We start from the raw sequence: 144179 nt of genomic DNA on the forward strand, positions 1-144179 counted from the left end.
GAACTTTCCTTCTTTAAAATGAATCATACATGGTAAAAATATATCACAATCCAGTAAGATTTTGTTGTGACCTATTTTCAGAAAGAAAGAATACATCATTAAGTGCTTTTTCTCTTGCATCAAAGGCAGTGAAAGGTATTTTTAAACATTCATAAAGTGATCACAAAAATAATTAATGAAAGTAGTTCCCAAGTTTAACTTAAGCATTGTTGTAGACATTATTATTTACATTTGTATTGTGTTATACTTAAACCAGTCTTTTGCTTGTTTTTATTGTGTTCTGAATGAAAATGTTGAATGAGTAAATATTAGAAGAATATAATTTATACATAAATGAAGAAACTGTTTGAAATCGTGTAGACATGGCTTATTAATAAAATGAAATATCATGAATAGTCAAATCATGCAATATTGGAAGAGCTTTGATGTTTTAGAAATTAACACTGTTAGCAGAGAGGATAAGATCGAGAACATCTACAGAATGGTAGAGTTAGTTGTGAGATCCAACAGAAAAATTATCACAAAACAGAATGAATGGAGTAAACATGTTGCATATATGTCGTGCCAAGATCCTCAAAGCAAACCTTATTTTATGAAGCAGAGAATATCTGTGCCAAGACTAAGTATGAGATTGTGAAACCTATACAGATGTATCTTAGGTTAAACATAGGAAGCCGGAAGGAGACGTACCAGAAGATACTCTCACCATAATATGTTGAAATGCTGTGAGGAAATGAGTTTTGTTTTGCAATGGCATTTGTAAAGTATTCTGGTTGCTTGCATGTGTAAATCTCGTACAATATGTTACTTTTTGTGTGATGGTAATATTTGTTTACAGTGGTTCTAATTGACACTGGTACATGGTTCTTAATATTGAGCATTTATTGGATGTTAAATGTTACAGTTATACATTCTCTTTTCAGGTTAATAATGACAGTGCAATAATTGTTTCTCTTCCAAGAAGACAAGGTATAGTTAAACCTGGAGGACAGGTGAAAATACCAGTATTCATCATGACAAATGCTCTGGGGAGGCAGAAAACATCAGTGAGGTTTGTATGTGTGTGTGTGTGTGTGTGTGTGTGTGTGTGTGTGTGTGTATTTGTTTGTTTATTTGTTTGTGGCCATGCTCTCTCATGTGTTTACAGATACTTGCATAGTCATACAATTGTCTCGTTAAGTGCTCCTTATTACTCTCTTTGCTGTTGCATAAATAATTTCACCTAGATGTCCCAGTATATGTTCCAATTTCTCACCCCTAGTCCACCTGTTTAGCTGAGTGGTAACGTGTTTACCTACCATGTAGCGGGCCTGGGTTCGATTCCCAGTCAGGTTGTAGATTTTCTCCACCCGTGGAGTGGGTGTTGTGCTGCCCTCATCATCCTATGATCACCACCGTCAACATGCAAGTCACCCAATGTGGCATCACCTGAAATAAGACTTGCAACCCGGTGGCTGAACTTCCCTGGAAGGGGCCTCCTGGCCAACAGTGCCACATGATCATTTAATTTTTCCTCATTTATACACAATCAAAGGAAGATTAAAGAATATATTGTTACCATTCAAAAGCAGATACAACTGGTGATACTAACAATTGGCTTCCAGTGATGCAATGGAAAAAGTGATTGTAGGAAACAATATCAAACAGCAAAGTTCAGCAGAACTGTATATCAATGGAGAATAGAAATAAATAATGGGAAGTAAATCAACACTGAAAGAATGTTGCCAACAATTTTGTGGTTAAAAATGTGCTTTTTTGTCAGTGATGTGAGATAATATAAATGTAACTGTAATCGTTTCAGCATGATAGCAAGTGAAGTGAGCAAACACTTTAGTGTCAAGTGCATAAATGCTACATTATCCTCTGTCGATCAACCATGGAACTTTCAAAAAGGGCTCTGTAAGCTCAAATCTTTTTGAAACTGTAGTCTGCTTGGTTAACTGAGTGGTTATGTGTTTGCCTACCATGCAGCGGGTCTGGGTTCGATTCCCGATTGGATTGGAGATTTTCTCTGCATGCGGACTGGGTGTGGTGTTGTCATCATCACCGATGTGCAGGTTGCCCGTGTGACGTCACCTGAAATAAGACTTGCACTCAACAGCTGACATTTCATATTTTTCTTTGAAACTGTTAGAAAGGTAGCAGGATCCTTTTATGTCACTGTTAGTCACTCTAAAGTTGCATTAGTTGTGGAGAGTATTGGCTGTATTTCAGGTAAACATCACAATGGAGTTATTAACTCTTTCAAGCTGTGTGCCCTACCCTCAGTCAGTGCACACACAAGTAGGAACAGATTTTCTGTTTACCTACATCTTTGTTCAATAACAATATTAACCCTGTCCCTTATAGTCTTCAGTAATTCCAATATCAGCTTCAGACAGTCTCAGATTTGAGGCATCTGTTGCAAGTGCTTGATGCTTCTTGTCATTACGCTTGTTGAACTCATTGATAATGTGTTCAAATATAACACATTGCTAGTTGTTTCGTTTCAGCCCTGAATTTTTTTCAGTCAAGACTATTTTCTATTCACTGTTTCTTTTCTGAACACTTGAACAAAAAAATATCGATAACATTTTCAAAAATTTGTAACATAAATTGTTGGTGAATTGTATCTGCAGTTCCAAATATGGACACCTTAGTTGCAAATATGGACATCTTCAGCTATATAATGGAATGATGACAATGAAAATTTGGACCGGATTGGAACTTGAACCAGGATTTCCCACTTATCACAAAGCAGTTGCCTTACCATTTGGCTATCCAAGCACGACTCATGGTCGGACTTAGACTTCCATATGTCATCAACGATGTGCCCAAACCTGTACTCATACATCATTTATGTATGTTCCTGTACAGGGGAAACATTTTACTTGAATGTTGCTCATGTGGTGTTAGCCGATAAGTACAGTATCACCGTGCGTGTGTTCCTGCATATTATGATGCCAAGTTCTTTCATAATGGCTGTAGTCACCACTGTACCTGTTCCTTCAGACATACATGCATGTCCAAAGGAACTTTGCATCATAATTCTGAATAACACAGGCAGTGCAATGTCGAATTTATCTGCTGAGAACAGGCAAACAACTTTCAAGTAAAATGCCTCCCCTGTATGGGAACATACATAATGGATGTACAAGTACAGGTTGTGGATGAATGGTTGACAACACATGGAAGTTTGGGCCTGGGCGTGGGTCATGCTGGGATAGCCAAATAGAAAGGTGACCACTCGCTATAAGAGAAATCTGTGTTCAAGTCTTAGTTTGGCACAAATTTACATTGTTGTCATTCCATTATACAGCTGATAGTAGTCAATATTCGCTACTGTGAATACAGCTCATGTATTTCATAATGGCTGTAGATGCCACAGTGCCTATTGCTTCAGATAGGTGTGTATGCCTGAAGCAACTTCGTGTTGTAGTTTGGAATAACTCAGGCCCTGCAGTATTGTGTAAACTGTTGGTTATGTGTTACTTTCTTCTGCCTGGTCACAGCTAACAGATCTGCAGAAGCTTAGTCTATTAATACTACATGACTTACTGGCATTTCTCTCAGATGGCATATTCAAGCACACATATTTAATACACATGGTGCACATATATAACACACATTGCGTTACTCATTTCCATTCATTCATTCATTCACTGAATATTGGAGATGGATCTTGTAGGAGATCAGTGGAAAAAAGAAGTGCTTCTAACACAGTGCATAATTATATGGGAAATGATACTTTTGGCAGAGTGTAAATGAGTTAGAAATGATGGTAACCAAATAATAGAGATATTGAGTCATTGACAGGCTCATAGACAAGACTGTAAACTTTGGGAAATTTCAGGTGAATCCTTTTTTGAACTAGAAGACACATACACTACATTGTGTTGGCTGAATATACAGTGCCATGATTCCAGTTCTGCTGGTTGACTGGGGTTGGGGGATTGAGTGCAAGAGGGGAGAAAGGAGTAGAAGGGAGGACTGGGGAGGGTGACTGAGGGTTGGAGGGAAGCAGCAGATGTGAGGACAGGAGCGAGGGAGAGAGAAGCAGCATGGGCACAGGATAAGAATGTGACACACAGGCACCAGCACTGGCTGGTTCATGCAGCACACAATGCCAGTGCCATAGAGGAGTGGAATTTTTTTTCTGGGGGTGGGGGGTGGCAGAAATGAGAAAGGAATAAGTGTGGGGAAAAGGTGTGGGTGCAGGATGAGAATAGTCAGCCAGGGGCAGGGATGTGGGGCAAGGGGCTAGCAGGGACTGAGGACAGGAGGATTATGGAACTAAGAATGTGTTGCAAGGACAACTGTGGCCTTTCATTTGAGTGAATAGATGGTTGATGGTCATACCTACATACAATACTGTGCAGAAATTGCAGCAGAGCAGGTATATGATATGGCTTCTTTCACAGGTATCCTGGTGTCCTGCCTCATGGAATAGGATAAGCCAATGATGGGACTGGAGTAAGATGTGCATTGTGGGTGAATTGGACAGATCTTGCACCTGGATTTTCCATAGAGATATGATCCTTGATGCAAGTGGTTGGAAATGTGTGTGACATAGGGATGAACAATGATGTTGTGTGGATTGGGTGGGCAGCAGACCACTTTAGGGTGGCTGGAAAGGGCTGTTGGTGGGAAGTCGTGCTGGACTCATCAAAGACCTTACTCTCCTAATGATTCTTACAGTGAAAACACCATTTTGCTACCATTCCCTTCCACCAAAGCAAACCTAACCCCATCATTTAACCTTACCTCTCCTAGTTCATACCACCATCCAGATGTTACCATCTGCAACTCCCACCCAACCAACTGCCGATCACCTTCCAGAAATTTCTTGCCTCCAACTAGGACCCACCATTCTTCCTCATGTCCCATCCCAAGAACACAAAACTCTCAATGGAAGAAAGAACAGCCATAAGAAACCTCAAGGCAGTCATCCTCCCTGAAAACAAGGCTTCCACCTTGTCTTAATGGCCAGTTATATGACAGAAGGCACCCACCAGCAGCATCTGACTCCTCCACCTACAAGCTCTTCCATAGTGTTCTATCACAGAAGTTGAGCACAGCCTCCAAACTTTACTCAAATCCTTAGGCCAATCCCAGAACCTCTTCTCCAAATCAATATCCTTTTTACCCTAATGGCTTCCTGCACATCCACCTGCTACATGCTTCTCAAAATCCATAAACTCAACAACCCTGAAAGCCTCATTGTAGTTGTCTACATTGCTTCCACTGTTCCACTGTTGTCAGCCAACAACTCCAATGTATTGCCCATAGCCTAGCCTCTCATATTCTTCACTGTTTCTCAATCATTTCAATCCCATTACCACCTGTATCCCTTGTTGTCACTGCTGATGCCTCTCCCTTTTGAAATGTTAAAAGGCTCTGGTCTTGTGTTGTAAATGAACCAACAACTTCACTAATGATCAGAGAACCTTGATGTCGTTCATGAGTTCTTACATTGATTGTTTTCTTGTGGTGGCCTTCTTGTAGTTTGGTGATGCTGTAGACATACTATGCAGTGCCATTAAATCTTGCTGTGTGATTTTGTTTCTGTTTGCAAAGGGTCAAGGACTGTAAGAGAGCTCTGTAGTCTTCAAGCTGCAAAATGATATAATGGCCTTTTAAACGATTCTTTTATGTTTTCTTGTTCTTATGGAACATTTATATACATTTGGTGAACCAACCTCATATTAACTCGAAAAACATTTTTGAAGTGAAAGTCCTTAACATCACAGAAGAGAGAGATATTTTTCTTCTACTTTGTTCAACTGTTTCTGGACACTGACAGTGTAGGAAACACCTCTTTCCCCCTGCCTTCCACACACCACCAAGCCATTATGTCAAAGCATAAGTGACCTCTTCATAACAGGTGCAGACACTTGATCACCATCATGCTTTGCCGATGTCTTGTGCCCATGTCTCTTTCATCATCTCTCCACATATATGAATACAAAGCACGCACAGTGGAAACTCTCTCTATATGATAACTACCTAAACAACATTTTTACACAAACAGCTTTCATCTGATTGTGAGGAAGAGGTGGAACAATTTGTTACACCACAGGACCTCCACTAAGATGAAAAATATTGTGCAAATGAATTAAATAACTTATTACAACTTAAACATTAATCTTTTTGATAAGTACATTTGTGTGGCCATCTTCTGCAGCAGCTGTTAACATCTCTTGTTATAGGTTATCTGTCTTGAGCTGACTGCAATGTAATTAAAAAGAATTACACCAGAAATGTTTGCTTTTATTTATAAAGCATCTTCTGTGGCATTCTGTAAATTGGATACATACGTTTTTTACATTTATTTTTTGATTCTTTTAGGTTAAAAACAGCATTTTCTTTATGAAGTTTTGTAAGCTACTTACGGTGTTTCTTTACATAGTCTGCACCTTCCCCTCTTGCTAGCAGTGGCTGATATCAACAGACTTCATTTCACATCTGCAGTTTTTGGCATTTTTCATTATTTCCTGCCCTGCACTATTCATAATTGACTTTCGTAACCATTTTTCATTCATCACTGCTACAGCATTTATGCCCATTTGTTTGTTTTTGTTCATGTTGTGAGTGTTGCCAACCTATGAAACGATTTTGTGTGTGTGTGTGTGTGTGTGTGTGTGTGTGTGTGTGTGTGTGTATGTGTGTGAGAGAGAGAGAGAGAGAGAGAGAGTTAGTGAAATTGACAAATTGTCTTGTATGTAGATAGAGATGGGAGAGGGGTGTTTTTTAGGGGGGGGGGGGGGAGAATAACAGGGATGGCCTTAGACAGTGATTATGGGATAGATCTGGGAGAAAATGGTTGTGGTAAATGGAGCCTGTGGTTATATTTGTAATTTTAATGTTATATTAAGTGGTCAATCAGTTTAAAGAGTGTGTGGTTTGCCAAGTTGATCTGATTGTTTATGAGTTGTTTCTTTTCTGTTATGTTTTTTTTTGGATGTGGTAGTTTTCTTGTAAGATGAGGAGGTGTTATTTGTTGTTGTTTATCCTTTTGATTTCCATGTCTGTGTCTCTGGTCATAATTTTATGTTGGTGTTGGTGTAAGTGTTCTGCAAAAGTTGAATGATTTGTCCTATACTTCCATGCTCTTACATGTTCTTTGTATCTGATGTCAAATGTCACTTTAGACCCGGGCTCGCTTGCCAGTACTGCCAAGGATTTGTCCTTGGTGGGAGGATTCGTATGGGGTGCACTCAGCCTCATGATGCCAAATGTGGAGCAGCTTGACTGAGTAGTAGTGGCTCCACTGTCTGGAAAGTGCAAAATGTCCAGGAGACCGGTGTGCTCACCGCATGCTTCTTCTCCATACTGTGTCTGCATGATGATGTAAGGCAGAGGATAACAAGGCAGCTAGTGTACATCCAGTGGGCATGTAGGTTGTGGTGAGGAGCTAATTTGTTTTAGTTGTTCAGTGCACATTGCACACGCTCATGAGTTGTCAGTACTGGAAGATGAAAAGTAATATGTTCTCCCTTTCACATCCTCTGTCCCTCAGTGACCCTATTACTTACCTCTGCCGTTGAGGTACATGGCCAGCTGTATGTAAAACATGACTGAATTCGCCAGCATCAGTTAAAATTAAGCACCTCTTAAAATATTACTGTTTCTTTAATAATTGTGTTTGTTCTAGTGCAGGCAAACTACACACTTAAGAAGTTCTAAATGTTAGTTGATGTCTTTGTATTTGGCTGTTAGTTACTGGACACATATTATAAAATATGGCTGAGAACAGAGGACTGTGTGACAACTTGATTCAGGCTGCATTCAGACCACAGGCTGTAGTTTGATGACAACTACTTTAATATATTTACTATGAAATAGAACTTCTGTTTGGTTTCCTATGGTGCTGCACAAATAACCAGATGTAGCAAGGATAGATTCAACTTTACGTTATACTTTCTGTTCAACTAATGTGACACTGGACTCCCATTCGGGAGCACGATGGTTCAAACCTGCATCTGGCCATCCTGATTTAGGTTTTCTGTGATTTACCTAAATCGCTCCAGGCAAATGCCAGGATGGTTCCTTTGAAAGGGCACGGCCGACTTCCTTCCCCGTCCCTCCCTAAACCGATGAGACCAATGACTTTGCTGTCTGGTCTCCTCCCCCAAACAATCCAATCCAATCCTTCTCTAACCTGGTGGGACCGATGACCTCGCTGTTTGGTCTCCTCCCCCAAACCATCCATCCATCCACTAATGCAGGTTTCCATTCCTCCAAACTAGTGAAAGCACTAGTCTCACTATCTACTTCTTCTTTACAATGTCTGTGTGCCCCTACATGTGTATCTGAGGTTTGTTTACTTAAACTTTCACCTTCCGAACTTGAAGATTTCTCTAGCTCAGTATGTAACTTCTTAGGTATGTTTACTAAAGGTCGCTACTATATTGGATATTTTACTATTTGAAGAGTCTGCATTTGTAGCTACCTCCTCACTTTGTGTTTTTTTAATTTGTAATACTGTTTGAGAGCTTGCATAGCTGTTCTACCTTTTTCGGTTTTTCTAATATTTCAGCTAAAGTGTTTTTCATGTTATTTCTAGTAATCGGCATCTATTAATAACAACGATCTCTTAAGGAACATGATATTCTGAAATTTTGTTTTGAAACAAAGTAGCAATAGTATGTTAGGAATTCCACTTGGGCTGGTACAGTGTACCTAATGAGTTGCAGTTCTAACTGCACTGCTCTGCGGATGTGTTGTATGTGTGTGTAGCGACGTCCGCATAAGCCGCTATGTAGTTATTGCTGTATTCAGCTTTTGCATTGGTTGAGTACTTCAGAGTCCCTCTCAGTTGCTGCAATTTCCCTCATAGACTTGGAATCAGGATTCAGGAATCTTCTGTGTCATTGACGTAATATCTCTGGATTCACAGGTCGAAGGTCTCCTTGACATATAAAGATATCTTGTTGTTGACCACACTGCTATGGCCAACCAATCTACTTTACCCTACCTAATTCCTACGTGGTTTGTACCAAATCAAAAATTACTTCTTCTTCAATATTTTGATTACTTCAGATGACACTGCAGTGTGTGTTCATCCCTTATCTTCTTTGCTGTTTATTTCTGTTTTCTCTAGGCACAGAAGAGATGACATTTTTCTTCTGGTTCCTCAACTGTTTCTGGACATTGACATTGTAGGCAGCACCTCTTTCTCTCTGCCTTCCAAAACACCATGAAACCATGACTCCAAAGCATAAGCAACCACTTCATAGCAGGTTGAGATGCACGATCACGATCACGCTTTGCTGATGTCCTGTGCCCATGCGTCTTTCATCATCTCTGCACGTATGTCAACACAAAGTGCACACAGTGGAAATTCTCTATATGAAATCCTCTGTATGGTAAGTAGGTAAACAACATTATTACACTGATGTCTTTCATGTGATTGTGAGGAAGATGTGGAAAAACTTGTTACACCACACTTTACACCATCATCACCTATGCACATGGCCGTGCTACTATACCTCTCCTGACACCCATCTGGCTTGAAACCCACCATTTCATACATCTGACAAATTACATCAATATTATGAAAAGCAGAGATTAATAGTGACCATATAGAAGGTATGTTGAGTCACAGAAGAGCATAACAAAAGGTATAGAACCTTTCGGCCAAAAGGCCTCAGTGACGAGAATTCCCTTGCCCAATATGCTGAAAGTCTCACAAAGGCGTTCACAGGTAGTAGTCTCCAAGCCTAGTTTGCAGACAGATTTTCCTCATCATATCCTCACACACCCTAAATCTCATCACTACCCCCAAGGACCATCTGCAAAGATTCAACACTCCCCCACCTCCCACCCCATTAAATCACCAAATGTGACCCCGGAGTGGACACAACTCAACCATATTCACTTTGAACCATTAACATGCCTGGGAATAAGGAACTTTCTACCCACAAGCAATGGTAGCCATCCTGAAGATGTATACCGCCGTCCATCTAATCCACACAACATCCTGGTCCATCACTGTGCCACACCATTCCCAATCTCGCACACATGATCATGTCCTTGTGGAATTCTCATGTGTAACACTTGTCTCAACACCCATCCAGTACATCCTACTCCAGTCCTGTCACAGGCTGATCCTATCCCATCAGAGATAGGGCCACCTGTGAAATCAACCATGTCATGTACCAGCTCTGCTGCAAATTTCTGCACAGCATTTTATGTGGGCATGACACAAACCAATCATCCACCAGGATGAATGGCCCAGTTATTCCTGAGGATGGATGGCCTTTGCCAAACTGTAGTCAAGAGCAGAGATGAACATACTGTGGTGGGGTGCTATTATTTTCCATGAAGGCATGCAGCTCTATGGTATTGCCAAATGATGTCAGTTACACAATCAAAAGGACTTCTGGCCAGGTGAGTACAGGGTTACAAGTGCAAAGTCAAATAAGGATAATGTAGGAATAGGTCTAATAATGAAAAATAAAATAGGAATGTGGGAAAGAAGTAGTCCCAAGTTTATATGCCAACTACCTCCCTGGATGATGAAGAGATTGAAGAAATTTATGATGAGATAAAAGAAATTCCTCATCTATTTAAGGTAGATAAAAATTTAATTATAATGGGAGACTGGGATTTGATAGCAGGGAAAGGAAGAGAAGGAAAAGTAGTAAGTAAATGTCGACTGGGGGAAATTAATGAAAGAAGCAGCTGTCTCATAGAATTTGATAGAATTTTCTACAGAGAATAATTTAACCATCACTAACACTTGGTTTAAGAATTGTGAGTGAAGGTTGTGTGTGGAGAAGGTTTCAAGTTGATTATGTAATGGTAAGAGATTTTGGAGTCATATTTTAAACTGTAAGACATTTCCAGGGGCAGATCTGGACTCCAACCACGATTTGTTGTTGATGAACCTTCAATTAAAGCTGATGAATGAGTTAAAAGAAGCAGAGATTGATGAGAGTTTTGGAGTGGGAATTAGGCAATGATTGAGTGAAACGGAAAAGGAATACAGTAGAAAATGTAGAAAATGGAAGGTTAGCTTTGATAGAGGAAAGAGTGAAGGCAGCAGAGGACCAGATAGGTAAAAAGACAAGGCCTAGCAAAATCCTTGGATATCACAAGAGATACTAAATTGATTTGGTGAAAGGAAAAACTATAAAAATGCAGTAAAAGAACCAGGCAGAAGGGAATACAAATGTGTTTAAAAATGAGATTGACAGGAAGGGAAAATGGTTAAGCAGCATTGGCTATATTTCAAATGTAAGGGTATAGAAGCATATATTATTAAGGGAGAGATAGGTACTGCATATAGAAAAATTAAAGTGACGTTTGGAGAAAAGAAAAGCAGCTGTATAAATATCAAGAGCTTGGATGGAAAGCCAGGACTAAGCCAAGAAGGGAAACTGAAGGATGGGAGGAGTATATAGAAGGGCTATACAAGGGAAATGAACCTGAAGTTTACATTACAGAAAGGGAGAGGGCATAGATGAAGATGCAATAAGATAAATGATTCTGTGAGAAGAATTTTATAGAGCACTGGAAGACTTAATTTGATTCAAGGCCTCTCAAGTAGATGACATCCATCAGAATTAATGACAGTCTTGGGAGAACCAGCCATAAAAAAACTGTTCCGTCTGCTGCGCAAGGTGATTGAGACAGGTGAAATATCCTCAGATTTCAAGACGAATATAATCATTCCAATTCTGAAAGAAAGCAGGTGTGTAAATTACCAAACTATCAGATTAATAAGTCACAGTTGCAAGATACTAACATGAATCCTTTACTGAAGGATGGTAAAACTGCTAGAAGACGATCTCAGAGAAGATCAGTTTGAATTCCAGAGAAATGTAGGGAAACATGAGGCAACACTTACACTGCTATTATCTTAGCAGAAAGGCTAAGGAAAGGAAAACCTACATTTATATAGCATTTCTAGACAATGTTGAGTGGAATACCCTTTTTGAAATACTGAAGGTTGTAGAGGTAAAATACATAGAGTAAATGGCTACTTACAACTTGTACAGACACCAAACGCCAGTTATAAGAGTTGGGTGAGGGGATGGGGGTGGGGGAGGTACGTGAAAGGGAATCAGTGGTTGAGAAGGGGTGAGACAGGGTTGAATGCAACATGAAGTGGCATGGATTCGACTGCCTGAAGTAGTGCTGGAAGGAATTGACTCCATGAATCCTGCAGGGCTGCCAAAAAATCCGTTAGAGTGTGAGTGGGTGGAGTTCTCTTCTGAACAGCATGTTGCAAGGCATCCCAGATATGCTCAATAATGTTAATGTAGGGGAGTTTGGTGGTCAGCAAAAGTGTTTAAAATCAGAAGAGTGTTTCTGGAGCCACTCTGCAGCAATTCTGGATGTGTGGGGCATTGTACTGTCCTGCTGAAATTGCCCAAGTCCCGTGGAATGCACAATGGACACGAATGGATGTAGGTGATCAGCCACAATGCTTACGTATGAGTCACCTGTCAAGAGTCGTATGTAGATGCATCAGGGGTCTCATATCACTCCAACTGCACACACCCCACACCATTATAAAGCCTCTACCAGCTTGAACAGTCTCCTGCTGACATGCAGGGTCCATGGATTCATGAGATTGTCTCCATACCTGTACATTTCCGTCCACTCAATACAATTTGAAATGAGAGTCGTCTGACCAGGTAACATGTTTCCAGTCATAAACAGTACAATGTCAGTGTTGACAGGTCCAGGCAAGGCCTAAAGCTTTGTGTCGTGCAGTCATCAAGGATACACGAGTGGGCCTTCAGCTCCGAAATCCCATGTCAATGATGTTTCATTGAATGGTTCTTATACTGACACTTGTTAATGACCCAGCATTGAAAATACAGCATTCGTGGAAGGGTTGCACTTCTGTCATGTTGCCAGATTCTCTTCAGTTGTTGTTGGTCCCTTTTTTGCAGGATCCTTTTCCAGCAGCTGTGATGTCAGAGATATGATATTTTATCAAATTCCTGATGTTCACGGTACACTTGTGAAGTGGTTGTATAAGAAAATCTCCACTTCATTGCTACCTACATTTGTGAAATGGTTGTAAGGGAAAATCCTCATTTCATCGCTACCTTGGAGATGCTGTGTGCCACCGCTTGTGTGCTGACTAATCTTGATAACCTGCCATTGTAGCTGCAGTACTTATCTAACAACTGCACCAGACAATTGTCTTATATAAGTGTTGTCAACCACAACACTGTGTTCTGCCTAATTACATATCTCTGTATTTGGATATGTATGCCTGTACCAGTTTCTTTGGCACTTCAGTGTGATTTTGAAGTTTGCCAATGACATTGTAATTGTGTCAGAGACAGCTTAGGTCTTCAAAACAGCAATTAAATGGAATGATGGAATGGACAGTATATTGAAAGGAGAATATGGGATGAACATCAACAGAAACAAAACTAGGATAATGGAATGTAGTCAACTTCAGTCAGTTGAGGCTGAGGGAATTAGTTTAAAGAATGAGTAGTAGATGAGTTTTGCTGTTTGGTCAGCCAAATAATTGATCATGGTCAAAGTAGAGAGGATATAAAATGCAGTCTGATAATGACAAGAAAATATTTTCTGAAGAAGAGAAATCTGTTAACGTCAAATATATATTTAACTGTCAGGAAGTCTTTTATGGAAGTATTTGTATGGGTGTTGCCATATACTATGTGATCAAAAGTATCGAGACACCTGGCTGAGAATGACTTACAAGTTCATGGCGCCCTCCATCGGTAATGCTGGAATTCAATATGGTGTTGACCCTTGATGACAGCCTCCACTCTTGCAGGCATACATTCAGTCAGCTGCTGGAAGGTTTCTTGGGGAGTGGCAGCCCATTCTTCATGGAGCGCTACACTGAGGAGAGGTATTGATGTCAGTTGGTGAGGCCTGGCACAAAGTCGGCGCTCCAAAACATCCCAAAGGTGTTCTATAGGATTCAGGTCAGGACTCTGTGCAGGACAGTCCATTACAGGGATATTATTGTCACCTAACCACTCCGCCACAGGTGCTCGATGGTGCTGGAAGATGCAGTCACCGTCCCCAAATTGCTTGTCAACAGTGGGAAGCAAGAAGATGCTTAAAACATCAATGTCGGCCTGTACTGTGATAGTGCCACACAAAACAACAAGGGGTGCAAACCCCCCTCCATGAAAAACACGACCACACCATAACACCATCGCCTCCAAATTTTACTGTTGGCACTACACAAGTTGGCAGACAATGTTCACCAGGCATTTGCCCTACCCACACCCTGCCATCAGATCGCCACATTGTGTACCGTGATTCGCCACTCCACACGACATTTATGAGCATCCACTCAACCATGGAATCCAAGTTTTCTCATCTTCCGCCTAACTGTCATAGTACTTGCAGTGGATCCTGATGTGTTTTGGAATTCCTGTGTGATGGTCTGGATAGATGTCTGCCTATTACACATTACAACCCTTTTCAACTGTCGATGATCTCTGTCAATCAACAGATGAGGTCGGCTTGTACACTTTTGTGCTGTATGTGGCCCTTCACATTTCCACTTCACTGCCACATTGGAAACAATGGAACTAGGGATGTTTAGGAGTGTGGAAATCTCATGTACAGACATATGACTTAAGTGACACCCAATCACCTGACCCCGTTCGAAGTCTGTGAGTTCTGCATTGAGCCCCATTCTGCTCTTTCATGATGGATAATGACTACTGAGGTCGCTGATATGGAGTACCTGGCAGTAGGTAGCAGCACAATGCACCTAATATGAAAAGTGTATGTTTTTGGGGGTGTCTGGGTACTTTTGATCACATAGTGTATATAGAAGTGAAACAGGGATGGTCAACACTTTAGACAAGAAGAGCATAGAAGCTTTTGAAATGTGGTGCTACAGAAGAATGCTGAAGATTTTGGTGCGTTTATGTATTATTTAGAGAGGAACTGAAAAATTGGGGAAGATCAGTTTGGCTACCAGGGAAATGTAGGAACAAGTAAGGCAATACTGATGCTAAGATTTGTTTTAGAAGATGTGTTAAATAAAGAAAATCTATGCTTCATAGCCCCCCCCCCCCTCCATGTGAACCATGGACCTTGCCATTGGTGATGTGGCTTGCATGGTGCAGCGACACAGATAGCTGTACCATAGATGCCACCATATAGGAGAATTATCCGTTGAAAGATCATATTAGCATGTAGCTCTTGAAGAGCACAGCAGCCTTTTCAGTTGTTGCAGGGGCAACAACCTGCATGATTGACTAATCTGGCATTGTAACATCAATCAAAATGGCTTTGCTGTGCTGGTACTGTCAACGGCAGAAAGCAAGGGGAAACGACAGCCATAATTTGTCCTGAGGGCATGCAGCTTTAATATATGGTTAACTGATGATAGCATCATATTGGGTAAAATGTTCAGAAGGTAAGATAGTTCCTCATTCAGATCTCTGGCTAATACTCAGGAGGATGTAGTCATCTGGCATTACATGGATTGGAGAATGGAATGTTGGATCCATTAATCAGGTAGGTTGGTTAGAAAAATTGAATGTATTGTTTACGAACTGTAGATGAAAACTATAGAAATTGCTAAAAGGTGGTAAATTGAGGAGATGAGACCTGCGTAAACTGAAAGAACCAGAGGTTGTTGAGAGTTTCAGAGTGAGCATTAGGGAACAATTGACTAGAACAGGAGAGAGGAATACGGTGGAAGACGAATGAGTAGCTTTGAGAGATACAATGGTGAAGGCAGCTAAGGATCAAATAGGTAAAATGGGAGGGCCTAATACGAATCCTTGGGTAACACAAGAGATATTGAAATTAATTGATGAAAGGAGAAAATAGAAAATTGTAACAAATGAAGCAGCTGAGAGGGAATACAGAAGTCTAAGAAAAAGAGATTGACAGGAAGTGCAGAATGGCTAAGCTTGAATGATTACTGCACAAATGTAGTAAGGATTTAGAAGAATATATCACTATGGGAAAGATAGACACTGCGTACAGGAAAATTAAAGATGCCTTTGAAGAAAAGAAAAGCAATGGAATTAATATCAAGAGCTCAGATGGAAACCCAATCCTAAGCAGAGGAGGGAAAGCTGAAAGATAGAATGAGTATACAGAGGGTCTATACAAGTGATACAAACTTGCAGGCAGTATTATGGAAATGGAGGAGGAAGTAGATGAAGACAAGATGGGAAGTGTGAGACTGCAAGACATATTTCACAGAGGACTGTAAAACCTAAGTTGAAACAAGGCCCCAGGAGTAGATGACATTCTTTCAGACCCATTGATAGCCCTGGGAGAGCCAGCTGTGACAAGACTTCCATCTGGTGTGGTAGATGTAAGAGACAGACATAATACCCTAAGACTTTAAGAATAATATAATCATTCCAATTCCAAAGAAAACTGGTGGAGACAGGTGTGAATAGCTCTGGACTATCAGTTTAATAGTTCATGGTTGCAAAATACAAACACTGATTCTTTACAAAAGAATGGAAAAACTGGGAGAAGCCGACATTTGGTAATATGTATTTGGATTCTGGACAAATGGAGGAAAACATGAGGCAATACTGATCCTACAACTTATCTTGGAAGATAGGTTATGGAAAGACAAACCTATGTTTATAATTTTTGAGGACTTGGAGGAAGTTATTGACAATGTTGACTGGAACATGGATCTCTGTTAATACTATTACCTGCCCCACCCACTATAACCACAGTGTCTTCCTTAGTGAAATCTTTGCAACGTGATCCTAAATCCTCTGTCACCAGCTACAGGCCAGCAGTAGGTTTAAAAAAATTGGTGACCTGGTATTCTGATCCTAGTTCATCCTGCAAAAGTTGGCCAACACCTCTTCCATGGGAACTACCTAACAACAACACTTTCTTTCTCTTTACTGATTTCCCTACTTTCTTACTTTTCAATTTGTTGCTGAAAGTTCGTTGTGCCCTGTCTTCACCTGCAACTGCTTGAGGCTCACCAGTTTCTAACTGAAGCAACAGGTCAAATCCATTTTCCACAATCACCACGAAGCTCTCAGACAAACTTCTAGGCCTGTTCCTCCTGTTGCCTGTTGCCACTTCCCACCTCTCTTTACCCTTCTCCCTCCTTAACCTGTCAAGATATCCCCTGGCCTTGTCTAACTCAGCCTGAAGGGCGGCAATTTTCCCCTCCTGTTCTAGTATCTTCCTATCTCTACTACAAATCCTACAAAACCACTGATGAGTCTCATTTACTTCCCCTATTCCCACACCACTACAATTACCCACATGAAAAAAAACTACAGCATCCATCACACAAAAGCCCCGACCTAACAATTCTATGGCAAGTCAAGCACTTTTCACTCATGATAAACGTAATAGTTTATTAAGAATAAGTCAGTTAAATTACAGAGAAACACGAAAATATGGTTCCACAAATTTGGGCTATACGCAGCTGTGTGTAAACAAAGTTTCTGAAACAACAACTTAAACTTTACGCTACTTAACGGAAATTATAGTTAAATAATGAAGAGGTATGCTACAGTTCAATTGCTAGAGAGAGCAAATAACAACAAAACGAAATTCTATAGATTTGCTGCAGCAAAACATATACAGAAAATCTGACTATACGATCTTTTCGTGTTTTCTGCTATATTACGTAAAGAAAAATGAAACCCTTAGTGGTACACTTAAAAGGCACACTAATACATCTATGTACCACGTAATCAGTTGTAAACATGTGCCATGTCAGTGCTCTTGTAAGAGAGCTGTGGTGAAACATGGCTCTGTTGTTGTTCCCATGTAGTGATTTGCGAAGATAGAGAAAACCGAGATTCGAGCTGTGAACGAGTATTTCGTAAAGAAAGGTATGAAAGCAAAGGACATTCATGTCAATTTCCAGAATATACTGGGGGCTCTGCTCCTTCATATTCAACCATTGCCAAGTTGACAAATGAATTTAAATTTGGTCAGGCGAGCTTAGATGATGATCCGCGCAGTGTTTGGGCAAGATGTGTCACTACTCCAGAAATCGCTGCAAAAGTGCACAAAATGGTCATGGAGGATTGCCAATTGAAAGTGTGTGAAATAGGTCACGCTTGCCAGATGTTCTGAAAGGGTATATCACATTTTAAGTGACGAATTATAAGTGAAAAAAATGTCTGCACGATGGATGCCGTGACTCTTGACATGCGCCCGCACATGTGTTATCACCAGGGCAAAATTACACAAACTAAGGTATGAATTGTTGTCACACTCACCTTATTCACCTGATATGACTCTGAAAGCTTTGTAAGACTTCTTTTTCTTGGTGGACAAAGATTCACTTCAAATGAAGAATTGATAGCTGTAGGAAACTGATTTTCAAGATGGGATCACAGCACTGGAATATCATCAGACCAAGTGCATTAATCTACAAGGAGACTACACTGAAAATAAAAAAAAGTTTCAGTGATGTAAGTACTTTTTTCTATTCCATTCCAAGAACTAGATGGGTAAATCAAGTAACCAATGAGGAGATACTAGAAAGAATTGGGGAGAAAATAAATATGTGGCAAAACTTGAGTAAAAAAGGAGACATAAAGGAATCACCAGTTTAGTTTCAGAGGGAAGTATTTGGGTAAAAGTTGTAGAGGGAGACCAAGATATAAATATGGTGAGCAGCTTTAAAAGGTGTAGGTTGCTGTAGTTATTAAGATTTGAAGAAGTTTGCACAGGATGGAGTAATGTTTAGAGCAGCGTTAAATCAGTCTTTGGACTGAAGGCCACAACAGCAGCGAAGATAACAAAAACAATAGCTAGTAATGAAAGTGCCCATTCATATGTTAATCAGACTTTGTAAACAGTTATTAATTTATTAATTATTTGCTTATTAGATGCAGTAAGGAAATACTGAATGTATTTTAACAGCTCATCATGTATACACATTGTATATGAAATTTGGGATTTATGGCATCTGAGCTCCTCCCTTTCAATTTTTTTTGTATGTTTTAACACACATTCCAATCTTCCATGTTTAATGTTTATAGCCGGGTTTGTTCAAAAGCCTCTTTAATGTATTCTGTGCAATATTTTGCTTCTGTTTTGTCTATTAGGGCGTGACCAGTTTCTTCTTGATTCATTACTTTAGATGTTATTCTAACTCACAAACCCAGCATTGCCCAGATATTGATTTTGCCAGTTTTCTGTTAGAAACATAAACAAAAGCCTGAGCTGTATTCATAGTTAAGTGTAAAAGAAAACTTCATTTCGATGTATTCCTGAAGACACCTTTGAAATATGGAACAGCCACACAAAGAACTTTGCATAATGTACATATGTATTAAGTACAGTATCCGCATTAAGAAACATGATCCCAGACAGTTTCTGTACACTGTTCACAGTTGCGTTGCATGTGTACAACACGATTTTGTAAACATCTCTCTGGCAATACCTCTTTATAGCTCTGTAGATGGCTATTGCTTTTCGGCTACACCAGTTTGCACTTTGCTGTTGAAAGTTGTTAAAAGTACTCCCAGGTGTCAGGGATTTCTTTAAGTTGACTTGACTGTAGGTGTGTCTTGGTAGTCAAGAATAAATGTATTAAAATATCATGTGTGTTGCAGTATTTTTTTCATGGATCTCAGTGTCTGTGATGTCATATCTCTCGAACTATGTGTTATAAAATGGTGTATTTAAGTAGGTACATATAGTGGCATATGTGGATACTCTGTGAAATATGTTGCAAATAGAGTTGGTAGGAAAGAAGTAATAAATTTAAATGTCCAGCATGATGTGACAGTTTTTCATGCCTCTCTATGTTTAAGCCATCATATCTCCTGACCTGTGTGTCATACAAAAATATAATTTTGTAGGTACATTCAGTGGCATATGTGTATGCTGTCTGCAGAATGTGTTGTGATTAGAGCAAAGAATTAATAAATTTATATGTCATGCATAATACAGCAGTTTTTCTTGCACCTGAGTATGACGTTGTATCCTCTGAACTATGTATGGAACCGTGATATACTTATCCAGGTGCATTTAACGGCATATGTGGCTACTGCCTGAAAAATTTATTGCAAATAAGTAATAACATTCAAATTTCATGTATGATGTGACAATTTCTCACACAAGCCATTTTTTATGACATCAGATCTGCTGAACTATGATAAGTAGGTGGTTCTTACTCCCACATTGATTGTTGCCTGACAGTAAGAAATATGTGTACCATGTTTGGTTGAAGTGACTATGGTGGTGCAGGAGGATATGGTTACCCCCCCCCCCCTCCCCCCCCCCCACACACACACCCAAACCACCATTTTTATAATATATGTGGATTTTACCTGCAAAACTTCAGTCTTTACAGGGGATGTAAAGCTTTGAGAAAAGTTTTCAAGAACTTGTTTCAGTTATTTTATGTGGTTCCTAAAAGTGATTTCTCACTTAGTATGTGCAAACATTTCCCAAGACTCTGCATGAGTTTTCCTGACCGCAATTCCGATAGTGTTCTTTTTTCTGTATATATTTCCTTATATTCCACTGTTCTCTCTTGAAGGTTGTCTGGACAGGCTTTTACCTTTTAAAAACTACCACTGCTTGTTTATAGACTATATTTTCAATTCTGTATTCAGGGTGTGCTTCTTGAAGGTTGTTGAGATTGGCTTTTATCTTTTTAGAACCTACCTCTGCTTCTTTACAGACCATATTTTCAATTCTGTATTCAGGGTATGTACAGACACCTTATACAAACAAAATACTCCTCAGGAACTTCTTATATTTTCACAGTGCAGATATCATGCAGCTTCAAATACTCCTTTGTATACAGATAAATATGCATAATGAACAAATGTATATGTATCCTTATGGAAATTTTTTTCGTTGTATTGTGATTGCAAAATGAACTCCAAAACTCTTTAAGTGTGTCATCCATCTCAAGCACTGTGGTGACAAGCTCAGGTCACAGAAGCAGGAGAGCTTCTGTGAAGTTTGGAAGGTAGGAGACGAGGTACTGGCGGAATTAAAGCTGTGAGGACGGGGCGTGAGTTGTGTATGGGTAACTCAGTCGGTAGAGCACTTGCCTGTGAAAGGCAAAGGTCCCGAGTTCGAGTCTCAGTCCGGCACACAGTTTTAATCTGCCAGGAAGTTTCATATCAGCGCACGCTCCGCTGTAGGGTTAAAATTTCATTCTAGAAACATCCCCCAGGCTGTGGCTAAGCCATGTCTCCGCAATATCCTTTCTTCCAGGAGTGCTAGTTCTGCAAGTTCGCAGGAGAGCTTCTGTGAAGTTTGGAAGGTAGGAGACGAGGTACTGGCGGAATTAAAGCTGTAAGGACGGGGCGTGAGTTGTACTTGGGTAGCTCAGTTGGTAGAGCACTTGCCCGCGAAAGGCAAAGGTCCTGAGTTCGAGTCTCGGCCCGGCACACAGTTTTAATCTGCCAGGAAGTTTCATCAGTTATATTAATTATAGACTGTTCTGACTACAGCACTTGATTCCATGTATTAAATAATGAAGATATAACAAGTTTCAAAACTTGGATGCAATACCAATCAATACAAGGTCTCCTAAAGATGTAGTTCAGAGGTCATGTTCTACTGTCAGTTCCATTCTAAAAATTCTAGATGACAATGATTAAATGGAGGCAATCTAAACCAACTTAACTCCATTCATACAAAATTACAAAGATTCTAAATTGTTTCATGACTGAGTTATTAAATAATACTAGTCAGAAATCGGACATTTAGATACTGCTACTGGGGCATAGAGCGGATGTTGGCAGGTGTTCCCTTCAGCCGTCCACTGCACCCATATATAAATATAACCTGAGAGGCAGTGACTTCACTTCAATTTGCACCTAGCTATCAATCAATCCGTGTCAGTCAAAAGTTGGTAAATGTGTTGGCTCTGGTGACGTCACAGCGAGGCTGCAAGTAAACGTGTGTTCAGTAAGATTGGAAAGGGAACTCACAAGGACTGTACACTGTTCTGAATTACTTAGATTTTTGAAAAGACAATTTAACTTCAGACCCAGCTAACATACGGTCTGGATGAATCAAATGCAGGCATACGCGCTGCCTTGGGTGATGTCATAACCTGGCCACTAATAAATTCATGTTTTTAGTAATAATACAAAGTGAACTCATGAGGACTGCACACTGTCCTGGATTGTTTAAATTTCACAAATGACTTGACTTTGCATTCAGCTGCCATATGATCCACGTCAGTCAAATACTGGCTTACGTGCTGCTATGGGTGACATCACAGTCAGGCGGCAACTTAACACCTGTTTTTGGTACAAATAGGAAAGGAACTCACAAGGACTGTACACCATCCTGTAACGCTTAGATTTCATGGAAGTAATTGTTTGTATGCAGCCCATAATGTTAACAAAACTGTGTGGCAAGTGGTGACATTATTTTCCACTTTTGTTGTGAGCAATTAACTTTACTGGAAGTCAGGGTGAAAGACCATTTAATGAGAACTTATTGTAGAGGTCACCTCTGAACTTCTCATAGTGCTGTTTATGATAGAGACATTATTATTACCCATTAGTTAAAACTTCTGGGTGGAGAGGCTTTTGTCGATCTGTAAAACTCAATGGCCTCTCAGCCTGGAAGTTTTAACTAATGAAGATGCTGGCTGTGAAAGCCTACACATTATGATTATTATTACTATTATTAGGATTATTACTATGTTGTGCATGTGAAAGTTTATGAAATGTATCAATCAGTTAGAACTCAAAACTTTCATTTATAATTGTAGTTCCTGATCCTGTTGAGTAAATTGAGAGTAAGAACATCTCTTTCTGTGAACAAAAGAAGAATGTTGACTTGCAGATTGGAAACTATGGTCAGTATATTCTCCATCGCTTTCTGGCTGACAACAAGAATAGTTTTCAGGCTCTCATAAACAGATGGCACCGCCAACCCACATATGCTGCATTGGCCGGGAAACAGAACAGTGAAAGTGATCAGTACAAAACAGCGAAGTTGGTAGGCACTAACAGGATACAAAAGTGAAATATGTAGAAACAGTGCAAGAACAGTGCTAAGATTTGCTCACCAGTGTGGAAATTAAGCTGTGAATGTTAGCCACATTAACCTTGATTGTGACTGAAGGAGGGAAGAAGACGATGCTAGATCGCGGCTGCCACCAGGGCAGGGGTTAGAAGAAGACGGGGCGTCATCATGGAGCTGTGTGTACCTTTGAATGACCTGCAAGCTAGTGCGAGCACTCACCGGTGCTCAGTCCCACATCATCTCCCCTCAAGCTACTGCAGTAGGTGATACTAGCTGCCATCCTCACTGCCACAGCTGCTGCTTCTGCTGCCTGCATTACATTGCGACTCGTCAGATCACTTCTGCTGGTGCACTGCACCGGCAATCATTCATCAAAGTCAAGTGATTAAGTCGAGAATATTTAAAGTATTTGTTAGTTGCTGCTAATAGGCTACTAAAAATGGAAAATATTGATGAAAATAATGTGGAAATTAAGATGGACACAGTCTCTGATGATGAATAATCAGAATCAGAAACTGGAATTAACTTGGATGATTCCATCAAAATAATAAATAATCAGAATCAGAAACTGGAATTAACTTGGATGGTTCCATCAAAATAATAAATGCAAAATCAGAATATGATTTGTCAAAAGGAGAATCTGAAATGAATTTCAATGTTACTGCAGAATTAGAAGCATTTTCTGATGACAAGGTAATTGAAGTTGAGGTCAAAATGGAAATTGTAGAATTAATAGAGCAATCAGATCATGAAACTGAGCTCAGTATGTCTGAAATTGATCAAAGTCAGGGAATGATAGAAACTCCTTTACAACTAGTGGAAATGGCAAGTGGCAATGTAGAGGCACCAAATTGAATGCAAATGCTGTTTGCTAAACTTGAATCACATCATAAAGAACTGAACAGTAAGATTGAGTCTAATAATAAAGAATTGTGCAATAAAATAGAATCCAATGGCAAACACTTAAGTGAGATGGAGTCTAGTAATGAAGCATTAAAGGATAAAATGACCTCAAAACTGAATAGTTTAAATTATAAAATTGATAGTAACCACCATGATCTGCTAGTAAAAGTAGGGCAACAACTAAATAAATTGCGTAATACTTTCAAAAGTGAAATTAGTGAAGTTCGGAAAGATTTAAAAGGAGCAGATGAACTTACGGAAAAGGAAATTGGCAGAAAGAATAAACAGACTCCCAACCCACTACCTCATTTTTCATACATCTTACTAACTATATACTAACCCACAGCTACTTCTCCTTTGAAGAGGAGTTACACAAAGAATTTTGTGGTACAGCTGTGGGCACCTGCATGCTCCTATGCAAACTTGTTCACAGGCTGTCTAGAGGAAATCTTGCTAGCTTCCCAAAACCCAAAACCCCTGGTCTGGTGCATATTTGTTGATGATATCATCATGATCTGGATGCAGGGCCAGAAAACCCTGTCCTCATTCCTTCATAGCATCAACATCTTCTCTCCAACCCACTTCACTTGGTCCTCCGTAGTCCAACGTGCCACCTTCCTGGATGCTGTTCTTCTTATCTGTGGGGGCTCTATCCACACCTCTGTCCACATTAAACCTGCCAACCACCAGCAGTACCTGGATTTTGACAGCTGCTGTCTGTTCCACACAAAAAAATCCATCCCATACAACTTGGCCACTTGGGGATAGCATATCTGCAGTGATGGGAGCTCCCTTACTCAGTATCTTGAAGATCTCACAGAGGCCTTCACAGACAGATACTATCCACCAGACCTAGTCTGCAAACAGGTTTCCTATCCATATACCCATACACATTCAGTCTTCCCACCACCCCCAAGAAACAGCTACAAAGCAGTGCCCCCTTCATTAACCAGTACCACCCCAGATTCAAACAAACTGATACATATCCTTTGTCAAGGCTTTGAGTATCTATCATCATGCCCTGGAATTAGGGACATCCTACCCAAGATCCTTCCCACCCCTCCTAAAGTGGCATCCCATCAGCCACCCACTCTCGACCATAGCCTAGTCCATTGGTGTGCCACTCTCAATTGCAACCCCTTGCCACAGGGATCAAATCCCTGTGGAAAACCCAGGTGCAAGAGCTGCCAAATCCACCCACTCAGCACTTCCTATTCCACTTCTGTCACAGGCTTACCCTACCCCATCAGAAGACAGGCCACCTGTGAGAGCAACCATGTTGCTTACCGCTACTGGAATCATTGCTCAGCTTTTTGTATTGGTATGACTTCTAACCACTTGTCCACCAGAAGAATGGATGTCAGCAAACTGTGGCCATGAACAAAGTAGATCACCATGAGGCACAACATGCAGCTGTACATAACAAGCTTGATTTCAAAGATCACATCACAACCTGAGCCATCTGGATCCTCTCCTCTAGCACCAGCTTTTCTGAACTACACAGATGGGAGATATCCTTACAACACATTCTCCACTCCCAAAATCATCATGTCCTTAACCTACAATAGCACTCTGAGCCCCCACCCTGCACCCAAATGTTCCCGTCCCCTTCTGTCCTGTAATCTCATCGCCATTCACCTGCCCTTACCCTCATTGTGCACTGCCCTCTGGCGGTACGCCCACCGGTCTTTTCTCCTTCTCTGTTCTTCTTCTTCCTGCTTCCCATTTTCCACCACCCCACTTTCCCTCCCCCACATCCCCTGATGCTGTGCCAGCCAGACCAGTCCTACCATCTCTAGTCCATGCATGTTCCGGTAGGCAGTGCCGATTCCTTCCACCATCTATTCCCTGCTATCCCTTCCCCTTCCCTGCTCTGCTCTGGATTGTTGTTCCCATTTGACACATTTCTTTGGCAGTCTGGTTGGAGTGGCTGGAGATACATGGTGTGTGTGAGATGTGCTAGCTTGTGTAAATGTGTTTGCATTGTTCTTTTGTGGAGAAGGCTTAGGCCAAAAGCTTATGTGTAACAATCTTTTCATTGTGTCTGTCTGCAGCTCAGTGTGTCATCTTTACAGAGAGAACCAATCTAATCTTTTCATAATATCTTAGACATTATAAAACTTATTACAAAACTGGAAGTTACACATGTTGGTTGAAACTTGGCAGACACATGTTATTTCCCTGCCCACATTCATTTCGAACATAATATTACCATTAAGTAATCCCTGAAGTTGAGAGAAAGCAACTGGAATAGCTGCCACAAATGCTAGTGTATGAGAAATCTACAGTGCATTCGGAAAGTCGCTGTGCACTGAGCTACTGACTGTGGGTGTGGATTACTTTTTTAGGTTGAATCAGAGTCGGTAGAACACAAGTTAGTAGAATTCACTGTCTTTTAATTTGTTCTGTTGTTTTGTAACCTATAACTATTTGGTTCAGTTGGTGTAAGCTATTGACTGTGATGTCTGGTGTTCAGACATTCAGTTTGTTTTTAAATTACAGACTTTCAACTGGGGAACATATTTTTCTTATAAAATGTGTTTCGACAAGGTGATAAATACAGAGATTTAGTACCAGAGGAATTTGATGAAAAATTCATGTAAAGAGCTTTTTTCTCACCATAATGTGGTTCATCTACTTATTGTTAAATTTCAAGAGACAGATCTGATGTTAGACACTGAACGAACTGGAAGATCATCTAAACTAAATGAACAGAAGTTGTTGGATATTTCCGACTCCTTGCAGGAGAGTCCTTCAAAGTCATTGGGCAAGTTGGCACAATAAAATGTTATTGGGCATGCAGCTATGCATAATGAAGGAAGGGAACATTGAAGTTGTTCCTGTGTAAAGTGACACCAGTGTGTGATTGAAAGATGTGGATCATGAAAAGTGTATACATTATGTGGTTTACATCTTTTATGGGAGTAGCACCATTGATATTGTTAATGTCACCTTTTACACTGACGAGGCCTGATTCCACCTCTCTGATCATGTTAACACACAAAACAAATGCAAATGTTCAATGGGGAATCCTCATGCTTTGCATGAAATGCCTTTGCATAATTAGAAAACTGCAAAGTGAGTAGCGTTATCCAGACAGCGAATTATTAGATCTTTATTTTTGAAGAAACTTTGAACAATGAACATTATTATTTAATGACGCAATTTTACTGGCCAGGTAAAGGAAAGTGAAAGCAACTACTCACGATTCCAACAAGATGGTGCTACTGCTCACACAGTGAAAAACACTGTGCATCTTTTGAAGTTTTTTTTAGGGAATTGTCATCCCAAAAACCTATGACTTTTTTTCTTTGGGGGGCAGCAAAATCTGTAGCATATCACAATTGCTCGCACACGCATTGTGACTTAAAAACTGAAGTAAATGATAATGGAAGAAGCATATAACTATCAGTTCTGCAAAAAGAGTCTTTCAATAAAGTTAACTAGATTCATACATCTGTAAGTGCCAGCATACATCATTTCCAACATATGTTTTAACTGCACATGGACCTCTCCTTGAGGCTTTGAAAACAAATGGACTGAATGGCCACAAGCACAATTGTGGAATAGAGAGCAACAAAATGTATTAAATTAAGTATTGATTAAGTTGAAAGTTGTAAATTGGGTGTGATACCTCTTGGAACAGGGATGGAATCAAAATTTTGAAGCATCTACAAATAAAGTTTTATGTTGTGTTAATTAGTTAAAATATTCTTAAAATTATGGAAATGCTTCCAATGTTTTTGCGGGAATAACACTTATATTGTCTCACTTAAGAAGGGTAAAGGAAGGAATTCTGTGGATTGGCCAAACTTTAATATCATTTCACAGTAAGGCAAACGGTGGCCTTAAGATACCCTTGCAGGAGTCAGTTGTGGTTTTTGTAACTGTAGTCTGGGGCTGCATTACAAACAAGGCAGGTGTGGAGTTGTGTGCAGAGTAAGCAAACAGAGAGGGAGGAGCAGCATTGTGGCGGTTATAAACACTTCCCCCTGCCACATTGTTCGTCTCTTTGGGGTCTTAATCCTGAAGTAAGAGAGCCCATAGCCCGCACCAACCTTCCATAATTACCGAGCGAGGTGGCGCAGTGGTTAGCACACTGGACTCGCATTCGGGAGGACGACGGTTCAATCCCGTCTCCGGCCATCCTGATTTAGGTTTTCCGTGATTTCCCTAAATCACTTCAGGCAAATGCCGGGATGGTTCCTTTGAAAGGGCACGGCCGATTTCCTTCCCCATCCTTCCCTTACCCGAGCTTGCGCTCCGTCTCTAATGACCTCGTTGTCGACGGGACGTTAAACACTAATCTCCTCTCTCCTCCTCCTCCTTCCATAATTCACCTACCATGGATATCAACAGTACAACAAATTTTGTTTGTGTGTTACAGGTGCGAGGGGAGGTGAAAAGTGCTAGTACCTGTTACAGGAGGAGAATGAAGTATTAGTATTCAAAATTTTCTTATGTTTCCAATCTGTGCAATCTGTTTATTTCCTCTTTAGGGCTCCATACCTTAAGAAGGTAGTACACAACAAGCGTCAAACAATCGGCACTAAAACTTCGTCTACAGCAAATGTTTCGAGGTTCGACAATGTAAACAATTTTGATGTACTTTGTTCTAGTAATAGTCTCACTGAAAGTGAAAACAATTGTAAGAAGAGTGTACCGATAAACTATCGGAAAAAGGTTAGGTTTGATCTTCCAAAGCCACAACATTCAGTTAACAGCAATGAAAGTGGCAGTGGTGTGATCCAGTCTGCTGTGAGTGAAATATCAACAAATCGTTTTCACATTTTTGCTGATAGTCATGGTAGAGGCATGGCTGATATAGTGAAAAGCAGTTTTAATGCTGCCGATGTTTGTGGAATTGTGAAGCCAGGTGCTAAACTTCAAGAAGTTGTAGCGGGGTGTGATCCTGAAAAAGTAAAAAACGAGTGTGTGATCTTAATAGGTGGCTCAAACAACGTTGCCTGCAACGAAGGGAATGATGCCATACAGTCGCTCAGGAAGAAAATATCGGCGCTTCATCAGTCTAAGGTATTTGTTGTGAACATTCCACAGAGACATGACTTAATTCCACAGTCCTGTGTAAATGAGGCTATCTCACAAACGAACTCTAAGTTAGCAAAGTCGTGTAAGCATTTTAAAAATACTTGTGTTGTAGATGTAAGCAGTTTTGGACGAGAATTATTTACAAGACACGGTATGCACCTGAACAGATCAGGAAAAAAAGCATTAGGTACCCTCTTAAAAACAAAAATATTGGAAGAAGTCCACAAATGTACCCCAAAGTTGGAACCAATCGCACTTGAATGGCTCCAACCATCAAGTCAGACTCGGTTTCAAACTCAAATGTTCAGGAAATTGTTAGTAATGAACGTACTGTGTCTGTAGCTACAGATAATTTTTTAGGCAAAAGCTTAGATCTGTCTCTAATTCCAAAGAAATGACGATTTTTTGCCAAAATGTGGGAGGACTTGGTAATAAAGTAAATGACATTATTGTTCTGTTAGAGGAACCACAAGGAATAAAAGATACTGATCTATTATGTTTTAGTGAACATCATGTGAAAGATATTGAAAGGTTACAGCTAAGTGGTTACTGTCAGGCAGCGCATTACTCAAGAACCATCATGGAAAAAGGTGGAGTGGTAATTTATGTAAAAAACAACATATCTTACAATGCATTAGATTTAAAGAGCCATTGTATAGAGCAACAAATTGAAGTATGTGGTGTTGAGATTACAGTAAATGACTTCACGGCTGTAGTGTTAGCACTGTATAGATCTCCCTCAGGGAATTTGAATGTATTTCTTAAGCACTTAGATTCTTTATTATCCATACTGTACTCAAAGTCCAAGAACTTGATAATTACTGGTGACTTTAATGTTGATTTCCTAAGTGAGAGCAATAGTAAAGCTGATTTAGTACATTTAATGGAGTCTTATAATCTGATGGCAATAGTGGATTTCCCAACTAGGGTTACTGTTAACAGTAAAAGTCTGATAGATAATATATTTATAGATAAGTCTAAATGCAATGAGATCACTGCACATCCAATCCTTGGCCTTTCTGATCATGGTGGTCAATTGCTTAGGCTCAATTACATCAGTGTGTGCAACAGTTCCGAGCATTCTTGGAAATCTTTTAGGATAATAAATGAACAGGGCCTTAAAAAATTCAATGATAGCCTAAAAGAGATAGACTGGAGCCGAGTTTATAGGGAAACAGATGTAAACAAAAAGTACAATTCATTTTTAAATGAATTCATGTCTGTATTTGAGTCCATCTTTCCCAAAAAAGTAGTTAGAAATAGTCATATAGGCAATGCCAAGAAGTCTTGGATCACTACAGGGATAATAACATCTTGTAGAACAAAGAGGATGTTATACAGTTCTCTCAGGACTTGTAATGATCCAAAGAAACGACAACACTACAAACTTTACTGTAGCATTCTCAAGAAGGTTATAAATAAATCTAAAAGTATGTGCATAAAATCAGAAATTGAAAGCTCAGAAAATAAAATTAAAACTATATGGAATGTAATAAAGAGGGAAACTGGCAGGACAGCAGGGAACATTACAAGTCCTGAATTAAAACAGGGGACAGTATCATAAAGAAACCTGAGTTGGTTGCAGAAATATTTAATAACCACTTTTTGAGAGCAGCAGAGAAGACAGGCTGTAATGGTTCCATGGAAGAATCATTGTCCCTCCTACAGAAAGCTATTAGCAACAGAATCCCACAGTTATCCTTATCTCCAGTTACTGTAAGCGAAGTCATAAGAGTAATTAGATCATTAAAAAATAAAAATTCTGCTGGTGTGGACAATATTTCTAGTAAAATACTGAAACACTGTTATAAATTTGTTAGTCCCGTCTTATGCAACATATACAATGCATCCCTACAAGATGGGATTGTCCCTGACAGACTTAAGTTGGCTGTAGTGATTCCTCTCTTTAAAAAAGGGGATAAAAGCATTGTTACAAACTATCGCCCAATATCCCTATTAACTACCTTCTCAAAAATTCTAGAAAAACTCATGCACAGGAGGATTGTAGACCATCTCAACTTCCACAGTATCTTAAGCAAAAATCAGTTTGGTTTTCGTGCCGGTCTTTGTACTGAACAGGCAATATTCTCTTTCAGCAACCAAGTTTTGGAAGCCATTAACAAAAAAATGTCTCCAGTGGGTATTTTTTGTGATCTTACGAAAGCCTTTGACTGTGTAAACCACCAAATTCTTTGGAAAAAGGCAGAATACTATGGTTTAGTTGGTACTGTTGGCTTGTGGCTACAATCATTTCTACAGGATCGGAAGCAGACTGTAATGCTAAGTGGCTCTTCTGGAGGACCTGCCTCGTCTGAATGGGGCACGATAATGTGTGGTGTGCCTCAAGGCTCCGTTTTGGGCCCACTGCTTTTCCTCATCTTTATTAATGATCTTCCTCTTTGTTCCGAGACAAACAGCAAATTTACCCTGTTTGCCGATGATACCACAATTCTAATTGACGATTTGATTGATCATGATCTTGAAAAAACTACAAATACTGTTTTTAATGACATCTTAAATTGGTTCTCCTCAAATGGTCTCTCACTCAATGCAGATAAAACTCATTATATGAAGTTCCATACATCACAAAGTAATCCCGATGAAATTGACATAAAATGTAGGGATCAACCAATACAGAAAGTTGAAGACACAAAATTCCTGGGTGCTTACATAGACAGTAAATGTAATTGGTCAGTTCACATTCTTCATCTATGTAAAAAACTTAGCTCAGCAACATTTGCATTACGGGTAATTTCTTCAGTGGCTGAAGTTGACACTATTAAGGTTGCCTACTTTGGCTACTTCCACTCGTTGATGTCATATGCTATCATATTCTGCGGGAACCAACTACTTGCAAAAAAAGTTTTCACCATCCAAAAAAAAGCAATCAGAATAATGTGTGGGGTCCATCAAAGACACTCTTGCAGGCATTTGTTTCGGAAGATAGGTATCCTAACAACTGCCTCACAGTATATTTTTTCCTTGCTGACCTTTGTGTGCAAAAATTATTCCATCTACCAAGACAACAGTAAATTCCATGGCTATAACACCAGAAACAAAAACAATCTACATTTAGAAATGAAACGTCTCACTCTGGTACAAAAAGGAGTTTACTACTCCAGCATTAAGCTGTTCAATGCTCTACCACGACATATCAAATGTGTTCATACAGAACTGCCAAAATTTAAACAAGTTCTCAAAGATTACCTGACAGAGAAATCTTTTTATACTGTGGATGAATACCTGAAAGAAAATGTATACCATCACTAAACTTATTGTGTCTAGAAGTAGTTCAATTGATTTTATTGTGCATTTGGGCATTTTCTGTCAAATGGTTGTTATGTTATCTAGCTGACATTGTATCTGTTACTGTATTTATAGTATGTCTTACTTAAACTATGTACAATTTGCCATTGAATTGCCCTTGTATTTATTGTAAGTTTAAATTGAAACCTGTACAATTTGACACGTTCCATATCCTTGTGCTTGACTCACTAACTGGATCTATGGAACAAGAAATAAATAAATAAATAAATAAATAAATAAAATGAATAAATACCTTAATTGGTAAAAATGAACACTTACAGGATCTCTTTGTTGTCTGTCTGTCCAAATGTTACTGTCCATCGGTCCAACTGTTACAAATCCTTTTTCTTAGAAACAGCTAGACATATCAAGTTGAAATTTATGCGACAAATGGTCCCTTGGTGCTGTAAAAAATTGAAGTTTTCAAAGGGGCAATCAAAAGATATAGCCATTTATGTAACAGATTTTGATACTGGCAAACTTACTCATCATAATCTTGAGGGTACTTCCTGATGACTTAGGATTATGAAATTCGACAAGAAGTAAGATTTAACACTATAACAAAAGGAAAAAAACCTGAAAATTATTAATCTGTTTTGAAATTTATGTTGCATACTCAGGTCTATAGTCTCCTGGCAGTATAATAAATGTAAGCTTCTAAGTCTGTGGAATCAAATGATACAGTCATTTATGTCATATATTTCAGTACTGCCCCCCATGAACCATGCACCTTGCCATTGGTGGGGAGGCTGGCGTGCCTCAGCCATACAGATAGCTGTCCCATATGTGGAACCACAAAGGAGGGGTATCTGTTCAGAGGCCAGACAAATGTGTGGTTCCAGAAGAGGGGCAGCAGCCTTTTAAGTAGTTCCAGGGGCAGTAGTCTGGATGACTGACTGTTCTGGCCTTGTAACATCAACCAAAACGGCCTTGCAGCGTGGGTACTGTGAACAGGTGAAAGCAAGGGGAAACTACAGCCATAATTTTTCCTGAGGACATGTAGCTCTACTGTATGGTTAAATGATGATGGCATCCTCTTGGGTAAAATATTCCAGAGGTAAAATAGTCCCCCATTCAGATATCTTGGTGGGGACTACTGAGGTGTATGTCATTATCAGGAGAAACAGATCTGGTATTCTATTGTCGGAGTGTGAAATGTTAGATCCCTTAATTGGGCAGGTAGGTTAGAAAATTTAAAAATGGAAATGGGTAGGTTAAAGTTAGATGTAGTGGGAATCAGTGAAGTTCACTGGCAGGAGGAACGGGACTTCTGGTCCTGTGAGTACAGGGCTGGAAATACAAAATCAAACAGGGGTAATGCAGGAGTAGGTTTAATAAGGAATAGGAAAATGGGAATGCAGATAAGCCACTATGAACAGCATAGTGAACACATTATTGTACTCAAGATAGACATGAAGCCCACACCCACCACAGTAGTACAAGTTTATATGCCCACTAGCTCTGCAGGTGAGGAGACCGAGGAAATGCATGATGAAATAAATCATTCAGATAGTTACGGGAGATGAAAATTTAATAGTTATAGGGGACTGGAATTTGATAGTAGGAAGAGAAGGAAAAGTAGTAGGCGAAAATGGACTGGGAAAAGGAGTTAAAGTGGGAGCCACTTGGTAGAATTTTGCACAGAACATAATTTAATCATAGCTAAAATTTGGTTTAAGAATCATGAAAGAAGGTTGTGTACATGAAGGTTTCAGCTTGATTATATAATGGTAAGAAAGAGATTTTGGAACCAGGTTTTAAATTGTAAGACATTGCCGAGGGCAGATGTTGGCTCTGGCCACAATTTCTTGTTATGACCCGTAGATTAGAGCTGAAGAAACTGCAAAAAGGCAGGAATTTAAGGAGATGGACCTCAATAAACTGAAAGAACCAGGGATTGTAGAGAGTTTCAGAGGGATCATTAAGTAACAATTGACAAGGACAGGGGAAAGGAATACAGTAGAAGAAGAGTGGGTAGCTTTGAGAGATGAAATAGTGAAGGCAGCAGAGGATCAAGTAGGTAAATAGGGCTAGTAGAAATCCTTTGGGACCAAAAGAGATATTGAATTTAATTGATGAAAGGAGAAAATATAAAAATGCAATAAATAAAGCAGGAAAAAGGGAATACAAACATCTAAAAAATGAGATTGACAGGAAGCATAAAATGCCATAGCAGGAATGGCTGGAGGACATATGTAAGGATGAAGCTTATATCACTACAGATAAGATAGAAGCTGCCTACACGAAAATTAAAAGGACCTATGGAGAAAAGAGAACCTTCTGTTTGAATATCAAGTGCTCAGATGGGAAACCAGTCCTAAGTAAAGATTGGAAAGCAGAAAGCTGGAAGGAGTATGTAGAGGGTCTATACAAGTTGGATGTACTTGAGGGCAATATTATGGCGTAGTGGCTCAGGATGTAGTGTCACAAGATACTGAGCATCGATGACAGAGGGAAACAAAAGTCATTATTTTGTCAGGGATGGTGGGAGGGAAAACATCACTTTGTGGATGGTGGACTGGGCTCTTGGCTCAGTGGTTGAGGTGTGAGTGAAACATTGGTGGTTCCATTGTCAGTCTTTTATTGACACCCAAGACCCTTTACAGAAACAGAGTAATACAATATGTTTTAACTTGCTCAATTCCTCAAAGCAAAGGTACTGCAAGGAGACATAGCATGCAAATTCCAGTGACCACTGGTACAGTGATGGCTCGTGTTGCAGCAAACGCCTGGTGGCATACTATTCTTCCACTCATTCTTCCACTCATTATTGTATCTGTGACCCTCTGTGGCAGTGGCATGGTCTTCTCCTTGTGTATTTGCTGATTGCATTTTTAACAAGTGGCTCCGGGGTGGTGCGGAGTGCTCTGTCCTGGAATTGAACCAGCAACCCTCAGGTTTGGTGTCTTCTGGCAGAGTTCATCAAGCTCTAGGTTCACAGGTGACCCATTTGGTGAAGCAGCAGTCCCTTTGTTCTCACCAGCCACCAGGGTAAGTACCACACAAACTTCTTTCTGGTAACATCTGGGATGGCATCTTCTGCGTTGACCAGTTGGCGCGGTACTGACATGTTCTTCTGTTGAGCAGTGTAGTGACTAAGTCGTTGCAGCGAAGTATGACGTTCTCTAACTAACCATCGGTCTGTCCGTCCAGGCAATGTTTCTTTGTCTCTTCTTTCTCTCCTCAAAGGACCACCTCGTGGCAATTTATCAGAGATATTTATTTGGTGTTTTCACCAATGTCACAATGTTTGTAGAGCAGTGACTGACTCTTTCGTCATTTATCTATGCTTCTCACATTGGCCAGAAATATGACCAATGTTTTATTTCTATGCCTTGTTTTACATCTGTGCTGGCATGGTCATGCATTGCCCTGTTGTCCTCCTCTACATCACCAGATATGTCATTCACGTGAGTTCAGTCTGCAGACAGTTCCTGGAGCTTTGGCCACTGATGTGTGAACTGCACCGGTCGTTCTCTTTGGAAGCATTGCCAATCTGGTTGGTTGTTGATCTGTTGAAGTGCTGACTGCTGCAGTGCAAACTCCTCTGGTCATCGGCCTCCTTGTTCAACTGCTGTCACATCCAAATATTGTGGCTTAACGTGTCAAAGTCTCTAAATTGTTCATTTAATCAATAATAAGTTTTTACATATTTTTCTGTCAGATCTCTGCTTTGAACAACTCCAGATAACACGTAATTACTACACACAATTATTATACATAGTTATTATACACCATACAATGGAAATGGGGAGGAAGTCGATGGAGGTGAGAAGGGAGGTATGATACTGCCTGAAGAGTTTGACGAACCACTGAAAGAAGATGAAACAAGGTCCCAGGAGCAGACAACGTTCTGTTAGAGCTAGTGATAGCCTTGGGAGAGCCAGCCTTGTCAAAACTCTTCCATCTGGTGAGCAAGATGAATGAGACAGGTGAAGTACCCACAGACTTCAAGAAGAATATAGTAATTACAATTCCAAAGAAAGCAGGTGCTCACAGATGTGAAAATTACTGAACTATCAGTTTAATAAGTCATGGTTGCAAAATACTAACAGTAATTCTTTACAAACGAATGGAAAAACTGGTAGAAGCCGACTTTGGGGAAGATCGGTTTGGATTCTACATCTACATCTACATTTATACTCCGCAAGCCACCCAACGGTGTGTGGCGGAGGGCACTTTACGTGCCACTGTCATTACCTCCCTTTCCTGTTCCAGTCGCGTATGGTTTGCGGGAAGAACGACTGTCTGAAAGCCTCCGTGCGCGCTCTAATCTCTCTAATTTTACATTCGTGATCTCCTCGGGAGGTATAAGTAGGGGGAAGCAATATATTCGATACCTCATCCAGAAACGCACCCTCTCGAAACCTGGTGAGCAAGATTACAGAGAAATGTAGGAACACGCAAAGCAATACTGACCCTATGACTTCTCATAGGTGATACCCAATAAAGTGATTGAACCATTGTATGCCATATCACATCATACCATTGTATGCCATAGACTAACTAAAATAATCAACCAATCTTTTGAACAGGGATGCTTTCATGATGTGTTGAAGTATGCTGATGGCTGACCTAGGTTCAAGAAAGGGTCAAGGGAAGACATGGGAAACTATCAAACTGTCAAAAGTGTTAGTGAAAGTAGCTCTATACCACGTCAAATATTTTATTGTGAAAAAGTGGTATTATTATAAGCAAGCAATTTGAATTTCAACCAGGAAAAAACTCTCTAGGTGCAGTGAATAACTTTATTAGTTAACGCAAATCATTGGATCAGAGGAATAAAGTTGCCTGTATCTCCTGTGGTCCTACAAAAGCATTTGACTATATGAACCATGCCGTGCTTATTTGCACCTAAGACAAATATGGGATTAAGGACAATGCTCTGAATTGGCTCACCTCATACTCACACAGCAGAAAACAAAGGGTAACTATCACTTCAATTCCATGGATTATTATTCTGAATGGAGTACAGTATCAGAAGGTGTACCTCAATGCTCCATTTTGGGATCAATTCTGCACCTATTGTACCTAAATGACTTACCCATAAATCTAAATTGCCCATCAATATTGTTTGCAGACAGTGTTTGTGTTTTAATTGAAGATAATAATGCAGAAAAAATTTTGAGCTCTGTTGTAAGCACACTGGATACCCAAGAAAACTGGTTCCAGTTAAATGGGTTGAAACTGAACAAGTCAGAAACCCATATAGTACATTTCAAAATTAAAAGTTTGAAAAATGGAACATGTTGATATGATCAAATTCCTAGGACTACATGTAGACAATAACTTTGGCTGGAATACACATATTGACTTCCTATCAAACAAACTAAGCAGTTTTGCATTTGTAATGCAAATACTTGATACTTCCACTGACTTGGGTACATGAAAACAGTGAATTACAGTTACCTTGTATTTGTAAGTAGTTATGGTATACATTTCTGGGGAAGTTCAAGTAGTGTATCTGAAACTGCAGAAGAAAATTATCAGATGCATGTCTACTGCACAGCAAACAGAATCTTGTCACCCATTATTACAGAAACTACAAATTATAACTATTCCATCTGTATATATTTATGAAATTTTAATCTTCCAACATAGCAGACAAATATTATTTGTGAATCATTTTAACCACACACATCAGATGAGAAATTAAAATAATTTTATGCTACCCATGCACCAGCTGGAATCATATGCACAGACTCCACAGTATATGGGGATGACTATACAGGGCATTACAAAAAGGTACAGCCAAACTTTCAGGGAACATTCCTCACACACAAAGAAAGAAAATGATATGTGGACATGTGTCCGGAAACACTTACTTTCCATGTTAGAGCTCATTTTATTACTTCTCTTCAAATCACATTAATCATGGAATGGAAACACACAGCAACAGAACGTACCAGCGTGACTTCAAACACTTTGTTACAGGAAATGTTCAAAATGTCCCCCATTAGCGAAGATACATGCATCCACCCTCCGTTGGATGGAATCCCTGATTCAGCCCTGGAGAATGGCGTATTGTATCACAGCTGTCCACAATACGAGCACGAAGAGTCTCTACATTTGGTACCGGGGTTGCGTAGACAAGAGCTTTCAAATGCCCCCATAAATGAAAGTCAAGAGTGTTGAGGTCAGGAGAGCGTGGAGGCCATGGAATTGGTCCGCCTCTACCAATCCATCGGTCACCAAATCTGTTGTTGAGAAGCGTATGAACACTTCAACTGAAATGTGCAGGAGCTCCATCGTGCATGAACCGTATGTTGTGTTGTACTTGTAAAGGCACATGTTCTAGCAGCACAGGTAGAGTATCCCGTATGAAATCATGATAATGTGCTCCATTGAGCAAAGGTGGAAGAACATGGGGGGCCAATCAAGACATCACCAACAATGTCTGCCCAAACGTTCACAGAAAATCTGTGTTGATGATGTGATTGCACAATTGTGTGCGGATTCTCGTCAGCCCACACATGTTGATTGTGAAAATTTACAATTTGATCACGTTGGAATGAAGCCTCATCCATAAAGAGAACATTTGCACTGAAATGAGGATTGACACATTGTTTGATGAACCATTCGCAGAAATATACCCGTGGAGGCCAATCAGTTGCTGACAGTGCCTGCACACGCTGTACATGGTACGGAAACAACTGGTTCTCCCATAGCACTCTCCATACAGTGATGTGGTCAACGTTACCTTGTACAGCAGCAACTTCTCTGATGCTGACATTAGGGTTATCGTCAACTGCACGAAGAATTGCTTCATCCATTGCAGGTGTCCTCGTTGTTCTATGTCTTCCCCAGTCGCGAGTCATAGGCTGGAATGTTCCGTGCTCCCTAAGACGCCGATCAATTGCTTCGAACGTCTTCCTGTCGGGACACCTTCGTTCTGGAAATCTGTCTTGATACAAATGTACTGCGCCATGGCTGTTGCCCCGTGCTAATCCATACATCAAATGGGCATCTGCCAACTCCGCATTTGTAAACATTGCACTGACTGCAAAACCACGTTCATGATGAACACTAACCTGTTGATGCTACGTACTGATGTGCTTGATGCTAGTACTGTAGAGCAATGAGTCGCATGTCAACACAAGCACCGAAGTCAACATTACCTTCCTTCAATTGGGCCAACTGGCGGTGAATCGAGGAAGTACAGTACATACTGACGAAACCAAAATGAGCTCTAACAAGGAAATCAAGCGTTTCTGGACACATGTCCACATAACGTCTTTTCTTTATTTGTGTGTGAGGAATGTTTCCTGAAAGTTTGGCCTTACCTTTTTGTAAGACCCTGTATACAGGGTGAACGTTAATAAGATTGACAAACTGCAGGGATGGATTCCTGACAGGAAATAGAGGAAAAAAGGTCCTATGGACTTATGTCTGGAAATGGACAGTATGATTGGAACAAAAACAAAATGCCCTTTAACACAGTACAGAGCTGCATCGCATCCACATCACAATACATGTTCAAAGTGACCTCCATGGGATTGCAGGTGATAGGAATAGTGATGATTGTCATGCAGGTTACACGTAATTGTACTTTGGCTTACACCATAGCTGTCTGAAAGGATTCGTGCTCATACAGATGCTTCAAAAGGGCTTTAAATGTTGTGGGATGTCGGTGGTGTTAGTGAGGGGACTTGTTTTGGTATGTTCATGCTGCCACTTGTCTGTTTCCATCTGCTTGGTCACACACATAAAAAACTTATTTATTTTAGTTGTAAATATGTGTCATGTATTATTGTTTCTCTGACATGTTGTACATCCTGGAGGACCTTCTTACTATGGATCAAGTGGAATGGAAGTAAATCTAATCTAATCTAAACACAGACACCATCTTGGCTTGTTCCTGACATGAATAGCAGACCATTGTGCTGCTTACAGTATGCTGTGTCAACCACACAACCTGCAACACACAAGGAGCACATAGCACATGGTCAGAGGAACAGTCAGTCATCAGCACCATCTACTGCGGCAACGATGCATTTCTGGACACATGTTCATAGGACATTTTTCCTCCATTTCCAGTGAGGATTCTGGCCCTGCAGTTTGCTGGTATTATTAATGTTCCCCTGTATAACAATTTAATGGGCAAAATATATTTAATATGAAGCCAGATATTCTAAAAACAAGGCTACAGGAGATTGTGTGGGAGAAATGCTATTAATCAGTAGAAGAATTTGTAAAGGATGAAATGGTAATTTGAGCAAAGGGTAAATAAGTGTTAGATTTTATTATACATATATATATAACAAAACTGTATTATTATTATGCTGTTTTAACATCTGTTCTCTGTTGACAATGAAATTTTAGTAAAATTTTGATGTGTCTTTTGTAATTGAAACAAATGATTTACATTATGTAAGTTATGAGACTAATAAACCACACAACACAATCACCCTGTGAATGATCTGCCAGACCAAGTTGCAGGTTCCCTATCTAATGGCTTCCAAGGGCAACAAAAATTTGATTTTCAGTACCTCATATAATTACTGAGTGAATTCTAAAACTTAAAATGATTTCATGATCTACTCATTAAGAAGTATAATCATATGTTAAAGGTTTAACACAGTAAGGCAATTATTACAGCTGGAAACTATGTAAATGTCTTAAAGGCAGCATAACTCTCCATGTGCAAATACCCAGGCTATATCCATCCAATGAATGATAAAAGGAAAGAAATTTATCCCTTATATTTTTTTCTGTCTGTGCAGTGAAACTTCAGCATCAGCATCAACTTTTTATTAGTTACTTTTTTATCACTAAGTATATTCACAACAGATTTTTTAGATAGTATCCACATATGCCAGTGAGTATGACTGCAAAGTTATGTTATTATATGACACGTAATTCAAGACATATGACATCATAAATATTAAGCTGCATGGCAAACTAACTTTTGCTCAAAATGAAGCACAAATTGCCCAGACTTGATCCATCCAGTGTTCCCACAGCAAGAGAACTAGCAAATTCCGACAAACTTTATATGTGACTAGCTTAGCGCCCACTGCTTCGCTTGCATAGACTGTATGACCTGCAGAGACTTTTTTGCTCTTATTTAATTGAATCTTTATGTTGTTATCAGATTGCTAAGCTTTTCACACCAACTCTCTTCCAAACGAACTTCTGACCAAAAAGCGATTCTGGTGACTGGAGTCCAAAGTTTTTATTAACCATGCCTTTTGTGTTTATGTGATATATTTCAGTAGCAAGTTTCATCCCCTAATAAATACTTTATTCTATTTACCCAAGAAATGAAATACTAATTTTCATAAATTTAGCTTTAAATTCTTTTAGTGTAACAAAACATTTTCTTAAAAGTTTTCATCCTCTATTGCATTCCCTTAGGGGTTGAATTTCCAGAAACACTGAAATATGTATATTTTTATTTCTAACTGAGAAGTTGTAATGATTCGTGCTGAATGTTACTTAACTTAGTTTCTTCTGCCTGGTCCATTGGTGAATGAATGCGAAATTTTCATGCTACACAAAATTTATTCACATTAATTGACATCCGAACTACACACTTGTCATGTAAACAAAACATGGACAGACTTCACTGAACTCTTTGACTTCCAAAAGTAACTTCAAAACTGACTTGTTGCAACATCGCTTTGTATAGAATTTTAACAATAACTTCCAAAATAAAGTATTATTAATTTTGTGCACTTTTGATGTTACAATTAAAATTTACAAAATGTAAAGAAACTGATGTTACAGCCGAATAAGGTATAAAATACAATATTGAATGACAACCTTTTATAGTAATGTCTTTAGTTTTCCATAGGAAAATCATTCTGAACTTTAATTACAATAATGTCTGTTGTATTTTTTTAGTTACATAATTAATTACATTTTGGATTTGGTTACTAACATTCAGTGGTAGTACAGATCTTATGGTTTATCTGATTACATACATAAAATGCACAAATAGGACCTCAAATTCTGGAAATTGGAGAACTGTGAGATGTAAACAATCGGAGAGTTAATTAGGAATGTAGTTACAAAGAATATTAATTGCAGAGGAAGACATAAAAGTAAATAACAAATGAAAATACATTGCTTGGTAATAACTTTTAAGCTGTTTCTCAAGATAGTGAGGTCTTCTGCTATTGGATTTTTAGATTACCATTTTGTTAATTAGAAGCATTTATTTTTCATGCTAACATCTATTTAGTCTCTAGTTATTTATTGCTAAGGACGTATTACTTCAATTTCTTGATTAGTTACTTAATTTAGTATATGTACATAATTTTATCAGTGACAACAATCCACCGATAATTATGACAATGCATGTCCTTCTGGAACATTCCACATGCTTTTTCAATGAATATCAAGTTTTTTTTTTATCAAATAGGTCAGAGTGATATATATAAAGACACACGTACAAGGCCTTAGGAAGCCCTGAATTGTCCAATAACTGTCTGTGCTATCGGACATTTCATATGAGTCCTGGGGGAGGCTGTACCATTATAAAGGCAAATACCTTTTCGTGGTCTAATGAATAGTCCATTAAATTTCAGGCATGCAACCACGCAAGTAAAATTTCTTCCACTGATTTTTTGGCCGTGTATCAATCATCCATCCTCAGAGTAAGTTCCAAGACTGAGACAGTCTCACTATTTTATCCCCCAAATTGTTGAATTTCCCAAAAAGCTGAAACACCTTTTTTTTTTTTTTTTTTTTTTATTTTCTAATTGAGAAACCAAATACCAGATTTCGTAGTTCTAACTTCAAAATTCCCTTAATAGTGATATATTTTAAAAATGTCTTCCATCCCCTATTTCACCCCCTTAAGAATCAAACTTGTGACATCGCTTCTTAAACGATGCATACAGTACAAGCCCCCACACCCTCTCCAAACTTAAAGTTTTTATCCTTAGTGGTTTGGGCTGGACGATGATGAGTCAGTAAATCAGTCTGACCCCATTTCATCCCCTCAGGGGTTGAATTTCCAAAAACAGTGAAACACATATTTTTTCATCTCTAACTGGGGAGCCAAGCACTAGTTTTCAAAGATTTAGTTTTAAAAATGCTTTTGCAATAAAAACATTTTCATAAAACATTTCACCTCCTATTTCACCCTCTGGGGGTTGAATTTAGGGCACACACACACACACACACACGCACACACACACACACACAAAAGAAGAAGAATAAGTGACATGCATATGTTTTATTTCTAACAAGGAAGCAAAATACAAAGTTTCATAGATTTAGCTTCAAAACTGCTTTCACAATGAAATATTTCCATAAAAACTTTCATCCCCTATGACAGACCCATAGGGATTGAATTTCAAAAAACAGTGAAACGTATTTTTTTAAATTTCTAACTGAGAAACCAAATTTTAATTTTCATTGATTTAGCTTTAAAAATGCTTTCATAATAAAACAATAAAATCTCAGCCCATATTTCACCCTTTAGGGGTTCACTATCTGTGAATGCTGAAACACGTCCTTTTTATTTGTAACTGAGAAGTCAAATACCAATGTTCACAGATGTAGCTTTAAAAATACTTCAGTAGTTCTTTAATAATGATATATTTTCAAAACAAGTTTACACCCATTCCTTAATAGCAAAATTCTTTAAAAAAGTGCATCATCCCCTATTTCACCTCCTTAGGGTTGGAATTTCGAAAAATCCCCTCTTAAATGTTGCCAGTGCTATAAGATCCACACCTTCTCCTAATTTCAAGCTTCTGTCCTTAGCGGTTTGTGCTGGGCAATGACGAGTCACTTAGTCACTCAGTCTGTCAGGACGTTGCCTTTTATATACAGTGATTTCAAACCTTTTCTAATCTTTTTCTTGCTTATATGCTTAAAGTCAGATATTTATCAAATTAAATTAATTTTAACTAAAGTACTATTTCAAGGTATTTTTTACATGAGAATTGAATTCTTTAAAGAATCAGTGGTTTACTGATGTATCTTAATCTGGCATCAACCATACTTTTCCTATAATTAATTTTATATGGTCATTTCCTTAAACCTCTCTATAAGAATGCTGCCCAGACATTTCATGGGTATGGCTTCCTCCAGTAATCGTTTAGCATTTATGTAATCATACAGTAATGAGTCATTCTGCTTATTTACACACAATATGTTACATTTGTTTATGTTGAGTGTCAATTGCCAGTCTTTGCATAAAATGTTGATCCTGTGCAGATCTTCCTGTAATTCACTATAGTTTTCCAGCATAACAACTTGCCTGTGAGCGATAACAATCTGTGCATAGCCTTTGATGTTGTCCACCTGTCTGTCATCACCACTACCTCAGAATGCATCCAAAGTTACTTTTGTGCCTGAAAATCCCTCTCCATTAAGAATAACATGCTGTGTTCTGTTTGCAGGGAACTCTCCAATCAAATCATAAAGCTGATTTGATAATCTATATGCTCATATTTTTTCACTATCTGACAATGCATAACTCTGTCACACCCTTTTTTAAGTCAGTGAACGTGACATCAACCATGGTGCTGGTATCAACTGTGTCCTGGGTCATGTGGATGAGCTGTGCAAGCTGTGATTCATAGAGTCATTACCTGGGGAGTCCATGTTGATCCTTAGAAGGACATTTTTGGTCCCCAGGAAGGCCTTAATATGCAAGCAGATACTTCAGTTTTCCCCTGTTTGCCACTCTAAGAACACAGAAATACCATACCATGTGTATTTTTCATTATGTGTGATTCTGGGATGGGAGGATGATTGGGCTTTAATGTTCTACTGATGAGGTCATAAGATACAGTTTTGTTATACTAGTTTTGTGTTGTATCATTTACAATAATTACATAAATTACCACTAACAGTGATGGAGGTGAAACCCTGAAATGTGGTGCAAATCTGATAAGGAGAAGTCAGTTTATGGTGAATGTGTTAAAATTTTAAAGATAAGAACTGTTATTACTGATGAATTTGCAATAGATTGTGTATTTTATTGAAAACAGATTTTAAATTGCGTCTCTTAACTAAATTTTGCCCCGAGTTTACTGCACTGCAATCGAGTCTTCCAGTATTATTTAAATGTTGTTTACCCATGTGATATGCATCTCTTATAACGTTTTAATAGTCCTTGTTATTACCACATTTTATAATGCTCATTGTGATTTAGCATCTATCTGAATTTTATTATCTTACAAATACTCAGAATTCTAAGAAAAATCTTATTTTTGGTCATGACATAAGTCAATATTATTGGTATACCAACTCTGTTTTTGTTACTTTACTACCTTCTTTCATGCCAGTATTGTGTCTTTCATTAACAGTTGTCTGTTTCAGTTTTTTAATTATGGGAAACTCTCGCCCATCTGTGTCTTGTTGCATTATATGTGTTGGTGAAGGACCAGTCATTTCTGTAGTGCCTCTTGACTTGCCTTGGAATGAAACTCTTCTCCTGAAGCCTTCTGTGAAAGAGATCAAAGTCATAAATGATGGACCAATTCCTGCTGCTATTGAAGTTACGCTTGTGAGTTGCATCTATTTTACTACAATACAAATAAAGCAGTAGGATATGATATCAGTGGAAAACAGTTATCCCTTGAGAGTACATAGGGGAGTAAACTTAATTAGCACACTTTGCTTTTATAAAAAAAATTGCATAGTGTCTGCACGTATGCGCGCTACTATAGTTTGTACAATCAGTCAGCCTAGTTATGATCATATGTCAATTTACATTAAATACTTTTGAAAGTACTAGCAAGTAATTTATAATTCTGTAAGAGTATTGTGCCTGCACCCCCCTCTCCCTCCACTAATGCAGGTGCTGATACCATATTGCACTTGTGTTCAGTTACTGGACAGAACATTAATATTTAAGAATGAATGTTTTGTTTTTTGTCTGCTATGCATCTTATCCTATACCATTCATCTGATTACAATGAATGCTCAAGTCTGTGAAGGTTTCTGTGGTGGTTATTGCAAAATTTTTTAAGTCTGGCCAATTTAATTTCATTTCTGAATGGTTTTATTCACAGGATATGAACTGTTTAGTACCCATACCAAAACATATGTCAGGAGCTTTTAATAAAAATCTATGATATTTCAAAAATAATATGAAGTAGCACATTACAGTGAACTCTCAAACTTTTTTGTTTATTTCAACAGTTTCTCAGAAGGAAAAAAAGTCAATCAAATATAGAAACAAAGAATTACTCTTTGACTCCCTGCATGCCAGTCTCTGCATGTAGCAAATTAAACTGAACTCATTTAAGTGGCATTGTCAGAAGATTTTATCAGTTAACCCGTTCTTTCTGTTTATATATTACAACATATTTCACCATTCAGTAATCTTTCATGGACATGGAATTGTTGGACCTCTTTATGATTTTAATGTCAACAATATTTAGGGATTTTTGCTAGTTGTAATACACTGGCATTATTAGTGTAAAGTGTTGGATGTTGCTCTGGCAGTTCAGCTAATTTACTTGTTAAGTGACACAATCAAATTAATTTTTTGGCTCCATCATTTGCTGAAATAATTTCTGCTTAACTGGTGGACATAGCCACTACCTTGTGCAACTGACTTGTCGATGATATTGTCCCACCAGAGTACTTTGTCACAATGCTGGTTGTTTAATAACTTATCTACTTGTCTCCAGTGAACTGAGTGTCACTGTAAGCTCTCAAATCTTCTTCTCTATCTTAAGTAATTGCATAATTCAAAGCCCCTTTCAGATTTCAGAATATGCATTTCACTTAGTAAAGGTCTCCGGAGACCCATATCTTGAGCTGGTTGATTCAAAGCAAAAGTTATGTCTGGATGAGGTCCTTGAAAGATAACTTGAAACGTCCATTGGCCTTGTGATAGGGGACAGAGGACAGAAGTCCTTTACTTTGGTAATTCTCTTCACATCCAATGATAGTTAAAGTCATATTGAAATCTACTGTTCAAAATCTTATTTGACTTACCATTATCACTCCATCTCCAATTTGTTTTATTTTTACGCCGAGGAAACTGTTAAGGGTAGCTGCTGTTGTACAAAATACACGTTGTAAAGTCTTCAGAAAAGTGGTAATTTCTGCTTGTGATTAAAAACAAACAATGATCTGAAGCACTGTTTTCAAAACATGGCTTTTTCCATGACTTCCATAAAACAGTGGTTTGATCAGTGTGGCTCTTGTTTGAGTCCATAGATACTTCATTTTAAGAGACACATGCAATCTGTATTATCTTTAAAATCATCTAGTTGTTTCTTATGCACTTCATCTTCAACTGTTCCATTTGAAAAGGCTGTTGTCACACAAAATTGTTTTAACAACGTTTCCTTAAAGCCAGCTATGATAGCAAAGAATTGTGTCATAGAGTGCTAGAGGAGTAAAGACAACTTCATAATCAATTCCTGCTTTTTGACTGTAGCCTTTAGCAACCAATTGGGCTTTGAAGCAAATATTTCCATCACCTGCAGCTTCAACATAGAATCCAGTGATTTTGCAGTTCTTTGGATTCATAAGATGCCTAACAAACACCCATGTACTGTTTCTATGAAGAGATTCATTTTGTTCATTAGTAGTTCGCATCTGTTTCTCCTTCTCAAGTGACTGAAGTGCTTCAGAGCAAGTTTGGATCTCTGTATTCACCAGCACCAACATTTGTTAGCATCAAGAACTCACCACCTTCTGTGCAGGCCAGCTTTCTTCATTGTCTACTGTTCTCTGGTTTAAAGTCTTCAGAAAATTTAGAAGCTTCTGCTTTCAAGGATTGTGTTGATTGTGTTACTGATACTTTATATTAGGATTCCTCTAGAATCAAGTGTGCCAAATTTTTCTTCACTTTGACTTACTTTGGAAGCAGATTGCTTGTAATATTTGCTCTCTTCTGCTTTGGATATCACATCCAACCATTTCAGTCGTGGAAATTCTTGCAGAGAAATATTGAATTTAACATGATCACTACAGAAACTACAAACTACTCCTGGCTTAAATTTTATGTAATGACTCAAGACCACATTCCTTTTAGAAGGAATCCTGATTATAAATCTTTGTCATTGACACACCTCTAAGCTGTCCAAAAACAGTTTTGTCACAAACTGTGAGTGGATAGTTTCGATTATATGACAATCAGTGCCAAAAATTCTGAGATGATGAAGATTTGATACTGGCCAGTTTTACCACATTTTCTAAGTGGTTTTGTTTGAAACTGAAGATCTTCTTGTATGATTTGAGATATAGACTTACCACATTTTCTAAGTGGTTTTCTTTGAAATTGAAGATCTTCTTGTATGATTAGAGATATAGAATTCTAAACTGCAAGCTTCTGCCCCCAATCCTCTCAGTAGTGCACTTACATTCAGCATCGAATATGCAGCTTCAATGATTGTACTGTTTTTATGTTTGGTCACACCATTTCATTAATCAGTGTATAATGGACGAATCAGTAATTTTGTTCACTTATCTATGAGCAATTTCTTAACTGTCTTGTTATGAAATTCTTTGTCTCCATTACATGTAAATTGTTTAACAGCATGTCTTTTGGCTTGAGCTTCATTCAAAAATTGTTTATGCAGATCATACTCTTCATTTTTGTGTTTCAGAAAGAAAATCTGATGACATTGACTGAAATCATATTGAGCACTATCAAACAACTGTACTCACTGTTCCATTGATATATGGATTAATTCACTAGTAACTGGAATGATTTACTTGTGTTCTATGCATCTTATGTAATGCATGACCATCACAAGATGCATCATTCAGCTTTCTACACTCCTGGAAATGGAAAAAAGAACACATTGACACCGGTGTGTCAGACCCACCATACTTGCTCCGGACACTGCGAGAGGGCTGTACAAGCAATGATCACACGCACGGCACAGCGGACACACCAGGACCCGCGGTGTTGGCCGTCGAATGGCGCTAGCTGCGCAGCATTTGTGCACCGCCGCCGTCAGTGTCAGCCAGTTTGCCGTGGCATACGGAGCTCCATCGCAGTCTTTAACACTGGTAGCATGCCGCGACAGCGTGGACGTGAACCGTATGTGCAGTTGACGGACTTTGAGCGAGGGCGTATAGTGGGTATGCGGGAGGCCGGGTGGACGTACCGCCGCATTGCTCAACACGTGGGGCGTGAGGTCTCCACAGTACATCGATGTTGTCGCCAGTGGTCGGCGGAAGGTGCACGTGCCCGTCGATCTGGGACCGGACCGCAGCGACGCACGGATGCACGCCAAGACCGTAGGATCCTACGCAGTGCCGTAGGGGACTGCACCGCCACTTCCCAGCAAATTAGGGACACTGTTGCTCCTGGGGTATCGGCGAGGACCATTCGCAACCGTCTCCATGAAGCTGGGCTACGGTCCCGCACACCGTTAGGCCGTCTTCCGCTCACGCCCCAACATCGTGCAGCCCGCCTCCAGTGGTGTCGCGACAGGCGTGAATGGAGGGACGAATGGAGACGTGTCGTCTTCAGCGATGAGAGTCGCTTCTGCCTCGGTGCCAATGATGGTCGTATGCGTGTTTGGCGCCGTGCAGGTGAGCGCCACAATCAGGACTGCATACGACCGAGGCACACAGGGCCAACACCCGGCATCATGGTGTGGGGAGCGATCTCCTACACTGGCCGTACACCACTGGTGATCGTCGAGGGGACACTGAATAGTGCACGGTACATCCAAACCGTCATCGAACCCATCGTTCTACCATTCCTAGACCGGCAAGGGAACTTGCTGTTCCAACAGGACAATGCACGTCCGCATGTATCCCGTGCCACCCAACGTGCTCTAGAAGGTGTAAGTCAACTATCCTGGCCAGCAAGATCTCCGGATCTGTCCCCCATTGAGCATGTTTGGGACTGGATGAAGCGTCGTCTCACGCGGTCTGCACGTCTAGCACGAACGCTGGTCCAACTGAGGCGCCAGGTGGAAATGGCATGGCAAGCCGTTCCACAGGACTACATCCAGCATCTCTACGATCGTCTCCATGGGAGAATAGCAGCCTGCATTGCTGCGAAAGGTGGATATACACTGTACTAGTGCCGACATTGTGCATGCTCTGTTGCCTGTGTCTATGTACCTGTGGTTCTGTCAGTGTGATCATGTGATGTATCTGACCCCAGGAATGTGTCAATAAAGTTTCCCCTTCCTGGGACAATGAATTCACGGTGTTCTTATTTCAATTTCCAGGAGTGTATATTGATGTTTAGTTTCTTGAAGATATTCTTGATGTGTTGTTTATTTTGCTGAGAAAAACTTTCATCATACATTTACAATATTTCAGAGGACACCATGAATTTCATTTGATTATTCTTTTCTGGTGACCACACATATTCAGCACATACAGTCCATTTTCCTTACAGCCTGTCATAATAATTTAGCCACTGGCTTTTTTGAAATACTAACACTTCTCACTTTTGTAGTCAAACATTGTGTTGTAGTCATTACAGGCAGCTGCTCTGGCTGAGGACAAAACAACACTTGCATCAGGCATATTTAAAAATTTTCAATTCTAGCATTGTATCATTCATTACATCATGTGATTTCAATGCCAGTTGTTCCTTGACCAGATACACTTTACTGATGCCTATTCTTTTAGTTGTCTTATTGTTTCTTCTTGTTTGTCCCAGTTTTTTGAGATCTCTTGATGAAGGGACACGATATAATAAGTTCTGTAGTGGTACAATGAAGTTACACAACAGTTGGTGATTTAACTTTTGAAACTGCCAGTTTATTGGCATTTATGGAAAGAGAAACACTCTCATTCTCTCATGTGGTCACGTGTAACATTTTGTGTGTGTAATGGGACTTACTGCATCATAAACCATTCTGATAAATTAATTAAGCTGCATTAAAGTGTTGCTAGGCAACATAATCAAAACGGTGATATGTGTCTCAATTAAAAAGTAACCTCGACATTTTAAAGAAACTTTTGGTCCATCCCTGTCAAAATCAGTACTTGTCTCAAAATCAACTTCCAACTTAGTGCATTAAGTCCAAGCACATTGGCAAATATTGCATGTGACTCACAGGACAGCCCGATTATGCACTGGCGTGATACACACTTTAAATCAAGCATGCAAGCTTCAGTCACTCCTAATGGGCCAAATGAGTCCTTTGTAATAATGCAATCCCATGCAAAGTCTAACTGGAACTGGATTTGTCTTTATCCAAGTGAAAATCTAAAAATAAAATCCAATGCACAGGTCAGTGAACTGCACATGCGCACTTTTGCACTCCAAGTGATAACTCATCTCAGAGTAAAAGCCGTACATAAATTCACATTTTTTTATGCATACAAAAATCAGAACACCTTTATATTAAACAGATAAATTATGGCTTACAATTACTAACTAAACATTTCCAACTCTGAATAAACTTCAAGAACTTTTATTTCATAATCAATAAAATTCATCACCTGAGAGAAACTATTTGCTAAAACAGACTCAGATTACAGTCAACTCATGTCTGGATTGTGACGTCATGAATTGACACTTGCTTAGAATGAACTAAATAGCTGTACTGAAAAATACTGTCCGTTGAGTGATTCACAGACTTCTATAGCAAATTTGGGTACCCCTTACATTGCTAGAGCATGCGCTGCTTCCTGGACTGGGGTAGGCGCGCCAGCCCTAGATCGAATTCACCCGGTGGATTACTGATGAGGACCAGTGTGCCGGCCAGCCTGGGTGTGGTTTTTAGGCAGTTTTCCACATCCCATTAGCTGAATACTGGACTGGTCCCCACGTCCCACCTCATTTACACGACTCGCAGACATCTGGACATGTTTGCACTATTCCATGGCTTACACTAGACGCAGACAGCTGGGCTTCACTCATTCTGTCGTGGGCTGTATGAGGTGGCGGCAAGAAGGGCATCTGGCCACCCCTTAAAATTAACCACGCCAAATCCATCCTTAACTGTGCCAACCCTGCGCAAAATGTGGGGCAAAGGCACTAGCAAAAGAAAAAGAAGAAGTCATTGAAGAGAATGGCAGCTGCAAAAGTTGCTGCAGAACTGAATGTCACATTTGTGAATCCTCTCAGCACCAAAACAGTTGAAAGGAAGCACTATAAGTTGGGAATTGTAGGGCAAGTTGAAATTCAAAGACTGTACATGAAGCATGCAAATGCCTGTAACAAAAAACATGGTGCCAAAGCCATAAAACCTGGACTATCGAAAATGGAAGTCAGTCATTTGGTCAGATGAGTCTTGTTTCACACTGTTTCCAACTTCAGACTGAGTTTAGATCCATAGTGTGAAAAATGGCAGTGGTATGTGACCATTTTTGGCTGATCATGTCCATCCCTATTAAGAAATAAACAATTATTTGCTCACTGACAATTTTGCCTTGTTTTCCTGTACTGTATATCGTGAATATTCCTTTAAAGAAAATATTTCCAGAAAAATCAAAGAGTATTATCATCCATAGTGTGAAAACTATTGAGTGGATAATAAATATTAATGAAGTAAAATATGAATTAGAAAGTTGCTATTTTGTGTAATTATCACATATGTTGTATTAATAGTACAAGATAGAATAAAGATAAAATTGTATTAATGTCAGAAGTGGTTAAGAACAGGTAGGGCAGTTCCACTTTGGTCTATTACATGACTATCATAACACTGGTTGAGTAGAGGAGGAGCCAGCAGGCTGCACAAAGGATGGAAAGTGGAGCTTAATGGAGTTAAAGCCATTTACCTGATGTGAGTTCTCATGTCAAGCTGGGCACTCTGAGGTGAGGAGTAGGTCCATGTGTTTGATCTGTGGAAACACCTATGGGTAACTTCAGCCCTTGGTGGCTGCAGTGTGTGAAAGGGCCAGTGAGAATCAAGTTATACTCATAGTTAATACTATGAGAATTCAGATTACACATTTATATTTGACCAATGAAATGAGCTTCCTGTCATTTCTCAGCATTCTGTACGGCTTGCAGAGTTACAGCAAAGGAACTAAGAACATATACACTAATAAGTCAAGCTTTAATTACTTTTATCTTAGTTTGATGTGCTAGAGGTGCCACCAGCTAATATCCAAGCAGCATTACAGTATGTTAGGAGCTCCCCTCTAACTCAATGGCGACTACCATTAAAAATTCATGTGAAATATTCTCAGCAATAAACAGCTGATATCCCCACACCTGTAGGTCTTGGTTGTGCCTGGGCATAATTTTTTCAATGAAGATTTAATATTGTTCTTCTTTACCTCTTATTTTGCCAACTGTTGCATTGAATGCAATGATGTAAGACTTGGTCCAGTTTCTTGAATAATATACCGACACCTATTATATAAAAAGGGTGTTAACAGATAAGTGGGAAACCTCTAGATAATGGGTAGAAGACTTTATGATTTTTGTAGTTACAAACACTTTTTTGTTGTTACATGTTTGCTTCATTTCTGTGATTTTGTTTTCAAATTTACTGCTTGGTTCTACAAGTTCTTTTTCTTTTCAAATGTTGTTCTTTTTGGATGTGTTAAGTCAAAGTCATGTTATGTTTATCTTATTTACCATTGTACTATAGGAAATAAGCAAATGCTTTTAGTATTGCAAACACAATCAGTAGTGGAAATAGACTCTGCAGTTTTTATTGGACTAGTGTTTAGTGTGTACTGAACATTCCTCCCCCACCAGGAATCGAGTTACCTATTTCTGAGAGGGGCAGCCCTGAACAAGCGTGTGTTGTTGATTTCAGCTGGTGACTGATGAGTTATGTCCTACTCCCGGTCATGGGTGTGGTGCTTGCTTGATCAAATTCTTATTGGACTAATGTTTACTGTACATTTATGGCTAAAATGTGTTCTAATTGGCATGCACCCAATGTATGAACCTGCAAATTGCAATTTATCTAAAGCTAGAAGATTTCCTAGTAGGAATTTACCAAACAGTAAGACCCTTCAAAGAATTTATGAATGTATTATGGATACAGGCTGTTTCTAGAAAATATCATTTCATTGTTAAAACACCAGACTTAAAAGATTGAGTACTTCATCATATTGAGGACAATAATGGCAGCAGTAGCATGGAAATGCAGAAACTGCGAATGTTAGTCATGTGACAGTGTGTAAAGTCTAAGGAAAGGAACTCCTTTATCCTTGCCAACTACAGAGAGTACAAGATTTTACTGAAACAGATTTTTGGTTCAGAAAAGCTCTTTTATATTTGGTTACTGGGGATGTGTGCTCCTGGCCAACACTTTGTGTTTACTGTACTATTCACTGATGAAGCAAAGTTTACCAGGAATGGAGTGCAGAATTTTCACAATGCTCATGTGTGGTCAAATGACAGTCCTTGTGCAGTGTCGCAAATAAGATGTCAATAACAGTCTACCATAATGGATGGCCTGGTGTAACTGGAGACAGATTCATCCGAAATTTCATTTTCTGTCGAGCACTGACTGTAGCATCTTACAGGAAATTTTTAAAGAAACGTTTAAATATTTTGCTGAAAGACTTCCCACTACACTTACATCAGAGTGTGTAGTTCATGCATGGCAAGGCTCTCCCCCATTTTGCTCTGCAAGCAAGAACAGTTTTAAATCTCCATATTTGAAGTAAATGCATTGTTCATGGGGTGACAACATCTTATCCTGCTTAATCCTGTGACCCGAATCTATCAGACTTTTATCTTTGGAGGAATTTGAAGGACATAGTGTGATGTTACAAATGTTCAAGCTCTTCACCACTGTATTCAAGAAGGTTTTCATCTGATGCAGCAGACACCTGGAATATGGGAGCAAGCAAGATAATCCACAGTACGCCATTTAGAAACTTGTTTTAGAGCTAATGGTAGTCATTTTGAGCATTTCATTTAGCCATCACAAGACAGCCCGTAAAAAAAAAAAAAAAAAAAAAAAAAAAAAAAAAAAAAAAAAAAAAAAAAAAAAAACCCACACCTGTGGAAACTAGATGGAAATTTGAAAACAAAAAGTCAGAAGTGAAGCAAGCGTTTGAAAACAAAATAGTGTCTGTAGTAAAATGCCACCCTTAAATGTGTGAGAAGAGGGAAGCATTTTAATTACCACTAATGCTGAGTGAGAAAAAATATACAGTTTCTCTAGTTGTGTCTGTAGTTCGACAGTAGTAATAATGAATTCTCAATCATGCCTTTGGAGCAATTTAATAGTTCGGACCTCTACCAAGTACAAAGATGAACGAAAATTAGAAAATTTCAGTCACAGTTAATGAAAGTTTACACAGTAACTTAGCTGCTCCATATTATGAAATACTCAGCTTTGATACCCTTGGGGTTGTTGTGTTAGAAAGTCCAGCATTCAGCATCACTACTGTACTAATTTTTAAATAAAACACAGAGTATAACACTTTTCTTGTCTTATATTGTGACCGAATATCATGTACATTGGCGGAATATACACTGGACAACTGACAGCCTCTGAGGAATATACACTGGACAACTGACAGCCTCTGAAAGATTCTCACACAAATAGATTCCAAAAGACAATCATGCAGACTGACTTCATAGCTCATGTGCCACTTCCTTTTATATAAAACTAAACAGTTGAATACATTGCTAAATGTAAGATTTACAAAATAACAATTGAAAGACATGAGATGATTTTAGCTACTTACATCAGAAAATGGGCCACATATTGCCCCACAAGTCCTGATATTCAGTTTGGAAAAGTTAACTTAATTTTGTACACTATTTCAATGCATTTTACAGTGCAACAATTTAAATTACATTTTAGTAAATTCTAAACAAATCACATTGAATTAAAATTTGTATTTTGGTTTGCTCTCGAGTAGAGCAATCATTTTAAATAATCATAATGAATAAACATCATGGGTTTTCAGAAATAGAAGAGAAGTAAATTTTCAAGAATATGTGGTGCAATATGACTGCACAGTTCATATCACAAAATTTTGAAGTTGGGTTGTTAACAAGCGGTTTACTCCCCTTAGCTGCAAATATAAATCGGGTAGCATACTAATATAAAATTTAATCTGGGATAATAAACTCATTTGTACTAATTTTTTAAAGGGCAGTTCACTACTGGAATTGGGTATAGACCTAATAGTATAAAGTCTAGAAAGTCAAAATTCAAGCTAAAATGACCTCTTCAGAGAATGTTGACATGAGGCAGGAATTTCAGATAGGATTGGGAAGGTAGTCCCATTTCAGTAGCCACAAAATAAAATAAAAGATGACAATATGTGTATAAGAGCATTTTTGCTTCATTTCAAGTCCTCTCTCTATTTTCCAGGGGTTTTCCACATATTAGTTAATGTCCTGTATATATATTCCATCAGTGAATACAGCCTTAACTAGATAACATCAGGCTTCTGTGAAGTCAAAATGGCCAACCCAAAACCTCTGCCTACAAACCCAGCCAAAGAATGATAGAATCAGAATGATATTTCATTTGTTTTATTAATCATTACATGGAATGTGGGAGCGAGTAAGATAAACCACGATGTGGCGTTTAGAAGCCTGTGTTAGAGCTAATGGTAGACATTTTGGGTATTTTGTTTAGCCATCAGAATACAACATTTAAAAAGAAAAAGTACCTGTGGAACCAAAATGAAAAAAAAAAAGACAGAAATGAAGCAAACATTTAAAAACAAAATAGTGCCTGTAATTACAAAATAAAAAAAAGAGAAGATGACCATATGTATGCAGAAACATTCTCCATGAACTTCCCACATATTAGTTAACACCCTGTATATATAGGCCGTCAATGAATACAACATTAACTATACCATGGAGCTTCTGTGAAGACAAAATGTCCAACTCTAAACCTCTACATACAAATCTATCCAAAGAATGATAGAATCATAATGACATTTCATTTTTGATTAATCATTATATCTATTGTCAGAATTATATGTTCATTGAGGACGTTGTGCTTCTACAAGTAAGCCAGTGATGCTAGGAGGTTATATGTCTGTATCTGCAGTAGTATTTCTTGCATTTTGACTATATGTGTCATCCCTCAGTGTGGTTATCCAAATACAAATAAAATAACAAGTGCACACAATATTTTGGCCCTCTTCTATGTGAGTGATATATAACAGCACACCTCTTGATCCCGTCACCCAAACAAAACATAGTATATAGGCTGCCAGCCTATTCAAATGTTGTGTTTAAAGCCATATCCACAAACTATTCTCCATCATGAAAGCTGACTGCAACAGTTGTGGAAACTACAGTTATTTTAGCACATCATCAGGTGATCACTACCTCCGTGAAAACCAGTGGCAGTATATGTAGTATTCAAGTGGATCATCAGTTATATTTGATTACAAACTAATCCATAGGTGTAATAATATTCTCACTTCTGTTTTTGCTGTGATCTTATTATATGATAGTGGGATATTTTGTGTAAGTTTAGTTTCAATAATAAGACAGAAGTTTCTTTCACATACTGCTTTCAAGATATATATTTTTAATTTATTATTATCAGTCAGCATGCTAAGATGGCTATAACACTTTTCTGATGCACTCTGTGGATACCATTTGTAGTGTAACGGATTTGTGAGCATCACACTGCATATTTTGAGAATGACTTGGAGTGTTGTCACACTTCCATGAATGCCATTAATAGTGATAACCATAGCCTATTTAATCTGTTGTAAAAAGTTAAACAATTTATGAACATTTGGAGAAATAATTGTATTCCACATGCTACTTGATTGTAGTTATCCATAGAGCTGGAGCATGAGAAATAATTTTTTGTTGTAAATATTCTATGTTTAAAATAAAATTTGAATATTAATTAGTGCCTCAAGAAACTGGATATGGCATTTTAGTCCTCCTTCCATTGCTAAAGAAATTCTCTTGAACATTGAATCCTGTCTGAGTTTCCAGCTACAGCTGCCACTGAGGAAAAAAATTATCAGAGAGAGTCCTTACTGTACCTGACAACAGATCAATGTAGTCTCTCAGAATTCGATTGGTAGACATCCCTAAGATCTTCCTCAAGTGTTTTCATGTTAGAAAGCTTCCCAGCTGAAAATACCACACCTGTACAGTATCCTGTTACTAGTGCGTGTGAGTGTGAGTGTGCTGAGAGTGGTGACTGTGTTGAGAGTGGTGTCGCCACATACGTGTGTTTGAATCGGTCACCAACTGTGTCAGTGTGGGTCAGTTGCTGGAGGCTGCTGTGTGCGGTGTGTGCATGGTGCAGTCTCTGCCACACTTTCTACCGGTGAATTGGGTATGTATATGTGCTGAGCAGTGCTGACTGTCTCTCTATATTATTCTAGTTTGTATCATACACACCGTTGTTCTGTGTCTTGCAGAGTCTGAAGATGTATATTGTTCAGGAGTTACGAGTAATGTCATATTTGTGTGACTTGGATCAATTTTATTTATTACTTGGTTAGTACACTCTCAAACCTCAGAGTGGAAGGTTCATTATTTATAACTTTGGCACAATTTACTTCACAGATTTGATTTCTGTAATTTGGCTTTGTTCTTTGTGCAAAATGCAGATTACCAGTTGACTCAGGAACTTAACAGCATTCATGTATCTGTAACTCTTCTCATGATATTCATCCTTCCCCAGTGACTGTTGGCAATCTGTTCATCAATAAAGGTATTGCAGTACATAATGTAGCCAAAACAGTCAGTTTAACACAAGAAAAAACATGTCATAATACTGAAATCCTGCTTGAGAAACCCTCATATCTATCTTACTGCTCAATTAAGTCCTGATTTTATTTATTAAATTTATCAGAAATGAGAAAAAGACCTCTTCTAAATGTTTTGGCTCCCAGAAAGTAGTTTTGTTTGTGTAGGATACATTCCTGAGTAGTCTCTATGAGTTGGCTTAACATTAAACTTTTGATGGTGGTGGTGTGACAGAATGCAACATTCAACACAACATCTGGAATGGAAATGTGTTGACAATATAGGGAAGTATCCTCTAGGAAGAACAGAACTTTTCAAAACTTTAAGATTGACTCTGTTATATTGTTTATTCATCTCTCTCTCTCTCTCCCATTCCCCTTCCTCCTTCCCTCCATCTCTTTCCCCCCTCCCTTCATTTCTCTCTCCTTCCACCCCTCTCTCCATGTATGTGTATGTTCACTTTCTAAGAAGAGCGAAGAGGAGAAATTCTATTTTTTTCCTTTGTCTGTGTGAATATCTTTTAAATTTTCGCATTTTCCAATTTTTAGATCAAAACCAAATCACCCTGGAGCATCAGCCCCACATGTTTTATGATAAATCCAGATGAAACCAAACTTATTGAAGTCGTGATATATCTGACTGATACTGGTAACTACAGTGACACCATGGAGATAAAAGTCACAAACAGCAGAACCATTACTGTAAACTTAACAGCAATTGGAATTGGAACCAGTATAACTGTTGAACCTCCTATTTCTACTGTGGATCTTGGCTTACTGTACATGTGAGTACTGTTTGATTTGTATAATGATTGAATGCTATGTGCACTTAGTTAATGTCTTACCATTTTACATGATGTCTCAAAAGAAAGTTCATATTTGAAGAGTTCTCTGTGCGTGCATGACAAATCAGTGGTGTGTGTGTGTGTGTGTGTGTGTGTGTGTGTGTATGTGTGTGTGTGGGTGGGTGGGTGGGGGTGGGGGATATGTTTATTGCTTGCTTGGCCTTTAGGATTCAGTTGATATGGAGTGCTTCTCAGGAGTGTATCATGCATTCTGTTGCATTCTGTGTGCAAGAATTTTACAAAGACAGTGATTTGGGTACTGTAGCATGGAGGAAATTTTGCACCAATCGTGGATTGTGTGATGCAAATGATGCTCCAAGTGTTCCCCTTATCTGGAAATGGGTCAAAACGTTTGAGGAGACTGGTCCAACACTGGCCAAACTGAAATCCAGGTGCTCAGTGCCATCAAGAATGGGCAAATCTGTGGAGGATGTAAATCAGTCTGTTTTTAATGATCCTAACCTCTCCATTCATAAGCATGCAAGTTCTTTAAATGTGCATAGGTCAATACTCCACTGAATTCTGCAAAAAGGCCTTAAACTACTCCCTTACAAAATCCAGTTGGCGCAAAAATAAAACCCTCAGGATGCCAAATATAGGCTGCAGTTTGTTAATGATGTGACTGAGTGTCCTTCATTTAACAACATATTTTTTTCTGACTATGCTGATTTTCACCTGAATGGTTATGCCAGTAAGCAAAATTGCTCTACCATAGTGCAACAAATCCTAAACAGAACCATGAGAAACCCCTTCATTCACCAGTAGGTACTGTATGGCTTGTGATGTTGGCTACAGGAATAAGTGGCGGATGAGAGCAATTGTGCAGTTGCTGTGAATTTGGAACATTATGTGACAATGTGAAATGATTTTTCGTGCCTTAATTGCAAAATTTTCTCGTTTAAGAGAAATTTGTTAACAGTGAGTGTAGATTTAAGTGTCAGGAAGTCTTTTCTGAAAGTTTTGTATGGAGTGTAGCCCTGTTTGGAAGTGAAACATGGACAATAAATAGTGTAGACAAGAAGAGAATAGAAGCTTTCGAAATGTTGTGTTACAGATGAATGCTGAAGATTAGAGGGGTAGATCACATAACTAATGAGGAGGTACTAAATAGAATTGAGAAGAGGAATTTGTGGCACAACTTGACTGGAAGAAGGGATCAGTTGATAGGACATGTTCTGAGGTGTCAAGGGATCACCAATTTAGTATTGGAGGACAGCGTGGAGGGTAAAAATTGTAGAGGCAGACCAAGAGATAAATACACTAAGCAGATTCAGAAGGTTGTAGGTTGCAGTAGGTACTTGGAGATGAAGAAGCTTGCACAGGATAGGGTAGGATGGAGAGCTGCATCAAACCAGTCTCTGGACTAAGACCATAATAACAGCAACATAACCAAAGATCATGGTTTCAGCAAGGTGGAGCCACAGTATACATGTCCGATGTGTTTATATTGCGAGTTCATAAAATTTTCCCTGGTAAATTGATTTCCAAGAGGGGTGACATAAATTGGCTCCCATACAGTCCAGATTTGAGCCCCATAGATTTTTTCGTATGTGTGTATGTCAAATCTAAAATGTAATCTGACTTCTTTGGAGTGAAGTGGCAGCCATCCCAGTGTCTACATGCCCAGCCTTCGTGCAATATTTTGTTCATTGTTTAAATAAGTGCCATAACCATGCTTGATTTCATTTAAATGACATTATTTTTAAAAAGTTAATTCCTAAACTGTGTATTTCAATAATAAATACAGGCTTTGTTGATAGACTTTGGCCCCTATTTTATTTTGAGTTCAAATATAAACATTTGTTTGAGGTACCCCGTATAGATGTATGATTTGCTTTCCTGCTTATTTCACTTATGGATTTCACCAGATTACTACACAGATTCTAAAATAGTGCTCTGAATTAATGTATGTTATTCTGTAACTTATATTCATTGAATTGTAACAATAAGCATTTATCCATGCTATTGCGAAGCTGCTTGTCGAAAAGGAAGAAAAACTAATGTTTTAGACTGCAATCCTATCTCTCTTTTAACAAGTTTCTCCGAAGTACTAGAGAAACTGAGGCACAGGGTACTTGTACATCACCTGAATATTAATAACATTCTGTTTCAGAGTAAGTTTGGTTTTTCAAAAGGCCTGTCAACATATGACACTGTATTATCCCTTATCTGTGAAATTTTGGTAGCACTAACTAATGGAATCTTTTATGATTTTGCATTTAAAATTGAATTTTATGCTTAATGATGCCTGTGGAACTTGTGAATGTAACAGTGTGTTTTATAAAAACTAAGTACCTTATTGTTTTATGTATTTTCTGTGTATTTACCAGTAATCTATTTTTTGTCTTGAAAATAGTAGTGAATTACAAAATTCTGAATGTAACAGTGTGTTTTATAAATGCTTGGTATCCCATCATTTTATATATTTTCTGTATACCGTATTTACTCAAATCTAAGCCGCACTCGAATCTAAGCCGCACCTGAAAAATGAGACTCGAAATCAAGGGAAAAAAATTTCCTGAATCTACACCGCACCTGAAATTTGAGACTCGAAATTCAAGGGGAGAGAAATAGTAGTTAAGCTTTACCAGGTAGCCATTGCTACGCGTCAGGTGCTCCATCCGTATTTATATGGGTACCCTTCCTTTTTCACGTGCATCATCTGGTTTGAATTGATTGCTTATTTTTCTTTGATCTGGTAAGTGCCATTCTCTGTGTTATGGGTGTTTACGTCACTCTTAGCTGAAAATGCATTACTGTACTGTGTCATGCATTGTTTGTCGCATTCTGATAATGAGTGTTTACGGCCTGTCGCCGCTCGCGGCATGGCTTGCTTTTGTGCGCGCTACTGCTGCTTACAATTTTAAAAAAAAAAGAGGAATCGTCTCATTAGCAAAACAATGGCAAGAGACTGCTATTTGTCGTTACTTACACTGCTGCTTTCTTTGATAATGATCAACAAGAACCAAATAATAGACTGTATATGATAGATGTTTTGAACGAGAGTGTAGCGAACATTTTTCTCCATTTCAAAATCTTTGCAGACACCTCTTTACTGGTACATTGCATTCTGCACAGAAATTAGAGTCATCTTAGATTTAAAAATCTAGTCAATTACCATGCTTCATTTCTGACCCTATCACTATCAGGCATAAGAATAATACGAATATAAACATGACATGATATGTAGATTCTTCCGCGTTTGCTGTTGTCTCACTCTAGTTTCGTAATTTATTAGGCAGACGGGATTTAAATGAGATAGCAGCAAACACGGAAGAATACATGGCAAAATGTTTATATTTGTATTATTCTTATAGTGAACAGAATACTGCATGTGATTCACAATTCATAAAAGTTCCTACTAGCAACCATCTCTTCTCACAGGTTGGAAAAAATTCAGAACGTATAGTTGGCCATATTGACAACATCCCAACAGTCTTGCCAGTCGGATTTTCGTAGTACATTGAAATGCTGCTACATTCAACGATGAACAATACGGAATTTGTATTTACTTCATTGGATAGTGTATGAAAATGCAGTGGTCGAAACTTGGGGTGGAGAAAAAAGCTCGTCTTCCACCCCTTTTTTTTTTACTGACGCAGAGGTTTTGGTGCCAGTGTTTATTGTTGTGCCTGCAAAGCATGTCTGTGTAGAGCTAAATATATTTGATGGCAGAAGGTAGTTGTGGCGGCACCTACCAATATTTTTCAGAACTTCCGCTTGCTTTGCACTCGATTCTAAGCCGCAGGCGGTTTTTTTTATTACAAAAACCATAAAAAAAGTGCGGCTTAGATTCGAGTAAATACGGTATTTAGTAGTAATTTAAGGGTCATTGCAAAGGTCATGGCAATCATCTTTTGTCTTGAAAATGGTAATGAATTTAAAAAAATCTTAAATATGTGAATGGAAGGTTAGTTCATATGTAAACATGACGTATAGGGAGCTTGATGAACACACACACTGCAATAAAGATCTAGAAGGAGAAGAAATACAAAACAAATTTTGTCATTTCAAATGTGTTCTACTGTCAGTTGCAACAGTACACAATAGTATAGACAACCAACATGGACCTATGACACCTTAGAGTCCCGCAAAAGGGCCTCCCAACAAATCCATCACACACTGTCAACGCAGTGGAAGATGCTGAATACCCTTGGCCTCACCATGAGTAAATCATCAGGTCCCATGCATCACTACTGTGGCAATGTCTTCACATGTTCAAAAGTTTGTTCCACACCATGGCTGTTTCAGTTTTGGTACGAGGTCAGAATTGCGAAGTGATAAGTCTGGCAATTATGGTGAATGATCCTGTATTTCCCATCCCTGTTGCATGGGGAGATTCTGCACACACACACACACACACACACACACACACACACACACACTGTCATATGGGGTCTCGCATTGTCCAGAATAATTAATGCACCAAGTAGATGTTCAGGACATTTCTCCCATGATGGGTGTCATTGCAGGAAAGTGCAACAACAGTACAGTGCATTAACGGTTCCTGCACATGGGGCAAAATTGCACAAAATCAGTCCTGTAATGTCGTAGGCTATGCTAACCATTAACTTGACAGGAGAGGGACTGCAACAAAATTTGTGCCTGTGTCATACAAATGGACGATGCTATTCTACAGACTGGCATTTCTGTTCCAGGTCATAGTCCCTGGCCCAAAATTCATCTTTAGTGATGATTCTTACAAGTATATTGTCTCCTTCCTCATAGCCTTCTAGATGCACTGACATGTCCACTTTTCCACTTCACTTATTGGTTGCAGCAACATTACACACGTGTAGCTCCTCTTGTAAAATCCTTGTCTTCTTCAATACCAGTATAGTGCTGTGATTCTGCAGCATCCATTGTGACTATCAGCTGAATGGATTGGAGCTGCAAATGCTTCTGCTCACTGGCTCTCATCATCTAACTCGAGTATGATCTCCTACCCTTTCTTTTTCCAGATTCGTGGGCTTAACACCTGTTAAAGTGCATAAATATAGTACTCTTGATGCTGCTGACCAACGAGAACAAATGTTAACCAGAGTACAGCCTAGGAGACTGAAGTCAAATGATGAATCAAATGTGTGTGTTAAGTTCCTTAAAATTCACAAGTTTTTATTCTTAGCTGAATGCAGTTCATTGGTAGTATCTTCCAAACAGTTACATGCCATTTTAATTATTGCTCAAGCCCACAGTAGTAATACTGAACATGGTATATAAATTTTAATAAAAGTTGCTTAATGCTGAAAAAAATCAAGTGATATTTAGCAAATTGATCAGTTTGCTAAAATATAGCCTAATTTCAGTGATATAAAGTTCACTCAACACTAGCACATATATAAACAAGAGCCCACAGTATCATTTCAGCGGCTAGTGTGGCAGCCCTTGAATGGAAAAAAGAGTTCCACAGCTACAACATTTCAGCAAAGTCCAATTTCCTTACAAAAATGATCACCCAAAGACAAAATACATGAAAAACACAAGTCCCTGGTGTGTTCCACACTGAAAATATCCTAAGTTCAGTTTCTTTGCGAAAAGTTCTATCTTCCATTTGGATGCATATGCAAAATTTGGTCAAGTTCAACAATTCTGGGACTGCAAAAAACTAACACCAAAGTGTTGCATCGAACAACACAGGTCTGGCCTTGGAAAAGGCGCGCAGAAGTCAGTTCAGGAGCTTCGTGTCAGTTCTGCTTAAATACCCTTGATCCAAGCTACATCACGTAACTGCTTTCCATTGGTCACCACTTCTTTGCATAACTTTGTACATAGAAGAGCAATCTTAATTTTGTTTGCACCATTATATTCACACCCTAATTCTCATAAAGAAGCACACATTACACAAATTTGTAGCTGCATTAGTTTGCCCAGAAATAATGTTTTGCAATTATCTTTGCAGAATGCAAAAATAGTTATGTCCATTTGTGCCACTAAATAACATTACAGTTCTTTATAAAGCACTATTTTCAATATGAATGTGAAGCAGTCTTTCGGAAGCACTGATCAGAATATACATATATACAAAGGTTAAACAAATATGGACAAAACTATGCAGAAATGGTTAATAAACAAAGGCAACATGTCATAATAATTACAAATATCACAAGATAACCATGTTGAAATGTGTGTAATGACACTCGCTATCATACACTGCCTTGCTGTTCATGTATCTGCCTTGTATTATTTCTTTTACCTAATTATTAGCAACAAATTAATAAAATTGGTATTTTACCAGTGAAATAGTGATGCTGAAAAATATACAAGTGTGTGAGTCATTGCATTTTGATTAGATCTTTAAAATGAGCACTTGCACTGCTCTGTACTTGCGTTCGTTCAAAAGTTATAAATTATTCAGTAAGTTGCACATGTTGCAGATTTGTTTATTTAATATCTTTCAATGTAAAATTCATATAAATTATATCAGTGTCTCAGCTGATTCATGTCAATCACCTCATTCATTTGCCTTATTGTACTTTGTTGTACTAATTAGCATTTGTGTGTAATCAGTGCAAGAGTTGATAAAGTATAGTCTTGAAGCTGCGTGCTGGAATGATGTAAACCCTCATGACATTACTGATAGGTTCACGTGGGGTGACCTGTCACTGACCACTCGCCCGCCACCATCTTTCATCTCATTCTCACCCCCTGCCTGGATGAGCCGACCTCACCGGTCGCCGTGCGTGTGCCCTTTAACGTGCACGTGCCCGTAAATGTGACCCGTGATCAAACTTCACTCTCCAAACGACAACAAATGATGCACTCCTTCCATGCTGAACTGCAGTCTTTACATAACAACTCTGAGTCAGGTAACAGCCATCCTGAATGGTTGCTCAAGTCACACTGTGGTCTCTCTGCATGATTTATTTGCCTGTAAAGGGCAGCCATGTAGCATCACATAACATTGCTGTGCATTCTTGGGGAGACTTCTGATGCCATGGAATGTGCATAGTTTGTAATGTACTATTGCAAACTGTTGCAATTGACAGTGAAATATGTTTACAATGACAAACTTTTTTTGTCTTTTTTTCTTGTGCTACCGTATTTACTCGAATCTAAGCCGCACTCGAATCTAAGCCGCACCTGAAAAATGAGACTCGAAATAAAGGAAAAAAAATTTCCTGAATCTAAACCGCACCTGAAATTTGAGACTCGAAATTCAAGGAGAGAGAAAAGGTTTAGGCCTCACGTCCAAATCAAATCAAACTTGGTCCATTGTAAAATAAGACACAATTTAGGTCGTATGAATGACGATACAGCTGCAGTAGTTTGGTTCGAGTTGTAAGCTTACCATGCGGGGAAGACGCATGTTTAGCATGCGTCAGGCTCTCCGTCCGTATTTATACGGGTACCCTTCCTTTTTCACGTGCTTCGTCTGGTTTGAATCTATTGCTTATTTTGCTTCGATCTGATAAGTGCCGTTTTCTTTGTTACAGGTGTTTATGTCACTCTAAGCTGAAAATGCATTACTGTACTGTGTCATGCATTGTTTGTCGCATTCTGATAGTGCGTGTTTACGGACTGTCGCCGCTCGCAGCATAGCTTGCTTTTGTGCACACTACTGCCGCTAACAATAAAAAAAAAGAGAGAGGAATCGTCTCATTAGCGAAACAATGGCAAGAGACTGCTATTTGTTGTTACTTACAATGCTGCTTTCTTTGACAATGATCAACAAGAACCAAATAATAGACTGTGTATGATAGAACATGTTCTGAACGAGAGTTAGGCGAAAATTTTTCTCCGTTTGAAAATCTTTGCGGCCGCTTCTTTAGTACATCAAATTCTGCACAGAAATTAGAGTCATCTTAGATTTGAAAATCTAGTCAGTTGCCGTGCTTCATTTCTGACTGTGTCACTTAATACGAATATAAACATGATACGTATATTCTTCCACGTTTGCTGTTGTCTCACTCTAGTTTAGTAGTTTATTAGGCAGGCAGGATTTAAATGAGATAGCAGCAAACACGAAAGAAAACATGGCAAAATGTTTATATTCATATTATTATTATGGTGAAGAGAATACTGCATGTGATTCACAATTCATAAAAGTTCCTATTAGCAACCATCTCTTCTCACAGGTTGGAAAAAATTCAGAACGTAGAGTTGGCCATATTGACAAACGTCCCAAACGGTCTTGCCAGTCGGATTTTTGTAGTACATTGAAATTCTGCTGCATTCGAAGATGAACAATACTGAGTTTGTATTTACTTCGTTGGATAATGTATGAAAATGCAGTGGTCGAAACTCGGGGCGGAGAAAAAAAAGCTCGTCTTCCACCTTTTTTTAAAAAAAAATCTATTTACTGACGCAGAGGTTTTGGCGCCAGTATTTATCTTTGTGCCTACAAACCATGCCTGTGTAGCACTACATATAATCGACGGCAGAAGTTAGTTGTGGCGGCACCTACCGACATTTTTCAGAACTTCCGCTTGCTTTGCACTCGATTCTAAGCCGCAGACGGTTTTTTGGATTTCAAAAACCGGAAAAAAAGTGCAGCTTAGATTCGAGTAAATACGGTATATCGTTATGGCAGTGTGTGTGTTTATCCATTTCCCTATGTGTAATGTTTACATATGAAGTAACCTTCCATTTCCATACTTCATAATTTTTTAATTTGTTACTGTTTTTGAGACAAAAAAGGTTCTCTTAACTTTTTCAATGAGCCTCATATTTGTGAAAATTGCCTGTAACTTTCTCTGTTTGTGACATTATCTACATCTACATCTACATTTATAATCCGCAAGCCACCCAACGGTGTGTGGCGGAGGGCACTTTACGTGCCACTGTCATTACCTCCCTTTCCTGTTCGCGTATGGTTCGTGGGAAGAACGACTGCCGGAAAGCCTCCATGCATGCTCGAATCTCTCTAATTTTACATTCGTGATCCCCTCGGGAGGTATAAGTAGGGGAAGAAATATATTCGATACCTCATCCAGAAATGCACCCTCTTGAAACCTGCACAGCAAGCTACACCACGATGCACAGTGTCTCTCTCGCAGAGTCTGCTACTTAAGTTTGCTAAACATCTCTGTAATGCTATCACGCTTACCAAATAACCCTGTGACAAAACGCGTCACTCTTCTTTGGATCTTCTCCATCTTCTCCGTCAACCCGATCTGATACGGATCCCACACTGATGAGCAATACTCAAGTACAGATCGAACGAGTGTTTTGTAAGCCACCTCCTTTGTTGATGGACTACATTTTCTAAGGACTCTCCCAATGAATCTCAACCTGGTACCCACCTTACCAACAATTAACTTTATATGATCATTCCGCTTCAAATCATTCCGTACGCATACTCCCAGTTACAGAAGTAACTGCTACCAGTGTTTGTTCCGCTATCGTATAATCATACAGTAAAGGATCCTTCTTTCTATGTATTCGCAATAGATTACATTTGCCTATGTTAAGGGTCAGTTGTCACTCCCTGCACCAAGTGCCTATCCGCTGCAGATCTTCTGCATTTTGCTACAATTTTCTAAATCTGCAACTTCTTTGTGCACTACAGCATCATCCGCAAAAAGCCGCATGGAACTTCCGACACTATCTAGTAGGTCATATATATATATTGTGAAAAGCAATGGTCCCATAACACTCCCCTGTGGCACGCCAGAGGTTACTTTAACGTCTGTAGACGTCTCTCCATTGATAACAACATGCTGTGTTCTGTTTGCTAAAAACTCTTCAATCCAGCCACACAGCTGGTCTGATATTCCGTAGGCTCTCACTTTGTTTATCAGGCGACAGTGTGGAACTGTATCGAACGCCTTACGGAAGTCAAGGAAAATAGCATCTACCTGGGAGCCTGTATCTAGTATTTTCTGGGTCTCATGAATAAATAAAGGGAGTTGGGTCTCACACGATCGCTGTTTCCGGAATCCATGTTGATTCCTACAGAGTAGATTATGGGTTTCCGGAAACAACATGATACGTGAGCAAAAAAGCATGGCCTAAAATTCTACAACAGATCGATGTCAGAGATATAGGTCTATAGTTTTGCGCATCTGCTCGACGACCCTTCTTGAAGACTGGAACTACCTGTGCTCTTTTCCAATCATTTGGAACATTCTGTTCCGCTAGAGACTTGCGGTACACGGCAGTTAGAACGGGGGCAAGTTCTTTTGCGTACTCTGTGCAGAATAGAATTGGTATTGCATCAGGTCCAATGGACTTTCCTTTGTTGAGTGATTCCAGTTGCTTTTCTAGTCCTTGGACACTTATTTTGATGTCAGCCATTTTTTCGTTTGTGCGAGGATTTAGAGAAGGAACTGCAGTGCGGTCTTCCTCTGTGAAACAGCTTTGGAAAAAGGTGTTTAGTATTTCAGCTTTACGCATGTCATCCTTTGTTTCAATGCCATCATCATCCTGGAGTGTCTGGATATGTTGTTTCGAGCCACTTACTGATTTCATGTAAGACCAGAACTTCCTCGGATTTGCTGTCAAGTCAGTACATAGAATTTTATTTTCAAATTCACTGAACGCTTCACGCATAGCCCTCCTTGCGCTAACTTTGAAATCGTTTAGCTGCTGTTTGTCTGAGAGGTTTTGGCTGCGTTTAAACTTGGAGTGAAACTCTCTTTGCTTTCGCAGTAGTTTCCTAACTTTGTTGTTGTACCACCGTGGGTTTTTCCCGTCCCTCACAGTTTTACTCGGCACGTACGTGTCTAAAATGCATTTTACGATTGCCTTGAACTTTTTCCATAAACACTCAACATTGTCAATGTTGGAACAGAAATTTTCGTTTTGATCTGTTAGGTAGTCTGAAGTCTGCCTCCTATTACTCTTGCTAATCAGATAAACCTTCCTCCTTTTTTTTTATATTCCTATTTACTTCCATCATATTGAGGGATGCTGCAACAGCCTTATGACCACTGGTTCCTTGTTCTGGCCTTACAGAGTCTAAAAATTCGGGTCTGTTTGTTATCAGTAGGTCCAAGATATTATCTCCACGAGTCTGTTCTCTGTTTAATTGCTTGAGGTAATTTTTGGATAGTGCATTCAGTATAATGTCACTTGATGCTCTGTCCCTACCACCCGTCCTAAACATCTGAGTTTCCCAGTCAGGTGTGTGTGTGTGTGTGTGTGTGTGGGGGGGGGAGGGGGGGGGGGTCAGTAAAAGGAGCCAATTATTAATCTCGCTCGGTTCTTGAGTGTAACCTCCACCCATTATAATTCACAGGAACTATCCACTTCTACTTCACTACAGGATAAACTACTACTAACAGCGACAAACATGCCACCACCGGTTGCATGCAATCTATCCTTTCTAAACACTGTCTGTGCCTTTGTAAAAATTTCAGCAGAATTTGTTTCTGGCTTCCGCCATCTTTCTGTACCTATAACGATTTCAGCTTTGGTGCTTTCTATCAGTGCTTGAAGTTCCGGTACTTTACTAATGCAGCTTTGACAGTTTACAATTACAATACCAATTGCTGCTTGGTCCCCACATGTCCTGACTTTGCCCCGCACGCTTTGAGGCTGTTACCCTTTCTGTACTTGCCTGAAGCCATCTAACCTGGGGAGGGGGGAGCAGGGGGGGGGGGGGGGGGGGGAAGCACGCCCAGTCTACACCACACAACCCCTGCTACCTGTGTAGACGCCTGCTGCGTGTAGTCGACTCCTGACCTATCCAGCGAAACCCGAAACCCCACCACCCTATGGTGCAAGTCAAGGAATCTGCAGCCCACACGGTCGCAGAACTGTCTCAGCCTCTGATTCAGACCCTCCACTCAGCTCTGTACCAAAGGTCCACAGTCAGTCCTGTCATCGATGCTGCAGATGGTGAGCTCTGCTTTCATCCTGCTAGTGAGACTGGCAGTCTTCACCAAATCAGATAGCCGCTGGAAGACAGAGAGGATTTCCTCCATTCCATAGCGACACACATCATTGGTACCGACATGAGCGACCACTTGCAAATGGGTGCACCCTGTACCCTTCATGGCATCCGGAAGGACCCTTTCCACATCTGGAATGACTCCCCCCGGTATGCACATGGAGTGCACATTGGTTTTCTTCCCCTCTCTTGCTGCCATATCCCTAAGGAGACCCATTACGCGCCTGAAATTGGAACTCCCAACTACCAGTAAGCCCACCCTCTGCGACAGGCCGGTTCTTGCAGACTGAGGGGCAACTTCTGGAACAGGACAAGCAGCCATGTCCGGCCAAAGATCAGTATCAGTCGGAGACAGAGCCTGAAACCGGTTCGTCAGACAAACCGGAGAGGCCTTCCGTTCAGCCCTCTGGAATGTCGTTCGCCCCCTGCCACACCTCGAGACGACCTCCCACTCTACCATGGGTGAGGGGTCAGCCTCAATGTGGGCAGTATCCCAGGCAGCCACAGCCGTAGTCCGATCGGGGGATGCGTGGGACAAGCTTGCCGTCCCCGACAAACCCCCATCTGGACCCCCACAGTGATGCCCATTGGCAACAGCCTCAAGCTGTGTGACCGAAGCCAAGACTGCCTGAAGCTGGGAGCAAAGGGATGCTAACTCAGCCCGCATCTGAACACAGCAGTTGCAGTCCCTATCTGTGCTAAAAACTGTTGTGCAAAGAACATCTGAACTAATCTACAGAGAGCACAAACAATTCGACACAAAATTTAAATGGTTATTAAAATACAAGATTGCCTAGTAAATGCAGTAATGCTGTTACTTGTGCACTGCTGACACACTGCTCGGCGGCAGAAGGAGACTACGTGATTTTACACTATTCAGGTACTAAAATGCGATGCTACAACTCTCAAATACTATAATACGCCCGAAATTTATGAATTAAACAATGCAAGTACCCAAAAACACGCAAAGAAATTAAGAATTAAACTACGTAACAAATAAGTGAGCTAAGACTATACGACTTGCTGCTGGCAGCTGCTTATCAAACGGCAGCAGGGAGCACACTGGCTGTGACCAATCGACAGTGGCCGTTCAAAACAAAAACAGAAGACAGATGACTACACGAATTTACACTATTCAGATACTAATGTGCGATGCTACAACTCTCAAATACTATAATACACCCGAAATTTATGAATTAAACAGTGCAAGTACCCAAAAACATGCAAAGAAATTAAGAATTAAACTATGTAACAAATAAGTCAGCTAGGAGTATATGACTTGCTGCTGGCAGCTGCTTATCCAGCGGCGGCAAGGAGCACACTGGCTGTGACCAACAGACACTGGCCGTTCAAAACAAAAACAAAAGATAGACAACTACGCGAATTTACACTATTCAGGTACTAAAGCACGATGCTACAACTCTCAAATAATACAATACGCCTGAAATTTATGAGGATGGCCTAAGACACTGAAAGTCAGTTCATCATCAAATAAATAATATTTTTCAGAACATTGAGAAAGTGTTTCCTGTTTAATATTTTAAACTCCCTAACTTTTCCTGGTGGTTGATGCAGATAAATTATGAATAGTGGTCACATTACTTCCAATTTAAGACTGTTTTAACTTCTTGACAACTGCTCAATGTAACCAGTCTGAATCACAGTCATTCAATAATATTCAAATGTTCCAATATCACTTTTTTTAAAGATCATCAAGCCAGTTTTATAAATTATAAAATTGTGCTACCAAATTGATGGTCAGTACTTATTTTCGGCAGAAATATCAATTGTTTGATAGACACCTATAGAAAACTTTTGGAACTAATAGTTCCTTTCTTGCCATGATGGCTACCATCTTGATATTGGCTAACTGTAGAGATGATGTTGTTGTGTGTTAAAAGTAGTAAATAAGAGCTGTACCAGAATTTGTGTTTGTCCTGTGTTGTGATATATTAAAGAGAAATAAGGTGTGAATGTGACAGTTTCAGTGATCAAAGTTTTGAAGTGCAAGCAGTTGCCACGAACATGGAGGGATCTCCACACTCTCACTGTACTGAGTGTGTGCTGGTACTCATGAAAGGTCAGCACTTTGCCTATTGTCAGCTGAGCTGAGGGAGTGACATGCAGACTTCATCACTGCATCGAGCGTTACCAACTACCCTGCTGGCTCTGACAGTTGCAGGTGACTCAGCAGGCAATATTGTGTAAACGCTCAGCAGCACTACATTGAGGAATAGCTTGCAAAAAGCTATTTTGCAGGTACAATAATACATTGGTAATATGAGCCCGGAAATCTCAGTCTCTGTTTAATTCAAGGTGGATGACAGGTGACTACTGTGTTAGAATATCACAAAAGTGGAAATAAATTGCATTGCCAGTTTTGTTAACTGGTACATCTGCCAATCAAGAGCATTCAAAAATATACATCAGCCTTACCAGTTTAAAATAAAAAAAGTGCATGTGTGGATATAACACATTTTAAGGAGTGGTTTATTGACACATTTGTGCCAGAAACAAAAACATACATAACAATTAATAACAATTATAAAATCACCACTCAAGACAATACTTACTCTAGGCAACACAAGAAGTCACCCCAAGGCTTAAGAACGTTGACCAATTTTTTTACCTCCCAATACTACTAGCCTTGTCTAGACCTGTGGACCAAGGAATGCCAGAGTATTTGAAAAAATTGCATCGGCAGAAGTTGTATTCACTTCTGCACTCTACGGAAACCGAGCCCTAATTAATAGCAGCTGCTCCTGAAAAAATTAATTTGGTGGATGTTGTCTCATGAGTATCACAAGCTTGGGGCCATTTAAAATCAGAAACACCAAAAAAGTCTTGGGAAGCATAATGAAAACAAAAAAATAATGAAAGCAACAATGGCACTCTTTTGGAAGAAAACAAAAATGAACTTCTCAACATCTTTCTGGGTATAAAAATGCAGATGGCAATGAAGTGCAAATGTGAGTGAACAAAGAAGATCAGTATGAATTGCCTGACAGTGCTGATGTGGAAATGGTAAATAAAGGAAACATAAATTCTAATGATGAGGAATAGGATGATGCAAGTGCAAAAAAGTGAGTCATAGTGATGGAACGATGGAATTATAGTTAGTGTTGTGCTATGTGGAGAAACAGAATGTGAGGACACCAGCTGATGTTAGGCTTCTACAAAGGTGGCAGGACTGCGCTGTGAAGAACAGACCCTACAAAAACTAAATCTATTGATTATTTTTTATGAAATATGTGCAGTAGTATCAATTGTGCAGTAGGTTACATAATGGGTATATGTTTACAGTGTCTACTAGAGTCTGAGTCTCTACTAGAGCAATATTTCTGAAACAAATTCTGAGTGACATATTAACTGATGAAATAACTGTGTGTACTGTAATAACATTTATGTCCAAATCTGTTTTTAAATAAAGGGTCTCTGAAATTGGCAGTGTTTGTGTAATTGAGTTTTCCCAAATTTGAGCTGCACTTGGTCCCAGTTACCTCAAATAACCGAGATTTCACTGTATTCTGAGTTATGAGAATTATGAGGCATTCTCATTTAGTCCCACAACTTGTGTCACAATTCTCGTTTGTTAAATTTGGCAGTAGATTTTAGGGGAGGAAGCTAGTGGCTGGCTGTCATGTGCCATTCGTAGTTGGTGGCAACTCCCATAATATCACTTCGGTGAAGTGTTTCAGATGTGGACATTTAACGATGTGTAGTGTAACATATCAGTTCAGTGACATGATACATTGCTCAAGGATTTACTAACTGACAAATGCTGATAATTACTATTAAGAAGTTTATTTTTTTAATGAATTATTGTAACCTACTGTTTGGATGTATGTTTTATTTATGCACATGCATTATGGAAAGCAGGGACATTGTGTATCTGCAGGCTAGTTCAGTGATAGACATTTTACTATGTTCACAGTACCTGCTGGTAGAGTGGTTAATTCCATGTTGTTGGATCCTGTTTTGAGATATGATGTGAGCCATAAAGGAAGAGTGACTGCAAAAATGGCTGTGACATCAAGGGGACAAGAGAAAACTTGTCATCTCATGGAATCGGGTCTGCATCTTCCCAACACAATATTTCAACGTCATAAGTCTGTGTCGTCAACAGGTGTTTCCTGTGACTGCATCTGCCTTCAAGAGCCAACCATTTCAGTTCCTGCAGTATCTCTGTGACACTCTTCCAAGAATTAAACAAACCTGTGGCCATTCTTGCCGCCCTTCTCTGTATATACGTTCAGTATGCCCTGTTAGTTCTATCGGGTAAGGGTCCCAAACACGTTAGCAATATTCTAGGATGGATCGCACTAGTGATTTGTAAACGATTTCCTTTGTAGACTGATTGCACTTCCCCAGAATTCTGCTAATAAACAGACTTCTAACACGTACCTTACACATGACTGAACCTATGTGATCATTCCATTTCATATCCCTACAAAGTGTTACATCCAGGTACTAGTATGAGCTGGCCGATTCCAACAGTGACTCATTGATATTATAGTCATAGAATACTGCATTGTTTCATTTTGTGAAGTGCAAAATTTTACATTTCTGAACATACAGAGCAAGTTGCCAATCTCTGCACCATATTGAAATCTTATCAAGATTTGACTGAATATTTATGGAGCTTCTCTCAGACAGTACTTCATTATAGATAACTACATCATCTTCAAAAAGCCTGATTTTACTATTAATATTGTCTACAAGGTCATTAATATACATCATGAATTGCAAGGGTCCCATCATAATTCCCTGGGGCACACCCGAAGTTCCTCTATGTCTGATGATCACTCTCCATCCAGAGTCCTCAATCCAGTCAGAAATTTCTCTTGGTACCCCTTATGATCATACTTTTGACAATAAGTGTAGCTGCAGTACTGAGTCAAATGCTTTTCAGAAATCAAGAAACACTGCATCTACCTGGTTGCCTTGATACAAAGCTTTCAATATGCCATGTGATAAAAGTGCAAATTGAGTTTCACATGATTTATATTTTTGAAAACCATGCTGGTTGGTACTGAGAACGTCATTCTGTTCAAAATACCTCATTATGTTTGAGCTTGGAACATGTTTTAAGATTCTACAACAAATTGATGTCAAGGATATTGGACAGTAGTTTTGTGGACCACTTCTACTACCCTTCTTGCAGATGGGTGTGACATATGCCTTTTTCCAAGAACTGAGCATGGTTATTTGAGGGATCTATGACAGATTGTAGTGAGAAGAGGGGCTAACTCAGCCACAAATTAGGTATATAATCTGATAGGGGCTCTATCGTGACCTGGTGCTTTGTTAAGTTTCAATGATTTCAACTGTTTCTCAACACCACTGACATTAATACTTATTTCATTCATCTTTCCAATGGCACGAGGATTAAATTGGGGCAATTCTCCCGGGTTTTCCTTCGTAAAGGAACATTTTAAAATGGAGTTACACATTTCAGCTTTTGCTTTGCTGCACCCAATTTCAGTTCCCATCTAATTTGCTAGGGACTGGACACTAACTTTGGGTCCACTGTCAGTCTTTACATATGATCAGAATTTATATGGATTTTGTAAACTGTCATTTGATAATATTCTGATACAGCAGTCATTGAAGGCAACATGCATTGCTCTCTTTACAGCCGAACGTGTTTTGTTCAGCATCTCTCTATCTATAGCCCTATACTTTGTTTCACACCTATTATGCAACGATCTCTGTTTCTTTAGAAGTTTCTTTACATAACCTGTATACCACAGAGGTTCCCTTCTATTATGAACTGTTCTACTGGATATATATCTATCCAGTGCAGGTCAACTATTCTTTTAAACTTGAGCCAGAGTTCCTCTACATGCTCCAGTCCTGTACTGAAAGTTTCTAGTTCCTCACTGACGTATGACACTACTGATTTTTTATCTAGTTTACTGAACATACATAAATCTTTCTGCTTGCTTCAGTTGTCATTTGTTCTTTGGTAATTATTGTTGCCAGAACCATGTCATGGTCACTGATAGCAGTTTCGATGTGAACATACTCAAAGAGGTCAGGTCTATTTGTTGCCATTAGATCGAATTTATTTACATTGTGAGCAGGGTTCCTAACTATCTGTTCTAGGTAGTTTTCAGAGAAGGCATTTAGTAAATTTTCACAGGATGTCTTACCACAGCCACCACTAACAAAATTGTAGTTAATTGTTGGATTATTGAAGTCTCTGTCAACGATCACAGTATGATTGAGGAACTTAGGTTTTCTGTTATCTCAGGAGATGAGTCTAATGGGTGACAGAAGGATCCAATTATCATTTTATGTCCACCCCCGATACTGAGTTTTGCCCAAAGAACCTCAGATGCAGCTTCAGTTTCTATATCAGTGGATTCGAGTTTTTTGTCTACTGTGACAAATACACCATCTCCATTTCCCATTTGCCTCAACTTTCGATATATACTTAAATTTTCCCCAAAAATCTTACTGATATCAATTTCAGGTTTCAACCAGCTTACTGTACCTAGTATTATGTGAGCTTCACTGCTTTTGACGAGTGCTTCAGATTCTGGCACTTTGTTGTGAATGCTGTGGCAGTTTAGCATTAGGATTTTAATTCACTCACCTGTGGGAGGCATATCTTTCAATATCTGGATTGGTTGGAGAGTAAAAAAAAAAAAAAAAAAAAAAAAAAACCTTATGTTTAGTGTTTACCCCACACCCACACGGCTCCCGGTGTTGTGCACACCTGACCTATTTATGGGGACCCTACAGTTCTTCAGTTCTCAACCCTATGACGCAAGTCCAGGAAATTCCAGCCTAGCTTGTCACATCACTTTAAAGTCTCTGGTTCAGTCCTTCCACTTAACTCAGAACCAAAGGACCACAATCAGCTCTGGGGACAATGCTGCAAATTGTGAGATTTATTGAAATACCACATGCAAGGCACATCTTCTCAACCTTCTTTGCCAGTCACTGGAGTGACCCAAGAATGGCTTCAGAGCCCAGATGACAAGCATCATTTGTTCCAACTTGTACCACAATCTGAAGTTGATTGCAACCTTTTCCATCAATGGCTGCTGGAATAGCCTCTTCAGCTGGTTGAATGAGGTCCCCAGGCATACACGCTCAGTGCAGCTGGTGTTCTTTCCTGTCGCTTGCTTCCATTTCCATAAGGAGTACCATTATTTGTCATTCATATCTTTGAACTGCCGACAATTAATAGACCCTTACCCTTTTGCGTTTGCCGCCACCTGACACCAGACAAAACAGGTTTCCCTACAACAGGTGAGGTGAGTCTCACTGGGTCAGTTTCAGTTTTTGTGAAAGACAGAACCTCAAACTTGTTGGTTAGGGGGATTGGTAAAACACCCCGAGTCCCTCTGGTCTCTGTCCACCCTGTACAGGAAGCCTAACTCCACCATTGACATGCCACTCACAGTCAAGTGGATGGGTAATGACAGATCCTATACTTTCTGCAGTGGAGACAGGAGCCACAGGAGAGGATAGTGGCTGAGGCTCCTCGGGTATAGATATTGCAGATATGCATTTGACTTTAAATATTTCTTAGTATAACTGTACACTGTGTAGCTACTGCTCAGTTTTGTCCTCCAAAAATAGTTTCTCCTTTTGTTTAATTCTTGTTGCTCTTAGCAATGCCATAATTTATCATTCATTGAATTTCAAAACTTCACAAATTTTTAGCCCTTATTTTCTTCCTTTTGCTCCAATGCTCTGCATCCTGTACACTGGGAGCCAAATGAAGTGAGTTTTCATGTTGGTTTAGTGTTTTATGTAGCTGCTGGCTCGGTCCTTCCAGTTGAAGCTGAGTCAGAACACTTCATGAGATCTGTCACATGATGTAATATCTGACATATTTACCTTTTTCTTTTAATCTGGTCACTGTAGTTGATTCATTTGAAGTAGAGGCCCGGATAATCAGTGCCCTTGAAATCCCATGCGTGACTGAGGAAAGATTTGACTTCTTCACATTCTGCAGCTGTTATTGGGGTGAAAGAAGATAGCTTCCACTCATATCACTACTTTTCTTTTAGAAACATATGTTTCCTTGAATGGGTATACAGAACATTAAGAGTGACTCGTGAATTTGAGTAGAACACAACATATAGTTCATTTGTCACAAAATTGTTCTGTCTTTTGTTTTCAACCTTGGAGAGTGTGGTTCCTATTTGGTGGTCCGTTCATCACCAAGCCGTGATGCCAAAACGTAAAAGACTCTGCCCACAGCAGGTGAAGTCATTTACTTGTCGTCACACCTTGCTGTTTCCTCATAAGAAAGACTGTCATCTCGTTGTGTAAGTCTCCTCTAACCAGCAGTTCCTTGTGACTTTTCTGAAATCTACCCCATTTCTTAGACCACTCCAGTCTGTTTCATTCACTCCTATTCCTTTCTCTTCAACCCTTCTTTCAGAAGAAGAAGCCATGGGCTCCAAAAGCTTGCATAATTATGAACTTCTTTATTTGCATGTTATGCTGCCACTCAGTGACTAGATTTTCTATCCAATCAGTTACATTGTATTGTCAAAAATTGATTGTTTTGTTGGTATAAAAACAATAAAAAGATATATGACTATTTTAAAAATAACTGGTTATTGAATAATAATAAGTTTGGCTTTTTGAGTTTAAATCAAATTTGTCAACAGTGAAATTGGTAGCAAATCTATTTGATGTTATGTGTGATGGTGTTGAAAAGAGAGAAGCCACATGTTCTGCACTTATAGACTTGAGCAAAACTTTTGAGTTTGTCTCACACAATACTACATTAATAAAATTAGCACACAATGGCATTACAGATAAATTATTAAGGAAATTTTGCACCTATCTGACAGGCTTCAGCAAGTATATGCCAATAGTCAAGAAACACAGTTGTTGAAAATAAAATGTGGAATACCACAGGTGTCAATTCTTCAACCCTTGCTCTTCATTGTTTATATAAATGATTTCTCAAGTCATATACCTTGTGAGAATAAGCTGTATGTTGGCGTCACTCTTACAAAGTGTTAAAAAGTACAACATAATAGAAATGACTAATCACTGTGTGTGGCCAACCAGCTGTCCATTAACAAAACAAAAACAGATGAACTTCATTTCACTCTCAGAGCAATGAAGTATGAGAATAAGAACATGAAATTACATGGACTTGTGATAAAAAAAAGACTGTTGTGGGATGGATATACAAATTAGGTAGAGTATTACTTATTATGTAAATTGAAACAAAAAGTCCGTGAGAAACTGCTGTTACACTCTTCTGTAATAAGGAATAATGCTTTGGGGAAATGCCCAGATTCAACATACATTTTCCAATGGCAGAAGAAATATATTTGTCATAGTTACCAAAAGAGAATTACAGATGTCATTTCAGTTTTTTTATTTTTTATAAAATCACATACTTAGACTAAGAAATAATGTTAATTTACTCAATACAAGAAATAGATGCATGAAATAGCTGCATCTCTCTCTCTCTCTCTCTCTCTCTCTCTCTCTCTCTCTCTCACACACACACACACACACACACACACACACACACACACACAAATAGCCATAAACATATATGCCTGAAATTCTTCAAAAGAATGCTGAAAACAGCACACTAGATTCCCTTTCACACACAAACACACACACACACACACACACACACACACACACACACACACACACAAATAGCCATAAACATATATGCCTGAAATTCTTCAAAAGAATGCTGAAAACAGCACACTAGATTCCCTTTCACATGTTTGAAAAGGTTTTAAAAAGTATATTAAAAGAGAAAGAAATTCACATGGAGAGTGATTTTCAAGAACTGTGCTTTGAATAAGTGTACTGTCATGTCTAATAGTCATACAATTAGAAATATTCAGTTATATACCCATAAATAGGCATACCAGTGTCATTGCTTCAAGAGTCCATAAGTAATTGTAAACTGTAAATGTTGGTAATAATTGCATGTAAATGAATGTAATTTATTGTAGTTAAGCATTTATATGTATGTTAAATAAATATTCCAGAACCTACACATAGTTGTTAATAAGTTTACTAGCAAGTGGCATTGTAAACTACATATACACAGTTTTATTTCCTCATAAAACTGTTGTATTAATTGTATCATCTGCGCCTTACATTTTGATGGGGCTGGTTGTATCAAAATGTGCTGAATGGCTGATAATGTTGATTATGGCATGAATGTTATCAGAACTTTCTCCCAGCAGATATCCATTTATTTTCATAATTAAAAGCAACAATTCCGGATGGGTCTCCTGGACAATTATGCCACATGCTCATTTCATTTCATTATATAAAATAATCTCATTTCTGAGTAAACTGCCCTATATCAACTTGTTTTAGAGCATGCAAGTAATAGCAGTACAATGCTAATTAGTCTGTGGTTTCTGTTCTTTAACATACCTGATACTAAAAACTTATAATATACACTCTTGTAATGTGTTTTCAGTCTCCAAGTGGTGCTGAATAAATGGACAATGTGAGCCTATCTTGTGGAAGAACATGTTTAATTTGTAAAAATACTAGCAAATTATACTCATCATTTCATTATGGTGTGACCAATATAAACTCATCAGTAAATGTGGATGACAACATATAAACTATTTATACCCAGTACATTGGAGATAATGGTGTCCACATGCCATGACTATTTGATTCTTCACTAAGTCATTTGGCTTCTGTGCCCACCATGAGGCTTATTTTTGTATCTTTTGTTACCCTTTTTGTGTTCGGTTCAATTGATGTGTGTTGTTTTATTTCTCTCATATAACAGTTTTGTTTTGCACAAAAAGTTGTTTTCTTTTGTTTACCAGATACCTGTGTTTCTTTCTTCCCTCAAGCTACATCTATTTTTCTTTTTCATTCATTTATTTATGGTGGTACGCAGATCCAGTAAAGAAGAAGATCAGTGAATAATTATTTGCTAATCTCATAACATGCAGGTATTACTCCTCTGATGAGGCTACAGGAAACATGTAAAATAATTGTAATATAGTTTACTTACACATATAACAATCTAGTAATGGGATAGACCAGTATTCTAAAGTCACTAATTTGTTTACTGTGAACGAACAATTATATTTATGTAATAACGCTATTGCTCAGTGAAATTCTGTATTAATGTTTAGTTTGTCCTTTGTGAATTCTACCTCTGAGTAGTAATATTTCTTTATCAGAGTATCATATAGCTTCTCTTTGAGTAGAGAATATATGGAGATCTGGAGTTAGTCAGTGTATACATTAAGAAAGGACAATCATACCATGAAAATGAAAAATGTACACTGTATGAACAATAGGCGATCAATTCATTGCATAATGCAATTTCTGTGGCATCTCTCTTTATGTCTTAACCATATCTGCATTGTGTTTTGTCATATTTTCTCACCACGTTCTTCTCTGTGCTGCATCCCTAATTTATAAATCATGTCCATGTGTGTAAGTGTATTTATTGCTTTGAATTAAGGAATTAGTCTCCATTTCACCCATTGAAAAATTCATAAATGCAGCTATACCTTTAGTGCGATCCTCTTAAATTAACGTTTGTTGACTTTTTAGTTGTGTTATGATGCATCCTTCTTTACACGCATTTATCCATGGTAAACTAATATAAATTCTTATTGCAGTATTTCAGTTGTTCTTTAGATTACATTGTGTGAGATACCAATTGTGGTTTTTGTTAGTTTCTTGTATGTTTTGGTTTCAGATCACAAAAGATTGTAAAAGAGTTTGTTCTTGAGAATAGGGGCACAAGGCATCATCAGCTTGTGTGGTCACCAGTGGCAGATATGAAAGATAATGCAAAATCTGCAGTCGAATTCCCAAAACAGTGAGTGTTTTTTTTAGATACATAATTATACCTAAATTAATTTGCTAAAACTTGAGTTGCAGTAATTATTAGAATTTAATGCTCCTTACAAGGTTAATTAATTTTTAGCTTAAGAGACAGTGCTTAAACGTTTTTCATTTAAGTGCTCTTTTTACAACTACAAAAGTGTTATTATCAATGATGTTACAGAAAGAAATATGAATTATACAAAAGAGTCTCTGAACCACAAGTTACTAACAATGCTTAAGAACTTATGTAAGTTATATGTAATGTTTCATTTCTGTTTCATGTATTTGTCATTTAATAATTTTCTTCAGTTCTTGTGTCGATAAATCTCACTACTTGTTGAATGAAGTAGGTAATAAATAGTTGTTACATATGTAGAAAAGACTAATTAAGAACATCACTTTGTGGTACTGGTGACTGTTTGACACTGTGTTGCATACTCATGGTGTGCCACACCACGGAGGTTGAAGAAAGCAGTCAGCATCACTTTGACATTGCTGTGCACTTGGTGAGCCCTCATTGGTCTTGGTGATGAGGGATGCTTCCACTGTGACGACTGGGATTTGGTTTCTGGGTCATTACCATACATCCAGGAGTCACTGTTTGTGGAGTCCAGTATGTCCTGTGAGGCTTCAACATGAAGTTGCTCTTTCTGCTGTCAGCAGGCTTCAGCACAAATTTTTCCGACACTCTCTTCATGGCCAAATTTTTGCTCACAGTGGAATGTGTGAAAAAGTGCTGATGGCCACCTCTTCTGCAATTTCTCTGGTAATCAAACAGCAGTCCCACATCACCACAGCATTATCTTTGGCTATAACCTGATCATTTTGGTATGTCTACAGCTTTTGAATAATTGTGTTGAGCTAAGGAAGTATCACAACCTTTCAGTTCCAACAAATACTGTTTGTTAAATCATGAAAAGTGCTCATCTACATGTGGAACATCTTGAATAAGTCTGCATTTATTTATCCATGTAGGAGTTCTTAATTCAGTGGTAAACTTTTAGGTACCTGAAAGCAGAGTTTTGCTCTGTTTACCTTCAGGTTCCATAAGATACAGCTATTTTTCAACACAGTATCTGAGATTTCAGAAGCAGATGGCAGATCACAGGTAATCTTTGTTTTTTCATTGTTTTCTTGTTACATTGTACCACAAGAACCTGTTGAGTAAGAGGCAAGAAAGGATATTATTGCTATAGCAAGAACAACTATGAGTGATCAGAAGAAACACTCAAACTGTGAACTATGTCCCATAAATGTGCACTTCACTACTAGACTTGTCTGAGTGAACAACACAATGTTGAACTTTCAGAATATGAAAAGCCGGAAGTCTGCATTTGATGTCCACTGTGACACAAAATTTCATTAGTCAGACATATTCAGTAAAGTGATGGATTTCTGGTACAGAGTTCATCTGTGTATGAATAACGTTGTGTACAATAAGATTTTAGAACAAGTTTCTTATGCAGCCACATCAGTTATCAACCCATCTTAGATGGTGAATGTGGATAAATATTTGTCAGAGTAGTGACTAATGAGACAGATCTTTAATTCTTATTTTAGTCTACAAAGTTTCCTAATTTCTTACTTTATATCTGCCACCAGTTTGTTAAAAGAACTTTGTACAAGTATGAATGAGCACAAAGAGTATCTCTTTTATTTAGGCTGCGTATTTTTAAGTGCACGAAATATGAACAGTTACCTACTTCACAATTTGCTTCAATAGCCAAAGATGACATACAACTTGATGCAGTGATGATCAACTTGGAGGTGGCCATTTTGAATCCTAACGATGGAAGAAGTTTTCACTGCCAGCATTTGGCTGTCAGATAGAGAGGTGGTGGCAACTCATCAGGTGTTGTGTGAAGCCCTGGGTTAAATTACAGAACTCTATGCAATGACTCATGGAATGAGGGCATGTGGTATTACTGTTATTGGTGATTCAACTGTCAGATGGAAATCTGTAAAAGTCCCTTTAGCACTATTCAACAGGGATAAGCTGCGTGTTTATTATCTTTTCATGTTTGGATCGAAACCCACTGATTTGGTATTCATTTTGTGGTGTAACTACTTTGTCCAGTGCTTTATCATCATCTTTATTTGTGTGTGATTATATTTCTCTCAGATTTCTTCTTCAGATCTGTCATGATTACTTTAAAATCCAGAATTGATATCTAAGTTTTGTAAAGAACTTCCCCTGCTAATTTTGAGTTAACAAATCACGTATTATACATTTTTTTCATTATATGCATGAACTAAACTTCCTGGCAGGTTAAAACTCTGTGCTGGGCTGAGACTTGAACTTGGGACTTTTGCCTTTCATGGGCAAGCACACTTCCCATAGACTCACGACCTGTCCTCACAGCTTTACTTCTGCCAGTTCCTCATCTCCTACTATCTGAGGGTCGCAGAAGCACTGCTGAAAAACTTGAAAGGCTGGAGAAAAGGATATTGTGGAGACATGGCTTGCCACAACTTGGGGGTGGTTCCTCAATGATATTTTCAGTCTGCAGCAAGGTGTGTGCTGTTACAAAACTTCTCGGGTACCTCAGTTGACAGAGCACTTGCCTGTGAAAGGCGAAGGTCTCGAGTTCAAGTCTCAGTCCAGCATGAAGTTTTTAACTGGCCAGGAAATTTCATATTAGTGCACAATCCACTGCAGAAGCTCTTCTGCAAAAATTGGAGGACCAGTGCTCCTGAAAGAAAGGATATTGTGGAGACATCTCTTAACCACAGCCTGGGGGATGTTCTCAGAATGGAATTTCGACTCTGCAATGGAGTATGCACTGAAATTCTGTGCCAGATCAAGACTCAACCCAGGACCTTTGGTCTTGGCCTGGCACACAGTTTTAACCTGTCAGTAAGTTAAGTTCACATATATAATGGGAAAGAACACTCTTTCAATGTTTACTCTGTTGAAGAGTGAAAATTTCATTCCGGAAGCATTCCTAAGGCTGTGGCTAAGTCGTGTTTCCACAATATCCTTTCTTCTAGCAGTGCTAGTCCTGCAAGTTTTGCAGCAGACCTTCTGTGTGTTTTAGAATGTAGGAGATGATGTATTGATGGAAATAAAGCTCAGAGGAAGGATCAAGAGTCATGTTTGGGTAACTTAGTTGCTAGAAAAATTGCTGATGAAGGCATAGGTCCCCAGTTTGAATCATGGTTTGTCACAAAGTCTTAATCTACCAGAAACTTTCATATCAGTGCACACTCTGGTGCAGAGTGAAAATTTCGTTCTGCATAGATAAACTACATTAAACAACAACCCTCATTCAGTGTACATGAGAGAATCATAGTAATCTCCTCAGAGTTCATTTCCTGTGTCTAACAGCATGAATCTGTCATTAATATAACCATTTTGTGGATATCTGTGCATCTCCAGGGCAAGATGGTGACCCATGAAATACTTACTTTGTGAAGCTGCCATGATTGCCATCCCATGCTGAAGACTTGTGCGAGAAAAATAAAACCGTCAAAGAGTATCTGTACATAGATATTCAACATGTTATGTTACTATTTTATTATTGTATAAATAATATTTGGTTGCCAGTATCATTCATCGGTGAGGAGACACAGTGATATGCATCACTCCTCTTAAGTAGTATGTATGAGTATAGATGCATACTCATTAGGTACCGTAATTACTGGCACTGTTAGGACATAGTGATTTAATTTGGTGGAACTGCTCATCGTATATTCTTCTAACTGCTTTGTTGTGCAGTTCCCACTCCTGTGTTACTTGCTGAAATGTGGTATTCATGTGTAGATGGTTCAGGGAGAAAGTACCAGGCTATAGATGCAAAGATCTGGCATTGAATATCCAGCTGGCCCTAGATTTTTTTCTGGTACCTGTCACTTTTTTCAACTCTTTCATTGGGTTATTAATGACACCACCTAAAGTTGATGCATGTCTAGTAAAGCAGTGTTGTGTTCAAGCCAACCTTGGATTGATGACAAACTTACATTTTCAATTATTTGTATATAAAGACTGAATGCTACTTTTTAAATAACAGACAGGTATGTAGAAAGCATGGTGAATTGCTAATCTTTTGAACAGAGTCTTTCTGGAAAGCTATTATAAACCAGGTGCACAGCTCACACTTGCACAGCCATTTTAGGGTGGTGCCTCTATTCAAGCCTAAATGTGGAAGGAAATAGTGGCTGTATATACATGAGTTATGCATGTTTATATAGTACAGGAAACTTTTAATGAATACTGGTATGTTTGCCATGAGGTTTGTATTAGAAATAATTATATTTTACTTTCAAAAGGGCTTGTCTTATTTCTCTTAAACATGTTAAATTTTGCTTTTTCGTGAATAAATCAATAGTTTATGGAATCAGATAAAAGTGTAAAACATCAAGTACAAAAGATGTAAGTTGTTCATCATGAAGGAGTATAACTGAGTGATGTGGATTTGAAATTGCATTTTTGCATTTTTACTTGCACTGAAAGTTTGTTCTTCAGGATTTATGTTAATACCTTGTTTCTTTTACAGTTCAGTATTCTGTATAGAGCCATGCAAGTTTGATTTGGCTGCAAAAGAGCAAGAAATCCTTTTGCTGAAAGTTGAGTGTTCAGAGTATGTATATTTTGTAATACGATAATTTTTGACTTAGGATTAATGAATTTATCAATGTTATGAAAAGAATAGTTGCTACTCACTATATAGTGGAGATGCTGAGTCACAGGAAAGGACAAAAAGACTGTCAGAAAGTGAGCATTTGGCCAAAAAGGCCTTCATCAGAAACAGACAGCATACACACACACAATCACACAAATGCAACTCACACACACATGACCACATTCTCTGGCTGCTGAAGCCAGATAGGGGATGCTCGAGATTCATTTAGAAGTGGAAGTAGAATTTAAACAGACGAGATCACTGTTGTACAGCATTTATTGTGATGACTGGTTTCAGCACACTATGCTGCCATCATCAGATCTGTAAAACACAGCTCAACATATTCAAGCACAATCGGATCAGATGTAAAAGGGATGTAATACAACTTCGTATAAACATGGATTATTCCATGGATTATACCATACCGTCTGCAGTACATTTCACTGATTCTTGATCAAATGTATATTATAACAGTTTAGCATTTTTTAATATAAACATGAAAACTTTCCGAAATAATGTTTTATTATTTAATCAGTACATTCATAACAACAATTGCATACCCACAACCCATAATCACCACTGAGTAATTACAACACAAAGGAGTAAACCAATAAAAAAATGTCAATATCAATTTGTGCTCTTAAACTAACATCAACACATGGTATGAAGTCTGAAATGTACAGTCCCTCTTTCACTTATTTTGGACGGCCAGTTTCTTACATGTTTCATATCTGGCATTGTTAAGTGGTTTTGTGAATGTATCAGCTAACATTTCCTCAGAAGGTAAATGTTCAGCATTAATAACACCTGACTCAAGAAGCCTTCTTATAACATGATAGTTTATATGCTTGGATGTAGAGTTTGTCATTAAATTCTTGGCTAACTGAATGGCCCCTATATTATCACAATATACTGTAAGTGACTTTATGACACTGCCTGGATATAACTCAGACATAAACATATGTCTTAACCACAGTAAATGCCAAGGCCATATATTTTGCTTCACAAGTAGAAACTACAGTAATTTTCTATTTGATACTAGACCATGAAATTAAGGAGGTTTACATTTTTATACATGAACCAGTTACAGAGTGCCTGTCATTGATTTTCTTTCCCAAATCTGCATCACTGAAGGCCATTATTTCTCTGTTACCATCTCTAGAAGATTCTAGCTTGTTGTTCATGATTCCCTTTAAATATCTAAACAATCTCTTTGCTGACAACCAATGAATCTTTCTAAAACACTGATTATATCTGCTAAGGAGATTTACAGCAAAACACATATCAGGTCTGGAGATTTGTAATAGATATGGAAGACTTTCTATTGCCTCTAGATAAGGTACGTTGATATCACCTGATTTGACTGCTCCAAAGTCCAAACCAAGTGTGGCTTTAACCATTCCAAATTTATCAATAACTTTCTTTGCATAGGATTTCTGGGAGATCCAAATTTTTCCTTTTTCATGATCCCATGTAATTTCGTTGCCTAGGTATTGGCTTATCTGTCCTAAATTTTTTATCTCAAAAAATTTCTTCAAATAATTTTTGAATTGGTCCAAAACACTTCTGTCATTTGAGAATAATAGAATATCATCTACATGTAAAGCTATGTTGGCTGGTTTGGTGCCATCTCTGTGAAAGTAGATACATGGATCAGTATTTGATGTGTTCAATTTCAGTTTTCTTAACACTTCGTAAATTTTAAGATTCCAGTATCTAACAACCTGTTTCAGTTCATAAACAGCTTGCTTCAGCCTCCATACTTTGCAGAGTTGCACAATTTTCTGGTGGAACGAAATAAATTTCTTCATTTAAGTATCCATAGAGATAAGCAGTAGTGATGTTGAAATATTTTATCTTCATGTTCTCTTGGCTGCCATAGACAAGAGATATCTAATGGATGCATGCTTGATCACTGGTGCAAAAGCTTCCTGATAATCAACACCTTGAACATGAGCGCATCCTTTTACCACTAGGTGTGACTTAAATGATTCTGGTGTACTGCTAGTTCCCGGCTTCATTTTTGATACCCGCTTAGGCTTGAGAGGTTCGTGTCCTCTGGGTAGCTCTACTTTTTCAAATCTGTTATTATGAACTACAGATGAGAATTCTTTCTTCATTGCTTTTATCCATTCTTATTTATCTGTTCCTTTGAAGGCTTCTTTGTCATCAGTGTCTTGACTTGGAAATCCTTCTTCCAAATAGTAAGTAACATGATCATGCCATGTCTTGGATTTTGGTTCTCTGTTTAACTTCAAGGTGTAACCTCTTGAACTATGTTTTGATTCTCATGACCCTCGTATTGATCTTCAGTACCTGTTGAATCACTGTCAAAGTTATAAAAGGATTGATTATCACTTTCTTCTGATTTAACTTCTCCTACAGCTTCTAAAGTATTGATGTCCTGAAGAACTACTTCTTGTTCCAATCCTAAGGCATTTGTGGTCTTGGGCTCCTCTGTCTTTGAACAGGAAAAATTCTCATCCTCCAGAAATTTTACATCCCTGCTGACTGTTATTTGGGCAATGCCCCTATTAATGAATTGAATGCATTTGGTTGCCTGACAGTAGCATATAATTGTCAACTACTGTAACTTATTATCTCACTTCTTGCGATGGGGTTTTGGAACGTGAACCATTGCATTGCAGCCAAAAATTGTCAAATCTGATAAACAAGGCTTTCTTCTATGCCAAAGTTCGTATGGTGTCTTATCTCCAAGTGCGGTGGATGGCAAGCAATGTAATAGGTATGCAGCTGTGGACACAGCTTCAGCCCAATGCTCCTTAGGTAGGTTAGCATTGAAGATCATAGTACGAGGTTTTTCAATCAGTGTTCTACTAGCTTACTTGGCAACACCATTTTGCTGTGGACTGTATTGTACTGTAAGCTGGCGGATTGATACCTTCAGAAGTCAGAAATCTTTTTGGTTCATTGATGACATATTCCTATAATAATAATAAATAATAAATAATAATATATTATTAATAACTTAGTTATTTTTTAATGTGTAATCAATAATTAATTAGTCAGGAGGAAAGCTAATAAATGAATTTAAATATCTCATTCGCATACACAAATCACTTTCGTAATCATTTTTACCTTTTTTGTTGTTTGATGTGAAGATCAGTAGACTCTTAATGTGCTGAAAAAACATTTAGTTTGCGATCTTAAAATCTCAGGGGAATGGAAAATTGTCTTCTTGCCTGGTGAGAAAATTCAGATCAGTTCTAAATTAATTTCGTTGGTATCGCATTCACAATGTAAGAAAAAAGGTAGTAAAGCAAAATCTGTAACATTTTACAAATTGGGGATTGATAACTGTTACTATGAAATGAAAGCGGAAATGCCAAATTAAACAATTATTATTTAACAAAGTAAGTTTTTTATACAGACATCTGACAATAAGTGCTTATCTTATTAAGGCATTTGGAGACATCATAGTGCCGTCAAACATTGTGAGTGTATAATTTAAAGTCATTAACCTGATCCTCTGGTGAACAAGGGCACCACTGGTTTTGCACTGGGTGGTGTCGTGAAGCAATACACCTAGGTAAATCATAAAATTTTTTTTCAACATTTTGCCCCTGTTCTGTAGCAGTTTTAGCCTTACATTTTACCACCTGGGATCCTTCTACTGTAGTTGCTCCATGCTTTTGCACATTGTAATGTAGTATGGCTGTTGTGTTTTATCTTTCATTGACAGAACCCTGATTTCTGAATTGTTCTCCATGAATACCAAGAGTTTGTCTAGACCTTGTGGAAGCCTCGATAGGCCACAGCAAGTATGTTTTGACTACCTTTGATATACACAATTTCAAAATCAAATTCTTGTACGTACAAACACCACCTAGCGATCCTCATATGTAAGAGTTTACAAGTGAAAAGGAAGGACAAAGACTGAGGGTCACAATGCACCTTGGTATGCTTTCTGCAAAGGTAATATTTGAAATTTTTGAACGTCGATGTTACCATGAGAGCTTGCAGTTTGGTACTGAAAATGCTTGTTCAGCTTCAGATAGGGTCCTACTATCGAAACTAATTACCTTGGGGGTAGGCTCCCCATTCATGTCAATGGTTTGGAATAAACAATTGCCCAGCCCCTGTGGTGACATGTCTGTATCTTTGCTGTACAGAGACAGCCCGAATATTTATTTATATGTGTAGGCCATTTAAAGAACCTAACACTATCTACTTAAATTTCACAACAAGGTTAACTACTTCTGATAGCAGTAAACACCCTACCACCAACTGTATTTAATCCGTCCTTTCTGAATGCTATTTGACCCATTGTAAAAATTTCAGCTGAACTTATTCCTGGATTTATTGAAGTTTGTTGACCTATAATGATTTGAGATTCAGTGCTTCCATTATTAGTGCTCATAGCTCTGGTTCTTTTCCAACACAGATACAAGAATTTACAACTACAGTACTAAGTGTCATTAGGTCTACTCTCCTGTATTTACTGTGAACACTTTCAGACTGATGTCCTTTCTGCATTTTTCGTAGACCTTCTAACACAATAAATCATGCAGTCCCCTCCACACAGCCCCTGTTATCTATGTAGCTGCTTCCTGTGTGTAGTGGACCCCTGGCCTATTAAGTGGAACCTGGAAACCATCACCCTATGATGCAAGTTTAAGAATCTGTAGCCTTTACCCTTCACTCAGCTCTGTAACAAAGGACCACAGTTCTGTTGATGATGCTACAGATAGTGAGGTCTGCCTTCATCTCCAAAGCAAGAATGGCAATCTGCAGTACTTCTGCTAGCTGCCTGAAACCTGAGTGAATCTCTTGCGATCCAAAGTGATACACATTGTTAGTTCCAACATGAGTCACCTGCAGGTGGCTGGACCCTTTACCCTTCATGGCATCTGGAAACACTCATTCCTCATCTGAAATATCTCCTCCTGGTATGCACAACTGAGTGCACAGTGGATTCCCTCCCCTCCTTGGCAGCCATACCCTAAGGATCCCCATTACATGCCTAACATTAGAGCTTACAGCTACCAGTAATCCCACCATCTGTGAATGCCCAGGCATCATGGGCCAAGAGACTTTCTCTGGAACAGGTTGAGAAACTGAACCTGGCTCAGAGACTTCATCAACCAACAATAGTAGCACCTAAAACCTGTTCATCAGATGAAATAGGGAGGCCTTCCAGTTGGCCTCTTGGGAGAAATTAAACTAGTTTCATGGGCTAAATTACCGAAACCCTCTGTAGAAAAATTCCCATAAAGGAAGCCATGTCACTTATAATAATAGATATAGAAATTCTCCTTGGAAGAGTGCATGAATCTTACAAACTTATGAAGCTATAACTGGGTATTAACCTTTGTAAGTAGTTATAGGAAACATCGTAACTTTCAGTATTTATTCTCTTGAGACCCTTGCAAAAACATTTTCTATAATTTCTAATATTTTTTTGAGAAAGACATAGCATGTATATTTTTGTTATTACTCATCTGGGCAGAGATTTTCCTATCTCCAACCAGCTGGACCCTGCTACTCTCAGTGACTATTCATGATATTTGACCATGAAAGTAATTAGACAAATTTATGTTCTTTAGTATTTATTTAACATTTAGATACATTATATACAGAGTATCACTAAAGTATGACACAAGAAAAGCAGTTTCAGTCATCAATATTTCTGAAATCAAATGAACTGTCAATTTGTGCTTCAGGTACACACAGGTCAGTATTTATTGTAATGTCAAGGTCTTCCTTGTCAAAACAGTCCACTATGTCACACAAATCACTGCCCCGCTCTATTACTTTTAGCAGTTCTCTTTTGATATCAGCTTCCGTTAGTGGTCTATTCATGCCTGCATTAGCTGGGAGAAAAAAATAAATAAATAAAAAAAAAAACTGTGAACTTCTAAAGCTAATTAAAAATTAATATTTATGAAGGAACAATGGTAATTTCCAATAAACAGCTAATTTTATACATATCACAAAGTAGTGAGAAGCACAGGCATCTTTTAGAGTAGATACTGTACTCAGAGAAATTAGTCAGGGATCAAAAATGAACAAAGCTGTGACCATCTGTCCAGCCAGCTGGACTTCATTGTTTACTCTTGGAAATAAGTAAGAAGTAATGGTGTTAGATTATTACAGAGAATGGAACCTAATTTTTGTTTACTACAGAGACTGTGTAGCATCGCAAGTTGTTTCCGAGCGAACATTTGTTTTAGGATAGCTTGCTGCATGTAACTTTGGGAGCTGACATCTAGAGTCCTAACTGAGAGACACACGAGCCTGGCATGGGAAAGCTATTCAAGGTCTCTTACTGGATGTGTACGTTCACCACCTATAAGAACATAAATAAATTATATTAAATATTATTTAATCATTTTCAAAATTGGTGCACCACCTTTTGTTATTCAGGAGATGATTGTATAAAAATTTCAACATTGTAACTATCATAGTTTTGGAGATAAAAAAATTACTAGAAAGTAAAAAACTGACACTTAGAAAATTAAATTCAGTTAGGAAATATGATAGTTTATCTTTTGGTATAATTGGATAACATAAACTGAACTCTCGGTGTGCAGAATTAATTGAGATTTTCATATTAAAACTTTAATTATTTTTCATTTTTATAATATAAAAATCAGACAAAGTTATTATTTGTGTCTAATATGGTTGTGGGAGTAAATGTCAGTAAATGAGAGTCTGTAAGTGGGACATTTGTTTAATTTCAATGTTGCATTATATACTGTCTTAAGTAACCTGCAAGAGTTACACAGGCCTGTCATGGGAAAATGATCCTAAGGGATTTACTCACTTGGTTGATGATGTATGTCTAGGTGTGTTTGCTATTGTAACAGAGCAGCCAGAAAGTCAGCTGGAGTAAAAACTGTATGTAAAGAATATTTCCAGAATTATTGTCATTTTGTTTTCTTTTATTAAACATTACTTTCATATTTGCATGTCAGATTGACGCAAATGCGTCTGTGTATAAGAATTGATGCAGGCCAATTTTGGAATAAGTATGATCATGAGCGAGCATTCTGATTGGCAGTGAGTATGGTCAGCCAATCAGAATTGAGATGGTTCCCACTCATTACCTGATAGTTATACTGGGAGTGAGGCTGGAAGAAGGGGGTCACTTGCTAGCTTTGAATGCGGACAGTCATGTTACTAGAGTGATTCAAAATAATGTGTAAAATGAAGAAATATTTGGCATCTTGTGTCCAGATTGCTTGGCCATAATAGCAGTTGCATTTATGGACAGTTTTGTGAAGTTTGCAAGTTTTGGAATTGTTTTTTGGAAGGATATTTGTGTGTGAAAATTTGGCCTTCATAGTATCCGTGCGGCATGTTTCAGTATTCAACCATGGTGCATTTTTGGTGAGCAATTTCTTTTTTAGAAATCCACAAGAAGGACTGAATGTAATAACTCAAATTAGTGGTGAAATTTATGACTGTGAAAATGTTGTTTAATTCAGGTCGGATCTGGACAGATTTCTGGCTGCTGTGCATATGAAATGTGTGTATGAATTGTGAACTGGAAGAAAATAGCCAATAGTTTAAATATGGACTGAATAGTACCGTTTCTTTGCCTGTAAGAACAAAATAAGCATTTTTGTATGGAAATTTCAGGCATCATTTCCCAGAAGCTAATCCATTTTCTTACTGCCTGATAAAATTGAGTGACAGTTTTTCTACAGATCTTTCTTTCATTACTAGAGTTGCAGGGCCTCAGTAATTGTTGATATTAGATGGTGTTTTTTATCAATGCTGCTTTTACATCATGTTGTAAATATGACTGAGCAAATGCCGTTCTGAGTTAGGTGAATTTTAATGTGCAGCCTGCACAGAGAGCAAACCCCTGCCCCACTGCAATTGGTGTATCAGCCGGGAAAAGTGTCCATTGAACTTGTGAAGTTTTCACACGCATGTGTGAAAGGAACTACGTATATAGGACAATAGACACGTGTGCAAAGGAACTTTCATTAAGTTTTGGCAGCCAGTGGAACAAGGTGGCAGACTACGCTGGTGACCACGGAACTTCAAGAGACGGCATTGCAGCTGCAGCTGACCAGCATCTGGAGCAGTTGGAGCCATGGCGGAAGCGGTGGCCTATAATCTGGTCAGACATAAGCAGAGCTCGGAAGCTGGACCCGCTGCGCAGTCAGCCGGACGAGGCCAAAGATAAGTAGTGTTTACTTAAATTGTGTGAGTGTGCCAAGAAACTTTGCAGAATGGCTGAAAGAAATCAGGAAATAGTAGATGAGAAACTGAAGGTAGATTTAGGTAATGTAAATTATGAAGATGATTCAGTGATAGGTAGTTTCAGTTTTGATGTATCATGAACAGAGGACAGTGGTTTACCTGAGTCAATATTGTCTAACTGTGGTGTAGATAATGAACTGAGAGTGGTGGAAGCCGATGCTAAATATATACCTGTTACTGTTAAAGAAATGAAACAAGAACTAGTGTCAGGGGCTTGTGAACCAAAGGATAGTGTTTCAGATATGTTTCCTCAAACATATGAAGGAGATGGATATAGATATTAAATCTTCAGTAAGTTCTGATATTCACACAAAAATTATTAAAATAGCTAATGATATTGATACCAAAATGAATAAATTAGGTACGCATATGGATACCAAAATGAATAAATTAGGTTTGGAAATAAATGAGTTACACACCGAAGTTGATCAAGGGTTTACTAACTTGTCAACAGAAATGGGAGCTAAAATGGAGGATAAAATTTCGAATTTGAGATAGTCTTGGAAAAATGACCTGACTTTGTTCAGTAACAATGTTAAAAGTGACATTAATGAGGTCACACAAGAATGTAATATTGCTATTGTGACAGTGAAAAGTGGACTAACTACACAGATTGAACAAGTTGCTGAGAACAACCAACAGTCAAAGCAGCAGTTATGTTTAGAATTAGTCAAAGTTAATGAACAGTTCTATCTTGTAGAAAAGCACTGTGAGGAAAGTCATACGATGTTAGAAAGTCAAATCAAAGATGGAAAAGATGTATGTGCGAAGTTTGGCATGCAAATAGCAAGTAAAATTACAAACACTGAAACTAACCTCCAACAGTTTAGTGCAGATGTGAATGGGCAGTTCTGTGAGCATGAAAGTAGACTAACAACAGTAGAGCCAAAGTCTAACAACCATAGTGGCTGTAAAGCATCTAACAATGTTGTAGATTCATCTGAAATTGTCCGTGTTACTCATCGCCAGTTTTTTTGATTTGATCCCAGTAAAAATGTTCACCTTAACGAATGTTGGAGTGATTTTGATGAGGTTTTGCCAGAAGTGTGGAGTGATAAGCAGAATATTGGATTCATTACTTCAAATTTGATGGGAGAGGCAAGAATTTGAGGAAACTTGGCCTCAGATAAAAACGATAAATTAGCAGAATTTAAGCAAGCCTTTTTTGAAGAGTATTGGGGAAAACGGAAACAAATGGAGGTTTTAAATAAATTTTGGTCAGGGGAAAAGTGTGATCCAAAGAGAGAGGGCATTAAAAGATTTGTACAGAAATGGGTAACTACTTTGTCATATGTAAATGCCAAGGTTGAAGCAGAACAACTTATCATGGGAATTGAAAACAAGTTACCATTGTATTGGAGGAACAAGATAATATCAGCATCCAGGGATGACATTGACCAGTTTATCCATTATTTGGAAAGGGTGGAAAATATTTTAAAAGAGGAAGAAAGTACTAGGAGAGATTTTAGGCCTCCTGCTAGACCAAATGACAACAGAGCTGAAGTAAATGTAAACAGAATAGGCATACAGCATACGAACAGTTATAGAGGCAGATACAGGGGGAGAGGGGGCTCTGTTGGAAATAGATTCAATGACCAAGTACAATACTTTGATTGCCGTCAGCTGCAGTCTAATGACGTAATGGGTAGGGCCGGCCTGACGGGTGATGGAAACATCAGAGGCAGTGACGTCAAACAGGAGGGAAACTGAAAGCAGTCTGTAATGGCGCTAGCATGTAAGTTAAACCCACTAGCGACACCCTTTGTAAAGAAGGCACCAAATAAATAGCAGGGGAGGGGGGGGGGTTATTATAGAAAACAATGGGGCAGGGAAGAGTGGCAGTATAACAAAGTTTGTTTATTTAGAAAATGAAGTAGCATCTTGTGAAAGGGAAAGTCAAAATAGAGACCATAGGAACCATGTTAGTGAGGAACCAGGTACAGAAAGCGAAGATTTAAATTAGGAGGTGTGGGAGAATCAGCACTGCAAAACAGATGAGGGGCCTACCAGAGATGGTGGAAGTAGCATTATTATCGGGGAAACTGTTGTGGAGGTACCCAAGGAAGAATATAATAGAGCAGAGGAGATTGTATGTAGGTTGAATGAAGTAATTTCAAATAGTGAGGAAGAAGGGTCAGAAGAAGAGGAAGGAGGAGTAAATGATTTTGAAAATTCTGACAACACCTTGGAGAGGGTTGGGGAATTAAGAGGTTATTAAAGAGGGTGAGAAGCTAGAGAAATATTTTGATTTATCAATAGTGCCCCTCCTAATGAAGTGAAAGAGGACCCAGTTAAGGTAATGAGGTGTCTGAGCTAGGGCACAATCGCCAATTTGTCTATTAAAGCTTTCTTGTATGATCTGCAATGGGCGAGCTGTGTTCTGTAGACATGCGTCATGACCATATGGTGTGACTGCAGGGTGTGAAAGTAGTGGAGAAGCGCTTACAGAGTAGTTACGTTCTCTGGAACTATAAAAATTAATAACTGATCTAGAAATAGCCTGAGGAACTTCATATTAGGTACATAATGTTCTAGGTCAATAACTGTCATAATTTGGAAGATTTTTTTTTATAAAAAAAACAGTTTTTATATGTTAATAGTTCACCAACTATGACTATATGAAAAGATATGATAACACCTTCAGTGTTTAGATTCAAATTTGGAAAGTTCTCATTTTAGAAAACCTTTCATAATTTTGCTGTGGTTCTCTATAGGAACTTGCAAGTGTTTCAGCTTTGTATCATGGGAACAAATCCACCAGTGGTTCCCCTACTAGTGGGTGACGGATGTCCAAGCATGTTTGAATATGAGAGTAGGCCAGAACATACGCGACTATATAGTTAAATTCCAGACGTTAAGTACAGCTTAAAGTTTATTTCATTTTATTTGTTTAACAAGACAGTTTTGAGTTGCTTATTTTAATGATGTCAGTGAGCTGAGAGCAGTGCTTGGTTCTTACTAGATTTTGGCGTGAGGCACGTCCTGAAAGTCACTTGTGATTGGCCATAATTCTGTACAGCCAATAAGAAGTGAGACGGTTTGCCACCTAACACAGCGCTGCCAAGATTGCGTAAGCCAGCGTCACGCGCTGGGGTCAAAGGTCAAACTGATAGAACTTTAACATGGAACATGCTGTTACCTCCTTGAGCCCCCGGTTCGTGATGTACCCTTGTCCGGTTCTCAGCTACGCTACAGATCAATTTATTTATGAAAATACAAAGTACAGTCTCCAACAAATTTTACATATTCACATACACCTTTCCCTTTAATCCAAATGAATACAGACTCATTTACAGATATTTTACGTCTACTACGGGTGTAGAGGGATAGTGGGGATGGGGACATATACACAGATTCTCCAAAGTATTTATTTGCCAGTTCACCAATATGATAGGTACGGTAAGCAATAATGTCTCTGTCTACAAAACTTTCAAGGCCAGGAACGTTAGGAACTCCTGTACCACCTGGTACAATAGCTACTGTAAGCCATCCATTACCATGTGTAAATGAATCATCCACAGAAAATACATGGTCCGTTGACAAGTCCAGTAGCAGCAATATTCTTCACAGTATTCTTCTTCTTGTCTGCAGCAGATGTGGAAAATTCGATGTTTTCAATTGTATATAGACTGTTTGACGAGAACATCGACGGTACCTTCTGTACGGCATCTTGGCAGCGTTCAATGCAGTTGCCTGTGCAGCAGCAGCAGCGCGAGTGATCTGCTCCGCGGGCCTCGCTCGCTTTTATAGACGCACAACAGCGCGTGACCTTGATTCGGACTTAGGTACAGAAGGTACCGTCGACGTTCTCGTCAAACAGTCTATAAAACAATTGAAAACATTATATTTTCCACATCTGCTGCAGACAAGAAGAAGAATACTGTGAAGAATATTGCTGCTACTGCACTTGTCGACGGTCCATGTATTTTCTGTGGATGTCGACTGAATTTCAGCATTGACATTAGTGATTCATTTACACATGGTAATGGATGGCTTACACTAGCTATTGTACGAGGTGGTACAGGAGTTCCTAACGTTCCTGGCCTTGAAAGTTTTGTAGACAGAGACATTATTGCTTACCGTACCTATCATATTGGTGAACTGGCAAATAAAGACTTTGGAAAATCTGTGTATATGTCCCCATCCCCACTATCCCTCTACACCCGTAGTAGACGTAAAATATCTGTAAATGAGTCTGTATTCATTTGGATTAAAGGGAAAGGTGTATGTGAATATGTAAAATTTGCTACAGCCGCGGACTTAGTGCACAGCGGACGGGAGCTAGTGCTCCCGTCCGGGATAACGCGCGGCTGGCACTGTGAAATATTCTAAGTCCGAATCAAGGTCACGTGCTATCGTGCGTCTATAAAAGCGAGCGAGGCCCGCGGAGCGGATCACTCGCGCTGCTGCTGCTGCACAGGCAACTGCATTGAACGCTGCCAAGATGCCGTACAGAAGGTACCGTCGACGTTCTCGTCAAACAGTCTATAAAACAATTGAAAACATCGAATTTTCCACATCTGCTGCAGACAAGAAGAAGAATACTGTGAAGAATATTGCTGCTACTGCACTTGTCGATGGACCATGTATTTTCTGTGGATTTCGACTGAATTTCAGCATTGACATTAATGATTCATTTACACATGGTAATGGATGGCTTACAGTATCTTGTTGGATGTAGAATTAATTTTAGCATAGACCTTAATGATACATTCAGTCATGGTAATGGTTGGCTTACTGTAGCTATTGTACGAGGTGGTACAGGAGTACCTAATGTCGACTGAATTTCAGCATTGACATTAATCATTCATTTACACATGGTAATGGATGGCTTACAGTAGCTATTGTACGAGGTGGTACATTGGTGACCTGGCAAATAAAGGCTTTGTATTTTCATAAATAAATTGATCTGTAGCGTAGCTGAGAACCGGACAAGGGTACATCACGAACCGGGGGCTCAAGGAGGCAACAGCATGTTCCATGTTAAAGTTCTTATCAGTTTGACCTTTGACCCCAGCGCGTGACGCTGGCTTACGCAATCTTGGCAGCACGCCAGCCACGGACTTAGCGCACAGCGACCGTCGACGTTCTTGTTAGGAGAATTACTGTTTATGTGGACGATGTACTAATTTCAACTCCTACTTGGCAAGAGCACTGTATGTTGTTAGACAAAGTATTAGATGCAATTAATAAAAGGGGGAATGAAACTGAAACTGGACAAAACAGAATTTGTGAAGAAAGAAATTAAATTTCTGGGACATATTGTTAGTGGCAATGGGATCATGACTGATCCAGAAAAGATAAAAGCCATTAGAGATTATGCAGCACTGACCACAAGAAAAGAGTTAAAGGGTATGTTTGGCCTTTTTGGATTTTACTGAAAATTTGTACCTGGTCAGTTATTTAATGCACCTTGTCTGAGGGAACTCTTAAAGAAAAATGTACCCTATAAGTGGACTAATTAGTTCAAATGGTTCAAATGTCTCTTAACACTATGGGACTTAACATCTGAGGTCATCAGTACCCTAAGACTTAGAACTACTTAAACCTAACTAACGTAACGACATCAGACACATCCATGCCTGAGGCAGGATTCGAACCTGCAACCGTGGGAGTAGCACTGTTCTGAACTGAAGTGCCTAGAACAGCTCGGCCACAGTGGCCAGTGACTAATGAGTGTCAAAAGACATTTGAAGAACTCAAAGAGGCACTGGTGAATAAGTCAGATTTTAAACCATTGATCTGATGCCTGTGGTTATGGTTTGGGGGTTGAATTATTTTGAATTGATACAGTAGGAGAAAATTAGGCTTTTGCTAGTCAGTCATTGCAACAAGCTGAAAACAATTACAGCATTTCAGAGTTAGAAGCATTAGCAATCATTTTTGATCTACAGAAATTTTAACAATACCTGTTGGGCCATAAAGTTTTAGTTTTCAGTGACCATAGTGCATTAACTTACCTACAGATGTGCCAGCTTAAACACAGCAGACTTTGGAGGTGGGCCATGTATATCCAGCAATTTTATCATCACATAGAACACATAAAAGGCTCTGAAAACATTGTGGCAGATGCATTATCTCGATATGTAAAGGAGAATGAGCAGGATGGAGATTTCTTAGAAACATGGGATTGTGATGAAGTTTTGCTGGCAGTCATTCAGTTACAGGAAGAGGGACCAATAAAACGGTTTGTAAAAATCTCAGGCAGGAACAAAACCAAGACAATAATCTTAAGTTGGTAAACAGGTTAGGTCATCCTGACTTCCCAAAGTTGATAGAATATTACCAGATACACAAGGACATAATTTTTAGGTGAAGAAAGAGCATTGATGAAAATTGGCGTATTTGTTTCCCAGAACAACACGTGGACTTACTTATTGATTATGTACTTGGGAAATATGGACATTATGGAGCTCGGAAATGTATTGCAAAGTTAAGTGAAGTAGTAATTTTCGATAATATGTGGCTAAGATTACAGAAAAGACTAGAATCTTGTGACAGATGTCAAAAGGCGAGAGCAAATAATAGAATTATTCAGGGGCAAATGTATTCAGTGGAATCTCAGAATAGGTTGGATTTAGAAGCTGTGGACCTGTTTGGCCCTTTGCCAGTTTCAAGGAGAGGTTGCGCGTACATATTTGCGCCAGCAAATGGTTTTACTAAGTATGCAAGATCTTATCCTATTAAAAAGGCCAATGCTAAAGTAATTGTGAATAAACTAGAGAAAGACTCTTTTGTAAACATTGGGGCGCTGAAAGCAGTATTATCTGATAATGGGTCACAATTTATTTCTAAGCATTTTGCAGAATGCTTAAACAAAAGAAACATAGAACATATAAAAATTTCTGCCTCTTTTCTACTGGGTAAGATGTGTGAAAGTATCATGAAAGAACTAAACTGTCTCTGTAGAACATACTGTCACAAGAAGCGTTCTGCTTGGGCCAGTTACTTAGTATATTTCAAAGAAGTGATTAACCATCTAAAACATGAAGCCACTGGTTTTGCTCCAGTAGAATTAATGTGTGGAATTAGACCTATTAACCTCTTATTTGACGTGATAGAGTTCCCTAATCATACTGAATTGGCAATGGAACATAAGAAAAAATTTGCGTGAGCAAATATAAGAGAAAAGACTCTGGAGAGGAAAAGGAGACATGATGCGAGGGCAAGTCCAACTAGTTTTCAAATCAGTGACCAAGTGCTTGTGAAAACCAAAGAGAAATCAAAAAAACTTACGGCTGAGACAAAAAAGTCTACTGATGAATATTTGGGACATTTTAGGATTGTAGCCAACCTCATGCCATTGCTTACAGACTAGAGTATGTAAAATCACACAAATTACTGGATTTAAGAAACATTATTGATTTAAAAAGGTATGTACTGAAGAATCAATTAAATAACAGTAACGAAGAAGCCTCAGATGGCATTGCACTCTATGCAATGCTAAGTGTTTGATGAACACTAGGTGCTCAAGTTATTGACAAATACTATTTCCGTATCGTCAATCTTCCTCTTCTCCATTCAGAACTTTGACTATCGTCTTTCCTTATTCCCTATTGTACTAAAGTAGTACTAAGTATATAGGGAGCGAGTGTCTCAGTAGAAACTAAGAAGTGACTAATCAGATGAGAGAGAATTGCCTATTAATGATATAAAAGATTAGTTTAAGGTGACTATACAGTAATATGAAGAGTAATACAAAAGTTTTTGTAACCATTAAAAATGTTGCAGTGTAAGAAATGTGTTTGAGGCAAGAGAGGGCCTGATCAAGGAAGTAAAGTCTAAAATGTGATGTGTTTTGAAAGCCATAGAGGTGAGCTTCAGATGTCTAATTTTCCTGAAGTTTTATGTAACTGGTAGAAATGTTGTTGTAAAGGTAATGTGTTCAGAGGCTGTCTGCTTAACGAGTAAAAAGATGTTTTGTTTTTGAGATGACGTGAAAGCCACTGAGGCTGGCTTGTTTCAGTAGTATGTTTTCTTGAATCTAGTGAAGGAGGTATGTTGGAGAGCCGCACAAGTTGGCTGGAGTTTTGGCATGATTATGATCATGAGCCAGCATTCTGATTGGCAGTGAGTATGATCAGCCAATCAGAAATGAGACGGTTCCCGCTCGTTACCTAATAGTTATACTGGGAGTGAGGCTGGAAGAAGGGGGTCACTCGCTAGCTTTGAATGCGGACAGTCCTGTTACTAGAGCGAATCAAAATAATGTGTAAATTTGGCTTCTCTCGTCCAGATTGCATGGCCATAATAGCAGTTGCCTTTACGGACAGTTTTGTGAAATTTGCAAGTTTTGGAATTGTTTTTTTGGAAAGATATTCGTGTGTGAAAATTTGTCCTCCATAGTATCGGTGTGGCATGTTTCAGTATTCAACCATGGAGCATTTTTGGTGAGCAATTTCCTTTTTTAAAAATTCACAAGAAGGACCGAATGTAATAACTTAAATTAGTGGTGAAGTTAATGACTGTGAAAATGTTGTTCAATTCGGGTCAGGTCTGGACAGATTTCTGTCTGCTGTGCGTATGAAATGTGTGTATGAATTGTGAACTGGAAGAAAATAGCCAATAGCTTAAATGTGGACTGAATAGTACCGTTTCTTTGGTTATAAGGACAAAATAAACATTTTTGTATGGAAATTTCGGACATTATTTTCCAGAAGCTAATCCATTTTCTTATTGCCTGATAAAATTGAATGACAGTTGTTCTAAAGATCGTTCTTTCATAGTAGAGTTGCACAGCCTCAGTAATTGTAGATATTAGGTGGTGTTTTTTATCAATGCTGCTTCTACATCATCTTGTAAGTATCTATGTTGCCGAGTGAAGGGAGACTGAGCAGACACCATTCTGAGTTAGGTGAATTTTAATGTGCAGCCTGCACAGAGAGGAAAACCCCACCGCACTGCAACTGGAACATAATTTATTGATCTATTTACAACAACAATGATTATAAATAATAACAAAGAATTGAATGTGACATTCATAATTACATTTCTTTGTAAGACTTCTCAGTGAGATCCCCAGCAGTGGCCACTACGATGCAGTGAGCAGAACATCTCAGTGTAACCAACAGCACAAACTGAATTTCACTGAGAAAAAAATTGTGAAGACAGCTAAAATGTCCAGCATGCTGGACATTTGGTTACAGTGTACAAGAAACTGTAATGGCACTTAAAGCAAAATAGAGAAGTAATGTCTAGCCGGATGGACACAGGGACTAAAGAGGTTATAAAACTGCCACTGAACTAGAGTAGTCACATATTTTAAACAGTTGCTGTTGGGCATTATGTAATCAGTTACCTATCTTTCCACTCCTGAAGAATACTGTAGAAAACACAGACACTTGCCACTTCATTATTACACCTTTAAATTAACATTCGGAACAAGTTAATGAACTCAGGAAAATTCATCTACTTTGCTACTTTGGAGGAACCTTGATGCTAACGATACCTACTCATGTAGTAACCACCAGGATACAGCTCTTTCTGCAGAAAGATTATATCCACAGAAGTTTATAACTCTCTGCAGTGATAGTGTCCCTATACAAGGTGTAGCGAAATTCACGTGCTCGGGCTTCGCAACATGACTCCTCACATACCAGCAATAAAAAAATGTCTGTCCCAAAATTTTGTCTGAAGAGTACATCCAGCAGAAAAACGATGTTAAAGGGTGGCAATCTGGCAATACTGAATCCACATGAACGGTGCCTACCTGTGTGAGCACATGTTTGTTGTGCTGTTCAGTTGGTGCAGTGTATAAAGTTTTGGTTTAGCATGCAGGAGGTGGAGGTTCGATCCTGGGTTTGGGTGCATTTTTTTATTTGCTAATTTCATTCTGACATTTTATTCTGTAATATAGATCATTTCTTAGGTCACACTTATCCTAAATTTACAACATTTTTTAATGCTGAACATAACAAAAACGTAGTTAGACAAATAAGAAATAGACAGTCGAAACAAATGACCTGTCATAGGACAGAATAACTACAAAAACAATATCAGTTTTGAAATGCTAAAGATGACAGCACTGTACAATAACACAACATCTACTTGTCATTTATACTGTATGTAATATGAGTGTTCAGACGTCACACATTAGCAACCAGTGAAAATAATAGTGTCCATATTAATGACCGCATGACCTTCACGACAGAATACGTTGTAATCAGAACAACAGATGCTCAAAGTGACCTCCCTCCACGTCCAAACATTTTGCAACTCGCTGGATCATACCGCTCTGGTGCCTTTGCATCAAAGGTGCATCCACAGTAACAAGAGCAGCATGAACACGTGCTACCAATTCTTCCACATTCGTCGGTGGAGTAGAGTACATGTGCTCTTTCAGGTGTCCACACAGGAAGAAATCCAGGGGATTTAGGTCAGGTGAAAGCCGTGGCCATACAACTGGACCTCCAAGTCGGAGCCATTTCCCTAGAAATGTTCTGTCCAAATACTGTTGCACATTAATTCCAGAGTGTGGAGGTGCACCATCATGTTGGAACCATATCCCCTGCCGAACATGTAGTGGGAAATCTTCATGCGTATCAGAGCAGATAGTTTGAGAGGAATGCATGATACATTCATGCAGTCAACCAGTCAGGCAACATGTAGGGACCAACCACCTGTTGCCCAATATTCCGACCCAGATTTTGATACTAAAGCAAACTTGGTATCCACGGTCGTGGGTGATGTGTGGGTTAACCTCATACCAATGGTGTGCATTGTGCATATTGAAGACACCCTCACGGGTGAATGCTAGTTCATCTGACCAAATTACTGTTTTCACAAAGTCATCATTGGCTTCCTGTTGTTGTTGGAACCATTAACAGAATTGCATTCTCTGATGGCTATTTGCAGGATGCAGGTGTTGCGTGAAAGCATAATGATAGGGGTGCATCCCATGCTCGTGCAGCATGTTAACAACCGTGATTTGCAAGACACGCAGCTGCCTTGCTACGCTACATGTACTTCACTGAGGTTCTTGGTGTATGACCTCCAGAATAGCTTCCTCAGTAGCAGTGGTACAGCGAGTCCATGGACGACCTTTGTCACGTGGTGGTGGAAGGAGACAATCTGTCTCCCGAAGGTACAGCTCCAGATGACAAAACATTTTTTCTGGATGGCGTCGGCAACGATATCTAGCAGCATATTCACTCGCCAGATGAAATTTTGGGAGAGAGATTTTTTTTATCGCTGGCATACAAGGTGTCGCTCTGCGAAGCCCGAGTGCACGAATTTGCCTTCACCCTGTATATGTATCCTCCTATGTTTCTCAGATATAGGTTATCATTTTCCACTAAGTTCACCTTATCATGTTAATATCATCTACAATTCTACCTTCTTGTACACATACATATGTAACATATTTCTACTGTATCCTATATTCATATCTGGTTTTTCATCTGCCATCTGTGCTGCATTCACTGTCTTCTTCCATATGTAATTAATGTAAATGGATAGATAGAAAATCTACTCACATAGTGGTGGCAGGGGAACACACACATACACACAAAAAGCTTTCTGGCAGAAGAGTTGAAAGGGAAGGAAGAGGGTTGAAGGAAAAGGACTGAAGAAGTTTAGGGAAAGGGGTACAGTTCAGAAAAGTCACCCAGAACCCCGAATCAGGGGAGACTTACTGGACAGGATGAGAAGGAGAGACTGCACACATCTACTTATTGTATAACTGTATACTACAGTAACTCTGAATGCTCTCCTGTTATATGTTTCAGCCATCATGTCTGGATGTTAGTCCATCATATTTAAACTTCATAGCTTAGGTTATATCCTCTTTGATCCCATGTCAAAAGTGACAGAGCTAACAGCCAGTGTCATTTTGAAGAAGTAACTCACCTAGGTTCTGTTTCCCATTTGCTGGCCAGTTCCTGCTAATTTCTGTTGTTTGCCAATTATGAATTGAACCATATGTTATTTGTTGCATACAATTATCTCATTGTGTATTATAATTAAACTGTTTATGAGGATTTTGGATCCCTTACTATGATATCTGTCAGATTGCAGCAAGCACAGCAAGCATTTGATAGCCCACTAACGAAACTTTGATGATGATGCACAGTTGCTAAGATAAATAACATAGTACCTAATGGTATAGATACTCTTTAGTGAATAAAAGAATAAATCATGGCTTTGGGATTAATGTTTTTCAGAATAATTTACAAGGGATAACCTGGAATAAAATTTATATTGAAGTGAATACTAACATAAAATTTAATTTGTGGTTGGGAAGGGAGTAAGACAGGGTTGTAGCCTGTCCCCGATGTTGTTCAATCTGTATATTGAGCAAGCAGTAAAGGAAACAAAAGAAAAATTCGGAGTAGGTGTTAAAATTCATGGAGAAGAAATAAAAACTTTGAGGTTCGCCGATGACATTGTAATTCTGTCAGAGACAGCAAAGGACTTGGAAGAGCAGTTGAATGGAATGGACAGTGTCTTGAAAGGAGGATATAAGATGAACATCAACAAAAGCAAAACAAGGATAATGGAATGTAGTCTAATTAAGTCGGGTGATGCTGAGGGAATTAGATTAGGAAATGAGGCACTTAAAGTAGTAAAGGAGTTTTGCTATTTGGGGAGCAAAATAACTGATGATGGTCGAAGTAGAGAGGATATAAAATGTAGGCTGGCAATGGCAAGGAAAGCGTTTCTGAAGAAGAGAAATTTGTTAACATCCAGTATTGATTTAAGTGTCAAGAAGTCATTTCTGAAAGTATTCGTATGGAGTGTAGCCATGTATGGAAGTGAAACATGGACGATAAATAGTTTGGACAAGAAGAGAATAAAAGCTTTTGAAATGTGGTGCTACAGAAGAATGCTGAAGATTAGATGGGTAGATCACATAACTAATGAGGAAGTATTGAATAGGATTGGGGAGAAGAGAAGTTTGTGGCACAACTTGACCAGAAGAAGGGATCGGTTGGTAGGACATGTTCTGAGGCATCAAGGGATCACCAATTTAGTATTGGAGGGCAGCGTGGAGGGTAAAAATCGTAGGGGGAGACCAAGAGATGAATACACTAAGCAGATTCAGAAGGATGTAGGTTGCAGTAGGTACTGGGAGATGAAAAAGCTTGCACAGGATAGAGTAGCATGGAGAGCTGCATCAAACCAGTCTCAGGACTGAAGACCACAACAACAACATGATAAATTCATATCTGTATTTGAAAATAGCTCCCCAAGTAAGCAAATCAGAAAAGACATTAAACAACCATTAAAAAAAAAAAAAATACATGCATCACTAGAGAAAATAAAATATCTTGTGAATGGAAAAGGAAATGTATCTGTTGATGAGATTAGATTAGATCTGATTAATACTTGTTCCACAGATCATGAATATGATGCTTCATAATGATGTGGAACATGTCAGTTTAACAACATTTTAGTTATCCGCCATAATCAAGGTTTTTTTTATTATTTTTTGTTTTTTATGACAATGTGATTACCATATTATACCCAAAAGTTCCTCTGTTGAATAGGATGAGTCGTCATCCAGAAATTCTTTTAATTTTTTTTAAATGCTGGTTGTCAAGTGTCCAAAGACATTTCTGCTGGCATATGCCACCCCTTTCTATATCAAAGCTAGATTTAAGCCAGAATAGTGAAGATCAGCCTTTCTCTTAGCATTGAAGCTGTGCACATTGCTATTGCTCTTGAATTGAGATGGGTAATTAATAACAAATGTCGTAAGTAATTCCTGAGAGATCTTGCAGGAGTTGTCAACTACAAAAATTACTCAAAATTATGAAGAAAAGTTATTCAAAACAAGGAATAAGCACACAGTGTCAGAAGTCAGGTATTTCAACAACATACTTAAAGCTATATGGAACCTGGTGAAACAAGAGACAGGACAACCAGCCACAAAACAGGATAATATTGCTACTGAACTAAATGGAAGGGCTGTGAATGATGAGTACAACATAGCAGATATATTAAATAATCATTTTGTAAATATGGTAGAAAATATATTGACAAACAATTCAAGAAAACAATTGCAGCAGCATGGTGAAAAAGCAACTTGTACAAAATTCAGTCATATAAATGTATCACCAACTTCTTTGAAATTAAGAAAATTATAAATTCTCTCAAAAATCAGAGCTCATCTGGTATTGATGGTGTTTCTAAAAGAGTACTAAAGATTTGTCCCCATATAACATCACCATCTAATATGAAATATGTAATGCATCACCAGCTTAATGCATTTTTCCAGAGACGCTGAAATAAGACTTTGTTAAACTACTCTTTAAGAAAGGTGATAGGAGAGGTATCAATAACTACTAGCCTGTTTCACTTATGCCATCATTTCTCAAAATATTTGACAAGGTGATGTATTCTATAGTACCTAAGCAACAGTAATATCCTCATTAAAACACAGTTCGGATTTCACAACATTTGCTCAACTGAGAATGCTATTTACATTTTCACTCACTAAATTTTATAAGTATTAAATAATAAAATTCCACCAGTTGGTATTTTTTGTTACTTGTCTAAGGCATTTATTTGATTGCGTGAACCACAATATTCTTCTAGATAAACTGAGGTTTTATGTAACTGACAGAATTTCCAACTAGTTTATAATGTCATATCTGACAAAAAACACACAAAATGTTATACTTAATAATTCAACTAATGTAAGTTGAAGAGATTCTTCTAACTTGGAGAAATGGTTTATGGGGTTGCGCAAGGTTCAATATTAGGTCCACTAATGTTTGTCTTCCAGCTAATGTACAAAAGAAATAGTTCTTTTTGCAAATGTCAGTAGTTTTCTAATTAATCCAAACATACATAAAGCAATAGAAGAAATGATAAATAATATTCTGAGAAGTATTATTGAATGTTGTCTGTCAATGTTCTCATACTCAGATTCAAAAAGAGTCAACATCGAGAGGGACTACATCACCAGTTATAAGTGTAACTGTGTGCTGAGGAAAATAACTGTGGTGGAAACTTCCAGATATTTAAATGTACTTCAGCCATGTTTCCATTTTTAATAATTGCCAATCTTTTGAAAGAGACAAATCACTAAGTTGATGTGCTTTTAATATTTTCATTCAGTGCTGTGACATTGAATAAGTTCCGGGCTAACTCATCGAACCTTTATTGCTTAATAATGTGCTGCAAGAGTAATATCTGATGCTCACTTACATTCATCTTCTAGATGTGTTGAAGGAGTTAGGCATTTTACTATGCTTCACCGTATTTTTTATTGCCTCATGAGGTTTGTTGTAAGTAATCCCCTGCAAATGAATAGAAATATTGCACACAATTACAATACCATAAAAAATGAAGAATTATGGAAAGGATAGTTTGCTACTAACCATAATGATGACACTTTGAGTTGCAGAGAGGCACTACAAGAAGACTGTTACTCACCAAGCTTTGGCCAAAATCTTCATCAGAACACAAAAACATGCACACATTCACACGAGCAAGAACACCCACCACACACTTGTCTGCTATCTTGGACCACTCAGACCTGGCCATATGTTATGTAACTAGATTTAAAAATATACAGAATTTTACTTGCCATAAATGCTGTAACTGAAGTATTAACAACATCCTCCAAATATCTTTATTACATTATAAAGCACTTAGACATGTAGAACGTGGGATATTTACAAATGCTGTGCAACATACAAACTCTTGTCTGACAACACTAAAAACCGTAGATAATGCCGGAAACTATTTGGAGTGGTTTCTAATGTGCATTCCCTCATGTGATTCTAAAACTAGTCACTAGATTGAAACAGTGATCAGGAAACATCATGTGTTCCTAGGTACACAATCTTCCGGGTACAACACTCTCCCATTCTTAATCTGGAAAAAGAGTCGTAGCTAGCTAAAATAGTAGTGATGTTTTCTGTGCTGTTATGTTGCCTACTTGCTCTGCATCAGTCTGCTATATTTGAGTGGTTGCTTTACTCTGTCTGTTCTCATAATGAAATTTTTGTTGTCGTAGTATTTACTTTTGGTAGTTTAGTATATGGCCACATGACATCATGTTGTACATTTTATTAAGATTAAACATACTCATTTAGTCCTTCCTGATCCTCTCAAATGGTTCAAATGGCTCTGAGCACTATGGGACTTAACTGCTGAGGTCATCAGTCCCCTAGAACTTAGAACTACTTAAACCTAACTAACCTAAGGACATCACACACATCCATGCCTGAGGCAGGATTCAAACCTGCCACCGTAGCAGTCGCACGGTTCCAGACTGTAGCGCCTAGAACTGCTCAGCCACTCCAGCCAGCCCTGATCCTATCCAATGAAGCATACAAAAAATTTCCAGTGAAAAATTCAATTGGTACTTGCTGTCAAACAAGTCTGAAATCTGTTCAGTCGGTGAGATGCAGTTTCCTTTCCTCATCTGCATTTCTATGTCTGTAGTGCACTGAACTGTCTGGTGCTCACTGAGAACAGCTTCTGCGTTGGCTTTCATGTTAAGCTTTATTAACTCTCACAACAACCTGGCACACTGACATCTCTTTTTGCAAACTCATTCATTTTTTGTATATCTTCATATACTTGGCAGTCTACCTGCTTCTGTGTGTTAACTCTTAAAAACTTCATTGTGTGCTGTTTCATGCTTTACTTTTGAACTAAAATTTCACACGAAACTGATAATTCAATTGTAAACTCTTTTGAATTAATAAATGCCAAACTACAAACTGTAGGGCTGAGATGTTGTGGAACCTCTACAGAAAATTGGAATAGAAATCAACATAAACATCATTTCTGCCCTTTTTATTGCTCGTAAAAACCACACATTGCACGTTTTACCACCATACAGCGAGACCTTCAGAGGTTGTGGTCAAGATTAATGTACACACTGGTACCACTAATACCCAGTGGCATGTCCTCTTGCATAGATGCATTCCTGTATTTGTCGTGGGATACTGTCCACAAGTTCATCAAGGCACTGTTGGTCCAGATTGTTCAATTCTTCAATGGCAATTCCACATTTATCCCTCAGAGTGGTTGGTGGGTCACGTTGTCCTTGAACATCTCTTTTCTATCTATCCCAGGCATGTTCGATAGGGTTCATGTCTGCAGAATATGCTGATCACTCTAGTCAAGCAATGCACAATGAGGGTGCGAATTGTTGTCCATGAAGACAAATGCCTCGCCAATATGCTGCCGATATGGGTGCAACATCAGTTGGAGGATGGCATTCACATATTGTACAGCCGTTACGGTGCTGGACAGTGTGTCTAAGGTGTTCAGCCTGACCGGGTTGCCTTGAAACATATCTCCAACGATTGTCTGGTTGAAGGCATATGGGACACTCATGCATGAAGAGAATGTGATGCCAATACTGAGCAGTCTATTCGACACATTGTTGGGCCCATCTGTACCGCACTGCATGGTACTGTGGTTGCAAAGATGGACCTCGCCATGGACATTGGGTGTAAAGTTGCTCATCATGCAGCCTATTATGCTCATTTTGAGTTGTAGCACATTGTCCTATGGCTGCATAGAAAGCATTATTCTATGCGGTGGCGTTACTGTCAGGTTCCCTCCGAGCCATAATCCATAGTGGTCATTCACTGCAGTAGGGCCCTAGGGCAGTCTGAGTAAGGCAAGTCATCGACAGTTCCTATCTCTCTGTATCTCCTCCATGTCCAATCAACATCGATTTGATTCACTCTGAGATGCCTGGACATTTTCTTTGTTGAGAGCCCTTCCTGGCACAAAGGAACAATGCTGACATGATCAAACCGTGGTATTGACCATCTAGGCATGTTTGAACTACAGACAACATGAGCCATGTACCTCTTTCCTGGTGGAATGTTTGGAACTGATCAGCTATCGGACCCCCTCTGTCTATTGCACCTATTGGTGCTGCTCGTGCATGGTTGTTTACATCTTTGGGTGGGTTTAGTGACATCTCTGAACGGTCAAAGGAACTGTGTCTATGATACAATATCCATAGTCAGCGCCTGTCTTCAGGAGTTCTGGGAAACGGGTTTTGTTTTAATGTATGTATATTCTAATGGATAGTCCAGTATCAAGTTCCTTTGAATTTAGTCATCATTACATAGCGTTACCTGTTGTGACCTTACCTTAATTGCAAGCCATTGATTGTAATTTGTCCCATTATCCATTGGAAACAGATCTATTTATGGAAATCTTTCAATATCTAAAGATATCTTGGGATGTCCTGGGGTAAAAATCAAACAATGGAAAATCCAGGATGGAATATAAATGTCCTGGGGTAGATTGTTTGCAGTTTCCCCACAGCTACTGTTGCAAGTGCAATAAGGCACACACGTCAGGACTCTGTGGACTTACCTCTCTTTGGCATAAAGTTTGCAAGGTAAAAAATAAATCAGTTATTATCACAGACACTTTTACTGGTAGTTAGAAGGATGAGCCCTGCCCATCTATTTCATCATAGAATTCAGCTCTACCTCTATATTTACATCTACATCTACTCTCTGCAAACCACTGTGAGGAGCATGGCAAAGGGTTCATCCCATTGTAACAGTTATTAGGGTTTCCTCCTGTTCCATTGATGAATGGGACATGGGAAGAATGATTGTTTGAATGTACCTGTGAGTGCAATAATTATTCTAATCTTATCCTCACAATCCCTATGTCAGCTCTATGTAAGGGATTGCAGTATATTCTTAGATTAATCATTTAAAGCCGGTTCTTGAAACTTGGTTAATAGACTTTCTCGGGACAGTCTATGTCTATCTTCAAGAGTCTTTCAGTTCAGTTCCTTCAGTATCTCTGTGACACTCTCCCATGGATTAAACAATCTGGCGACCTTTCATGGTGCCCTTCTCTGTATACATTCAGTTTTCCTTGTTAGTCCTATCTGGTATGGATCCCACACACTTGAGCAATATTCAAGAACCAGTTACACAAGTGATTTGAAGTAATTTCACCTGATGAGACTGTTAAGTAATTTGTGGATTTTGTCACTAAACTGTTTTTATAATTGTGTACTGAATAGTGAACATGAGCAGGAATATCAAATGATTGGCAATGTGTTTTCTCAATAAATATTATCCGTCCTTAACATTTCTTCTTCCAAAAACTTGATTCTCCACTAGGTTTTGAACACTGCAGAGATTGACCTCAGTTGGATCAATGCAATATGTATAACATACTGAATAATATTCAGCTATGATATCTTTTAAGCCTCCAAATATATCAATCATTAGTGTTCACCATAACAGCTACAATCAGAAAAGTAAGAGTCTGTCATGGTAGAATTCATTACAAATTATGGTTTTAATGGTTGTTCCCAATTTTAAGTGAGTAGTGAGTGACAACAATACATACTTTGAGGGTAAGTTTTTTTGTAGTTATTCACTTTACTGACTTGCATTGTTTCAGAATCTGCAGGAAAACAGAAAAGATATACTGCCATGCTGTAATTAACTACAAAGAAAAGAAACAGTCACTGCTAGTGTGTGAAATTACAGCTTCATTTATTGAACCAGTCCTGAAATTTTCCAAAGAAAATGTTGCATTTCGTGTTGATATGGGGCCAGACGACACCCTGGATATATTAAGAGGTAATACAGTGTTACTTTTATATTGTTTGCCATGGTAGAATTCTCACTGTATATGGTACCAACGCTCATATAGCCATCTGGAGGTGGAAGATAAGCTGTGTTTGATGGGTCCAAGGCCACATTCATAGTACAAGAAAAGAGCAGAAATTTATTGCTCTTAACTGTCTGTATTTTTAGGAAAATACTACACATACTTTTTGGTGTAGTTCCTGTTTAGGCTAATATATCTTGTCTGGAGAGGAGGCTCCATTCCTGAAGTATGATTCTGGAAAGTCATCAAAATACAGATCTAAGGCTGTAACAACATCTGCATTTAACTCTAATAATTTTTCTGCTACAAGTTTGAATGTGATATGAAAGTAGATGGAAGTCAGAGGAAGCCACATTTTATGAAAATTGAGAATATTAAAGTGATTCATACTTGTAGTATCTCAGTTTTCAAATTGCCATTGTAACGTTGTGGTCATTGTTGTTATCTTAAATGGAGATTATTCTCCCCTCACCTCATCCAAAGCCTTTACTTACTTCAGTCTCTCTCTCTCTCTCTCTCTCTCTCTCTCTCTCTCTCTCTCTCTCTCTCTCAAATGAGGTCTCTCCATATACATTTTTGCATCAAGTTGCTCCAGATGGCTTTTGGAGTATTCACAATTTATTATTTCGATTTTAGCAAAGTATTAGGTCTCTCCTTATATGTTTCTGCATCAAGTTCCTCCAGATGGCTTTTGGAGCATTCGCAATTTATTATTTTACTTTTAGCAAAGTAACCAATAACAAAAATTCCATTTGCATCACAGAAACCAGAAGCCAGCATTTTTCTTGCAGGTGAAATCAACTTTCTTATTTTTGATACAAGAATAAAAGATTCCTCCTATTGCTATGATGTCTGTTTCATTTTTGGAGGGAATTGCAGACCATTATGATATCTACAGTATAAAGCTGTTGGATATTATATGTATTTGTTAGCAATTAATGAATATGCCATGAGACTTGAGGTGCTGTGTCATTACTGCTGGAAATATTTAGTTACATGTTTTCTTTACCACACAAAATTTGTGTATGACTCGAGTTGGGGTGGCAGTTTTTGTATTCCTCCAAGTTGTTATCTCATAGACTTGGAGTAACAGAACTGTTACAGTACCTGCATGTTGTCTTCTCCACGTGCAGTTCATGCTAAATAGGTAGTTTTCAAAGTCATCCAGTTTTTTTATTCTCTGTGAGCAAAGTTAGTAGTGACATGGAGCACCAAACATATTTTGGCACTGACCAATATTTTTTATTTTTATTTATTTTTTTTAATTTTATTTTTTTTCATGCAGTTTGTATCCAGCTTGAGCCAGGTCAGCAGTATTTGTAAATCTCGATTACTTCCTCCCAGATACGAGTCACACGTTACACTGTTTCTTATGCCACAGTTTCTGCCATATGGCATATCACTATGTTTTCGGTTGCCCATGTTGTTGTTGTAGTGTCGGTAGCTGGACCGACACTGTGAAGTGGATTGCTGAAAAAGAAAGCTTGACTACGCGGTAGCCGATAGTGCACGGCATACAGCAATAAGCATACGGGCGTGAAGTCTGGAACATGAGAACTTATGAATGAATAAGAAGAAAAGTATGTAGATGCTTTTTACTTATCTTTTCTTTTATTGCTTCCTTGGAATACATCTCTCTTGAATACGCGTAAGCTATAGTCACTGATACAACTGGTTCCTTGCTAGTTCGTAGCCATTAACTTAGATGGCTATTCTGTCTCTCGGCTAATGAGAGAGAAAGGCTTCGTACAACTGGGCGATAGCTAGGTTCGCGTACAACTGGCCGGTAACTTGGTTCTCGTACAACTGGGGCGGTAGCTTGGTTCTCGTACAACTGGGGCGGTAGCTTGGTTCTCGTACAACTGGGGCTGAGTCCTCTCTCGTATCACGAGACCTGCCTTGGTGGTGGCGCTAGGTCTGCGATCACAGTGGCGACACGCGGGTCCGACATGTACTACATGGACCGCGGCCGATTTAAGTTACCACCTAACAAGTGTGGTGTCTGGCGGTGACACCACATTCCTCCCCCGCAAATCGGCGAACGGTCGTGAGATAAGGCTTCCGCCCGCCGTGGGGAGGACCACATGTTGACGTAGGCGAGGAGGTGGGGAGCCTAACAACAGGCGAGGCTGTGCCACCCGCACCCGGCCATCCGGTCCGAGGGGAACTAGGAAACGCCTGCAAAACTAGTCCAGGGTGCACGTCAACATGCGGTGTATGCGCCCGTAAAGAAACATGAGGGGCCGAATTGTCGACCTCCATTGCGTCGGGGTAGCCGACGCGCGATGACGTCATGTGGTCCGGAGCGGTCGGGAGTTCCATGGCGGAGGACAGCTGGTCACGGGAAGCGAACGGAGGCGCGTGACCCTGGGAGGCGCTTGGCGGCTGCAACGAAGCGTCGAATGCGGTCGGCGGCGGCGGCGGCTGCTGCTGCTGCTGCTGCTGCGGCGGCGGCGGCGCGTCGCCATGGGGCAAAATGGAAGGCATCGTCGGTAACACCTGGGGATGAGGCGAGCCAGTAGATGGGTCCCCAGGGCGCTGACCGGACGGCACCGTCGCTGAAAGCAGACGGGGAGCGGCAGAACCCGAGCGACGACAGAGGCGCAGCTGATTGAGATGCCGACGCACCTCACCAGAGGCCCCCAAAACCAAATACATCGCGCGGCCGAGGCAGCGAAGAATGCGCCCTGCGAGCCAACGCCGTGAACCTCGATAGTTGCGATAAAATACAACGTCGCCTGGAGCAAAAGCAGGAGTCTGCCGCTGCACAGGAACCTGATGCGGCGGATGCAGCAAAGACATCAAGGTGCGATGAGGACGACCGTGGAGCAACTCAGCCGGCGAGCGACCATCTCGGGGCTGAGAGCGATACGAGGACAAAAAGAGCAACAATGCGTCCTCCCGAGAATGCGACTCTTTCAATTTCAACATCTGTGACTTGAAAGTCCGGACCAATCGTTCAGCGGCACCGTTGGACTGAGGCGAAAACGGCGCGGATGTCAGATGTTGAATACCATTGGCCTGGCAGAATGACTGAAATTCTGCGGACATGAATTGTGGGCCATTGTCGGAAACAATAGTCTGCGGAAGACCTTCAATGCAAAAGATAGCAGACAACGCTTGGATGGTGGCGGAGGACGTCGTGGAAGACATCCGGACAACAAAAGGAAAATTACTGAAGGCGTCGACCAGAACCAACCATCGAGCATTCCAGAATGGACCAGCAAAATCAATGTGCAAGCGTTGCCAAGGGGAAGTGGCTTTTGGCCACGCAAAAACTTTCCGCGGCGGTGCGGACTGTTGTTCGGCACACGCAGGGCACGAAGAACACAGATTCGTAATCGCAGCATCGATTCCGAACCAAGTACAGTGCTGACGAGCAAGTTGTTTCGTTCGCACTATACCCCAATGTCCGTGGTGAAGAAGCCGTAAAACAGAGGACTGTAACGAACGTGGGACCACGACTCTGGACTGATCATTATCAGAACGCAACAACAAAACACCACGTCGAACAAAAAGTCTCTCCTTGTGAGCAAAAAATCGGCGAACCAACGGATCCTCGATCCGAGACTTTGACAAAGGCCATTGCGAAGCAACAAAACGTAAAACAGTAGCAAGGACAGGGTCAGCAGCTGTGGCTTTAGCGACACGACGAAAATCAATCGGAAACGATTCGACCACTTCATCGGATTCCGAATCAATGAACATGCAAGCAAGTTCGGAAGAATCGAATGCTTTATCCTCAGCAACAGGCAAACGGGACAACGCATCGGCGTTTCCGTGCTTAGCAGTGGACCGATACAAGATATCGTAGCGGTACTGCGAGAGGAAAATAGACCAGCGAATGAATTTCTGCGCTGTACGTGGAGGTACAGGCTTGTTCGGATGAAAAAGCGACGTCAAAGGTTTGTGGTCTGTGATGATGGTAAAGTGACGACCATACAAGAAATCATGGAACTTAGTAACACCAAACACGAGAGCCAAAGCTTCTTTCTCTATCTGTGAATAATTTCTTTGCGCAGACGAGAGCAATTTGGACGCAAAGGCAATAGGGCGATCATGGGAGCCAACTTTGTGCGCAAGCACAGCACCGATCCCGAAATCCGATGCATCTACCATCAACAAAAGGGGTTTCTGGGGATCGAATGGCGTAAGGCAAGTATTAGAAAGCAACGCCGATTTCAACTGGCGAAAGGCGCGTTCACATTCCGGCGTCCAGACGAACGGAACACCTTTACGGCGTAAGCGATGAAGCGGAGCTGAAATGGAAGAGGCATTGCGCACATATTTATGGTAATAATTAAGTTTACCCAACACACTCTGTAGCTGTTTGAGATTTTGAGGGGACGGCAAGTCTTGTATGGCACGGAGGTGCTCTGGACTCGGATGTATGCCTTGGGCATTAATGACATGTCCCAGGTATGGTAAGTCACGAGCAAAAAACACACATTTGTCCTTCCTCAAGCGAAGACCATTTTGCCGCAAGACCTGAAATAATGTTCGTAAATTCGCAAGATGATCTTCTTCTGTCTGTCCGGAGATCACTATATCGTCCAGATAGTTTGCTGCAGTAGGGACCGACGCACAAACAGTTTGTAAATATTGCTGAAACAAGGCAGGGGCGGATGCACACCCGAATGGCAGTCTTTTGAAGCGGTACAATCCAAGATGCGTGTTAACCACCAATACGCGCTGGGATTCGTCGTCCACCGGTATTTGCAAGTACGCATCGGCTAGGTCCAACTTTGAAAAATATTTTCCCGGGCACAGTTGAGCAAAAAGATCTTCCGGGCGGGGCAAAGGAAAAGTAGCAGTCACTAGCTGTGGATTCACTGTGGCCTTGAAGTCCACGCAAAGTCTCAATTTTCCGGAAGGTTTTGGCAAAATTACTAAGGGTGAGGCCCAGAGAGAAGCTTGCACACGTTCAATTACACCCTGTGATTCGAGATCGTGTAACGTTCTTGCGACCTCATCACGCAATGCGTGGGGAACATTGCGCGCCCTGAAAAATTTCGGTTGCGCGTTTACCTTCAGTTCTAAATGTGCTTCATAGTTTTTAGCGCAACCTAAGCCCGGTGCAAAAATGTCTGCAAATTCGTCACACAGCCGAGAAACACTGTCTGTAGGGACAGTCTGATTCACTGATAGGACCTGATTTACAATAGACATGTTAAACAACTTAAATAAATCTAGACCAAATAAGTTCACTGCAGAAGAAGAACGAAGAACGTAAAATGACACAAGTTTTGTTTGGCCCTTGAATGTTGCAAGAAGGCTGCACTGTCCTAACACAGGAATTTTCTGTCCGGAATATGTAGTTAGCTTAACATTTGCGGCACGCAACGGAGGTGCGCCCAGGTGTTTGTACGTGTCGTGATTGAGCAATGAAACTGCAGCTCCGGTATCGAGCTGGAATGGTATCACTTTGCCTTCAAAGTCTAAGTCCACAAAAAGTTTATTGTCCTTCTGACGACAAGAGCGACTGTTTTGTGCAATTGGAACAGACACTGGTACAGAATCACTTGCTAATTGACGTGATTTCCGGCGACGTCGACGCACAGTTTTTGTGGGACGATCACAGTCACGGTCAGAGAAAGTGTCACTGGACGAAGTGGAATTAACGACATGAATGTCCATAGGCGAAGGTCCACGAGCCTGAGTGTCCTTGGTTCGATTCCGGCGCGAAGCAAAGGGCCTGGAATGATTGTGATTGTCTGATCTGAGCTTTTTCTGGCAAACACTTTGAACATGTCCTTTCTTATTGCAGAAAAAGCAAATAGCGTGGCGTGACGGGCAATGTTCACGCGAATGTCTAGTAGCACACCGCGGGCATGATTTCACTACATTTGTGGGCTGGCGCGGCACACCTGGCTTAGCACGCGGCGGTCGCTGTGCGTCCGTGCGCGAGGCCCGGTTACCGGGCCGCGGAGCGCGTCCAGCGGGCCGGTTAATGTTACACACGGCTGGCGAAGTTTCAAAAGATTCCTGAGCACAGTCCAGTGTGTCCTGTCTATCCAATATGTCTATCACTTGTTGAAGGGAGGGATTAACTAGTTTCAAAATTTGCTCCCGTATGCGAACATCAGAAACGTTCTGTGCAATTGCATCACGCACCATTGTATCTGAATAAGAAAGACCACAGTCACATTCAAAGGCACAGTCCCTAGTAAGTCCTTGCAATGTTGCTACCCACTCCCTATTAGTTTGACCGGCCGTACGTTTTGTACGAAAAAACGTATACCGTTTTGCAACCACATTAACTGTTTCTTTGAAATAGGCATCTAATGCAGACAAAATTTCCTCGTATGACAAAGTTGCTACGTCGCGGCGGGGAAACAATTTCACTATCACACGGTATGTGGACACACCGACACAAGAAAGCAAAAACGGCTGCCGCTCATTACCTTGAATTCTGTAGGCAGCAAGGTGAAATGCAAACTGACGAGACCACTCTTGCCACGTCTCATCGGCTGCCACGTATGGACGAAAGGGAGGTGCAACAGCGTTCAGTGGCAGCGGTAGCGAAGAAGCGGCGGCGGCCGCATCGGTGTGCAGCGCACGTTGACCCTGGACGAGCTGTCCAAGGGCATCCAGTAACGCCTGCGTCTGCTGATTCTGCAAGCGATAAAATTCGGACAGTACATCTGGAGAATGTGGCGAAGCCATGACACAAATAAATGTAAGCAATCAGAAATAAATGTAAGCAATCAGAAAAAGGTCCTTTTCCCTCGTCGCCAATAATTGTAGTGTCGGTAGCTGGACCGACACCGTGATGTGGATTGCTGAAAAAGAAAGCTTGACTACGCGGTAGCCGATAGTGCACGGCATACAGCAATAAGCATACGGGCGTGAAGTCTGGAACATGAGAACTTATGAATGAATAAGAAGAAAAGTATGTAGATGCTTTTTACTTATCTTTTCTTTTATTGCTTCCTTGGAATACATCTCTCTTGAATACGCGTAAGCTATAGTCACTGATACAACTGGTTCCTTGCTAGTTCGTAGCCATTAACTTAGATGGCTATTCTGTCTCTCGGCTAATGAGAGAGAAAGGCTTCGTACAACTGGGCGATAGCTAGGTTCGCGTACAACTGGCCGGTAACTTGGTTCTCGTACAACTGGGGCGGTAGCTTGGTTCTCGTACAACTGGGGCGGTAGCTTGGTTCTCGTACAACTGGGGCTGAGTCCTCTCTCGTATCACGAGACCTGCCTTGGTGGTGGCGCTAGGTCTGCGATCACAGTGGCGACACGCGGGTCCGACATGTACTACATGGACCGCGGCCGATTTAAGTTACCACCTAACAAGTGTGGTGTCTGGCGGTGACACCACAGTTGTCATTATTATTATTGTTATTTCTTTCCTTTCTCAGACGTTATGTCTGCTTAAAAATGGAAAGTGATGCGGACCTTGATCAAGCGTGACTTCCTTTTAACTGTACAGTATATGTTACATTGTATTTAGGAACTTTCGGGTAATTGAACATGTATCAATTATTACAGATTTCTGTAATTCTATATATATGTTTGGATGTTGCTGTATTGCGTTGATGTACTGGTGGATATTGTGTGGTATGACTCCTGTAGTTGATAGTATAATTGTTATAATATCACCTTTATCCTGATGCCACATGTCCTTGACTTCCTCAGCCAGTTGGATGTATTCTTCAATTTTTTCTCCTGTTTTCTTTTGTATAGTTGTTGTATTGGGTATGGATATTTCGATTAGTCGTGTTAATTTCTTTTTTTTATTGGTGAGTATGATGTCAGGTTTGTTATGTGGTGTTGTTTTATCTGTTATAATGGTTCTGTTCCAGTATAATTTGTATTCGTCATTCTCCAGTACATTTTGTGGTGCATACTTGTATGTGGGAACATGTTGTTTTATTAGTTTATGTTGTATGGCAAGTTGTTGAAGTATTTGCTAGTATTGTACATCTGCTTGTGATGTGATCTACTGTTTCTATTTGTTGTTTGCAAAGTCTGAATTTACTTGTTGTGGTATTGGGATCTTTAATAATATGCTTGCTGTAATATCTGATGTTTGGTTCTGTATTGCAATCATGAATCCTTCCATCTCACTGTATATATTGCCTTTTCTTAGCCATGTGTTGGGTGCGTCTTGATCAATGTGTGGCTGTGTTAGATGATATGGGTGCTTGCCATGTAGTGTTTTCTTTTTCCAATGTACTTTCTTCGTATCTGTTGATGTTATGTGATCTAAAGGGTTGTAAAAGTGGTTATGAAATTGCAATGGTGTAGCCGATGTGTTTATATGAGTGATTGCTTTGTGCATTTTGCTAGTTTCTGCTCATTCTATAAAGAATTTTCATAAATTGTCTACCTGTCCATAATGTATGTTTTTTATGTCTTTAAATCCCCTTCCTCTTTCCTTTCTGCTTAATGTGAATCTTTCTGTTGCTGAATGTATGTGATGTATTCTACATTTGTGGCATTGTGATCATGTAAGTGTATTGAGTGCTTCTATTTCTGTGGTACTCCATTTCACTACTCCAAATGAATAGGTCAATATTGGTACAGCGTAAGTATTTATAGCTTTTGTCTTGTTTCTTGCTGTCAATTCCATTTTCAGTATTTTTGTTAGTCTTTGTCTATATTTTTCTTTTAGTTCTTCTTTAATATTTGTATTATCTATTCCTATTTTTTGTCTGTATCCTAGATATTTATAGGCATCTGTTTTTTCCATTGCTTCTATGCAGTCGCTGTGGTTATACAATATGTAATCTTCTTGTTTAGTGTGTTTTCCCTTGACTATGCTATTTTTCTTACATTTGTCTGTTCCAAAAGCCGTATTTATATAATTGCTGAGTACTTCTGTTATCTTTAGTAATTGGCTGAGTTGTTGATTTGTTGCTGCCAGTGGTTTTAGATCATCCATGTATAGCAAATGTGTGATTATGTGTTGATGTTGTTGTGGTCTTCAGTCCTGAGACTGGTTTGATGCAGCTCTCCATGCTAATCTATCCTTGCAAGCTCCTTCATCTCCCAGTACCTACTGCAACCTACATCCTTCTGAATTTGCTTAGTGTATTCATCTCTTGGTCTCCCTCTACGATTTTTACCCTCCACGCTGCCCTCCAATGCTAAATTTGTGATCCCTTGATGCCTCAGGACATGTCCTACCAACCGATCCCTTCTTCCAGTCAAGTTGTGCAACAAACATCTCTTCTCCCCGATCCTATTCAATACCTCCTCATTAGTTACGTAATCTAGCCACCTAATCTTCAACATTCTTCTGTAGCACCACTTTTCGAAATCTTCTATTCTCTTCTTGTCCAAACTATTTATTGTCCATGTTTCACTTCCATACATGGCTACACTCCATACAAATACTTTCAGAAACGGCTTTCTGACATTTAAATCTATACTTGATGTTAACAAATTTCTCTTCTTCAGAAACGCTTTCCTTGCCATAGCCAGTCTACATTTTATATCCTCTCTACTTCGACCATCATCAGTTATTTTGCTCCCCAAACAGCAAAACTCGTTTACTACTTTAAGTGACTCATTTCCTAATCTAATTCCCTCAGCATCACCCAACTTAATTTGACTACATTCCATTATCCTCATTTTGCTTTTGTTGATGTTCATCTTATATCCTCATTTCAAGACACTGTCCATTCCATTCAACTGCTCTTCCAAGTCCTTTGCTGTCTCTGATAGAATTACAACGTCATCGGCGAACCTCAAAGGTTTTATTTCTTCTCCCTGGATTTTAATACCTACTCCGAATTTTTCTTTTGTTTCCTTTACTGCTTGCTCAATATACAGATTGAATAACATCGGGGAGAGGCTACAACCCTGTCTCACTCCCTTCCCAACCACTGCTTCCTTTTCATGCCCCTCGACTCTTATTTATAACTGCCATCTGGTTTCTGTACAGATTGTAAATAGCCTTTTGCTCCCTGTATTTTACCCCTGCCACCTTTAGAATTTGAAAGAGAGTATTCCAGTCAACATCGTCAAAAGCTTGTGTTGATATGTTCTAGTAATATTATACCCATAATTTGTATTATTTAGCATGTTGGATAGTGGGTTCAGAGAAAGGCAGAACCAGAAAGGACTTAATGAGTGTCCTTGGTATGTTCCACACTTAATCTGTATTGGCTGTGATGTGATATTATTTGAATTTGTTTGGATATTAAGTGTGGTTTTCCAATTTTTCATTACTATGTTTAGGAAATGTATCAATTTAGGATCTACTTTGTATATTTCCAATATTTGTAGTAACCATGAGTGCTTTTTTGGTAATCAATGTATGCGTAGTGTAGCGACCTTTGTTTGGTTTTAGCTTGACATGTCACCTCTGCATCTATTATCAGTTGCTCTTTACATCCTCGTGCTCCTTTGCAGCAGCCTTTTTGGTCTTCATTTATAATTTTATTCTGTGTTGTATGTGTCATTAATTTCTATGTAATGACTGAAGTTAATATTTTGTATATTGTTGATAAGCGTGTTATGGGGTGATATTTTGCTGGGTTTGTTGTGTCTGCTTGATCTTTAGGTATCAGACACGTTATTCCTTGTGTAAGTTTATCAGGGACTGTGTATGGATCTGCAATGTAACTGTTAAATAATTTAGTTAGATGTGAATGTGTTGAGGTGAACTTCTTTAGCCAGAAATTTGCTATTTTATCTTTTCCAGGGGCTTTCCAATTGTGCGTGGAATTAATTGCGTGGGTGACTTCATGTTGCAAAATTATCACTTCAGGCATTTGTGGTATCATATTGTATGTGTCTGTTTCTGCTTGTATCCACCGTGTATGTCTGTTATGTTGTACCAGGTTTGACCATATGTTGCTGCAGAAGTGTTCCATGTCTGTTATGTTTGGTGGATTGTCTATTTTAATGTGTGTGTTATCTGTTGTCTGGTAAAATTTCTTTTGCTTTGTGTTGAATGTTTGGTTTTGTTTCCTTCTATTTTCACTTTTTTTGTATCTTCTAAGTCGTTTGGCCAATGCTTGTAATTTCTGCTTCTTTTTATCTAATTGTTCTATCGCTTCTTGTTGTGAGATTTTACCTAACCTTTTTCGTTTTTTGTCTGATATTTCATTTCTTATAAATTGTGTTAGCTGTCCGATGTCTTTTCTCAGTTTTCTTATTCTGATCTGTAGACTGTGTTGCCATGCTGATTTTGTGGGTTTCTTCTGTGTGTTGGTTTGTTTTGATCTCTGCCTAGTGTGTATATTTTGTGTAATGAGTGCTCGTATATAAACCAGTAGTTGTAACTCTTCTGTAGTTGTATTTTCATTCATTTTGTTGTGTATGATTGTGTTGCTAGTTGTTATTGTTGTTTCGACTTGTGGGTTATTTGGGGGTCTATGCAAGAATGTTCTAATGTCTGTATTTGTGTCTTTGTATTCTATATATGTCAGCTGAAATTTTTCTTCTATATCTAACATGTGTGTTACTTTGCGTTCTATTTGTGCTTGTTCTGGTGGCTGTCTTTAGATTTTGTTTTCCTCTGATTGTTTAATTGATGCATGTTGTTCTTTGTTTGTTTGCTCTGGGATGTTTGAGTCCATTACTGTATTTTCTTCTTCTTCTGATTGCACATTATTTTGTTCCAGTATTTGTTGTACTTGTTGTTTGATGTTTTCTAATTCTGATTGGGGTATCCTGTTATTTTTGATTATTACACAGATCTGATCAGCTAGTCGTTATTCTGTTAAAAATTTTAATTCTGGGTATCTGGTAATAAATGTTGTGTATACTTGTATCCAGTTGATGTTGGTTCCTAAGTTTGTTGCTTGGTAATAACAGAACGTGAGGTGTAGGTTAACTTCATCTGACCATCTCATCCTCTGTCTTTGTTTTCCTTCTAGGTTGTTTGCAGGAAGCATATCCTGCAAAACACCTCTATTTGGATTTAAATCATTTTCCGTGTGGCTAGCAGTGTCTTTACCATTGTGGACGGGCATACGGTTCAAGCGTAGTCCCCGACCATGACCGCGCTTGTCCAAGGCTTCATTAGTTCTATCCTGAACCAACTAATCACACTAAAAGGAGGTTTAGCCCCATTAGTGGTTTGTTCTTTTCGTTGCCTTTTATGACTGGCAGAACATACCGGAGGCCTATTCTTTTCCCGAGCCTCCACGGGATTTATTGTTGTTATTATTATTATTATTATTATTATTTTACAATACAGCAGCTGGCCAGAATATGCCTAATGATGTCCACTGACCTGATGTTGCCATGTCTTGCCACTGCAGAGGTTGGCTGTTGTGTGGCAGAATGGACCTTTGATCAGTGGTGGTCTTCAACAATTCTGTGAAATCCAAGTGGTGCGCAGTTGTCGCCTGCTCTACTACTTTCATTCTTTATTGTGTGTGTAGTACTCTTCAGGGAAAATAATTGCTGAAGTGTATGTGGAGGAATTAAATGCTTTGGTTCAGGAATGACCTGTGTTATGGGACAGAGACAGAGATCACAATACCACAATAAAGACCCAAAGAGAAGTATGTACAACTCTTAATGAAGAAGTTTGTGGAGATGAAGTATGTACAGCTCTTAATGAAGAAGTTTGTGGAGATTTTTCTGAAAAAACAAGTCCCACAGCATCTTTAAAATAATGTATAGTATCTTAAAACTTAAGCACTAGAAGAAGCTAGTGACCACATCAACTTATTCACACATACATCAGCACCTGTGTCTATGTATTTCATGACAGTTTGCATTAATTTTGACCTTAGTTTTTATATGCCGTATGATTAATGAATTTGTAATTTTTCATTGAAAATCATCATCCTTTCAATATTGTATTAATGTTTTTTCAATATTTTTGCTTACCTTATTGTAACTGCCAGTATTTCATAAGGCTGAATACAATTTACCATGGAATTTTGCATTTATAGACATTTCCTCAGTCAGTTATATTGTCAAAAATTGCAACAGGCATTTAGTAGAAATTTAAAAACTCATGAAAAATATTTGCACCGTCAGAAACGTAAGGACTATGGTATGAAGATTAGCATCTCCAAACGAAAGTAATGTCAGTGGGAAAGAGATGTAAACGGATTGAGTGCCAAGTAGGAGGAACAAATGTTTGAAGGTCTCTCGTGCATGCAGCCGGGTTGACTGGTCATTGTAGAACGAATTTTCGATCGCGTATCGTGCCATCATCATCAGGTTACTCCTGTTGACTGACGTCCTAGGCCGGCGGGTGGTGTGGTATATATACCTGTCGCCTCTCCCCTCCACTGACTCCACATATGGACCAAGGGATGTGCAGGCCGCGGTGGTGGGGGTAGCTTGTGCTGACGAGATGACTGATGGGCGTCATTACGCATACCACCTTCAGTGGGTGTGGTGCCCCATTTCCGCAGAACTTTTATTGCTGGATTCCACGCGTGATGTAGTTGAAATCTGTTGTCCTTGTTAATAAGGTTCTCGTGCAGCCGGATTTCAATTGCTTCCTTGTATACACAGTCCCAAAAGCGGGATGTGTTGTGCAGGACTTCTGTATTCTCGTATTTCATACAATGATTTGTCTCGAGGCAATGTTCTGCGATTGCAGATTTTGTAGGCTGTTGGAGATCGGTATGCCATTTGTGTTCAGTACACCTTTCCTCGATCGTGTGAATGGTTTGCCCCACATATGCTTTCCCGCACTCGCACAGTATGAAATAAACTCCAGATTTATGGAGTCCTAAATCCTCCTTCACTGTCCCTACAAGGGACTTGATCTTTGGCAGCAGGCGGTAGACGCATTTGATGTTATGATGTCCTAGAATCCTGCGATGGTATGTAGGCCAGGAAAATCTACAAACACAGGAGGAACAAAGTTAGAACAGGTGGATGGTTTCAAGTACTTAGGACGCATATTCTCATAGGATGGAAACATAGTGATAGAACTGTGTGGAAAAGCTAATGCAGTGAGTGCTCAGCTACGATCTACCCTCTTCTGCAAGAAGGAAGTCAGTACCAAGACTAAGTTATCTGTGCACCTTTCGATCTTTTGACCAACTTTGTTGTATGGGAGTGAAAGCTGGGTGGATTCAGGTCACCTTATCAATAAGGTTGAGGTTACAGATATGAAAGTAGCTAGGATGATTGCAGGTACTAGTAGATGGGAACAATGGCAGGGGGGTGTCCACAATGAGGAAATCAAAGAAAAACTGGGAATGAACTCTATAGATGTAGCAGTGAGGGTGAACAGGCTTAGATGGTGGGGTCATGTTACACGCATGGGAGAAGCAAGGTTACCCAAGAGACTCATGGGTTCAGCAATAGAGGGTAGGAGGAGTCGGGGTAGACCAAGTAGAAGGTACCTGGATTCGGTTAAGAATGATTTTGAAGTAATAGGCTTAACATCAGAAGAGGCACCAATGTTAGCACTGAATAAGGGATCATGGAGGAATTTTATAAGGGGGACAATGCTCCAGACTGAACGCTGAAAGGCATAATCAGTCTTAAATAATGATGATGATGATGATGATGAATAACCAAATTTCTGTGGAGATAGGAACTAACAATTGTTCTGCATCTGGTTCTGTCCACACTAGCCTATAGTAGTGCTGAATTTCATATCTCTTCATTAATGAATGACACTAGATATCAATGTCTTCTAAGATTAGAACCTCTTTTGAACTTCCAGGTCAGTTTTATCTGCTGTAGTGTATTGTGTAGGATGTAGCAAATGGTGAGTTACATGGAATAGTACTTTCGGAATACAGTGTTCCTGCATCAGGTGTGTATGCTTGAGTACTGATGGGACTGCACAAAAATCATAACAAAAAATTAAAGCCAAGACATTAATTACAAAGCTAAGAAGTTACCCTATCACAGGTGAAAAATTCAGAAATCTTTAGCAAATAAACCTTCAATATCATGTAAGAAACCTTGTGCTGTAAGCAATAAATAGGATGAGTGAATTGTGCCTGAGCTGTGTCGTCAGCATCAGCTAGTTTAACCTACCAATATCTCTGAGAAAAGTGTTAGGATAAATTTTAAAATTAAATGGTGATCAGAGCTGAATTAATAAATTAGTTCTGTTTTATGAATCATTATATTGTTGTAGTTGTGGTCTTCAGTTCAAAGACTGATTTGATGCAGCTCTCCATGCCACTCCATCCTGTGCAAGCCTCTTCATTTCTAAATAACTACTGCAATCTATATCTTTTGAGGTGGCCTTCCTCTACAATTTTTACCCCCATATTTCCCTCCAGTACTCAACTGGTGGTACCTTCAAGTCTCTTCTTTTAGTCAAATTGTGCCAAATATTTATTTTCTCCCTGATTCTGTTTAGTACCTCCTCATTGGTTACATGATCTATCCATCTAATCTTCAACATTCTTCTGTAACACAACATTTCTAAAGCTGTTATTCTCTTCTAGTGTGAACTATCTATCAACCATGTTTCACTTCCGTACAGGGCTACACTCCAGGCACATACCTTCAGAAAAGAGTTCCTAATACTTAAGTCTATATTCAGTGTTAACAAATTTATCTTCATCAGCTATGCTTTCCATTGCCAGTGTACATTTTACATCCTCTCTGCTTTGGCCGCCGTCAGTTATTTTTCTGCTGAAATAGTAAAATTCATATACTGCTTCGAGTGTCCCATTTCCTAACCAAGTCCCCTCAGCTTCACATGATTTAATTTGACCAAATTCCGTTATTGTTGTTTTGCTTTTACTGATTTTCATCTTGTATCCACATTTCAAGATGCTGTCCATACGCATCAACTGCTCTTCCAAGGCCTTTGTTGTCTATGACCAAATTACAGCGTTATCGGCAAACATCAAAGTTTTATTTCTTATTCCTGAACTTTAATTTCTACTCCAAATTTTTCATACTGCTTGTTCATTATACAAGTGACTAACATTGGGATAGGCTACAACTCTGTCTCACTCCCTTCTCAATCATTGCTTCCTTTTTATGCCCCTTGACTCTTTATAACTGCCGTCTGGTTTTTCTATGAGTTGTAAATAGCCTTTCACTCACTGTATTTTACACCTGCTATCTTCATAATTTCAAGGAGAGTGTTCTAGTCAACATTGTCAAAAGCTTTCTCTAAGTCTACCACTGCTATAAATGTATGTCTGCCTTTCCTTAATCTGTGTCCTAAGGTAACTCATAGTGTTAGTGGTGCTTCATGTGGGCCCACAATTCTTCTGAATCCAAACTGATGTTCCTCAAGGCCAGCTTCTGGCAGTTTTTCCATTCTTCTGTAAAGAGTTTCTGTTAGTGGTTTGCAACCATGACTTATTAAACTGAGAGTTTGATAACATTCACACCTTTCAAAACCAACTTTCTTTATACTCCTTCCACTTTTCCCTTCTTTATTGTGGGCTAGTTTTCCATCTGAGCTCTTGATATTTATACCACTGCTTCTCTTTTTCTCCAAATGTCTCTTTAATTTTCCAGTAGGTAGTGTCTATCTTTCCCCTAGTGATATAGGCTTCGGAGTCCTTACATTTGTCCTCTAACCATTCCTGCTTAGCCATTTTGCACTTCCTGTGAGTCTCATTTTTTAGATGTTTGTATTGTCTTTTGCCTGCGTTATTTGCTGCATTTTTATGTATTTGCCTTTCATCAGTTAATTACAATAGCTCCTATGTCACCAAGGGATTTCTATTAGACATTGTCTTTTACCTATTTGATCCTCAGATGCCCTCACTATCTCACCTCTCAGAGCTACCCAGTCATCTTCTGCTGTATTCCTTTTCTCTGTTCTTGTCATTTGTTCCCTAATGCTCCTTCTGAAACTCTCGAAAACTTCTGGTTCTTTCAATTTATCCAGATTCCTTTCCATAGTTTCCTACCCTCTTTCAGTTTTGTTAGTTTCAATCTACAGATCATAACAAGGAAATAGTGGTCAGAGTACACATTTGCCCCTGGAAATCTCTTACTGTCTAAAACCTGGTTCTGAGATCTCTGTCTTACAATTATATAAGTAGTCTGAAATCTTCTGGTGTCACCAGATCTCTTCCACATATAAACCTTTCTTTCATGACTACTAAACCAAGTGTTAAAGATGTTCTGTACAAAATTCTACCAGATGGCTTCCTTCTTCTTTCCTTTCCACCAGCCTGTATTCGTCTTTTATTTTTCCCTCTCTTCCATTTCCTGCTATTGAATTCCAGTCCCCCCTCACAATTCCTGAGCAATTTGCACAATTTCTTTTATCTCATCATATATTTCTTCAATTTCTTTATCATCTGCGTAGATTGTTGGATATAAGCTTGTACTACTGTGGTGGGTGTTGGCCTTGTGTCTAACTTGGGTATGATAAGGCATTCACTATCTGCTCATAGTAGCTTACCCACATTCTTATTTTCACTCCTGCATTACCCTTATTTGATTTTGTACTTATAACACTGAATTCACCTGACCAGAAGTCATGCTCCTGCTGCCACCTAACTTCACTAATTTTCACTGCATGTTCAGCTTGCCCATTTCACTTTGTAAATTTTCTAACGTACTTACCCAATTAAGGAATCCAACATTCCACACTCGTATGCCAAGTTGTTCCTCTTGAAGATGACATTGTCCATAGTAGTCCCAGCCCAGGGATCTGAATGGGGGACTACTATACCTCCAGAATATTTTGCCCAGTAGGATGCTATCATCATTTAACCACACAGTAGAGCTGCATGCCCTTGGAAAAAAATTATGGCTGTAATGTCCCCTAGCTTTCAGCTGTCCACAGTACCAGCACAGCAAGGCCATTTTGGTTGATGTTATGAGACCAGATCGGTCAATCATCCAGACTGTTGCCCCTTCAACTACTGAAAAGGCTGTTCCACCTCTTGAGGAGGCATAAATTTATTTGACCTCCAGACAGATATGCCTCCAATACTGTTTCACCTACGGTATGGCTCTCTGTATTACTGAGGTACAGAAGCCACCCCAGCAATGGCAAGGGCCATAGTTCATCATTTCATATGAAAAAAATGAAAACTTTTGTTTATTGTTGTACTAGCTATTCGATAAACTTAAGTTTTCATTTTTTCATGTGAAGTGTAATATATTTATTAAAAAACAAATTCCAGTACCAGATTTAGCATACTTTCATCAACATAAAAATGTTATTGCAGCAGTGAAATCAGAAAAGCCAATTTCTAGCTGCTGGATTGAGCAATGAAGCTGAATGTGCAAATCAACAACTGGAGACATGGCACAGAGCAGTTTTCTGTAGAGTGGGAAACTGCAGCATGTGAAACAGATCTAGACCTGTGAATTCAAACATTATGCATAGGCAATAGATAGGATAAGTGAATTGAGTCCAGATGGTGTCGAAAGATCAATCAGTTCAGGTTACTTGTATTTCTTAGAAAAGATCTTAGTTGCAGTGTTAAATTAAACAATGATATAAGCTGAATGAATAGATTAGTTCTATTTTATGAATGTTTATACTATCCATGTAAGTTCACATTAAGAAAATGCTATACTTATTCCATTGTGATCATCATGTAGTGGAAATGAAGCAAATGGTGTGATAGAAGAGCTCCAAAATAAAGTAGACTGTGATTTGTGTCAACTATAACACTCAATAAGAGAAGGGTCCATAGCAAAAGTAGCCAACAAATACTTTGTAACAGTTCTGCACATCAGCAATACCAGTTACAAATGGTACAAAATTTAACTACTACTTGTACAGCCCTACTACAGTAGTAAACGTTGCACAGTGTCAGTTGGAGTAATTTTTATTTTTATTCCTGGTGAACAAGTTTTCAGATTTATTTTTAATTATAAATTTGAGCAGTCCTTTCCTTTTTCATCTGATCACATATATAAATAGCCACCCACCACTACTCGCTTTTCCCTTTGGTGCTCTTCTAATCACCCTAAAAATTGTCATCATGTTCATATGTATTTGAATCTACTGCATCAGACTGCCTTTTTATTGGTAGCTTTATACCACTATGTATATTGGGTACTCAAGCATTATTTTTTATCTGTAATGACTACTGGGAAGAAATGTTTGGTCTCTTCATGATGTTTGTCATTATTTTTATTGTTATGATAATTAATTTTGTTGTTGTTAGAGTTAAGTATTCTTGGTCAGATTGTTCATTTTGTTTTTTTATGTTTCCAGATTCAGTAATACTTTCCAATGTGACAGACCTTCCGATCACTATTACACTGCAAGTGGAGTATCCGTTTTACCTCTCAGTTGATAACAGAAGACTTTCAGATCATTTAGTGTATCTTGAAAAATCTTCATTACTGGAGGTCTTCATTCTGTTTGACCCAGCTTTTAAGGATGATAAATACTGCAGGACAATAAAGAGCTCTCTCATTGTCACTTCTAAGGAAACACCATTCAAGGTAGCAATCAGTGACATAGTGATAAAAATTGATGTTACTAAGCATACATTAGATAAAACAGTATTTTGGTTGGAAGATCATGATATCTAGGCCAACAGTTTCCCCTCCGCCTCCCTGCTAACATCGCTTGCTTGTTATCAACATGTGTGGAAAGACAGCAGGGCGGGCCAGTTTACTTCATGTCATTAGTATTGTCAGTGCTGAAGGCTCTTTGGCATTCCTGGTAGGTCAGAATTAGTGAGAGGAAAATGGTTGAGGAAGAGCTACGATCCCCACATGAAAAATGGATGAGTCATATAGTGGGAATACAACTACTTTTTTTATTGAAACACATACTAGCCCTTAGTGTTGTTTAGTAAAGCAGTGTTTTGATCAGAAGAAAGGTGAAAGAAGATAGTATCCATTAGGAAATACCATCCTACATTATGTTAATCTGCTGGCAAAATGTGCTAAAATAAGAGGCATCATGGGCATTAATGTAAAAACAGTTAATAAACTGAGATCGCACAGTATGCGACATAAACAGCTTAAATCTTTCCTGGCTGAGCTGAAGTGTGATTATGGCAGTCTGTTGTATTTTTGTGAAGTACACTGATTGAGTCGAGATGTTGTAGATCATTTCCTCAACTTGTATAAATACATAACATTATTCATGGACATGAAAGAATGCCAGTAAAAGAGTTTGATGATCGCATGTGCATAGCAGACTTTGCATTTCTCACTGACCTTACAGAGCACCTGAATGCCTTGAACACAGCTTAGCAGGGTAGACGTAAACTAATCACTGGTGTTTTTGACACATATTTGGCTTTTAAAAGAAAGTTATCATTGGGGATAAAGCAACATTCAAAAAGGTTGTTTGCACATTTTTTACATGTTGCCCTAGTTAGAAATAAAGTAAACTTGAAAAACAATAAGTGAACAGATGAATTTGTTATGGTGCTACAGGTACTGTTGGGAAACTTTTATAGTAGATTTAGTGACTTAAATTGATTTAATTTTGATTTTAGTAATTTTGCAACTCCTTTGCAGTTGATGTGAAAGTACACCTCCTGAAATTCAGTTGGCACTCATTGACTTTTATTCCAGTCATGTGCTCAGGGAGAGAATCACACTGCAGAAAATATTGAAATATTTTACAATAAATACCCTCAAGAAAGCTTCCCACAGTTGCTTTCAATAGCTGCTCAAGCCTGCAGAGTGTTTGGGGCCACATATCTGTGTGGAAGTGTTTTTTCAACAATGAAATTAACAATGTTGAAGTTGGGTAATAGCCTACTGACATTCATCTGACTGGAGTGAGGCAACTGATGGTCAGCAATCTCACTCCAACATACAGATGCTAGTATAAAAACTTTGAAAGACAATTATAGAGTGATGAAAGCAGATGTTTACTTCTTTTTCATAAGTACATCTGTAGGCCAACTCTAACACATCCCAGTTAGGGTAGATACATTTGCTTCTTGCCTTGTGTAGAGGTCATATTTGTGCCAGGAAATTATGTCAACATGAGTGATATTCTATTTCCTTTTTCTTGAGGTCCTTGTACCACCCTTCACAAGTGAACAACAGAATTTGGAATTAAATGTTTGCATGAGACATTTAAGTCTCTTTTTATTATCTACAGTAATGATTGAAGCAGACAAAATGAATTAAAATTTGTGCTGCGGAATGTTTCATACAGCTTGTACCTGCTGTCAACCTATGCAGTGTATTACTTTGCAGCCTGTTGTGTCCATTATGTCATTACACAGTGAAAAGACTATTCTTAATTTGTTACTTTGTGACTGTGTAGTACCTCTACAGAACTGCAGACACTCAGTTGCTTATATGTCATCTGCTGGTGTCATAAGATCATTTGTACCTGCCTTATTCTCTTTTGATCAACACAGGAACGGTACATTTGAGTTCAGAAGTAAGTGGAACAAGGTTTATGAAGTGGTCAACAGAGTAAAAGATCAAAGACAAAATTTCACTCCCCGATAAACATAGGAAAACACTACTGTTTTACAGCCTTATAAGTGACATACACAGTTTTTTGTGACGAGACGGCTCATAGAAGCATGAGCATTAGTATAAATTCACTTGTTTTTCATGACCACAGAAGTGTTATCAACTGAGTGTTATAACTTATTCATCTGATGGCACTTTTGTGTATCACAGGATTGGTCTTTAACGCTACGCTTCCGCAGATACTATGCATATGTTATATTCCATTATAAGTATTCATTTCCGTGTCATGCTATAATAAGTAATAATTACAGCGATGAAAAAATACTTTTAATGTGACTAGAAACTCAAGTGTCTTTTGCAGATTGTGTATTTATTGACAGTCTTTGGTCCTAATTGCAAATAAGAGAATATGAGTTGCATGCATGTTGCGCGTGCATGGCAATACTCATGCCCTCAATGCCCACATATGGCCTTGTGGGCAGCTCATGCACCCAGACCTAATCTACACCTTACGGTATATTAGATAAACTTATCATTGCAATAGATCCATAGTGAGGAGATCCTCTGTCAGGAAACAGGAATAAGCAAAAATATTGACAGAGGAAAACAGATATGTTAATATATCTTCGACAGATTCCAAGTGAATGGTGGGTGCAGAATAAGTAAAAAAATCTTAGATATCTTTTCACTTAAAAAGGGATACAGAACTTGTCAGAAAACAGCGTTCTCTACACTGAGGTGCATATGATAATTCTTAGGCTATTGTAGCCATGCATAACCAAACAGAAAAATAATTTTGCAACACTAATATGCTTCAGAGAATTTGTACAGATGGCAGACTGTACATAAGACCTGCATTATTTGATATTATTAGTACTGGTATCATATACAAATCGATCGGCTCTACTAAGAAATTTAGTTGCTGTGATAGAAGAAACTGGCCACCAATAAATTCTTTGGGCTCATCTTAAAATGAACTTTAGTAATAATTAAACTTTTCAGGGCTGTTGGCAAGTTGTTGAAATTGCATGTTTCTGAATAATGGACACCTTTCTGGACCAACGTAAGTGATTTAAATCTTTGTGAAGATTATTCTTATTTCTAGTATTGATTCCCTAAACTCAGCTGTTGCCTCGAAAAGTAGATAAATGAAATTACATTTATATACTAATAACAAAACTGTAATGCTGTCCTGTCTGTCTGTTTGAGCATACTTCTCCTAAACCACTAGATGAATTTTCATAGGTTTCCGCAGTTGTCTTAGCATAGCTCGAGGCACCACATAGGCTTTATTTCATCAAAGTCCGGTCATCACATTATATATAGATGGTGAGTCTGTAAATCAGCCTAAGATTGTTTCAACATGCTTCTTCTGGTCCAATGCAAAACCATAGTCGTCCAGACCTCCTCCTGTGATGGCGAAGTGTAAACAATTTCTCCATTGTGAGTAGAACCACTCACATCTCATTAATGTACTGTGTTCACATTTTCCCCTTCATAATTGCACAAAAATCCAAATGCATGCACCGTCTGCAGTCCATTACTTGATATCAACTAAAATATGTTTTAAACTCCCATGTTCATGTTCCCACTAGAAGACATGTGTTTCATACTAGGAAATTTGTTCAGCACCATTTGTCATGTAATATTTTATCAACTCTCACTATTTTACTGTATCTAATCAGAAACTTAGCATTTACCCCAGAACTTACCCTCATAAACGTTATCCAAAATTATCTCCAAAATTTACATACATACACCTAGACTCTTCAAAGTTAACATTTATTATAGAAGTAACTCAAAGATATGTACCCTAAAAAACTTTGCTTATACTTTTCATGTAACTACACTTTCCATTCCCACAGACAAAAATTTTAATGAGATTTGATGTCCTCCATGCACCAAAATTTGTGAGGGCAATACTTTCAGTTAAACTTCATATATAACATGAGAAACCTGTCCAAAATTAAAAAAAAGTAACACCTTCAAATAACACTTCGAAATTTCCCCTAAATCTTCTTATATACGAGTACAATACAACTTAAATTCTGCACTTTTGTACACAATGAATTTAGTTACTGTCTTCCAACCTCCAATTTGTATGGCCAATATTTCCTCAGCCCTTGCACTAAATTGTGCCTTGATGTTTTATCACATACATCTTAAATTCATCGGTAATAATCCTTACACAAAATAGAAATAACCCCCAAAAGTCTTAAATGCTACCCATGAAAATATGGTTATATACATAGTTATGTTTGTACACATACCATGTTCTTCTTTCAGAAGCTGCAACTCTGCCCCCTTTGTCTCTCATAATATGTTTGTGTCTAGTGTGAGTAGCCTTTGGATCTTACTGTTTTTGTGCTTTTTAATCTGCTCAAATTCAAAGCCTCCTTCCTTGTACACCAGTGGACTCATGTGATTCCACACAAAATTTTTGTCTACCACTGGAGCATCACTATTAGACTTGAGAAATGCACATCAATCCTTGCACATTTTTAATTTCCCACATATTCAAACGTATCTCAAATTTAACATGTTATTTATAATGTGCCTTTCTTTATTTTCAGCTTTCATTGTGCTTATTACAACTTCAGACCAACCATCATTCTCATTATCACCATCACCCAATTCATCAAACACTTTTTTTTACCCTGTTTTCATCTTTTCTGCCTTCAGGACCTCTTCCTGCTTTAAATGTCTCCTGTGCACAATAGTGAGGTAATAATGACTTCAGTATTTTAGTCATTTTAGAATAGTCACTTTCTTTGTTGATGTACCATTATGTACTAAAATTATCCACTAAACTAACATATTAACCATCATGAATTTCTAGAGTTTCTCAGCTTATGTCAAAATCTTCTGTAGAATTTAAATTATCCTCAAAATCCATCATTTTGTTATCTTTTTCGAAACTGAATGTACTGTTTGCTTCCTCTGAGGTAAAGGCAATAGTAGCTGCAATATTTTCATAATTAACCATTCAACTTAGAACTTCATCCCCCTTAAGCAAAACCTAGGTATTTCCTCCAAATCACCACAAACTTAATCACAAATCCACCAATATCCCATAAACTTAGTCACTTAAAACTTCCTTTACTTCTGTTGATATGTCTATAAATCACTTCCAATAACTCCATCAACCTCCGTTGACACCCCACAAAAATTGACACTACTGCCTCACACCACATAAGAATTCACAGCAGACTTGAATTCTGCCACACTTGGATCTAGCTCTGTCTCTGTTCTGTTTTCTCTCCTCTCAGGCTCTTCCACCACTTTTCGTTCTGACCTACTATCTAAGTCATTATTTTCACATCATCCTTCAATATCCGCACAAAATTCATGTTTCCATCAAGAGCCATTGGTTCACTGCCATCAATAAAACAAATGCACAAATTCCTTCCTCTGAGATATCTAAATCAATAGCTTCAACCGTCACAACTTCACCACATAAAACACCACCTTTACCTACCTTTAATGGTAAATCACGAACTTTAACCAGTACATAATAAAATTCATCCCCAACTGATGAGACTACTGCTAAACCTCCTTCACAGGCATTTTCAAATATTTCCACCAATACACCACAAAATTTATTTCCAGCTGATGAGACTACTGCAATGCTGACTTCAAGGATAGTTTCATCTTCTTCTGCTGATACAAAAACATCTACATTGCTTTCAGACATATTCCTATTTCCTAGTTGTTGCTACAGACTAGTATGTCACCAAAATTTGCCATACAGTCCATCTCCATCAACTTAAGATGCACTTCGGCCTCTCTTCTGATCCTAGAATTTCCCACCAAACATACATTCATTCCATTCTTCAGTTCCCCTTCACAAAATAAATTTTTCAGCACCATATCGTTATTATCAGATTTCTCAACACATTCTACAATTTTTTTTCACTCTCTTTATGGTTGTGCCGCTTCAAATCATTCCCTACTTTCTTCTTACTTTTTACTATCTCCATTTCTAACATTTGTGGTTTATTTGCTGAATTTTTAAGAACTGCAGTATTTTTAAAATAGTCTGTCCTTTCCAAGCTACTTTATTTTGCCACCTCTGAAACTAAAATGTGGCGTACTAGTTTTATGACTTCTTATTATGGTGTTGTATTTTGTGAGGCACCTGCCCCTCAAATCTTTATTCTTAGTTTTGATTCCTGTTGTGAAAATTATTGTTTCCATTATCATGATATTTTGGGTATGGTCATGATAATTATTTTTATGATTATTATAGTTATTCCAATTACCCTGTCTATTGTTCCTATTATGTGTCTTGAATTTCAGTGCCTGTTCTAGGTTTCCAATAAAATCTAAAAATTCATCAATGGTTTGTCAGATTGTGGACAAAATCCCATTGTAAAACATCCAGTAATCGTCTCTTGAGTGTTGTAATTTCTGTTAACATTCCAAGTGGACAATTTATGTGCATCAATTTAGCCAGTTTATGCACACAAAAGTCACTATTTGATCCACTTCTGTGTATGATACTGGAACTGTTTAGAAACTCATTCTGAAGTCATGTTTGCTTATTTTCAGTCCAGAATATGTCCATGAAACAACTCTCAACTACTACATAGGTAATAAATGAAGTACACATTAAATTTGTCCATGATTGTTTGTTGCTCACAAGATGGCTTTTTGCAAACTTAATTTTAGATTCACCCAACATTGCTCACACGGAACAATCTCTACACAGAGTTACAAAAGTCAGCTGGATGTTATTTTACATCATTTAGAAAATGGTTCATCATTCCTGAATTACCCATTGAACACTTACCACAGAAGTACCTGATTCTCTGCTAATGAATTTATTTTTCACTGTACATTTTGAATCTTTTGTTCCTGCTGGAAAGGTTTGTTATTATTCTGTATTCAAATTGTTATCTATTTTTAGTCATTTTTTTCGCATCCTACCAATCTATCTGACAAATTGTCAACAGCTTTTCACTTTCTGACATGAATTTTTCCAGTGCACACAATTCTTTACGTCACTTCTGAGCTCATCTTGTATCTCTACCAACTTTTCCCAAAAATCTTTTCCCGCTGTGTCGACTGTGGTGTTGACTAGGCCAATCTCCTAAGAAATTTTGTTCATATCTGCCCTTATAACTTCTAATTTTGAATCAATCATCCATTTAATATCTGATTTTATGTTTTCCATATCAACTTTTACACTTTCTACCACTGTCTCTACATTCTCAATTGTTGAACATAATTCTGTACCAAGTGCCCCAATACTAGTTCATAGTTCTAGTAAAAATTGCATAGCCTGTGTTGTATCTGCTTGGTAGTGATTTTCTCTGCATACCAGACAGGCCACGTGGGCAGCCACGTGTCGCTGTGTCGACTGTGGTGTTGACTAGGCCAATCTCCTAAGAAATTTTGTTCATATCTGCCCTTATAACTTCTAATTTTGAATCAATCATCCATTTAATATCTGATTTTATGTTTTCCATATCAACTTTTACACTTTCTACCACTGTCTCTACATTCTCAATTGTTGAACATAATTCTGTACCAAGTGCCCCAATACTAGTTCATAGTTCTAGTAAAAATTGCATAGCCTGTGTTGTATCTGCTTGGTAGTGATTTTCTCTGCATACCAGACAGGCCACGTGGGCAGCCACCTGCTAGGAGGACGTGTGTAAATGGCTTTCATCAAAACAGAGATATTTTCCATGTATGGCCTGGACTGTTTACCATGGAGTTACAAGTCACCTCCACAGTGTCTGGGGTCTGCCAACCTTGCTGACAGGCAGTGTGTCTGCTGTAACAGAGAGCACTGTTGGCAGGGCACTATTTCGCTACTCTAGGTCACGTGTCCTCACAGTGCCAAGTCGGTGTACATCTGTGCCGACTATTTAGGCCACTGCTGGACTGTGTGAAGTCAGTTACATCCTATTCCTCAAGTCTGCAGTACCAGCAGTTTTGCCCCATCAGCAGTTCAGTTGCAGCACTACAAGATGACAGTACCAGCAGTTTTGTCTCAGTACCACATGCTGGCAGACTTGGCCCAGTTCCCACTGGTCTCCACCAGCAGCATGTCAGCTGTCAAATGCCAGGCAGCATTGGCCTAGTAACATGCCAGGACGTCACACCACTGACTATCATGATTCTAGGGTTTGTTATGTAGGTGTCTAACAGACAGTGTCATGTAGGTGCATCACAGACAACATCATTTCTGTTGTATAGTCATCCAAGGGTATTATAACTGTGCATAATTTTGTTAATAAAGTTATTCTTTTAAAAATGTCTTGAGTCACTTTTCTTTCCCTCTCTGGTTTTGAACTACCTGCCCCACTAATATTGTCCCTGCTAATACTACCAAGTTCAGTTTAAGGACTAACTGACCCTCTAGCATTATTTGACTCCCACAGACTGGGTGATTTATAAGCTGCATCACTGACAGTACAATTTTTGGTCATGCTGGCTGCTTCTGCTGTGCTGCTTCTGCTGCGAATGTGCATGCTGCTGATGACAGTGCTGATGCTGAAAAACTCTGAAGCTGCTTCCCATGGCTAGCACTGCTGTTACTGCCACTGCTCACACTGACGTCAGTCACAGCCACTGACTGTTGCAGACTGGACCTCAGTTTAAATCATTGTAGCAACTTTGTCTTTCTCACAGTTCTGTGTCTAACTTCCCTGTACCTAATTACTGCTACCAGTTCTCATGCACTCAACTGCTTCAAAAATCTTATGCTTGGAGCCCCCACTTAAATACAAGATACAAGATGACTTGGACAGGATTTGTGATTGGTGTAAAGAATGGCAGCTAACTCTAAATATAGATAAATGTAAATTAATGCAGATGAATAGGAAAAAGAATCCTGTAATGTCTGAATACTCCATTAGTAGTGTAGCGCTTGACACAGTAATGTCGATTAAGTATTTGAGCATAACATTACAGAGCGATATGAAGTGGGACAAGCATGTAATGGCAGTTGTCAGGAAGGCGGATAGTCGTCATCGGTTTATTGGTAGAATTTTGGGAAGATGTGGTTCATCTGTAAAGGAGACCACTTATAAAACACTAATACGACCTATTCTTGAGTACTGCTGAAGTGTTTGGGATCCCTACCAGGTCGGATTGAGGGAGGACATAGAAGCAATTCAGAGGCGGGCTGCTAGATTTGTTACTGGTAGGTTTGATCATCACTCGAGTGTTACGGAAATGCTTCAGGAACTCGGGTGGGAGTCTCTAGAGGAAAGGAGGCATTCTTTTCGTGAATTGCTACTGAGGAAATTTAGAGAACCAGCATTTGAGGCTGACTACAGTACA

General features: G+C 38.9%; 1 protein-coding gene across 1 annotated transcript; it reads left to right on the top strand.

Annotated features, from left to right (window-relative positions):
* Positions 1–45011: 45011 nt before the first annotated feature.
* On the top strand, positions 45012–115823 carry LOC124613731. The gene is made up of 8 exons (XM_047142449.1): positions 45012–45110; positions 45293–45378; positions 45460–45646; positions 59248–59483; positions 83075–83197; positions 87702–87785; positions 115425–115640; positions 115784–115823. Exons 1-8 carry the CDS (start codon positions 45012–45014, stop codon positions 115821–115823), a joined length of 1071 nt encoding a protein of 356 aa, XP_046998405.1.
* The last annotated feature ends 28356 nt before the right edge of the window (positions 115824–144179 follow it).

This window comes from Schistocerca americana, chromosome 4, assembly GCF_021461395.2.
Source record: "Schistocerca americana isolate TAMUIC-IGC-003095 chromosome 4, iqSchAmer2.1, whole genome shotgun sequence".
In the NCBI taxonomy this organism is placed as follows: Eukaryota; Metazoa; Arthropoda; class Insecta; order Orthoptera; family Acrididae; genus Schistocerca; species Schistocerca americana.

Excerpts from the sequence above, each read along its gene's own strand:
- LOC124613731 (XM_047142449.1), top strand. The coding sequence starts at position 45,012 with ATGTGGTGCAAATCTGATAAGGAGAAGTCAGTTTATGGTGAATGTGTT. Across the intron at positions 45,379-45,459 it reads GACATAAGTCAATATTATTG|TTTTTTAATTATGGGAAACT; the intron begins GTATACCAACTC and ends TGTCTGTTTCAG. Across the intron at positions 59,484-83,074 it reads GATCTTGGCTTACTGTACAT|ATCACAAAAGATTGTAAAAG; the intron begins GTGAGTACTGTT and ends TTTTGGTTTCAG.